This window comes from Trachurus trachurus (genome assembly GCF_905171665.1).
Source record: "Trachurus trachurus genome assembly, chromosome: 20".
Lineage (NCBI taxonomy): Eukaryota > Metazoa > Chordata > Actinopteri > Carangiformes > Carangidae > Trachurus > Trachurus trachurus.
Window position 1 is genome coordinate 19628678 of NC_139911.1, and position 130907 is coordinate 19759584.

The 130907-nt window shown below is 42.3% G+C and overlaps 5 protein-coding genes across 5 annotated transcripts; 2 read left to right on the forward strand and 3 right to left on the reverse strand.

Annotated features, from left to right (window-relative positions):
- Positions 1-8449: 8449 nt before the first annotated feature.
- On the reverse strand, positions 8450-86337 carry gpr158a (G protein-coupled receptor 158a; the record flags this gene model as incomplete). Its single annotated transcript, XM_083995339.1, has 12 exons — positions 8450-10303; positions 10743-10826; positions 10931-11077; positions 11542-11647; positions 20654-20792; positions 22561-22799; positions 27052-27161; positions 41360-41428; positions 43162-43388; positions 51189-51291; positions 71229-71334; positions 85457-86337. 12 exons carry the CDS (start codon positions 86335-86337, stop codon positions 8450-8452), a joined length of 4065 nt encoding a protein of 1354 aa, XP_083851465.1.
- A 5454-nt stretch (positions 86338-91791) lies between these two features.
- On the reverse strand, positions 91792-96264 carry LOC311003527 (patched domain-containing protein 3-like; the record flags this gene model as incomplete). The annotated part of the gene is made up of 4 exons (XM_083995294.1): positions 91792-93371; positions 93555-93700; positions 94505-94626; positions 95551-96264. The coding sequence occupies 4 exons, from the start codon at positions 96262-96264 to the stop codon at positions 91792-91794; spliced, it is 2562 nt and encodes an 853-aa protein (XP_083851420.1).
- An 11974-nt stretch (positions 96265-108238) lies between these two features.
- On the reverse strand, positions 108239-112651 carry thnsl1 (threonine synthase like 1). The gene is made up of 3 exons (XM_083995099.1): positions 112540-112651; positions 110884-112286; positions 108239-110011 (listed from the first exon to the last, which is right to left on the reverse strand). Exons 2-3 carry the CDS (start codon positions 112255-112257, stop codon positions 109202-109204), a joined length of 2184 nt encoding a protein of 727 aa, XP_083851225.1. The 5' UTR covers positions 112258-112286; positions 112540-112651; the 3' UTR covers positions 108239-109201.
- A 704-nt stretch (positions 112652-113355) lies between these two features.
- On the forward strand, positions 113356-115097 carry enkur (enkurin, TRPC channel interacting protein; the record flags this gene model as incomplete). Its single annotated transcript, XM_083995295.1, has 5 exons — positions 113356-113426; positions 113925-114070; positions 114187-114443; positions 114637-114780; positions 114924-115097. 5 exons carry the CDS (start codon positions 113356-113358, stop codon positions 115095-115097), a joined length of 792 nt encoding a protein of 263 aa, XP_083851421.1.
- A 490-nt stretch (positions 115098-115587) lies between these two features.
- On the forward strand, positions 115588-126011 carry prtfdc1a (phosphoribosyl transferase domain containing 1a; the record flags this gene model as incomplete). The annotated part of the gene is made up of 10 exons (XM_083995296.1): positions 115588-115595; positions 115688-115745; positions 116101-116207; positions 116292-116475; positions 118627-118692; positions 121356-121373; positions 122050-122132; positions 122532-122578; positions 123751-123827; positions 125964-126011. The coding sequence occupies 10 exons, from the start codon at positions 115588-115590 to the stop codon at positions 126009-126011; spliced, it is 696 nt and encodes a 231-aa protein (XP_083851422.1).
- Between the last annotated feature and the right edge of the window lie 4896 nt (positions 126012-130907).

Here is a 130907-nt window from a genome sequence, read left to right on the forward strand (position 1 = left end):
GGCGAGCTGCCTACTGGCTGTGGTCTCCAGCAAATCAAGCACACCAGCAAGGTGCTGCAGTAAATCACAGAAAGGAATGAGATTTTAAACCAGCTCGTTGTATAGTAGTGATTACTTAAAGGGCAGAGTCACCCAATATCCAGGGAAAAAATCACACACATCTGGACATACGGTAGTTTGCTCATATATTAACATAACAGGATCACAACAGTGATTCTTGTATTATCATTATTCAAAGTTGGTGCCTTGTGTCTTGTATTTACAGACTGTGGATTATCTTTTCTATATCTACAGTGGCTGTGGTTGGTTTTGGTTTGATTTCTCCAGGTCTGTAGATATTTGCCTCTGAGACACAAACAGTCTGGATGGATTTTTTTTTTCCTCTGGAGCACAAAGCACTGAATCAAAGACGTTTACAAAATTAAACGTCAATATATCTTTGTCCCCAAGTTCTTCCTCTAAACTTTTTTTTATTGGAACAACTTTCGCCTGAAGAAACTGGGCTGAGTCCTTCAGACATTGTCGATTAATAAACTGGATTGTTGAATGTCTGAACCTTTTCTTTTTTTTGAGCAAAGCTGGAGACAACAATCCCAGAGAAGAATTGTTCAAAAACTGGTCAAAACTAACTAATGTTTTCAGATAGCCACCTATGCACAACAAACATATTGTTTGTCTTTACCATCCAAAATTACCCATATGAACACTGACACCTTTTGAGCACGAGGTGATTATTTGAAGTGCCTATGGAAATTGTTCAAGTGTTACTGTTTTATGACTCATGAGTGATTTTGCATGGTCAAGTTTGGGAACAAAATTGTGAGGTTAAATGAGATTTTTTTTTTTTTTGGGGGGGGGGGGGGGGGGGGGGGGCAGCACAACAAGCTGTAAATATAACACTGACACATTATCACCCCTTACATCAGAGGGTAGTCATGTAAGTACAATAGAGTACAGCTGCTTATTTAGAAATCAAACAGGGCTAACACATTATTATTAATATTATTATTAGGCTATTATTATCATTATGGCTCTAGCTACCTGATGAATATAAGTCATGATGATGTTCACTCTTGTTGCTCTGCTTTTGGTCTCCACCAACCCCTTGAGAAAGATATCGTGCTATTTGACAGTGATGGGAATAAGGGCGTTATAAAATAACCGCGTTATTAACGGCAAAGTAATGAGTAATCCAAAAAGTTACTGTTTCCCCCATTATAACGCCGTTAGAGGGGCGTGTGCAAGTAATTTGACATATTTGAACATTTTATAAAAAAAAAATAACACATAGTTACTTTTCCTGGTAGTTAGTTACCTTTTATAATGTAGTGATTCAGTTACTAACTTAGTTACCTTTTGAGGAAAGTAACTAGTAACTATAACTAATTACATTTTAAAGTAACATTGTGCAACACTGCCCTTTATCCACCAAGTCTTAAAATATGTTCACCACAGGAGCTTATTGGGGCACAACTCAGTCTGAACTGACCTTGCTTATAGGACTATTACAGTGTACTGCCTGTATGACTGTGACACTGCTCATTTATACTGGAAAAGGGGTCTGGTTCATCAGCTAGTCAATCAAAATAGCTCCGGTGTGGATGCCAAACAACCCTATGCTACCTTTGCTAATGCTAATGACAAGTAAAGTATAGCTCACTAAGTTTTGCAGGTCCTATCCAGCCAACTTAAAAATAATGTGTGTTTTTTGTGAAGAGTCATAACAGAGAGACAGATCTTTACAAATCTGGTGAAATCCAATAAAACTGAGCATTAGGGATAAATGAGAATTTAAGTGCGCCGGTCCTTTAATATCTTTATAGTATAGGGGGAAAATGAAATAAAAGCTGTGATTTTGCAGATACTGAAGTCTGTCTGTTTGTCTGGCACAATATAAGGAAAATAGATGTCTACACTTGTAATGATGTTGAACAGCTTGCTCCCACATGTGTAGCCTACATCCACCTGTGTGTCTGTCTGTAACTCGTCTCCCACTACTGTAGGTGCACCCCCGCGCACGCAGCCCCTCTTTGTGAGTCATGAGTCCACCACGACACACGAGATGTCCTCAACATCCCACACCCTCCCCCTCCCACCCTGCCTCCCGCCCCCGCATCTGAGAGACAGATGAGTCAGCGACGGAGCACGCTGGCTTCTGCCAAGTGATCAGCTTCCTCTCATCTCCTGTCCAGCAGCCTCTCCTCTCCTCTCCCCCATCCATTGTCCCCCACCTCTGCCCACATGGCCTTGCCACAAAAAAAAGGCTGTGATTCACGTAGTGATCACCGTCTGAGGTTTTAAAAATAAGCCCTGTCACGCTGGAGGATGCGTCCCGCTGTCCCACAAAAGACAACAAAGAGGCGCAGAAAACGTCCAACTGTGATTCTCGCATGCACCACAGGAGATCCAGAGATGCTCAGTTTGCAGCAAAGTGTTGCAGGAGGTGTCTCATGCCGCCTAACTATAAGAGCTCTGGTTCTGTTATTATTGAGGTGTAACCAAGACAAACAAACAGTTTCTGCCTGAAAATATCTATTAAGTTTTATGTAATAGTTTGATGTTTATGTAACAATTATCTATAGCAATTGGTAGTTTGAGTGGGAAAAAAAGGAGAGCCCCTCCAACTGAATGTAATGTGAAGATCCTAATGCTACTTCAGGTTGTTTTAATTAGATGAAATTTCACACTTTTGGTGGAAATGTGCCTTTAATAGAATAAGAAATATGCATACCAATATAGTTACAGTTTGTTCTTCCCATAAAGGATGGAGCTAAATTTGCACATTTAAAAAATATATCACCAATAATTGTTTAATATTTAACTATGTATGATGTAACTGTCTGGTGCTGGTCAAAGTCTGACATGAGTAATAACATTAACATTTAACTTGATGACAAAATCAAACAAGAGTGGCGACTGTGGTTTTACCACCCATATGTCCCAGTAGAAGCTGACTGTTATGTGTGTCTGTGCTGTTCAGTGATGCACAGGTAATGATGTGGTACAGTTAATTTATCAGACATTTGGTGAAAACAAACAGCTGCCTTTGTTGGTTAAAGAAGTGAAACATTAATTCAAAGGTCATAAAACCAAAACAATGAGCTCAAAAATTCTGGTGATAACTAGAACCCTTGTTATATTTCATGATCATCTAACCCATTATTCAAAACTATGATGTCATAATTTTGATTACTGCAGCTTTAAGTTTCAATGATGCAAATCTAAAATGTAAATGTTCTTCAGAAACATGAAGGATGCACCTGTGAGAATTGAAGCTCCTCCTCTCACTGTCCTTATCTGGACCATCATCCTTGAAATGTTATACTTAGCCTCTTTTTTTTGTGCATGACTGTGATGAATATCAGATGGAACATCAATAGTTTCTGTATCTGCCCGTCACAAGTTCCTTCTCATAGTTGGGCTTCTTCTCTGATGTTTGTCTATTTTAGTTCCCTGCAGCAGCCGGTATTGATCTTCTATTTATTAGACAGGCACCAAAAGTGCTCTTGTAAACAGGAATCGATGCTAACATGTTTGCTTTACACAACACCCTTTTGCAATGTTATTTGGCTGCATCACTGCCTGTATATTCAGAGATATAAGCACATAAGGGATGTAGATGGACAATGTTTCATGTGATGCTCATTAGCCAGAATTTATGGGGTTAAAAAGAAAATTGATGGATTAATAGAGCAGGAAATAATTTCCCCCTTTGGCTCAGGGAATAAATATAATATCCCCTTGGCCAGTAATTATTTTTGGAATTGGAAAGTAACGACGCTCAGTTTTTCTGCAGGGGTCTGGAGTCAGCATTTGATACCATCTTCTATCTCCTGCTTCCTGCAGAGCCGCCATTGATCTCTGTTCAAAAGACCACAACAAGCCATAAAAGCATTTCAGGACAGTCGCCAAGACGCACATATCCTAAAGTGGTTATGATGCACAAGGCTTTTAAAGGCCAGGGTTTCTCCAACTGCATGTCTACATGAAGAATAAGCAAACAAACCTGAGACAGGGATGATTACTAAGCAGAAATGCATCATGGTAGTGTCTTGTATCAGCCTCCCACTGGATTTAGAAATGTTGTAGTAGAAATGAAAAGTGCTTTGTCAAGGTAATTTTCAGCTTAAGACGCAAATCATGAGACATTTACAGCAGTGAACACACAGTTTAGTTTCATATAAATATTTATTGCAGAGGAGGTATCTTTTATGTACATGCTATCACAATATAACACAATATAAATCTACCAAATATTCCCATATATTGATGCTATAAGCTTGTCATAGAGCAATAGTTATAACAAGCACATAATACAGTGGGTTAGGGACAGTATCACTCACTATACAACTTGTAACAGTCCATAAAAGATCAATTTTTTTTCTTTTTTGTTCTATCAAGGGCAGTGAAACATCGGTCCTACTAATTTCTTGAATTCATGCAGAAGCCACAAGAGCAAGATTTACGACGTTACAGCATTGAATAGTAGTAGTAGCAATAGTAGTAGTTGTATTTGCCATCGGGTGACTTGGTTTGGTCACAAGAGAAGAGAGAGGTTTAAAAATGAAAGCAGCTAGCCAACAGAACGCACCATGGTCAAGATCCGACTGAGAGAGCTACAGGACACAGTATCGTCTATGTCGAGATGGTACAAGAACAAACGGTCTCGATTTGCACACCCGAGCAGGACGGCTGCGATTCAAACTGTCACTGATTCATCGATGGTTACAACAAAAACACAATGATAATCTCCAGAGAAACAGACAGTGAGACACTGGTTATGTTCACAGACAGCTATGGACTGACTGAACTGAGGAATGCTACAGCAAACACACCATCTGAGGTTATGCTATTAAACAACGGAGTAGATTACTTGTTTTGCAAAATAAAATAAAAAAAGTGGCATAATCCTTCATATAACTGTGGGGTATTGCACTTGAAGTGTTTTCTGTTCTGCGGTAATAGTGTTTCCTTTGTGCTCCGTCTGTAACTGATCTGGAAATCTCATGGGCCAGGTGTGTAAAAGTTTAAAATCAACATCAATGAATAAAAACGCGTCTTGACACCTTTGCTTGAAAATGCTATAAAATATTGCTTGTACTGATGCTTTCTTTAAACAAATACATTGAATTTTTTACCCAAAATCGCAGCTGCTCCGGAGCCTGTGTGAGCTCAGTCTGGGGTCATGAACATGAAGACTTTCAAAATAATCATCATAAAATAAACATGTCTCTTCCTTTTTGAAATATCTTTCCTACAAGGACAAAAAAAGAGGCTCCATTTAAAAATACACAGCCTATTATTCATCACCCAGGGCAGTAAAATCTAATGCGGCAGTGATTGCAAAGACTGAAGTCAAGTTTAAAAACAGAAAAGGGGGCTTTAGAAATTGTGCTGCTGTCATACCAGAGGTCAGGAAATCCCATGTAATAGGATCCCGCATCCGCTACCACAATGCATATGATGGATGACGCCTAACATCTGGTTCATAAATATCATATAGATCCACCAAAGCATTACAATCAATCCATGCACGGTGACAGTTCTTCGCAGACACTGTTCCTAAAGGAGCTCATAAAGCAGAGGTGATGACAAATCTCACGCTGAAAGGCAAACACTCCACATTTGAAATATCTCAGATGAGACCCCCCCTCCACCAGCCCCCCAACCCGCACACACACATGCAGCTCAGCGGTAGAGGTAATTCTTCAGTCGGTGGAGGCAGATATAAGACGTCGCGTCTAAATCACGTTTATGGAGTCTAGCTGTAGAGCGCGTTAAACAAAATCGGATAAGAACAGCTACAAATATTTGTCACTGGACCCTTTTCATTGAGGCTGTGCTACAGAAATTTAGCAGTTTAAAAAAAACTGTGTGTTTAATCAAATGAGGACTTAGGTAAAATTCTCACTGACGAGCACTGATTTTTTTTCTTATCACAGTTAGTAAGGACTCCGACAGAGCTTGTATATTTTGTCAAGAGGAATTTGACATCAAATACAGATAATTACAATCGGTGACGACATTCAGTGATACCATGTAATTCTCACAAGATACCATAAAGTACGGTAGATGCTATATTGATACATAGTTCTCCTCACATTGCTGCAAATATTGTCAGCTGTTCAACAGGTATTATTTTGAATATAAGTGGGAAATGTCTTCTTTTTTTTCCACTGTAATCCCAGGATGGATAGTGCAGGATGAATATTTAGACATTTTGATACAAAACACTGAACAAATCAAAACCTTCCAAAGGTTTAGTCAAATTTGTAATTGATAAGCACGTTGCTAAATCTACTTCTAAAGTTATTAGCATAATCAATCAGTTTCGTTTTAGCCTACTTTGCATTAAACAGGGAAGAACATGCATTATGCTACTCGAAAATGTTTCGATACAAAAGAAAGAAAATGGTGTCAGAATAATACTACTGTAGTTCTTAAATATTTGTTATTTTCACGCATGATGACATTGTACTCACCAAAGTTACTGTTCAAACGCACAAAGGTGTTGCTTCAACAAAGATTTAAAGGAAATGTGATTGGCCAAAAGCTAAAGTAAAAAGGCAATATTTCTTATAAACCAGTAGTTCCCAATCTGTGGGGAACTAGTGGTTTGCAAAACATTGTAGTTTTGGAGAAAAAAAGTTCTTGAATTATAAAAAAATTAAATGTAAATTATATTTCCTTCGATATTTTAAAGTTGGTAAAGTAAGGTTGAGAAATTTTATTGGTTTTATTCAAAGGATAAAAAATGAAAATGAGTCCAATGAAATTTTTTTCTTTGCATTTGTTGAGCAAAAGGTTCTGGTGTCATGAATGAAGAGAGTGGTGTATTTTGGTTTCTCTTCTGGTGCCAGAGCCAGAAGAAAATAGCTACTGTGAACAATGACATTGAGCAACAAAACGTCCTCTAAAATCACATCTTAACACTTCATTTGATGAGTACAAGTTTTCAGTTAATAATGAAAAACAAAAAACAAACCAAAAATTTGACCAAAGTCCATAGTAAACCTGAATTATTCTTGAACTGTGAACTGAAATACACGGCATGTTCACTCTTTACTTTGGTGAGACAGAGGGAATGTATAGACAAAAAGCGCTGCCAGGACTTGACGTATCAGGCTCCAGAGGTTCAACTCTGAGGAGACTGGATTAACTTTTTTGATTTATAGTTGAAATCCATTGTGTTGTTTCCACAGACACACATAAACACGCACACACTTGGTGCAAGCCAACACAAAGACTCATGCTGGATTCATAAACGAAGCTGGTGCAAATAATTTCCCCCGTATCCCGTCAGAGTTTCTATGTCCCTACTTTTTACAGCGTACACATGGGTCATGTTGAGACACATTCACATTAATGCTGCTCTCATATGATCTTCACCACCCTGAATGAGCTTTTTGAAAACATGAAGGCAGAGAGAGTGAGTGACTCTGGTATTCAGAAAAAGTTAAACTAAAACATTATATACTTGTCAACATGTTAACTGCCTTTGTTGACAACCCTGTAGGGTCCAACTACTCTCGATACCTGGCTGTGCATGCTGTTTATATAATTCACCGTCACAAAATGCTGAAGATGAAGCCACTTGCTTTTACTTCAGACTAATACAAGACAATGCTAGTTAGTTAGGCACATACAGTACATCTCAGCAGACTTGGAAGCATTTTAATCTGCCGAGAACTACAATTAAATAGATCTAAACATAAATGAAAAACATGTCAAATTTTGTTTGGTGTGGTGTGACATCCGGTGTGATCATCATGCCATGAAGTTGAAAATAAGAAGACGAAATGTACAAGAAGAACAGAGTCCTGTCCTCCGTTCTTAATCAATGGGGTTGGCTAAAGTGCTATAGATTGATTTCCTCATTGCCTCTGTGCCAAGGTTTGGACACAAACTAATAAATTAACTTTACCGGCCAAAATCCCTCTTTGTAAATGTTTCCTTAATCTTTGGCTTTCACTTCTGTGGTTCAGTTACTTTTTTTTCTTTTTTTACACGAAACAAAATGTTTTCTCTACACCTCTATTGTCACTTTATGCCCTAGTCCAAAGTATGATGATGTTGATGCACGAAAAGAACTTGGTAACTGTTGTCATGAGCACAGAATATGGTAAATGCAGATTTGAACATTGCTTGTTAAGTGAAAAGGCTGAATCAAAAGTTGCATAATTAGTCTACAATTAATCTTCAGGATGTTCCTGTAATAATCTGGAATGCTCATCATGACTTTGTTTTGTTTTTTTTGCACATTTTACTTATTTTCAAAATAGGTAAAACAGGAACAAAACCTTGGAAAGGAAGGCAACTTGTGGAATTTGATCAACTTTTTTCCAAGTCACCGTACTAATAATAGTAAAAGGTAATATTTAACGATTTCCAAGTGAAAAAAAGGTATACATCAAGAACTATAATTTCAATGGTCCATTAAGGTTTAGTGTCATGCCTTCTTGTTTGATGTGCTATCCTCAAAGTCCCAGGGACAAACATCTGCCTTCTTAGGGGCGCTCACTACTCCACCTTTAGGAACTGGATTGCTCTGCTTGAGTACAGAAGCACCTTTGTCTGTACCTTTTGTATCTGACGCTTCCTGAAAGTCCCACGGACATACTTCAGCCGGTTTTGCTTTGGCTGCCCCAACATTTGCACTTTTCCTTTTTTCTACCAACGGCACCTCCTGTTGACTCTCGACATCCCATGGGCACACCTCAGCCATTTTTTGTTGGCTCCTGTGTTTCTCTGTAGATTTGCTCTTGTCCTTAGCTTTTGTTCTACCTCTCTCGTCATCAGAGTCTTTTGATTTCTCTGTCTCAAGTGTTCTTGCGGAAAGGGTGCCCTTCTTTTTTGAAGGGGACTCCTTGGTTTTGGAGCCTTGAGAGGGACTGGGCGTCCTCTCAGAATTTGGAGATACTGCAGTACTGTCGTAGTCCCAGGGACACACATCGGCCTTTGGAGGTGGCAGCTGGAGTGAGCCTCCTACTTTAGATGATTCTGGAAAGGTACTTCTGCCTCTCCCATCCACAGGAGAGGTACCTTTTCTTTGCTTTGTCATATCTGGTGAGCGAGCTAACTCTGTTGTCTTTTGAGGCTCTTCAAAGTCCCATGGACAAACATCTACCCGATGTGTTTTGGAGCTCTCTACTGCAGAATGAGGCTGCTGGCTGGATACTTGCTTGGACCCTTCCACTTGACCAACATTGCTCTCCCCTACATCATCCCATGGACATACATCTGCTCGAACAGCTGTCGTCCTCTGAATCTCCTTTGAATTCCTGACACTTGATGGCGACTGATCGGAAGCTTTTTGCTTCTGCTGTTGAGATTTGCTTCCCTTAGTGCTCCCTCCGTGAACCGTTGTGGTTTCCTTTGGCGCTATTGATACATGCTTTTGGACCTTGTTTTCAGACGGAGTTGGGAGATCTTCCACTTCCCAAGGGCAGACCTCTGAGAGATCGTAAAGGTCCTTCCCCTTGACTGGATCGGAACAGATTGTAGGCTCGCTGCCACTCACCGGCTGTTTCGTGACCCTACCTTTTGGCGCGCTCTGTTTGTACTCAACTGACTGGCTAATGATCATCTTGGGTTGGCATTCATTATCTGATTCAGCATTTGCCTTTGTGTCTTTGCTCTTTGGCTGACTCTTCTTATTGCTGTCCTCTGAACTCTGGGTCTTTCCCGTCAAGCCCAAAGTCTTCTCTTTGGCACTGGCAATGACACTGAGCGACTTCTGCAGCATGGAGGCTCTGGGATGGAGTGGTTTCTTGTCTGCAGTGAGGTTATGGGCGCTGGCTGACTTGCAGACCAGAGGAACTGATTCCGTGGATTCACTTGGGACACTTATGGTCTCACTAGATTTCTTCTTGACCAGCTTCTTGCCCATGAGTGTATCCAGGAGGGAGCCTTCAGCCGTGGTCACCTCCATCTTGTCTGTTGCCGAGCTGTTGGAATCTTCACTCTGGTCACGGACGTGGTCGTAGCTGCTGTGGGACTTCTTCAGGGAGAAAACCTTGTTCTTTAGAGTCTCCTCCTTTGGCGGCTTTCCTGGGTGAGGTGGATCGAAGGGGTTCTTTTTCAACATGCAAATGCTGTTACGATTGCTCCCATGTTCCCCGGCCTCCTTGTCTTCTCGGCTGCACTGCCGGTGCACAGATTCGGGAATTTCAGTGATGCGTCTCATGAGCGAGCGACCCAGCCCTTTCTTGGAGCTCCGCTTCTTCTGGAGATGAGGGTTGTTGGCCAGCATCTTCTTTCTCTTGTAAATCTCCAGCTGGGAGTAGAGTTTCTTCAACTCCTCCTACAAAGGAAAGAGAAGTGGTCAGTCTCTTGTTGAAGCACATCTGTATTTTTACAGGATCCAAAAAATAGGATATCCAAGTAAACCACTATTACGAAAAAGCACACATTCTACTGCACACAGAACATGCCGGACAAATCCATGACACGTGACTACAAACAGCGGTTAAATGATGTACTACGTAATATAACATGCGTGCTGAGAAAAAGCAGACAGGACAGTCCGGGACAGCATCAAATAAGGAAACGGAGTGTGTTGTAATGTTAGGTCTGAAACAGCCTCTAAGCTCAGGTCTTTAAATTATTGTACTTCTGCCACTATTACCATCTGACACAACGAATGCTCTTGTTGTCATCCCTCTGGTAAATAGGGGTGCCCAAATCTTTTTGAAAAGAGAGACTTCTTCAGCTCTAACAGACAAACAGAAATCTCTGCTCACGTTGGTACGTTTTTCCCAAAGACTGTCACAAGACCTTACGCCACAGCCATTAATAGAACTGAGATGGCCCATTTCGTCTGGTGTCTGCAATAAAAAACTGCCATGGCTCAGTATTTTTGGGAGGATTGAAAAAGGCAACACCAGGTTATACAGTGGAGATGGAAAAGTGAAACAAAATTAAGTCTCACCCGGATGTCCTCAGGGTCCAGACTGTGTTCGCTCCATGCAGAGGTTATGCTGCTGTTAAGGTACGACCCAGATCGACCCATGTCCAGCTCATCCTCATAGGCCTCAGATGCGATGTCATCTCTCATGTGGGTGCCAGCAAACAGGAACTGGGGGAAGACATTAAAAAAATGTTTCTGATGTGAATGTGTGCCTCAGTGACCTGTTTTTAATTGTTTCTGGACAACAATGGGGCTCTATGGCACAGAAGAAGCTGTATCAGACTGCCTACATCACAGTATACAACTGGTTGACAAAAAGAAAAGTATATAATGATAATGGCAAGGTAATGGAAAGGTATATTTTGAATAAACAAATAAGTGTGATTCATTTTCAATTAGTCGTGATTAAATATTTTATTCAATCAACGCCCTACTAAAAGATGCATTGATTTCAATGAAATACAACAAAATGAAACATTAACAAATGCATTTGAAAAGTAATAACACCACAATCTAATTGATCTAATTCAGCATTTGTTAAACTGTAGGGTTGTACTTACTGTACAAGCAGAGCAACTTTTACTAATGTTTCAATTTAGGCAAATAAGAGTTATGTGAAACACGACTTTTACCTTAGGAATGAGTAGCAGACCCATTGTGACTGTTACAGTTAAGTGGGTGTGGGTGAAGAACAGTAGCAGCATCCAGTCTGGGTGGAGCTCAGAGGCCAGAGTGAACCTGTCAGGATGCAAAGAGAGAAAAAATGAATAAAGAGGAAGCAAGAAACTGTGTTCATCAACACATCCTCAAAACCCTTATGATGGCTGACTGTCAAATTACACTTGTACATATACACATACACACTAACCAGAGTGCAAAGTCGGACTAAATTATGTAGTGATGTTCTCACACATTTCTCTGTCTGCAGTAAAGCTCTGAGATACAGATGGAGCCGGGAGAGACAGACACCAGCAGATTTAATGTGTTTTCAGCCAAAGTAGATTTATACACTGTCTGTCCACTGCCTCGTATAACACTGCACTTGAGTGATCCTCTTGCCAGCGAGGACCCAATATTTCCCTCATTCTTTCAGTTGGAGTCACACTAAAGGGGAGTGACCTTGATCTGGTCACAAGATTCAGCCTATTTATGCATCAGACAGTAATACGCAGGGCCGACTGTGGCACAGCAGTTGGTGGAAAAATGAGATAATTACCGCCAGAAACAACAGTGGGGTAAGGAGCTCTAGCCTTTTATTTAAAATGAACTAACAGGCTTTCAGCTCAGCAAGACCTAGTGCGCACTAAGGATGTGAAGGCAAGTCCTGTCAGATGCTAATTCAACCACTGGAGAGCCTCTATCTAAGCAAATGTCATCTAGCAGGCTCATTACGTTGTTGAAGTTGGCAAATGGCTAATTAACGAACAGTTACTGTGGTAATAGCTTAGAGGCATGAATGAAGGCAAAGGTCCAGCATTTGAAATGTCCCAAAGCTTTGAAGTCTTCCCTCCTTCATGTTTTGTGAGGAGTTTCTGTGCAGATGAGGATTTAATAACCTTGGCATGCCGTCTCCTCGCAGGCTGCGTCGTCTCGCCATCGCTCATGCAAAGGCTCCCAGCAGTTACATCCCCTGCATTTCCTCTCATCATCCGGTTCACACCTGGACCTGGCTAAAACCTGATAGCTATCGAGGCAAAGGAGGAAGCCTGAGTTTTAACTGGCCACTGTGGGATCAAATAGCGGGTTGTGCGAGTAACACAAATGGACACCGGATGCCTCTAACAAGCCAGAGCGTAGGCCGTGGTCTCTGGTGGCAGCCAGTCAGAATCAACTCACCACACCAGGCAACTGTCCAATTTATTAGGGGGTCTCGTCTGCAGAGAGAGGCCTTCCTTACAACAAGGCTGAGGAGGCCCATTAAAGGAGTTGGCAGAGTAATAGCTAAGAGCCAGATGTTCAAATACCATCAAAACTGTTTGAAACTCTGATTTATTCTAAGAAACTTGGAGGCTGTACATCGACGATACACAATTTATTGACAATGAATGTCAATTTATGCAATATGCAATATAATATGCAAACTGCAATATGGCTTCCAATAACTCTAGTAGCTGTTTATGCTGTCTTAAAAAAAGCATAAATCATTCTGACATGGTTCATTAGTAAATAATGTGATGGAGCTGAGCTCACATTTAAGGGACTCCAGCTAGGAATAGCTGTGGCAGTGTCAGCTGAAACCTCTCATTTATAAACTGCATGGTGCAGCTATTTGACGTGAACACAGGAGGGAGAGGGTGGATCCCACCACACACTCCCAGATCAACAGAGGGGTTGAGAGCATCATGCTTGAGCCCATATGTGATGCAAATGAGACAATCTAGCAGAGGACATAAACGTCAAAGTGACGACAGCGAGAAGAGACGGTGATATTAAATATGAAGCCGGCGAATGTGACAGCATCTTTATATATTTTTCCGCTTTATTTGACAGGGACAATGCTCATTAATAACACTCCTGGGTTGAAGAGGATGGATTTGTTGGCAATTAAGTTTTATCTTCCTGAGAGCAGGTGGATGTGGAGGTTATACAGTGCGAGTCCAGGTCCAAGTTAAGATATCACCAGGAAGTGATATTTAGTTTCTTAGTTTAAAGGGTCAGCTCACACATAAACACATACCCATCCAGCTTCCCTCGTGGCATATGAGTGCACAGATAAAATGGGCTTTTTCTGCTGAGGATTACAAAGGTGTCTCTGATATTTGTTCCTCCACAACAAAATAATTGAGGGAAATGGAGATGAGTTGAAAAATGACAAAATATTGTAAGGTTGGTGAATTATCTGGAGTAACCTGTTTCTGTTTCTGTTCATTAGTATTGATGAGCCAAAACCATTCCAAACCAAACTGCATTCTAAATGTTTTTAGAGTCTGAATGGTTATGGCCATTGTTGCTGTGCTGCTGATTAAAAATTAGAAACTTGCAGTGTATTTTGTCTTTTTAATTTTAATGTATTTTTATTATTGTTTTAAAATTCAGTTATATCTCACACAGGCTTCGCCCTCTACTGGACTCTATGGGTATATCCCTCCTCCAATCGCGTACGCGCGATGGCCCACTGAAATTTGCATGTACGTAGCCGGCCAGTATGGCGTGCCTACCTTTCCCGCCCTTAGCGGGCTATATAAGCAGATGCACCGCCAGCTGCCCTCATTCCTTTTTACTTCAGCGCCGGCGAGTGCCCACTGTCACACTAGCTCCAAGGATGGAGTCGCCGCTTCAGGAACAACGCAACTGCCCGGCCTGCCCTAACGGCATCATCGCCCCGGCAGACCCACATCTTCTCTGCTTCGAGTGTCTCGGGAGGAAGCACGCCACCGCCGGGCTGGAGCAGCGCCCGGCCTGCCCGTGCTGCCGAGACATCCCCCGGGTTCGTCGCCAGCAGCGAGCGGACTACTTCACCGGCGGTGATGCTCTTCTCACCCTGTCTCCTGATGGCAGTGAGGAGGAAGAGCGGGAGTCGGAGGACGACGCCATGGAGGAGGAGGATGCCGCTCCAGCGTACACCACCTCCACGCCGCCTGATGAAGCTTCGCCGCCTAGACCCTCAGCTTCTGCTGCAGACTCGCCGCCGCTACGAGACGAGGAGGATGAAGTCTCCCTCTCCGCCGGCTCGACGGTTTTTGGCGCCGCTTCTATCAAGCTCGACTTCCCGAGAGTCATGACCACTGCAGCGGAGTGTGCCGGGCTTCCCCTGCCCCCCCCGCTGCCCCCGAAGCCGGTGAGCCGTCTCCGCCAGGGGTTCTACGGCCCGGCTCAACCACCCCAACCCGTGTTCGTCTCCCCAGCGCTTCCCGACATCTGGCTATGCGTGAAGGCGTCTTGGCAGGAGCCGCTGAGGACCAAGGCGACAGTCACGGGGATGGCGCCTTTCCTGCGTGTGCAGGGCGAGACGGAGACTGTGTTCCCCGGTGTGCCCCCGCTCGAAGAAGCTCTGGCAGCGCTCATTATCCCACACTCAGCCGGCTGGTCAGGGCACAGAAAGCCACTACCACCGCTGCAGCAGGATAAGGACACGCTGGAATATTTTGACAAGATATTCCAGCTGGGCGCGCAACTAGCAGCAGCAGCAAACAACCTCGGTGTGTTGGGCGTAGCAGCGGCGGCTTCACTCCCGCGCGACGCCCCCCCTTCCCCTGACACTATGGAGTTTTTCGACCGGACCATCGGTCAGATGAACAACCTCATACAGGGAGTTGCTACTGCTGCCGGACGAGTGATGTCACTGTCGGTCGTCGGCTCTCGCCACGTCTGGCTAGGTCTCACCGCCCTCCCCAGAAGGGACCGAGAGGATCTTCTGGCTGCACCGGTCTCTACTGACGGTCTCTTTGGCTCCCTCACTACGGTGACGCAGCGGCTAAAGAGGCTGGAGGAGGAAAAGGCGCAGCTGAGCCGTCATCTACCGCTCGCTGTCGCCGCCAAGCAGAAGGGAGAGGTCCAGCTGCCCCGCCGCAACGCTACGGCGAGGCGGAGAGATCGCCGCCAGCGAAGAGGCTTCTCCGCGGCGAATCCCCCAGCTGACCCACAGCCGGCCCCAGCGGGCCCGCCGCAGCAACGCCCCGCACGGGACCCCAGCGCGTCCCGTCCCGCGGCGGCTCGCAGCACGCCCAGGCCGAAGCTGTCCTGGGGCACACAGCGACCTAAGTGACAGTTAACGGGAGGGACGGCGCCGGCAGGCTGCCTCGCCGCCCTCCCTCATTGTTCATATGGTTCTGTATGTTCTGCTTGTGTTCACTGTTCTGTGGATGTGAAAAATGTTTTTATTAAAACATGTTACTCCACTAACAGAGCAAAAATTCCCCCTTCCACCCCCACCATGCTCCCCGCATGCCACGCAGCCACGGCCGGTGTAGCCACCGCTACACCGTCGGGCAGGCTGCCGGTGGCTTGTGTTACACCGTCACATCCCCGCAGCGGGCCCGACAGACAAGGCCCCCCGGTCACGGTTTCACAAGCACACTCACACAACACACCCTCTACCGTCCCCGTTGTGGGAGACGCGGTAGAGCGGAGCACCGTTGTCAACCGGGTAAAAGCTACCGTTGTCCCTCTATATGAGCGCTACAACCGGCGAGGCTGCACGAGAAAACATCGCTCCCCACTGGTTGTAGCGACCACACAGTTAGCCCCGCGCGCTGCTAGCCGACACCGTGTCAATTCCACGGTGCGTCCGGCTCAGCGTGTTAACCGGCTGACGAGCGATGATTGTCACCGCCGAGCTAACGGCTACAGCGGTGACAAGCATCGTTCACAGCAGCACGGCAGGGCTGTGTTTCCGGACAATGAGACGGCTGCCTCACGCTCGTTTAACCCGCGCCGCTCCAGTGAAGCGGCCGGGCTAACACGAACTGTTCCCCCGGTAAACAGCAGTAGAGCGGCCAACGTGTCTGACCGCTCTGGTTCTGTGACTGTTATTTCCGCGGGCGGATCTAACAGCAACAGCGACGCCATGACGGTCAAGCGCCGGGCGGCGGTGGTGCGTTCAGGTGACACCACGCCGGCTCGGACAACAGAGATGCGTTCACGGACGGCCCCGAGAGCTCGGACAACGGGCCTGGTGCGTTCAGGGACGACTCAGCCCTTTCACAGAGGGCCCCCCATGGGCCAAACTCCCGTTTATGGCGGGTTTGGCGGCGGAGAGGGCCGAAATTGTGTACCACAGCTTTCTAAAAGCTGCTCCACAGCTGTCTGCGCGCCCTCTCACGTGTTTTTACGAAGCATGGCAGAGCAGCTGCGTACTGACAGACTGGCTGGACAGGACCATCAGACTAGGATATTCTCTCCAGTTCTGCGGGCTCCCCCCAGCGTTCAGGGGCATACAAGAGATGAATCTATCCTCTCAACAAGAGATAGAGTTCCTCGAGGGGGAAATTCAGGACCTGCTATCAAAACAGGCCGTGTCAATTGTCCCTCTTCACGACAAGGAACGAGGTTTTTACTCCCCATACTTTTTGGTTCCCAAAAAGACAGGGGGCTACAGACCCATCCTGGACCTCCGTGCCCTGAACACACGAATCGGTCGCAAAACGTTCCGCATGCTAACCACAAGGAGGCTGCTGGAACTCGTCCAACCAGGCGATTGGTTCTCAACCATCGACTTGAAGGACGCTTATTTTCACGTCGAGGTGGCACCAAAACACAGGAAGTTCCTGCGTTTTGCATTCCAGGGAACAGCCTACGAATACAACAGGCTGCCATTTGGCTATTCCCTGGCCCCTCGTACGTTCAGCAAATGTGTGGACGCAGCGCTACAGCCGCTGCGCAGCCAGGGGATGAGGGTCTTCTTTTATCTGGACGACCTCATCGTGATGGCCAGGTCCAAACAATGGGCCATTTTTCACACAGCTCAGTTGATACTTCACCTGACCAAGTTGGGTTTTGCCATCAACTGGAAGAAGAGCAACCCCCAACCAAACCAGCGGGCCGAATACTTGGGGATTGTGCTCGACTCTGTCAGCCTGAGAGCCACTCTGTCGGAGTCCAGACGGACGACCCTACAGCAGGAGGTTCTCAAGCTGCAACAGGGTCTACGTGTCACAGCCTTGACCGTCATGCAAGCACTGGGGCACATGGCAGCAGCTCACCCGGTGGTTCCACTAGGACTGCTGCACATGCGTCGCCTGCAGAGATGGTTCGCCAGCCTACGCTTAGACCTCAAGAGGCAGAAGTTTCGGCTGCTGACGGTCCCCCCAACAGTGCGGGGCAACCTGCAGTACTGGGGGTCCCCACGACATTTGCTGACCGGGACACCACTAGGACGAGTGACCTCGTACACGTCGGTGTTCACGGACGCCTCCCTGATGGGGTGGGGAGGCACCTGCCTGGGGAGGGCGATAGGTGGTGTGTGGCCTCCGGGGGAGGACCGCCACATCAACCTCCTCGAGTTACAGGCAGTGTTCCTGGTTCTCCAACACTTCAGTCACCGGTTAAGGGGGAGACACGTGTTGGTGAGGACCGACAATCGCACCACAGTCGCTTACATCAACAGACAGGGCGGTGTACGTTCCGCTGCCCTGTTAACGATGGCGGAGAACCTGTGGTCATGGGCTTCAGAGCACCTACAATCTCTGAGAGCCCTCCACGTTCCAGGAATCGAGAACAGGGGGGCCGACCTCATGTCAAGGGGCGGCCCCCTGGAAGACGAGTGGAGACTGCAACCAGAAGTGGTACAGCAGATCTGGACACGATTCGGGAGGGCAACGGTGGACCTGTTTGCCAACAGGTCGAACACCCACTGCCCCCATTGGTTCTCCCTGAGCCCGCAAGACCATCCACCCTTGGGGGTGGACGCGTTTGCACACGCTCCATGGCCAAGAGGGCTTCTTTATGCCTTCCCCCCCCTCCGTCTCATCCCCCAGCTACTGGAGAGAGTGAGAGTGGAGCGGCTGAGGGTCATTCTGGTGGCTCCCGACCGGCGGTCGGCTCCGTGGTACGCAGAGCTGACCACAATGATGGCGGCCCCACCATGGCCCATTCCCCAAATCCGGGGGGCACTGTCACAGGAGGCAGACGCGATACAGGCGCTGCCGACCCTGGGCCAGCCGCTTCAAGCCTGGGCCCTGAAAGGGACAGGTTAATGCGGACTGGGCTGACTGCGCAGGTGGTGAAAACCATCCAAGCAGCTAGGGCTGGATCCACCATTGCCTGTTACAGGGCTAAGTGGTTAGGTTTCCAGCATTGGTGCGAAGAGAGGGAAGTGGACCCACTGACATGTTCAGTGGGGGACACTCTTTCCTTTCTACAGCTTTTGGTTGATAGAGGGCTGTCTCACGCGACTGTTAAGGTTTACGCTGCAGCCATCTCATCATGCCATGAAGGGTTGGGCGGAGGTCCAGTCTTCGCCCACCCTCTGGTAAAACGGTTCCTACAGGGGGTCAGAAGGCTACGACCAGTGGCACGCACTTCTGTACCACAGTGGGAATTGCCACTGGTGCTCGAGGCCCTCACAAGGGACCCCTATGAGCCTTTGGAACGCTCCTCCTTAAAGGTGTTGTCGTTCAAGACAGCGTTGCTTCTTGCTCTGACGTCAGCCAAGAGAGTGAGCGAATTGTGTGCCCTGTCAGTCCAACCGAGTTGTTTACTCCTTCGCGGGGACCGCAGTGGTGCCATCCTTAAACCGAACCCCTCCTTTCTTCCTAAGAACATAAGGAGCTCATTTCGGTCCAGAATCATCCAGTTGGAGGCTTTTCACCCTCCCCCTCATGAGGATTCGAGGGAGGCGAAACTGCATCTCCTATGCCCTGTGCGTGCGTTGACATACTATGTCGACCGAACAGCCACTGTCAGGAACACCGACCAGTTGTTTGTGTGTTATGGTGACGGGACGGCTGGCAGAGCCCTGTCCAAGAAACGCTTGGCGAGGTGGCTGTGTGAATGCATCCTCTCAGCCTACAGTCAAGCGGGTCGAGAACCGCCCACGGTGGTCCGGGCGCACTCCACAAGAAGTGTGGCGACGTCTACGGCCCTGTTCAGTGGTGCGAGTGTTGAGGACATATGTACGGCGGCATCGTGGTCTTCACCCTGCCCGTTCATAAGGTTCTATCTCTTGGATGTATCAGGCTCCTTCTCCAGGTCTGTGCTCACTGTAGGGTCACAGGACATGTGAGAGGAAGGATGTGTCAAGTGTTTTAAATACTTGATCCCCACAGGGTGTCATGCACCTGCATTGGACTGTGCTCTGCTAGGACACTGTCAATGAGGTGCGCAGGAGGTTTAGGGTTGAGACCCCTGCGAGGTTAGACCACAACTTCACCCAGCCTAGTCAGGTGCTGCTAACTGGGATGAAGTTGGACCCGTTATCACTCCATACGGTGGTTAAGATTAATAAAGTGGTGACTGGGTCTTGGTACCTGACCGGTAGCTGGTGTGGTCAGTGGGCGGAGCCTCTCCCGCGGCAGGGAGTACATAAATCGGGGCTTCGCCTACTGTACCCATAGAGTCCAGTAGAGGGCGAAGCCTGTGTGAGATATAACGAAGGTTACGATATAGTAACCCTAGTTATATTAACACAGGCGGAGCCCTCTACTTAGGGCCCTGCCGCTCTTTCGCCTTACGCTGAAGTTTGGTGGAATGAGGGCAGCTGGCGGTGCATCTGCTTATATAGCCCGCTAAGGGCGGGAAAGGTAGGCACGCCATACTGGCCGGCTACGTACATGCAAATTTCAGTGGGCCATCGCGCGTACGCGATTGGAGGAGGGATATACCCATAGAGTCCAGTAGAGGGCTCCGCCTGTGTTAATATAACTAGGGTTACTATATCGTAACCTTCGTTTCAGTGTCACCCTGGTGTTCAAAGTTAAAATTTGCTTCTGTTTGAATAATCATAGCCTATATAAATTTGCCTTTCCATGTAATTGAATATGTTCAAATGTATGTATCTGTACGTGATCTATTATTTTCCGGTACTTAAATTTGTACAATTTCACCAAGAACTCATTGGGATCTAAATAGATAAATATAACTTTTAAGTATGTGCATCACAAATTAAAATCCATTCACCTACACTGTCAGACTGACAGCAGAGATCTCAGGCCTCATGACGTCCAAGCCGGGACAAATAAATCAACGCTATGTGCAGAGCCTGACACCTGTTTGTTATTCGGATGAACTGACTCTTTAACTTGTGTGTCATTCATTCACATACACCCACTGAGACAATCCAGATGACAGGGGGGCAGGAGGTGTTACCTGATGACGTAAAATATCGCCGTCAGGATGAGCTCGTTGTGAACAGCGATGGCCATGTAGCGAGGCTCGTGGAACGCCGACGGCACCGTCCTCACAGCGTAGCACAGGTACACCGCCCACAGCAGGAAGAGGAACTCGGCTGTGAAGGAAGAACAGCAGAGAAGCGGTGAGCACACGGGCCAAGAAATGATTTGGATGCGGTGCACACAGGCTGTTCGGGCACGTGCCCCCACCGACACAGCCACTTCACAGTTCAACGCTCTCATGGAGCTGGGGCAAACGCAGGTTTACAGAAAAATGCCCCCCCTCGCTCGCACAAATGCTATCAAACTCATTTGTAACTGCTGTGGGTTTTGGTCTCTGGACAATAGCTGAATCCCAGTGCACCGCCATGGCAACCCCATGTGATGTTTCCCAGGTAGCCGGCTCCACAGTAATAAACATGCCACTTTTTTTTTTTCTCCCCCTATGAAAAATCTGTTGCCATTATTTTGACATTTATGGTGTCGTGTGCTTGAACTGTGGGGCCGCCAGGTCTCAGTGAATCACTCGGGTTCCTCACAGTGGGAACAACAATGAGCATTAGATGCAGTGGCCATTCACAGAAGTGTGTGTTTTTTAGAGCTGTGTGAGGCCATGTGGATACAAGAATATCTGAATGGAAGGAACACTTTTATATTTATATCTAATTTATATTTAATACAACTAATAATAACTTATTTATTGCATTCTTCTTATTCTCATCTGGACCTTTTATCAACAACCTAATATTTAACAGATGACCTTTGCTGATGATTAATGTGAAACCTTTTAACAATCAATAAGAGGAAGCATGAGTCAATACAATTTTTACAACATTGCAACCCAAACACTCTTCTTATTACACATTTAAATAATAAAAAGCATGGGTGAACATTTTATTAAGCAAAATGAAATGATAGGTTTCAACTTATGAACTATTTATTTCACTACTTACTTTGATTAAATAAAAGACTATTACATCCAGAAAGAGAGAAGTTGCACAGTAGACAAACGTGATTAAATCTAATGTTATTATCTAGATTGAATTAACACATGACTGAATTGCTGGAACAGGAACTTGAGTTTTGTTGTGAATTATCAGGTCAACAATGAATCTATGTTGGTTTCAAACTGTGCTATGTTATTTTTGGAAGACAGTAAAATGCATTACAATTGGACCTGAGAGTGTGTGCAGGTGTGGTTTCCTAACGCTGAGAGATTTATTGCATCGTAAAAAGTGTGTGTTAAATTTATGACCTGTGCGCAGGTGACGTCAGAGACGACCCGCGCATCCCCTATTAATAACCTATTTTTACTTCCTAATGAACAGATAGGAAATCTGGCCTCAGCATACAGTATCACAGCATGGCGGCTCGGCCGGGGGTCCATCTGTTTTCCCAGAAGTCTAAAAGGGATACGCTTCTCTCTCTTGTGAAGCCTGAGTCAGCAGGCACAGAACAGCATGAAGATTTCCTCAACGCCGAGATGCGGCTCCCCTACAAGCGTCTTTGATTCCTCATCTGTCTTTATCTGCTGCCGGTTGCCCCCTCCACCACGCTCCACTCAGGAAAACGTCCAAGAGTGCAGCGCCGGCGGAGAGGACTAATGTCTTCTTTTGAGAAACATGAGAACATTGCCAAATGTAGATGGAGGCAAACTGTCTTACTCATCCAACTTCTCCTCATCACTCACTCTCACCCTCTCTTGCTTTGAACTCAGAGGGCGCCACGCCAGACAAATTACCTCTTGATTTTATGCCACAAATACCTCGAATAACCCTTGTCTTCTCACTGTGGTACAGACGCACACTGCAGCAGCGTATATAAATCTAATCGCAGCACCCTATGCAGGCAGAGAGAGGTGGTGGTTCCGGCCGGGTTGCTTACCGACGGCCATCATGTAGTCCCAGCGATCCAGCAGGCACATGCTGAACTGCAGGCCGTCGGGCGTGTAGCCCACGTCGATGAGAGCCGACTTCCTGTCTGGGTTCTGACAAACGGCAGATGTCCAAGCCACCAGGAACCAGCAAACGATGAGCAGGATGATGCCCAGCAGACGCAGCACTCTCCAGCTGGTCATGTAGGGGATCCTCTGGGCTGTCCTGGACAGGAACACCTTCAGCACCCTGTGGGAGGGAGATGACAAAATCTGTTCCTCAATATTGCCAAAATACACCGTCATCATATAGATTCAATTATTTATTGTGTCCACTTTTGCTGAAATAATTGGCTAGATAGGGCAACAATGTCCATGAGGAGGAGGTTGGGGTGCAGGAACTAAAGGAGTGGTTCCTGTGCAGTGATGGGAATAACGGTGTTATAAAATAATGGCGTTTTGAGTAATCAAAAAAATACTGTTTCTCCTGTTTACGCCGTTACCGTTACCGACAATAAAATGCACCGTTACTTGACTCAAGAAGTCCTGTCACAAAAAATAATACAGTACACCAGTTAAAGTGTACATTATCTACACTTTTTTTTTTTTAGTCCATCCACTAGTCAGACAAAAGCTGTTTATCTGGAACGAACCAACTCACTCAGTATTCCTGAGTGAGATGGTTCCAGAGGGGGGCAAGTCCAAGTAATTTAACATATTTGAGCATTTTATAAACAAGTAATCCTATAGTTACTTTTCCTGGTAATTAGTTATTTTTTATAATGTAGTAATTCAGTTACTAACCTAGTTACATTTTGGGGAAGTAACAAGTAACTGTATCTAATTACTTTTTACATTACTTACAAGTAACGTGCCCAACACTGTTCCTGTGTGATACTCAACATTGTTTCCTTTTAAAGCTTTAAGAAGTTCCCAATCTGCAATTGACCATATTCACAGCATCGCCATCTTTCCTTACGTCATCACTTGGGGTGGGTAAACAATTAGGCTATATTTGAGTTAAAATTATTAAAATTAAAGCCCCTGTACGGAGCTTTTAACTGGATACGCAAAAGTCTCTGGTTTCTGCTGATGTGTCTCTGTTACCTACGACAGCAAATGAGCCCATCAGTGTGAAGATACGCTATTTCTAAGTCGTCTAATTCTCTGGAAGGCATGGTCAGGTCGGACCACTGACGAAACGATACGAATAGATACATTACGCTGCAAAAAAAAAAAAAAAAGCAAGTCCCGTCTTCTTTCCGACGTTTCCAAAACAAATTTACACTCGCCGGCCAGACAAACGTCTTCATGACAGTGGGAAATGCAGTCTTCATTCCGGCAAAACACCACCGCTTCCGTCCACAGGGGCCGCCAAAATCAACACTAAATGAAAAGTCTGTACAGGGGCTTTAAGTTAGCCAGTATTAGCTTTAACTGCTAACGGTAATGCGAACATAACATTGATACGACACCCAATTGCTAATGTAACATGAGATAGGAAAGCAGTAAAACTGAGATAGGCTACATTTCACATTATTCAAGCCTGGAAGATGCTAACAAGCTTGTACTTTTAGCTGATATCAGATGTTGTGGTGAACGTTAAATAGCTCAACATGTTGTGTAATGGCGTTGAGTCTAAGTGATGATGTAAGCAAAGATGTGTATGGCTAATTGTTTCAGTTCAGCCATCATATGGTCCCAGCAACAACAGAGAGGGTCCAGTAGGAACAAGTCTTCCAATATAAAAAGCCATATAGGATTTACTGACCCATGTCCACCCACCCAAGCGTCTAGTCAAACACTGCTCTGTTAGCAGCTTCTTGTCACCCAATCTGTTAACAGCAGGTGAGGACGGTACAAGGGCGAAGACAAGTGACTACATGGTCATTTAGCTGGGAGGACTTGTCAGTCAGTCAACCCTGCTGTCACTACAGCAGACGGAAGAACAGTTACAAGAGGAACTGCAGAGAAGGGGAAATTTTATTTTAGAAGTTTTTACTAAAACGCAACAAAAACAGAAACTGCTATTTTTCTGATTTGCGACCATATCATTGTAGGACACTGGAGAAAAATGTTGAATGTGCAGGAGGATTGTTCTGTGACTGTGAGAGTGTGACACTGAAACTACTCTCACCAGAAAAACAGCAGCTTCTTCATATTTTCAGAACATTACCTTTATGTTTTACTGACAGGAGCTCTAGTGCTTGTAAAAGTGCAAATAATAACTTCTCTGTTTGAGCAGCAAAAGAGGAAGTAGTTCAACATTGTTATTGGTGCTGACGAATTTCTCTGAGAGCAGTTTGCAGCAAAAGAGCTCAAGAGTCAAAGCCTGGATTTTTTCTTTCTTTTAGTTTTTCAGTAATACAACAAATGTTTACACCAGCTGCTCTTCTGTGACACAGCTTCAGATTCACAGACAGGAATTAACAAGAGTTAAATTCTGCTTAAAGACCAGTGGTCGCTATTCTTAGGCTCTGCCCTTCACGTACATTGATGAAGTGTCCACTGCGCTCCTCACTAATGAGCCCCCCATCAAAAATTGATCTGTGCAATATGTTAACTTGCACCTCTGAGGGTTTACTCGGCTCTCGCTTACATTAGCCACATCCTCTTAATCAGCATCTTCATTAGGCCTTTTTGACAGATACACCTGACAAAAAGGCCCACAGATGAACAATTTCAAGCACATTACTTTAAATACAGCAGACCCGCTGTCTCATTATCGGCTATTCAGCGCTGGATGAGCCCCCTCTTCTCTGGTCCCCGCTGTATCCTCCGGCTGTCCCTTCCCTTCCTCTGCTCTCACACATTTGCCTCCCGGTTTGTCTCTTGCCAACCATGATTACTACGTTATATATGCAGATCATTTGGGGGCAAAGCAACCCGTGTTGCGCTGGTGTCAGGACAGAGCTTCAGGCGTAGGTCACCTAGGGCGCCACCAGCTGGAGATGCACGACACAGAGGAGGAAATATTTATGGCCCAAGCGCTTCTTAGCCAAAATTAATTACCTTCTAGGGACTTTATGGTGTTCAGAAATTCATGTGTGGCAAAATGGCTCAATAAGAAAATACCAAAGAAGCACTGACTGTAATGTACCTGTACAAAAATTTCAATTCATTTAAGTTATTTCCTTTTGACTCCTCTCTGGGGCAACAGATCAAAGCAGACAATGGCCAGAATATAGCAACATATAGTTGCTGTAGATGTATACGACAGCTCATTTAACACTGAGGAGAAAATATTTAAGATTTTCTTCAAGAGTTTAAACACATTTAACAAAATCTTAACAATACGAGATTGGCATTTGCCTTTTAAATCTGTAGAAAATGTGTATTTACTCTATAAAACCTTACGATGAGAGCTCTTTTCTATCTTCATTGAAAAAAAGGACAAACAAGAACATAATGGTCAAAAAATGTTCAAAACGAGGAGCGCTACGTGGACTCCCTTTTAAAAACTAGAGGTGTTCTTTGGAGAGGGATCCAAGGGATGTGGAAAAACAAAGAAAAACTCCAAGGCACTCTCTTGAGTTAATAAAAATGCCTTTAATTAATCTGGCATTGTCACAATGACATGTTTGAAATGACTACGACGCGTTTCGGCATCAAACCTTCATCAGGGGGTTAGGGTTGACTCCCTGATGAAGGCTTGATGCCGAAATGCGTCGTAGTCATTTTGAACATGCCATGCCAGATTAATTAAAGGCATTTTTATTAACTCAAGAGAGTGCCTTGGAGTTTTTCTTTGTTTTTCCACCCGGTCATACATGTGTTCTGAAACCGGCAATTTATGATTTCCACAAAGAAATCTCGACAAAATGCTCAGTAGGCACATGTAACATGCCATGATGAACAAAAAGCCTCTTGCACCTATTCTGTAAACCCAACAGGAAGTCAGCCATTTTTATATTTTGGTGCTTCTTTTTTTTTTAAATAGTGTGGTGTGGTATTTTAGCTAATTCCTCTGAGAGAGTTGATAAAATCAACATCATATGTGCTCAGTGACATCTCAAGACCTTTGTGATGTTAAATCGTGATACCTGAGTTTTCATTGGACGACCCACCTGTGGCGGTGCTGAGAATTCCAGTGATTCACAATGAAAAATCGACTTGCTCTTGTGCCATTTATTGTTCAAACTGCTCCAGATTTGATATGTTTGATGTGAGTCCCATCCTGAACGCATCTCCACGCCAATATTCAGTTGTAATTATAACACCTCCTTGTAGTGAGAGGAAATGTCATGTTTTACACTTTGAGTTACTCTCAGAGAACTGAGTCAACAGTGGACCATTGATCCCTGAGACACTCGAGCCTTGATTATGGATAATACAGTATGTGTGCAGGTGTGAGTCATGCAGTGAGTGAGTAACACAAGAAAACCTTTAAAGATGAACCATTATTACTGTGAATTTCTCCAGTGGATGCCTCACCCAGGGCACCATGGAGACCACAGATGACGCCTCCCCTATACCCCTGTGTGTGTGTGTGTGTGTATTACCTGTACAACTTAAGAGTCAGTGTCCCGTATACGGTAGCGAAACCCAACAGTCTGACCCATCGCAGCAGGATGCAGCGGAAAACACTGGGCTGGAAATAAAGGATCCCAACCTACAAGAGGACAGAAAGAGCAGTTAAATGACAAATGTGCAAAGAAGAAAAGAAAACATAAGTCAGAGAGAGAGAGAGAGGCACCCAGCTGAGTGTTTGTTGCTGCTGGGTGTGTGCTCAGTGTAAATGTTTCAGTGGAGCAGCATTCATCACACTGGGAATTTGTTTTGTTGAGTCAGTTCAAGCTGTGTAATTTACTGTGCAGTCTGTCCAATCACCAATCACCTTGCTCCGTCATCAATTACCTGATTCATTACTCGTCTGTTTTTATTCTTTCATTCTCCCTCAAAACCTTCAGAAGAACTTGTTTTACACTGACTGTTCAACTTTTTTTTTCTACTTTCTTTCCTGTAGTTTTGACTTTGGATGACAATTTGACTAAAATCCTGACTCACTCAATAAGTTTTACTTCTATCCCTCACTTTTAAGAATTTTCATCAATGTTGTGTGAAAAACCACAACAATCGTTCAAACAGCAGCTCCATCAATGAAGACCATTCAATACAGTCGAGGCTGGTTGGAAATGAAGTAAGGTACTTTACCTAAAAGTGCTATGGAAGAAAACAGATCCACATAAATTCAATCTGAGCTTCCAAGCTCTGGAAAAAGCTTGGAAGCTGTGAAAGCTGACCTTTAGTTGGGTTTGTTTTCCCATTTCTATATATTGTATTTTCAAGTGCAATTATACATTCTACTGTACATTCAATTTTCCAATTCTGCTTTACATTACAATGAAGAGTACTTCTGATGCTGCCATCAATAAGATCAACGGTAACATTTTATAATAAGTAGACACTATTAAGCATTAGTTAAGTATTAATAAATACTGAATTCTAAATAACACATGAATACTCATAAATGCAGTTAGTGCTGAAGCTGATCAATAACAAGTAAAACACTTTTAACTGTATAAACCACATACTAATAATAAGTATTCATGTGTTATAAATGATGAATTCAGTATTTATTAATGCTTAACTAATTGTAATAGTGTGTACTTATTATAAAGTGGTACACCCCTGTTTATTTTCTCAAGAAAATTCATATCTGAAGAAATTCATGAATTCTTAAATTCCAGGATATGACAGAAGTGCAGTGACATTTCATAACCATCCTTGGAATAATCAAACAAGAAAAAAAAAGAAAAAACAACTCTATCTGAGGCTGCCAACATCACAGAGAGCGTGCCCTTGAGACAAGAAGGAGAGCATCCACCCATGTTTGCTACAAAGACCTAGAAACGCAGTGAAATGGTGCCCGTCCAAGCCGACAAATAAAAAAAAAAGCCAAACAACAACAACAACACTGATCGCCTTCCAAAGGCATAAAAAGCGCCAAAACAAACACACAAAAAAAGAGAGAGAGAAAGAAACAAACATCTGAGGCAACATAATTATCTGTCCGTTGCAGATGTGCAGCGATTTCCCCTGTGGGATTGTTAATGTTAATCGGATTAGCCGAGGCATTAATACGTTCCCTCAGGCAGCAGCGAAGACGCAGGCATGTGGATATTTTTGCTCACTAGGTTTGAGTCAGTTAAGGGACACGGAGGACCCCATGGGAGACGGGGTGGCCCACATCCTCGTCTGCTGGAAGACGCCGGCCCGACCCAACACGGAAAAACTTCTGAGTCAAACAAAGCTTGCTCCAGTTGATTCAGCTTTGCAAAGGGAATGTGGTACAGAGCAAATAATGAATAGATGAGAGCTCAGTTGTTAATATTAAATGCACGCAGAGTATTTTTTTTCTCTTTGCAGAATTAAGTAGCCTCTGAAAACACATTTTAGACCATGCATGAACAACAAAACTCACCTCAAGCAGTGAGGTTAAAGAAAATATCTCACTAACAATGTGTAGCTGCTCCTCGGTGTATTCACTTTTTTTTTATATATAAAATAGAGAGAGGAGGCAGAGGAGCTGATAAAGAGATAGCAGACCGGGCAGGCGCTGAGCAACTTGCTGACGCACATTTGGGTCCAGAGGGACAGAAGAGGGCACAGGAAGATGAGTAAAAAGCAGCAGGGGAAAACACAGCTCATGACTCCTTTTTAGATAAACTACTAAATAGCAGCTGGATCTCTATCGCGTGCGTGTTACAGGCTGGTGTTGTTTGCCAGGAGATAGAAACACAGGGAGGTGTTGTCAGCAGCACAGGCTCCCTGGAGGCCCAGCCCCAAATGATGTAAATGAGTCTCATAAAAAATAAAAGTTTTCAACGTGTTTAGCAGTTTGAGGTTGTTGTTTTTATTTATATAATGGTGGGATCTCACCTTTGGGTCAATGTGACTGGGCAAAAAAACTGTGAAAAAGTTTGAGATGGATCATCGTTTTAAGGTTTCTCCTCTCACTTTTTCTTCCAGCTTAGATTTTTATGAAAGAAGCTTCTTATATGACATGTTGTGGACTTATTCCTGATTTCACCTTTCAAATATTCTTTAACTGATAGAGGTCAGTGCTAAAGTTTATTTAATTTCTTCCTTATGATCCAAAATACGAGTCAATCTGACATCATACAGTATAACGTAAAGACAGGCAGGACCATCCTGACTCAGAAGGTCTGGATTCAAAGCAGGTGCATGTTTGTCTACATGCACAAGCAGCAGGATTTAGACCTTAAAGGGGAACTATGCAAGTCTGGTTGCCTTTTCCCTGTTTTACTCACCCTCCTCCCTTCCCACCTGGCCATGTGCCTTTGTTTACAACAAAGCTGACGAAAAGGCAATCCATGGAGCTGTGGATAACAATATAATATATATTATATATTATATCATATACGTGTTACGATGTGTGTATTTGTGTAGTCGTATCTGTCATAAATACGGGTGGTTACGTGTTGTGGTGCCGCCGAGATGACGCCGGGTCGGAGGCACTGATCTTGAAAGGTTTGTTTTCAGCCAAGAGACGCTAGGTGGAAGGGAGAGAGCCTCCATTCTCCTTGTAACAAGTCATTTAACCATCACAATTACTCTAAAGCTGTTTAATAAATTAATAATTCAAGTAGCCTATAATAAGGTAAAAATCTTGCATAGTTCCCCTTTAACTCAACCACTTTCAGCTTCTTGAACATGAGCGACAACTAGCACCATCCCATCTAATGTACCTGTACTCCCTGAAAGTTTGGTGCTGTTTGGTGTTCTTTTGCTGCCAGAATAACCAACCAGCAAAATATAATTCAGTTAAGCATTTTTGTGTCATCTACAACAACAAACACATCAACACACCCTGTCCACAACAAGTGAGACTTCAAAGAAATTACTCAGAAGTTCACAGAATGTCCAGCCACCTGCCTCCCACTGGTTGTTCGTCATCAAATAAAGCTGCACCATGAGCTAAAGAGCTTTTAAGGAAACTTGACACTCAATGCGATGTCAGTACGACGCACAAGCGTTGCTGTGACCCTCAGACCACATAATGCTGAGGTCAAATTCATTAGCCACTGCACTTTCTACCAGGAGGGATTCTGGGAAAAGTTCGGCCCTGACCCTCCGACAGGTTTCTCTTAACGCCAGCGTGCATGAAGAGTAAGATCAGTTTCTATCCCCCCGCCCCAACCCCCCACTCCTCTTTTGAAACCTTCCATTAATAATCGATGCTAAGTGCTGGGAATATAGGGTTCAGCGCTGTGGGAAAGGAAAGGGATCAGGTGTTGCTCTCGTACGCGTGTGTGTTGACGCGCATCCAAGTGTGTGTCAGAGTGCACGTGAAGGGATTGAGAGGGATCAGGGTGCTGCGTACCTATCTAATGGACGTCAATATCAAGGAGACAATTATCAACACACTTACTACTCTTCAGCCGGCCTCCCCCGGTTTGTCTCGTCTCACTTACAGCCCGAGTAAAGGCTTCTGGAAATGCTGAGTGAGTGCTCATCTCATAACGCACCATTCAAATCTGCTGATGATTCAAAGTTAAAAAAATATATGGGATGTACCGATGTATGTCACAATTGGACATCTACAAAAAAGCAAAGATGTTCACTTGAGCTTTAATCCATGAAAGATCTAAAAAATACAAAGTGGACAAATAATAGAAACATACAGATGAATCAACAACTATTCTCTGTGGAAGCTCGATGACTTGCACTATGGTTGATGTATATATGAGTTGACATTTTCTTAACAATGCACATGCACTGTTGTGGAAGAGATATTAACCTGGCAGCCGATGTTCTAACACATATTAGGGGCTTGGCCAAGACTGAATTGTAGGACAGTGACTAAGGATGTGGGTGGAGGTGAAGAGTTGTTGGACACTGACAGGACATGATGGCTGTGGATGGGAACAGCGGCAATTTGAATTTCACATGAATGCGTCACTCAATTTCAGTCAAGTCAGGACGGACACCATTAAAGGGATAGTTCACCCAAAATTGAAATTTCACTCATTATCTACTCACCCTCATGTGGACTTAGGGCTGGGAGAAGTTTCAGAGTCCTCCGTGGCTTCTCTGAGTTACAGGGGGTCTCGGCATAGCAGTGCATGTCCATATAACGGTTGCAAATGGATACCAATTGTCTTAAAAAGACACACCAAAAAACATCCAAATACCTCCATGCTGCTCGTATGTAATGTCCGAGGACGGACCCTGTTTCGCCCAAATTGGACGAACCGGGAAGAGGAGCTTCTGCTACAAACAGGCTTGAAATATAGACTTATTTAATTTTTTTTGGGACAATTTCACATTTCGGGGCTTTAATACAAGACAGACATTACATACGAGCAGCATGGAGGTATTTGGATGTTTTTTGGTGTGTCCAAAATTTCAATTTTGGGTGAACTATCCCTTTAAACAGCTTATGAGTTGTAAATAACAATACTAAAAGCAGTCATCCTGGTTGGTTTACATCATTAATCTCCCACACGGAAAGAACCTATAGGTTTTAATATAGGTTTGATATGTGACATACATAGAATTGGCTGTTTTCATATATACGCATATGCTATATGTATATGGTGCATATATGCACAGATAAACTGCATATAGGTTTCATATACTGTATGCACCATATATAATATAGCATATATGCGTATATAGAAAACGGCCAATTTTATGTATGTCACATATATTCAAACCTTTATTAAAACCAATAGGTTCTTTCCGTGTGGGCTAATCTAATGATTTAGGATCTTTAACAATGATCAAGATTCTAGTGAAATGGGAAGAAGGAGAAGAAGAGTGGACAGAGCATGATTCACACTTATTCAATCAACCCTCAGTCACTTAATTTGCAGTTATCTTATTTCTAATCATCTCTCATTTCAACACACACACACAGCTTCAGTGGGCTAGTTACCCACCAGAGAGCGTCCCTGTTGGTACGACGGTGACGGAAGCCGGCCAGCTGTGGTGTGAGCAGCAGCTTTCCTGGGAGCTGCGCTGACGTTGCCCGTCTCTGTGTTCACTGAGGATGTTTTTTTGTTTATTTATTTGTGATCTGATTATTGTGGTCCTTATTGCTCATGAGACCACGGGGAGGGACGACAGCCTGCTCCACCAGCTGAGCAGAAGATTGAGTGTGAAGTTACTGCTACGTCTTTTCACACTAAACTGACCAGCCTGTTTAATTGTGTACAGCTACTACTACGACTTAAGTCACCCATCATCCAAATAAAACGTTGCCAAGAATGTTTTATTATAGTGGATTATTTAGAAGAAAGAAACAACTACAGTACTACATTTTTATAGAAAAAAAGAGTTAAGTTTTATTTAAAAACACCAAGTATTGTATCTTATAGTGTTAGTTAGGGATAGTTCAACATTTTGGCAAATTGGCCCATTGCCATAATCCCTATAGTTTTATCAGTAGGTTTGTTACCTTTAATTGTTGGTACAAGCTATTTTTAGAACGGCAGAGCAGAGTCGTGAGCTGCTCAGAGCTACGCTACGGAGGCTAATGGGATTTCTTGGTTTCCCTCATCAAACTCATCAAATACACAATCCAACAACTACAAAACACTCTCATGGACAAGTTGTGACCTGCACATTCACCACGCTATGAGATAACGGAACGATACGTTGTTTTCGATGTAAATTCATTCAAAGCTACTGATGTGCGTTCCCATCAGGGGCAGTTTTTCAGCAAGCAGTCTCTGCATTTACCTCTAAAACAACTTTATGTTTTCCACTAATCAAGATGCTACTGTATGGTGGTAACATGTCAACAAATACAGCAATACAACAAAAAAGACAGGGCACAAAAGGAATGCTAGCAAACAGCATGGAAGTCGACAAACATTTTCAAAAGTGTGAATTAATGAAAAACTCAATTAAGATGCAGGGAATGAATTGAGCTGAGGCCTGGAGGATACAGTAAATGCCTTTTACTGAGTGTCAACACTGAATTTAAACATAGTTTTCATTTGTTTACAAAAAAAATTCTTCCCCGGGGCACCTTTAAAGTTTCTCAGAGAAGCAATTCCCTCATGAGGAAAGCAACACAAAAATCTAACACAAGCTCATGTCTTTCAGTCATAATGATAACTGTATAGCTTCATTCTGACTGCACCTGACAGCTTACTGAAAAAAGATTAATAACTGTTTTTCTACAATCATTGTGTGACACCTTCTTGTCATCATGTGAATAATTTTTCATCCACAGTATTATTTTATTTTATATATTTTTTAAATGTCACACTCTTGACTCACTTCAAACTTTTCCTCTCAAGCGCTCATTTTTCATTCTCACTGCCTCCGTGCTTCATGTGTCCAGCACCATGAGGCTTTGAGGAGTGGGTTATAAAAATGTGCATCATCACCCCAATTCATAGATTTCTCCGTGTCTCTCCCTCTCGGTGGCAGCAGGTGTCTCATCCTGCTTTTGATTATGAAACTGTTTCACCATTGGACATAGGCAGATAAAACATTACCCCCCCTATTAGGCCTTAAATTTGTTCTTAACTGGGGTATTTACTAACTGTAAACACAGACAGTGCTTGTGCCTAACTTCAAATTAACCAAAACTTTGGACTTTTAAGTTCCCAAAGGCTTCATGTGAGGAAGATAATACACCCAGTACCCAGTACGACGCCCAGCTAGATGCACCGTAGAGCACAAACAAATCATTTTGTGCTAGACTGCTTTAGATAATTAGCTCTCACTCCAGGGCAAACAGGAGATATTCACACAATAACACTTTAAAAAAAAGAAAGTGGGTGGATTGTTGTAATAAGAATACGCAGTTAGCAGGATCGCACCAAAAAGCCGTCGAGTGTAATTAACTTGTAATGTGTAGATAATAAAAATGTAAATGTGTGGGTTCAATTTGAAGTAGGGTGGGGGGGGTGGGGGGGTCTTTAGGGATTGATCCCCTTTCCCATGAAGGTCAGGGTTATTGATCACAAAAGATGCGAGACCTGTCCCTCAATGCCGTGAGGTGAGTGGAAATGAGAACAGGAAAGTGATGGTAAAAATATCAAACTGTGAGTTGGATGTTTGGTGCCAGCCAGATTGTTTTTTTTTTTTTACATTTTTGTATATTTTAAAGGTGTTCAGAAATGGCCGTTTGTCCTGTTTGTCGCGCCTCCTTCTACGAGTTTCCACGAGTTTACCCGAGTAAGGAAAACTAATTTGATTGGTTGTTATCGAGCGGGCGGGATATTCAATGTTTGGGGCGAGACTGAGCTCCGTGTGTGTGTGTTGTCTCAGACCTTTGAATGACGGATCCAATATCAGTGGCTGATGAATCGTGAGCAACGTGACGTATAATTCGTGTGCCTGCATTATCCAATGCAAAAAAAAAAAACTACCCCACTTCCATCCCGGATTTACTCGAAAATAGAATTTTGCACAAAGTTTGGGCTACATCGTCTGAGAGATGAGTTATTACACAAATTTTATGACCCAGAGTGGAATAAAATTAATTAATTCATTTCTTTTCTGTACACCTTTAAGTAAAACACTAAAACCAAATTAGGCTAACCAATAAGGCTGAGAGAAACCTGATACTAAACATATAACATTTGTCCATGTTTTAAGATGAATTTTATACTGCCTATTAAAAGCAAAGATACTTGTATTGTGCTGATATTTGTGTCTCGACACCAAAACCTATTTTATTGCACCTATATGGGCATGGCTGAGGGCATTGACTGCTTTGTTGTGACATCACAAAGTTACAAAAGTCCTGACGGCTCATTTTAAGGATCAATGTCTAAATGCAGGCTGTGTGCATTTCTCTGTGGACTGAGGCTCTGATGCTTTCACAGTATTAATATAGATCCCAGACCTGATTTATAATCAAAGGTGACATGGAAATCTTACTCTTTACATAATGGAACCTTTTATGTAAAGAGATACTGGTGTCCTCACACGCTTTGTCTGAATCCTGCCTATGGAACACGTCAGTAATATGAAACCACATCTATGGGACCACTGTTGAATGTGATGGCTGAAAGAAATATGTGTAGCCTAAACAAATAAAAAACATAAACATAGATGTGGTCATTTGATCCAGGTTGTTACAGGATAAAGAACATAGCTCATACAGAGAGATGGTTTAAATGTTTCAAGTTAGTGTTTGAATTGATGCCTATAGACCTATGTTGTTCTGCCATCTCATATCTGCACTGTGCTTAACATTTTTAAGAATTTACACCTGAGACTTTCTACTTCAAAGAAAACGCCTCGCTTCTCTGTCACTCTACTTTCACATGCATTTATTTTGAAAAGCTTCATCCTTTTTATGTGCACATTTCTGACCTAATCAGACCTGACATCCCCTCTCAGAAACTCATCTTTCTCATACTCATTGTATCTATAAATAGATGGTGGTCGGAAGTTCATAAAGTTAAGATGGTTGTACTGTGAACCAAATGGCTTTAATGCCTCTGAATTGTGCCTCTAGTAGAAATTCAAAATTATGGTTTGAATGCTGAATTATTGTCAGGGCTGGCAGCGGTGACGGCTCCAAGAGCAACCTCATACTAATAGAGCACTTACTGGAATGAAAATGTCAAAATAAAATATCATATATTAGTCATCTGTCAATGATGCAATATAAACACCACAGTTGTTAGATTTGAAAACAACTAAAGCCAAGTGCTGGAGACGTTGGCCAGTAGGCTACCACTCAGGAGAACAGACGGTGCTGAATTTCAGCCTTTTGTTATCACAGTTTCTTTGGAAACAGCTTCCAGCTAAAAAAGGGGAGAAAAATGACTTTCAGCCATTTAGTGTGTCTGTCTCCATCTGAGTGGAGAATGGGATGGTGCGGCCTCGGGAATCATTCTGTCACAACAAAGCTGCCGTGCTACTTTTAATGTTTTGACATGAAATAGTGACAGCCATACGGTTCACCCATCTTCTGCTTTTCCTGGTCATCATCTCCTGTTTTTCTTCTTCCTCTTCTTTTTTTAAACTATACAAAACACCTTCGGTATGAGAGAGCGGGAGGGAGCGCTGGTGGGAGGTGGGAGCCGAGGATAGGTGGGGTGTTGTAATAGCAATGGATCCATTTTTATATGAAAGCCGACACTCTGTGCCACACGGGAAGGGCAGCTTTCTGGAGGGAGGTAATGGTTTCATCTCCCGCCGCTCCCTGAGGTGGGCCGAGTGTAAATTACATCCAGCTCGGCCCCTCTGCACAGCGAAGACCGGAGCTCGCCTCCCACAATTCCCTGCCCTCCTCAACGCTAGTTAGATCCTGCAGAGATACGCAAAGGGACGTATCAGCGAGGGAACAACCTGCCTTACGTGTGTCGATGATGCTATCTTTTTCCTTTTTTCCGATGTCCTCTCTGCTGGTGTAGACGAGAGAGAACACTCCAGTCGCATCCTCAACTTCAACTCGGTGACCGTATGTTTTGGGAGGCTCTTCAACACTTTGCAGAGGGAGAAGGAGGAAGTGGAGTATGAAGACGGGGAGGCTTGAGGGAAAGGGGAGGGGGGTTGCAAATGCGCACAGAAACCCTCCAGATCCACTTAAGTCAGATTGAAAGTGTCAGAACAGCTTGGATGGAAGGCAGAGCGGAGCACGGGGGGAGAAATGGCTGGCAGACAGTGTTTCATGGCCTGTCAGGTCAGGATACATTATCCCCTGGCCATACTGTTTCTCATTAGCCCCCTGATGTGCTGTGAAGCCCTGCCTGCCTGCCTGCCATGCACAGCAACGCCCCGAGTCAGGCTGAAGTGGCACCTTGGCCCCAGCTTGGCACCAAGAAAGTGCTGAGAGTGGACAGGTGGAGGGACACAGGATGAGGGACGGGGGGACGGGGAGTGGGATAGCACCCATAAGATCCCTGGGTTGAAACTGTTCTCCCCCGAGCAGCTAAAGGTGCTGAAGGATTCACAGAGAAAGACACTGCAGCAGAGACGCTCACAGCAACAAAAAGGTGCCGCCACGGAAATTAAAAATAGAAACTTGCCGATTATACCGCTTCCACATATGTGTTAACTTTTATGAATGCAGAAGCAGCAGCAGTGCGGGAGGCGTGACATGTCTCACAAGGGAGCGCGTGAAGGGAGGGAACGGCAACTTAGCGGCGTCTCTGGGGCCGACTGCACTGGTGCACACACAGATGGGTTGGGAAAGAAAGTGGAGGAAGGATATAAGTCTTGTATATTCAAATAGCCAGATTGTCACAGGCTGGCTGCCACACCTTGATTTTTTTTTTTTTACACGTCAAATAAACAACAAACCTCTGAGGAAGAAATCTGTGACTAAGACCAGAGTCCTGCAGGAGAAGCCTGAATCGTCGGCCACGTCACAAAGTGAGGAAGGATTTCAGTTTGCGACAGACGTGCGACAGGATTAAGGGAATTAAATCAAGTTTGTCTAAAGCTCAGACTAAAATAAATATGTTTCCATAGACTTGTTCTGTTTCCCACCAAATAACCCTTTTCTTGAATATTTTCTCAAAATAAAGAAAGACAGAGCTAGAGAGAGACAAACACGAGTAATTGGACTGTAACTGTGCCATCTATTTTGTGACACACGAGCTGCGACAGTTTGGACAATATGACTCTAAAAATATTATTATGCCAAGTAAAATCATGTTTAATTAATCCCCCCCCCCCCGCCTCTTTTTGTGGAGCACCAATCAAAGCGTCTTTTGGGAAGTTGATACCAGGTGGCGGCATAATGCAACACTCCTGATTCATTACCGCTGTCTGGCTGGAGGAGCCGGTGGCATCTGAAAAACCAGGTAGCAATAACAATCCAAACTCTGTCACTTAGCTCCAATCTCAGCCTCCTCCTCCTCCAGCCGCGCCAACAAGAAGCTGCAAAGAGACAAAACGCAGGGCTGGCGAGCTAATCCAGGGATCACATTGTGAATCACAAATGCGTGTCCGCTCTCCATCTCTCATCTCCACAGCCAGACGGAAATAGCCGGCTTTGGCACTGCCATAATTTTGCCTCTCCCTCTCCTTCTCCCATTTTATTTCAAAGCAAGGAAGCTGAGAGGAGAGAGAGTAGTGGTGGTGGTGGTGTGTGGAGGGGGGAGGAGGGGGTGTGGGTTATTGCATGTGACACACTCGGTGGAGAAAAGAAGGGGAAAAAATTGCATTACTCCACAAAGCAGAATGCCATGGGAGCAGAATGAGATGTGTCTCCCGCTGCTTAATAACAGCAGAATTATTTAAAATAGAAGCAGCGGAGGCGGCGGAATATTTCTGAATCTATATTTAGATTGGGAGTGATGCGTCTCACCCTTCGCAGCCGCGGCTCGTTCGCAGGGGAGACATGGAAATGCATCAGGGTGGAGATCAATCTAGCGTGCTGCACGGAGGCACGCGGGCAGACGCTTCTTTCACATGATCAGGCCCAGATATTTTATCAAAACCAGATCAGTCGGGGCTCACGGCGACTGTTACGGCACAAGGCTGTACAGAATAATCCAACATTCAACAGTGAGAGTGTAATCTCTAAACAAGGCAGGATTTATAGGATAGCATACAAAGTAAAGTTCCCCCACTACAACCTTTTTTTTTTTTTTTTTTTTACAAGCAGTCTATTTTTAGCAGACCAGGGGGATACAGGAATATCATCTACCAGCCATTCATTCACTAACCAATAACCTGACTCCCCAGTTTACTCTCACTCTGCAGATTTCAAACATTATTACTTTCCAGGACCTTGTCGCAGCAAATTGCATTGATTAGCCGGCTCTAAATCAGTTGGCTTTAATTACAGTACCCTGCATTGCTTTGCTAAGCATATAGCTCCACATGATTGCAACTAAATTGCAATTAGCCAATGCCCCCAAGCACCCAAGAGGAAGACGTAATGGTGGTTTCATGTAAATCAATATGCCATTGATTTACATGAAAATGGGTGTTGGACAGTCTGGTCATCTGCAAGAATAATTAGGTGCTGCAGAGGCCGGTCAGGATTTCTTTAACTGGTGCAAGATCACACTGATTGATTCTCACTGAGGATTACATAATTATGAATTAAACGTACTTGGTTATTGTCTCCACATATTTGAGGTTCATTACACTATATCATCATCCATTCTGTGTTACGTTACACAGAGCAAGCTGACTGTAACTGTTGTTGTACTGTTGGAGCTTTATTTCTTATAGCAGAGTCAAGAAGTCAAATGACGCCAAAGGCAACAACCAGGAATCAATGGAAAAAGCGGAGAAGTTTGTTTGTCTGCTAGCTACGGACATTACTTTGACACTTTCTTTTTAATCCACTGTTCTGCCTGCAGGCCGCTATCACAGTGTAAAACTTTAAAAGACCGCTGGGATGAAAACTTGCATGCGTATGAACAGATTTGTGACTTTTGCTCATTGTTGGAAAGAATCCAGGTCCAGTGCAAACCTTCAAAATAGCACATCATCTGTCTGCCTTCAAAACAATTCCATAACATTCTAAATGTCCAAATTCCTCGCAATTAAAAATAGCAGGGCTTCAATTATCTGTTATTTTCATTGTTGATTCAGCCAATGATTATCAATTGTCTTAATTCACTTTTTTAATTTGTGTTTTTGTCAATAAAATGTCACAAAAAAGTGAAATATGCCCTTTTTAAGGGCATATTTTTAGAGCCCATTTGTGAACCTGTAATTATTCATTGCTTAACCTTTTGGCCGTCTTAAGAAGAACATTTTTTAATTTCAAGTTTTAAATCCTTAAGTTGTTATTATTATTTGTTGTCATGATTAATGATGGTTGATATTCAGTCTCATACTACTGTACACATCAGCAATAAAACAGTCCTGTTCTGTTCCTCTCTAAATGAATGAACTTCTTGTTACTTTGGACTTTTTTTTTTCTTTAGCCTATACTATATACTATACTTGAAGAGTTCATTTGCAAAAGCAGAAAAGTGCCATTTTGAAAAAAATGAGCTGAGGCTTTGTAATTATTCTTTGCATAGTGTTGTTTTCAATAAAACTTTATTTATTTATTTATTTTTTAGATATGTCTGTTTTGTTACATACATCACCTTATGTAAATAAAAAATAAAAAATGAAGATTCTAGACTTTTTTAAAAACGGAGTCATCTGCTTTTGCAAATGAACTCTTCACTTCTTTTTTCTGTCAGTAATGAGGAAAAATACAGTGTTTTACAAAAGGAGGGTGGGTGTTAAATAGATGTAGGCTCACATGGTAAAAGTAAATCTATACATTTTCATTATAGTGGCAAACTTCAACAGGTTTGGTCCGAAAACTGAGGACAAAGTTTCTAGACAAATGTTCAAAGGTTAAGTATTTAAATGTGATTTTCTGTGAGTGCAGTCTGCATGAAGCAGCATGAGTGGCTGGTCAACAGATGGCCGTGTTGACAGGCTGCTGGGTTCATTGGCCAGCTCTGTGTACAGTTAGCAGGGGTTCACCAACAAGCCTGTGGATGTTTGTCTCTGCCAGTCCTGTTTTATCACACACACACCTTGACTGTGAAAACCCTGCTTATCACAGCTCCATGCTGCTATCAAAAAAAAAAAAAAAAAAAACACATACATACCCAAACTGTATGATTTATGAACTAAGTTTGTACTAAGGCAAACAATCCTGTGCCGCTTCTGCAGATATGAAACTTTGTTCGGAGCTCAGATTCTGTTTTAGATGAATGAGTGACAGTGTGAACTGAAGGTCAAGCTGAATGCCAACCTTCAGTCAAGGAGAAGATTTTTGGTTTTCAGCTCAAAGGAGCGCGGCATGAACATTATCAGCAAAATGAGCACATGAGAGGCTGTGAGTCTCTGCATACTGTATGTATGAACACACAAAGACACTAGAAAGTGACTTACCGGGAAGTAAAGAAGCAGAGCTCCACACAGGATGGCCTCCAGCAGGACCAGACCTGATGCTCTGATACTCTAAAGTAGAGGAAAAAAAGAAAGAAACAACATATTAAACATTTTCCATCATGTAGGCTCCTTCAATATACTCATTCATTTGTTTGGACAGTTGACAAGCTGCTTATTTACACATCCAGCAGATCCAGAGCAGCACTGGCTCCTTAACAGAAAATAATTCATGGGGCTGGTTTGGGGTTTTATAATTTCTAAAATCAATATACATGTATCTCAAAGTGCCTGTCATATTGAAGATATGATAATATTCCTGGATGTTAAAGGGGGGAGGTGTAGGCTGAAAGAGAACAAAGTACAATGGAAGCTCCTGCCTCAAGGACATTTATAGCAGGGTTCACCACCGTCTCAGGCGCGATCTGTGCACCTCTTGTTGGAGATATTTAACAACATATCGTCCTCTAATTGACAATATGCTTGAGGGGGCTTTCAAAGGGCAGGGGACAGCTGTGGCACCCATTTAAAAATAGGCTCCACGCAAAAGATAACACAAAGCACCAGCAGATGTCTGACACTTGCAGTACCTTTTTTTTAATCTATAAAAAGTACGAGCACATTTGTTTATAGTAGAAATGAATTGTTTTTAATTTATATAAGAAGTTCTGAAGCTAAGGTTTTAAACTTAGTTTGATGAAATTAATTGGGATACAGTATATCAATGTCTTTTCATGACAAAAGCCCAAAACACCATGGGTGCAAGCCTTTGTTCCACTTTGACTGATATCATGGCGGCATCTTTAGATGTGCAGGTAACAGAGCAGCGAGACGCTTCCCTGTCAGGAAATGTGGAGACTCTTCTGGTTAATTCTTACATGTCTAATGCTCAAGGCAGAAACCTTTAATTAAACCACTGAATTGACAGACGCAATGCAATGGGAGGGGCGGAGTCCATTCACTTGGCTGTAAACACATCAGACACAAGCTTTAGCCAAAGAAAAATAGCCACCACTTTACTCATAATGCAGGTTTTATTTAATCAGGATTTCTATCACAAATTGAGACAGGTTTGCTACCTAGTTGAAGTGCTCTGAATATCTAGCACAGAAGCTACATTTGAATCTTCACTTATTCAGTTTCAAATAGTTTCCACTTGACCTGACATAGTGAAAACGTCATCACCTTTCAAGGTCATGCAGACAATAATATTAGTAGTGATTAGAAAAACTGATGACATTTTCAGACAGGTATAAAAATTTGATTAATATTTCATCCTAAAAAAAGTTGTAGCGTATACCCATGCCCTTATTAAGAAATAAAATGGTCAGTGGCCTGCTGTATGAATCAGAGTAAAGTGCTCTGATAGTTGTTGTCAGGGTACTGATGTTGAGTTCATCTGTGGGGTCTGAGCCGTTTGAAATTATTTCAAAGCTTTGTTGTGACCACCCACATATGGATTGGCTGATTTATTCATCCAAAGGCCTTTGATGACCATATGGCCCAGGAATCATCAAACACATGACACAATGTTGAAACTGTGACTCGGGTCTGTGAAGGTCTCTGGTCGGCACTGATGGCTTTTCAAACTTTTGCTCTTTTTTTATGACAAAACAAACTCACAAAAAGCTGAAAATGGATCACACAGATTTTCAGAATGCAGGAATTAAAAGAGAAAAACAGCACTAGTGTCTGAAACAATTAGAGTCCTGCTAATTACACTCAATCAGTTAAGTTAAATTACAATAGGTGGACTTAACATTAGAAATGAGCAATCTTTGTAATGAGCATGTACCGACACCTACCTTATTCCTGCGAAAGTGGTAGATGAGCACCATGCTAATAAAGACAATCAGCATGCAGAGGCACTGGAAGGAGAGCACGGCCATGCGGAGAGCGCCGTCCTCTCGTGCCACGCAGGGGGTGTCGTCCTTACAGTAGGCACAACCCTGCTGGCACGGCAGGCAGTCGCTGGATGAGCCCTCGTCTGCATTGGGACTGTTGTCTACGGCCTTTCCCTTTTTCCCCATTCCTGTCACAGTCAGGGACATGAGGCAAACATTCATGGTGAGAAATCTAAACACCTGACAACTCTGTCACCGCTAAGATAAAAAAAGGACAAATAAAGTAGAATTTTAAATAAACAGAAGGTTGTAACTGGAAACCATGTGTTGTTGCAGAGAAGTTTAAACCATCAACAAAAAGAAATAATTAGTTACCTTGCTAGCTTTTAGTTAGTTACCTTACTAGCTATAGTTAGTTACAGATGTTACTGGTTCAAAATTGCGGGGTTTTTCCTGCACTGCAGGATCGCGTGATCGCGTGACTTTTCACCACAACTGTTTTCCTCTAGGTGGCAGCACCGTACTAAATACTGCTCAGACGTTTTGGGGACAATGCTGACAGCCTGATAGCCGCGATTAGGAGTGGCGCTGTTCATGATACAGAATACAAGAGGATGAAAGGAGAACTAGCTGCAGACAGTAAATAATATAGTAGCCTCGTTTTTCAATGACAAAATGTAACGACGGCAGCTACAGTAGACTATAGCCCACGTCTCACTCTCTTTTTTCGGTCATCTGTCTCGTCATCTCCAAAATGTGTTTTTAAAATGAGCCAACTACAGTAGGCTACTGTGCAGTAGTGCCGCAGATTTCTCACTCCGCACCTTGTTTGAGAGTGCAGCTGGATGATTTCTTGTGAATGAACGGGTCTGTGTCACTTTGGGGCTGGGCGATAAAACATAGGATAAATAACTTTCCCTCGATAGAAGACGCGGCCGATACAAAGTCTATAGGTTTAATTCATCCATTTTTTGACAGACAACACAAACAGCCAGTGATAATGAGAGTGGTGACACCGTCAGCCATGCAGCCGGCCTGGACTTTTTATTTTTAATTATGAAGGATCATCTGCGCAAGGCAAAGATGATAGCATCAACAAAACACGGCGTAACACACGCGGCTGTATGGGACAGGCTTTTATTTAATTCAGAACAAACCGCTTAGCAAAAATGGAAAATATAGTCTAGGGGAGAGCCGGGTCGATTGATACACTTTTCATTTAAACGTCTTTTTCAAAGATGACGTTATGTACACAAACATTTTTATCATGTGATCAACAACTCACATGTGTATTTTCTTAGTTACAAGTGTAATTTAACACATATGTTGGATGATCGCGCTGTTTTATAACTTTGAACGTAAGTTGACATGTGTCTCAAACGCCCCACCTATGCGGGTCGTTTGAGACACAGGAGGGACGGTTGAAACAGCGTTTTAAACAGAAACTACTGACATTACTCTCGTTTTTATGAAGCATATCGGACAACATACTAGTGTACTTGTTATTGCCAAAATGTCACATAATTTCTCACAATATAAATAGGTCAAATAAATATTTTTGTCCCGTGCGCAATTGTCAAGATCCGCATTTCGATTAAACTCGCCTTTCTTCTTTTGTACGAGTTGTTGGACAACTGCATTTTCATTTAATTTACTTATTTCCCTGTCCTAAGTCATGTTTATGGATACACAGTTGAACATATTGTCATTTTTCCCTCGGCATTTTCCCCTCACTTTGCTGAATATCTGTTGATTCACGTCATAAACACGAACATTAAAAATATGTGGTGTTTATTAAAAATACATGTTGTTCATTCAAATCGGTTGTTGTTCATTGCAAAACAGTTAGGCTATTAATTTGGTGATTTATATACAGATATTGATCGCGCAGTGTGACCACAATCACTACGCACGGTGGCGTGAGGGACATTTGAAACAGCTGTATCAATCGTCCCTCCAGCGACTACTGACAATAAAACCTGTTTTGCCTCTAAACTTCAAAACTATGACATTTCATAATTTAGGACCTGTTTATGTACGAATTCATCTGTTGTTAGGTCATATTATTATTGCATTAAACACACAATACAACTTTTGATCACTTTCTCCCCGGCTACGTTGGTGGAGATCTCCCACACAGTAAAAGATTTAGGCAACACATTCTTCCAGCTGGCTGTTTTTCTTCCAGTTACAGAAAGTAGCCTATGTGCAAAGTACCACATTAACATCTCTATTCATATAACGCCCATCGAAACAGCTGATTTACATGTCGGCCGTTAAGGCAAGGCAAGGCAAGGCAATTTTATTTGTATAGCCCGTTTTTACAAACAGTTTGTCTCAAAGGGCTTTACATGGCATCGTAGCAACATCCTCTGTCCTTAGACCCTCACATCGACTGAGGAAAAACTCCATGGAAACCCTTTTAACAGGGAAAAACAGGAGAAACCTCAGGGTGAGCAACAGAGGAGGGATCCCTCACCCAGGACGGGACGTGCAATAGATGTTGTTACAGACAAGAAAACAGTTTACAGTTTGTCACAGAATGTGCGGAATATGGAAATGTTAACACATGGCGATTGGCCATTCACGCGGCTTTGTTCTTGGTTTCGGCCAATCAGCTTATAAGCACATGGCTAATTATCAGCTTTCAACCAATCGCACTGTTTTAATGTGTGTGTGTGAAAGTTATTTTCTTTAGTTCATTTTCGTTTCTTTTGGATTTTTTTTACAACAATGTATCAATATAATATTGTTTTCGTTTCATTTCGTTATAAAAATCAATCCCTTTTCTTTGAAACAATGAGATTGAGCAGCTAAAACTCAATAAACTCAACCATGGCTTGTCTTATTGTTAATCTGAACGCACATGTATAAAGGGCAGAGTCAAGGCAGCAGATAAATCACAAAACATCAACGCGTCCGTGAGCGCAGCGCACCTCCTCTTCTCCTGTGAAGAAGAAGAGAAAAAATAACCCCATGGTCCGACCTGACCCAGTTATTTAATGTTTAGGTTTATTTAGAAGAAGTCTGATTATGACTGCTGTTCTGGATCAGATTATTTGCTCATAATTCGGGTTATTTTCAAACAGTGGCCAAACAACAGATCAATTAATTATTATAGACTATATTTTCCATTTTTGCTAAGCGGTTTGTTCTGAATTAAATAAAAGCCTGTCCCATACAGCCGCGTGTGTTACGCCGTGTTTTGTTGATGCTATCATCTTTGCCTTGCGCAGATGATCCTTCATAATTAAAAATAAAAAGTCCAGGCCGGCTGCATGGCTGACGGTGTCACTTTGTATCGGCCGCGTCTTCTATCGAGGGAAAGTTATTTATCCTATGTTTTATCGCCCAGCCCCAAAGTGACACAGACCCGTTCATTCACAAGAAATCATCCAGCTGCACTCTCAAACAAGGTGCGGAGTGAGAAATCTGCGGCACTACTGCACAGTACTGTAGTTGGCTCATTTTAAAAACACATTTTGGAGATGACGAGACAGATGACCGAAAAAAGAGAGTGAGACGTGGGCTATAGTCTACTGTAGCTGCCGTCGTTACATTTTGTCATTGAAAAACTAGGTTACTATATTATTTACTGTCTGCAGCTAGTTCTCCTTTCATCCTCTTGTATTCTGTATCATGAACAGCGCCACTCCTAATCGCGGCGATATGTGATACATAATCATCAAGTCATAAAGCAAGACAGGCTTTATCATATTACAATAGTTTCTGTGATTTAGGCAGGGTATACAGTAGTTAGTTCTAGTTTAATAGCCTAGAGTTTAAGCTGTGGATTACTGCACAGATCACTGAGTCATCCGCCTGTCGTCCTCCGTTCTCACAGATGCCACCTGGCGGTTGTTTTGGCACATTGAGGCTTTTCATTAAAACCTCTTGTCTCGCCAAAGAAAAAAAATGCATGAGTCTTGTGCCGTCTCGCGTGGACCACGCGTGAAGTCCGCAAATTTGAACCAGTAACATCTGTAGTTAGTTAGTTATGGTAGTTAGCTTTGTAGAATTTTGACTCTTAAAACACCACACACTACAAGAGAATCTTATAAAATAATCTTAAGAGCTTAAGGTAATTGGACGATTTCTGTCCGTGATGGGAAGGGGCAAAATCGGGGCAAAATCAGCCCGATTATCTTTATGTGTGTGGTGGGCTTTAGTTAGCTATAATGAATAACCAATTGAAAGATTTACTAGCAAGCAGAATGTAGCTCGATGTAACGTAAAGGGTAAAAGTACCGCTTCTTCTTCACAAATAGAGAGCCTAATTGGAAGCAGGAACCTTAACTCGGAAAAAATGTCCATGTAAGTGAACGGGAGTCAAAGTTTTATTTCATGATCCCATTGAATTGTGCCATGAGAAAAAAAAAAGACCTCTACCTGTTTAAAACATCACGTTTCATGCCGAAAAATCAGCAGTTTGTTGTAAAACTATTGTAAAATAAAATTCCGAAGAATCTGTAACCAGAAAGACTACAAGTCGCATAGGTGACGTCACACACCAAATGCCGCCCTTTTCCGTGTCAGTTGGTGACGTATTTTTTGTGGGACACAGATCTGTAGTTCGTAGAGCGGTCTTCACACAAAATACATTCTTCCGTTGCCTTTTTACGATAAATGTGAGGTAGAGGTCATATCTTTTTCTCATGGCACAATTCAGTCGGATCACGAAATAAAACTTTGACTCCCGTTCACTTACAGGGAGACTTTTTCCAAGTTGAGGACCCATGGCGACGTTACTTCTTGCTTCCGCTTAGGCTCTCTATACTCAAGTAAAAGTAAAACGTACGGTGCATTGAAACTCTTACAACTGGGCTACAGTTTATCCAAAAAGTTACTCCCTAAATGTAACGGAGTAAATGTAGCACCTCTGTTTAGCACGACATGCTAAAAGAAATAGATATAGGCTATATTGTAAATGTGATGGAGAATAGAGATTAACTAAAAGTAGTAGATAATAGCTAGTGGATAAATGACAGAAACGTTCAGTTTCTACTTTAATTCTATTAGCATATCATAAAATTAAATCAAATGATTTTGAAATGTGATGGCGTGTTATCATTAAAGTGGAATTTGTTGGTTCCAGCTTCAGCAATATTTCTGAAAACGTCTATCCATCCATCCATCCATCTATCTATCTATCCATCCATCTATGTGAATAGAAGCAGGTTGTAAATTTTACTGTAACTGAATTTTCCCCTGGATGTGTTGAGATGAGTATTAAAAGATAAAGGAGAGCTCTTCTATGACAGGCTGAAGCTTCCTGAGTATATACGCTTATCCCTCACTGACCTTACAAGGATTCATCGACATTGTGTCAACACACGGGAGATGGATTTATATGTGTGAACATGAAAAGTCAACACTGCTACACCTCGTTCAGTCACTGGCATATCATACAAGGCTGATGACTGCGGAAAAGGAGCGCAGAGCCGGTAGCTACTTGGTTATTTTATCCTGACAAGGACGGGGACGATGTGGAGTCTGCAGAAAGAGAAGGTTGGCTGAAATCTTATGACTATGTTTTGAAGCTTGGTGCAAGATCTGTATGTGGAAAGTAAAATTAAAGGAGTGAAAAGTGGAGGAGTTTGTTCACACTGGACAGCACCGACATGACAATACGCTAAAAATAAAAAAAAATTTAAAAATCCCTTCCTCAGAAAACTAAGGTAAACTCAAGGGCCAGCAAGAAGCAAGTGGACTTGTTGTTGGTTTGTATAGAAATCCCTGTGATGCCCATATGGTTGGACAGATAACAAATGGTGGACGTATAGAGCTTTTATAGAGGCTTTATTAGAAACAGCCATTGTCTCAGAGATTTGCAGGGATTTTTGCCTTTAAAAAGAAACTGGCCTATTTTTCAAAGCTATGACTCTGCACATCATTGATCCCTTCAAAAGGACTACTTATCTCCGTAGCTGTGAGTCATATCCTTTAGCTCATTCTCATTGGTTTGGTTTGTTGCACCAACATCTGAGTGACAGTCAGAGGAAGCTTAGATGCAGTAACTTCTCTCTCATATTTTATATGCAAGATCCACAGTGGAAGATCACTGGGAGACAAAGGGAAGTGAGTTGCACTGGCTTTCTCTGCAAAGGAGTGTCAAGGATGTCCCCATGTGGATTAACAGGCTTGTTATTGGCCCCATGGTGGGCCAGACTGCAGCAGTACGCCTCACTAACAGGCTTGCCTCTCCTCTCTATTATTGTGTTCTCTAATACACACACACACACACGTGCACATACACACACTCACAGCTTTCATGCAAACTTGCACACACACGAACACGAGGCAAGTTTGTGTGCACTCGCATCTTAGCGAGGACAAAATTGTTGAGGCTTTTTGCATCTCTGCAATGAAGGTGAATATTTTAGGGTAAAAAAATTGGCGCAATGAAAATGATTTAAAAAATTGAGCGGGGGGGAGGGGGAGGGGTGGATTGAGATAGATGCAGGGGAACATGGTGTATGAGGTTGAGAATGGGATGAGACAGGAGGGAAAGTGGATTTAAATGAAAGCACGGTGGCGAGAGCGATGGAGGCCAGGTGAACACCACTGGGGTTCTGTGTCTGCAAAAGCTTTTTTTAATTAACTCACAGCAGACAGAATAAACTGCGAAAAGTAACTACCATTAAAAAGATATTTCCCATCTTGAACCTGATTAGCCCCCCCAGGTACTGGGGCTACTTCAATTTCCAGACAGAGCAGTAACACGTGTCCCTTTCATTAGCGCAGTTATAGATTTAGGATGTTATATAATGTAATAAAGTGGTGAAGATATGGCTCTTCTGCTAACGGCCGAGGTCATGATAGTCACCAAACTGTATTTGCAACGTTAAAGCTGAGTCAGAAACCAATAGCAATTTGTTTGCAACACAGTATTCTATGATATGAGCTTGAATCAGTTCATCTCAAAGTAGTCCAACCTGTCAAACCAACAGTCAACAACTCAAACATGTTGTTATTTTTGCTTAATAAAAATAATTTGAAACTATTACAGGTTTTCTCACTCGGTTTGATGCAATTCCCACATCAGAAACATCATTCTCTCTCTTAATGCAGTTTTCAAAACTGATAATGCATTTTTCATAAAATTAAATTACATGTGGAATAAAACATTTAATACAATCAAACCTGCAAAGTCAGTCAATCACTTCAACATTTTCACCAATTAACATCAGAGGTTCACGACTCAGAGGCCAAATATTTCAATATTTTGATCAACACAAATAGAAAAAGAACTGCCTGCAGAAAAGATAAAACATTCAGTTAAATTATAATATTTTGGAAAAAACAACAATATATTTTTAGCAATGCACATTAACCTCCCTCAATGGAAACACAATGGAAATGTATAACTAGAGTACAGAGAAGAGAAGAGCTTCAGATTTAGAAGGTGAGATCAGAGAAACATGTGAGGAGGATAAGATGGGACAAGGTACAAATACAATGAGAAATGCTAATCTAAGAGTTCTGAGAATGATGTTCCTGATGTGAGAACTGCATCAAAGTGACAGAAAAAACCTGTTATCAATTGTCAAGATTTGTCAAGTGTATTTTCAGGTACTCTGTAAGAGTGATGTCTGGGGAAACAATGGAACAGCCTTGTAGTGTACAGTATGGGGTCAGCAGGGGTCATGGTTTAAGTTATTTGCCAATAAAAACGTTGGAAAGTTAAAAAGTTCGACAAAAAGACCAGAGTCAGTAGGTTTTCAACCACATTTCATGGACTCAGTGAGAAAAACGCTAAATTTGTTTTGTCAAACTTCTATCGTCAGAGTCAAAATGAATTTTCATGTTTCATAATATTGGTTTCCCTAAACCAGATCAGTTCTCAAGATGTCAGCTGTGCCGTCACATTAGTTACCTATACTGTACTGTAGGTCACAGTTGGACAAATCATTATCACAATGCTTTTAGAAAAGAACATATTTTATCTCTTATCACCTAAACATGTGATTCTCTTGTTGCTGACTTACGTGTGAAGCCGTTGACAGCGACTCTGTTGGGGTGGTAGAATCCCTTCTTGCAGTGGCACTTGTATTTGTCTAAGACGAATCCATGACCGTGGATTGGCAAACACTGCAAAGAGAACAAAAAGAACAACATAGACATGAATGATACATGACAAGAAATGCAATTCATACTTGTGTTTCCTTCATAATAAATTCGCCATTTCAATCCAACATTAGCTTTGAGAGAATTTCAACCACCCTGTGTCACAGACTGATAAGAAACCAGTGAGAAAAAGTAATTAAAATATGTCAATACTACACCAAAAGTTCAGGCTGAAGCTGAAATTCAGTGAGCAGAATGTGGGATCAAATGTTTTCTGAGAGGGACAAGGGTTCAATAATTATTTAAGTTGTGAGATTCCTCTCGCCGTCTAACGGCGCCTTCTCGCCATTCAATATTAAATTAGTGAAGTCTCCTCCATTTGATTGAAAGAGTGATAGGAAGCAGACTGAGGGCTGTGCTGAAAAACACGAGGGGTGTCAGGGGGCATCCTTGGCAGACTTTGTGAGCTGTTTGCCAAATTACAAGATATAATTAATGTCTAAATTAAGAACAGACTTCTTTGCATGATTAAAGCGGAACCATTAATTCGATTTCTTATGGGAATGAGATACCATCTTCTCTGTATGAACACATTTGGGTCATTGACACAAACCTTCAATTTATTTTTTCTCACTCTTCCTCTGTCTCTTAAACTACATAACAGTCTTTTTTCCTTTTCTTTTTTTTCACACAGCGTGAGCAAGTTTTTCTAAGCGGAGATGATAATGACTTATGAATCCCAAGGAACGACGAGGGGCCCAGAATAGGAACGGTACTTCGGCTGACACTTGACACGCTATGAAGTGTTTGTGACCTGACTGTGAGATCTGGAGGCGAGGCCAGTGGCTGTGTCTAAATGAAGCACCAGTCACTGTGATGCTCTTCACAGCGGACTGGACTCTGCACATCTTAAGAGGCAGCTATTTCTGACTATCTCTCAAGGTCCTTGCTGAGGTCTGAATGAGAGAGTATACCCCCCCACACACACACACACACTCAGTCAAAGCCTTGGAGAGGCCGGCTGGGGCTCGAAAGCAGCAGGTAATTACCAGGTTACTATTCAACGAGCAAGTTCCTCAAACAAATCCCACGGAGGAGACCGGAGCATTTAAAGTGGCACTACAGTAATCTGTTGAAGACGCCTCCTCGATTCAGCACTGACAGCCTTGAAAAAGGCCCTTTTTGATCTTAAACTTGTAAACCGGTGCACTTCCCCATCTTGACTTAATCCGTGTGTCACCCCACATGAAGTCAAGTGAAGTCAAGTGAAATTCTTGCTGATTCTAAGACAGATTTTTTTTTATTGTATGCATTTAAAATGAACATAAACAGATCAGCCATCATGTTTTCTATCCATTCACTTCTACTGATTTGAAATGGTCACTCAAAGGTCGGAGACAACATTGTTTTTTTTCTTACAGTTTTTCACACCAAGAACCAGTAATAACATGTCTAATATGCAATGCAATATTTTTTTTTTTTTAAATCTGCTCTTGTGTACAATATTAGGTCAACAATGGAGAAAGATACTTTGTGTAATAATAATGTAATAACCTCACTCAGGTCATGGATTAGACTATTTTGGTGTTTTACAGCAGTAAAAACCACACCCCCAAAAACTAAATTATTTAGAAAATAATTAAAATGCTACCTGCCCAACACGAAACATCAAACACAGTTTGGAAGTAGCTGGTGAGCAGTAATTCCCCTTTTTTTAAAAATAGTATCATTTTTGTAAAATAAAAAAAGATATTAAGTACAGCTAGGCTAGGCGATAAAACAATCTCTAATCGGGATTTGGGAATCGGGAATTGAGATTTTCAAGTGGGCCCTGAGTTGGAAAAGTTTGGGAACCACTGGCGTAGAGGAGTGTTTAAAGGGAGAGATAATCTTCTTAAAAGATGGTGAAGCACAGAGCTAAAAGAAGAAACGGGGCTGTAGATGAACATGAATGATGCTGCTGGTTGTTTGATTATGTTAACAAGAAAAGCAACAACAACTCCATGATGCTGCTCTAATCAAAGCATCCTGTTCCTCTGTGGATTAAAGTGGAAATAATGAGCCACCATCCAACTAGTAAACACAATGTAGACAAACATGTGCAGGGATGCATAATTGTATAGGACGTGTACTGACTGATCTTGATCCTTTTTTTTTCTCCCTAATGCTCTCAGGTTCTGTACATCCAATGTATGTTTATTGTCTATTAACATGTGTTTAGGTTTTTTGAATCAAAGAGAGCTGAGGAAGTAAACCAGACTTGGTCTTGAGTGAGGTTCTCACTGACCACAGAGGAGCCAGTGTACGACAGTCAGCTTTAATTCAACACATCCTGTGGGTGTCAAAACCTATAGGCTACATGTTATTTGTGTGAGTAGGATGAATCTGCAGAATAGATGGCCCACTGTGTTGGAGCCTCTCAGTTTGATTTGTGCATTCCTTCAGAAAAAATAACTTCCCGGTGCAGCTTTAGATGAGCGCCGTGGTGCAGTGTGAGCCAGGTAACTGATTTCATGTTTGATTTCCCAACAGCTGTCTGCTCAGGACAGGTGGAGCATGCTACAGCTCCAGCCTGCCACTGTTAATATGCCCACCACACAGAGACACCAGGAGAAACAGCCAAAGACAGGTGTGTGTGTGTGTGTCTGTGTGTGTATGAGCATGCATATTTTTCATGTGTGTGACAGGGCGGGCCAGGAATAGCCCTGGCAGTGCATCCCACTCCTGCCTTCCGCGGTGATGGATGCAGCGACTCGGACGTGGAGTATGTTGAAGCGGGGGAAGCAGCCAAGACGGTGCAGCCCTGCCTCGCAGCTACCTGCCATCAGTCACATGTGATCTCAGCAGCAGCGGTCCGGCCTGGGAACCAGACGCATTTCAACGGGCCATAAAATGAAGCCCAGACCAGACCTGTCTCTGAGGATGTGAGGGGAATGTGTGGCAGTGGAGGTGTATGGATATTTGTGCAATAAATATACATTATTGTTAGCTTCCTCTATTTTTCACAGAAAGATCCAGGGATCAACAACAGGTGGGGTTGATGCAAGGAAAGGCGGAGGTAAGTGTAATATGGAAGAATCAGACTGCATGAACATACTGTATGGATGTAAACAATGCAGATTTTAAAGATACATTCAACTCAATTTAAAAGCCTCACATGGATTATTTACAGTATTAAATTAATTTACTATAGTTATTTTGTCTATAAACTATGTGGTCTGTGAAACATCAGCCCATTTTACCCTCATTAAATGTCTTGTTTTGTCAGGCCAACAGTTCATAATGTTTATTAAAAAAGCAGCAAATTCTCACATTTGAGAAATTGGAACCATCCAATGTTTGGATGGTTTTTGCTGATTGGTTCTCGATCAGCCAATTGATTGATCAACTAATCACTGCCTCTCTTATGCATACAGTCTGTGTTCTGGTCACAAATAAGAACAGAACCCAACAGGTCTCTGACTGACAAGATGATGGTCTCAGATATCTACTCCATTGATTTATGCATTTAAAGTGAAAACAGACTTCACTGAAGACTACTGTGATGACTGACTGTTATTTTTCCAATAAACAATGTCAAGTACTTTCTGGTTTCAGCTTCTTAAATGTACAGAAAAAGAGTTCTCAATTAATTTCTTTGTAAATTGATATATTTTGGAGAAGTTCAAAACTGAGACTCTTTTTAGTCCTATTCTTTATTTCCTTCCTCTTTTTTAATGTCATTATTGTGTGTTTTTAACATGTATGTTTGATTTCAATAATATTAAATGATGATTAGTTTGGTATGACTGAATGATGATGAATGTATGATTCATTCATTCATGAGTACACAAAAATGTCTTTCAATAAAAAGTATGTAAACAAATCCCTTCTAAGCTAAACCTGGGTTAAGATGGACGAATCTGAGATATATAGGCTATAGAATAAATGTGATATAATACATATATCACTGTATTGTGGTCAAATACATAACCACCAACTACATCTGTTCAGATTCTTATGATAACACGCTGCTCTATTAGTCTAAATCAAGGCACTGACCTACTTCTATATGCCTGACATATGCTATTAATTATGTTTGATGATGCTCTGTTGGTAACAACTCAGGCGGCCATAGTGTTCTTCTCCATAATGCGCTGAAGGCGTCAACTGTGCTGCCAGAGAGCAGAAATCACATCAAATTAACTGATAATTAATTAGGCCTATAGGATTGGGAATAATGTGTCTGAGTGCACACTGTCTCTAAATGTTGTTGATGGCATCTGGCATGGAACTGAGAGGTAAATGAACTGCAGCATGCTGGTGTCACCTCCATCACCTGTGCATGTAGAGCTAAGTAAATATAATCTACCTCATTCATTCTTTATGACGGTCCCAGAGTACTGTGTGTCTCCAGCACCCCAGGTTTCCCCGGGTTGCTGTTGATGTTGTTGCTTATGTCCCAGCTGTGGCGGCTGTCAATCACACGCACACCCTGACATGCTAATTGCCATGGTGATGTGTGTGACCGCGAGCGAGAGCCATTTTATCAAAGTGCGTCACTGTCAGACCCGCGCGGCCGGCCTGCAACAGAGCACTTACAGCAGGCCGCAGGACTCAGAAATAGACACAACACACTTTTCTCTCCATTTCTCTCTCCCTGGCTCTTGTATAAGTTTCTTACAGCAGTGCTGTTCAGGACATGAAGTCAGACTTTAATCATTAGTGCTGCCTTCTCAGGAAAATCCAGCCCTCTCTGGACCAAGCAGATTTGAATGCAATGTTGTCAAAAGTTTGTGGACATCTTGGTCCTAGGGTTTACTTATGGTCTACGGTCATCCCATTTGAATCATTTCTATAGGGCTGAATGAAAGAATGTCTTTTTACCTCTTATCTGTCCTCTGAATCATCTCACCTCTGCACAGGGCAGACATCCAACCTCAAATCCGACAGCTAAGACTAATGACTGATGTGTCTGTCTGTTTCACACTGACTTCCTCTTGCAAATTGTGCATTAATTTGAGAGTCCTATGGTTTTCTCACATGCTAATGCACAGGTCACAAGAGTGGTGTTTCTGCTGATGAGTCAGTGGCATACAGTAATTTGTGCAAAAGGAAATGATCACAGGGTGCAAATTGCATCTTGTATGTTGCGGAGTTAGAGAAACCTGAGGCTTTATCACCCAACATCTGTGACTGACCAGAAATTTTAATTCATTTTTTTCCCCTCTTCATTTGGAAAGTGGCAGCAGAGAGAAGACAGGAAGTGAGTGAAGAAAGTAGCTGAAGTCAAACCAGAGATTTCCTCAGACATTGGTATTACTCTGTAAAATCTAAATAGTAAAAGGTATACGCATTTCAATGTGTTTTATAAATCTTTTTATGTTTGTAATTGTGTAATATTTTTTGATATATCTACTCCCTTTCATGGAATGGATTAGTTTGACCCCAGATGACACTACACATTTATAAGCCGTCTTATAGACACTGTAGTTTATTGGTGGTGCTGTGGAGAATGAGTGATGGCTGTGGATCAGATTCCAATTATTGGCTCCTTTTCTTCTTTGTGACTTGGGGCTATTCTGGGCGCCATACAGTTGACCCTGACCCCACAGTGGAAGACTTTCCTGACACAGAGCATGACCTCTGAAACCCACATTGACAGTGAATGTGATTAGCTTTGAGAGACCTAAGAGGTTTCATTTATTCTGGTGCAGCATTGCCATTGCAGCCACTATCCTTGCAGGAAACACCAATTCATTTACATGGAAGTTATTAGAACCTAACATGGTTGATAAAGGTTTAATATCATCAATAAACTCTGCCTTTCTTTTGGTAAAATCCATTTTCTGCATTACTTAATTAAGCCATACTCACACGACAGATCAGATCAAGACCTGAATCTTTAAAAATAGATCTGCTCTATCTGCATATCCTCAGCACATCATTGCATTAATCTACATGAAGCTGCATACAAATGTGCACACACTCTTCATATGCGTTCTCCCAACATCAAACAGAGCAGTTCTCCTCCATCACCTCTCTGTGACATGAAGCAGGGGAATAAAAAAAAACAACAACTCCGAGAGCAGCACTAATTGATGCAGGGGCCAGGCGTCTTCCACCTGACCAGGAAACTAGGAGCTAGCTCAATTCTTCAGGCTAATTAGGGCCTGCCGAGGACTCTCCCTCTCTCTCAAATAAGCCCACGCTCTTCCGGTCCAGCACGGGGCCTAATCAACCACTAATAGGCCTCTGTAGATATTTGTAATGATCCTACAGAGTGCAACATGAACCCTGAGGAAAGCTTATCATCCAGTAATTACAGATTGAACTATAGAATGCACAGAAAGGAGGTTAGAAGGAGAAGACTTGGCTGGAGGGCAATTTACTCTGCACGTACAGTGAGTTTGTGTCTGTGCATCTGTTTGCATGCGTGTGCAATGCACCGTAAATTGCCAGCTCAGGATCCGTAGGAAGACACCTGGGAAATCAGGCGACAAGCTGCTTTTGTTTTAAAGGGAGAATGAGGAACACGACACACTGAGGGTATCGTGTTAAACACTCAAACACCTGTTACAGTTCTTTTCATGACCATTTTTATATTAAGATCAAATTACTCCTCATGGGGTACATTATTCGGCAAGTGAAAAGATGATATAGCCTATATTATATAGATATTAAATAAAGAAAAATGAATATACATTATTACATATTACTATAATATATGGAATTAGTACCAAACACTGAATGACACTGTTAAGTTGCATCTTCAATACTAAAGTACATTAACATTTTTCATCCAAGTTATATGATAACATTCAATATCATATGCAAGTAAAATAAACATTGAACATAATAAATCTGAACTAACACAGCGTGTTGCAGTTAACTTGTATCTTAATAAAACAATTACACTAAATATTAAATAAATATTGAATATATTACAATATAAAATTGGAATTTGAAACTCTGCATGTTACTTTTATGTTATTATGCATTTCTATTTATTTATTTCATATGGCCTCAGAATATATTTGTATGAGTGTATAATCGCTATAAAATAAAATGTGTTTTGTTTTCATTGGTTTTCGTATAGCTTTATAATTATTCCTTTATATAGCAAGGGTCTTGCTTTAAAGAGTGTCGTCATCTTGTTTGTACGGCAGCCCGAAATGGAAAATCCAGCCGGCCAGAGAGCATGTTTTGTGTGCATGAATAAACCCACAAAAAAAGAAGGTGGAAGGAAAGAAGAAGGGGGAGGAAAAAACAGAAATATTGTAACATGGTTTATATCTTCACCTCATCACTCGATGCTCCTGAAATACTCCCAGTCATGGAAGACAAGTTTTTTTGTCCTCAGAGGCCACCGTCACTTTGCCGACGGGAGGGGTGAGCGCGAGTGAGCGCTGCAATCTAGAATCTGAATGCCACTGCAGATCTCACATCTTTCCCCTCATTTTACACACTGGACCTTTAAATGTTAAAATCTCTTTAAGTACAGTAGATATTACAAATCATTTAGTGCCCTAAAAGTTTCAGTCAGGGGACAAATGGGCTATTGCGAGTTCTCATTAATGGAAAATCAAACAAATGGTGTCCCAAACAATCAAGAGTAATCCAAACCATTTTAACCAATCCAATAAGAAGCAACCTGAGAATGGTCAGATTTTATAGCTAGTTCATTATTTTACCCCAAAATCCATAAATCCATGACAAACTCCTGCAGGGCAACCACACCTACTGCATGCCCAGATCAGAATAGTGAACAAAAATAAAAATAGTTACAAAATAAAGTATATTATAAAGTGTATAAATCGTATCTCAAGTTAATTATACAACCTAATGGTGCCTCAGACTAGCTGGCTGTCAGTGAGAGTCTAAAGAGTCCAGTAGGTCCAGTTGGTTCTGGTTAATGCTTCATGATAGATGTGCTCATAAGTTAGAGCAGCAAGACTGTGAAAAGAATATCATGGCCTGTGTGTGTATAAGTGTGAGTCTGTGTGAGTGTGTGTGTGTAAGAGGGAGAGGGAGACAAAGAGAGACTAAATGTGACAGAGAGGGGGAATGGAGGGAGAGTTTTGACGTCAAAATATCCGCTCCAGGCTGGAATTGGACTGATTTCTTTTTTTTTTTTTTTTTTTTTTAAAGATGTCGGGCAGTGACTGAGCTAAATAAATTGGTCCTGGGTCTGGCTTAGACCAGAATTGCAGCCCTGTGCATCAGTGTCACTCAGTCATGCAGACAAAAAACACAGAGGCACAGAGACCAAAGCTCTACACAGAGCCGCAGCGGAGAGCTTGGATGGCTGTGTCTGCGCTCAGAGGGACAGCTCCACAGCCAGCCAGGCCTTTAAACGAGGTCAACCAGCAGGAGTTAGCCGGAGCAGAGCCGCCCGGGCAGTTGGGCCTCGCTTTGGGTGCTGTCCAAAGACCAGAGCCTAAACACCAGTGAGATAAACACTCGGGCCTAGAGGGAGCTTAACACTGCCATCAAGCTGGGACAAGTAAACACATACAGCTCCTCAGTGCACACAACAGACGCCGCTGGGATATTGCTTTCATAATCACTTTCACAGCTTATGTTAGTGTCAAAGTGAACTGGGGCCGGACACATATTTATTCCCTGCTCGCACAGTGAAATGCACAGTAGCGCTGACTCTGGAAACTTGCGGTTAATATACACAATAGACACACACACCATGAACGCGCACACCCCCATGATGAGCGTAATCGCACACCGAGCTTTAGGACATCCTCACAGAAACCTCCAGGGCAGCAAAGTGTCGAGCGTGATGAGGGACAGTCCACTCAGCCTACACTTCCCTCGTATACACTCACTGCAACAGTTGTGCAGCTTTTCCTCACTTGAAATCCCTGTCATCCTAATCTGCAGCTTGAAATTGATTCAAATAATCCACTTTCTGTTTGTTTTTCGGCTCATAGTAGACCAGAGTTACAAAGAGACACTTTGTATTGGAAACACAAGCTCATGTTTGGATACTGGAAAAAAGGAAACATTTTATCCTTAAAGCTGGGGTTAGGTTGTTTTAAAAACAAAATGTTAACTTTTTAAAATATAATTCTGTTTTCCCATTTTATCAGTAAGGAAAGGTCTGTGTGTTTCTCTGTGTCTGTATGCAGCAGCCTGAAAAGCCTACAGCTCCCAGTATCTTTGAACAATCAAATCTATTTTGGTCTGGGGGTTCTTGATTGGTTGAGGGGCTGGCCCTACTCTACTCCCTACCAAAGGTGAACTATCTAAATCAGTTTCACTGTTTTGGTCCATTTTTTCTTGACAGAGCTCCCCCTACAGTTTCAGAGTGCATGTTTTCACTGGCCATGTAATTTGTTTTCAACAAAGCCGGTGGTAAGGCAATCCGTGGAGCGATGTCTACAGAGATGAGTAACATTAACAAGAGGTTGTGGATTACCGGGCGTGTTTGCGCCGTAGTGCCAGAAAGCAGTCGATGTTTCTCGTAAGACAAGACCTGGGATAATGGGCTTGATGCTCTGTGGCTCATTATGATGTTAGGTGTTTCCTTTACGTGAAAGAGCGATGAGAAAAAGCTAGAGGAAAGTTAGCGATGCTGCGCGAAAGCAGCGTATCTGAGGAAAGGGGCTGGGACTTGTATTTTCAAAATGTGGCCTGCTAGAATCGTTTTTCCAGGATATCCAACCCTGCCTTTAAATAAAAAAAAAATCTTTGCATACTGTAGTTCCTCTTTAATAACCAAAAATTCTCAATATACAAGCACCGTATGCGATTCCCCATAATCATTAGGGTTACGGTTAACCCTCACCATTGTTTGACTCTCTCCATGACTTGTCCTTTGCCATGGATGGAAAATTGTAGGACAGAAGAACCGTTTACTGCCACACACTATATGACTTTTGACCAGATACGATCCTGAATCATAGATATCAAACATTTGATGTTGATGATTTCAGATCAATGAGAGCAAGCAGATGGGGAAGCATCAAAAGGATGTTGCATTCTCACCTTCAGCTTCGTAAGTAGGACTAAAGAACAAATTTGTTCTTAAGCACGGTTCGTGAATGAGGCCCATTGATTGTAATATTTGTAATATTTGTTTTTCTTCTGAAGTCATGTCTGATGCAAGCTTCTTTGAGATTTCATGTGTGGGCCACTGCCACCATGAAATCGTTGCTGCCATTATAATGTTGTGTCTGTGGTCTTTCATGTTTTTATAACTGTTCAGTGTGTAGCCGGCCTTACTGCCTTACTTGACACTGAAGTGGCTGAAATCATCATTTCAGTGGGTGCGTGGACAGAGTGCAGAGAAGCTGCGACTATTGGACTGATAACTCTTTCATCTGATCCTGCTGGATACCTCCCTGTGGAGACAGTCCTATACAAGTCCAACTGGGAGGAGACCCTGTGGCAGACCCAGAACACACTAGAGGGATTATATATCCCAACTGGCCTCAGGATCTCCCCTGAGGAGCTAGAGGATGTGACACGGAGGAGGGATGCCTTGGCCATCGTGCTTATAGCAGCTGGTACTGTGACCTGGATCCAAATAATGGATGGAAGCTCCAAAATGTGCTTGTTTTTAATTCCTTGGGACGACATCAGGGTGATGTCAGGTAACGTTTGTGAAGTAAACACAGCATATCTTTTTGTCAGTGTCCCTTGCTCTTGCTTTGCCTATTTCTATCCCTTTTTTAAGCACAGTGCTGTGCTCATTTTACATCCAATCTCTCGGGTCCCTAGACAAATGTTACCTCTACATTCCTCTCTTTTCCCATCCTCCCTGGACCCAGTGTTTGCTTTCTGCCTCGGTTTACGGTGTGCTGCTACGGCTGGGCAGAGCGGATGTAAGACTTTGCCCGGGGGCGAGTGTATTCAAGTCTTCAAAGTGTTTCCATGTAAATTCCACCATTATCCACAGAGCCAATTAGCGGGACAGTGGTTAAGGAAGGGCTTGACTGCCAAGGGCCGGGGGCCAAAGTTAAAACCAGAAGTGTCCTGTGATCTCTCGTCCCTCTGCGATCTGGCCAACAGCCCTCAGCCTTGATGTTTTCATCTCTGACAGGCCTGAGGAGACAGGGCCGCGGGACATAGAGCATCTTCACTCTGTCCCAATGCCAGGATTTTGTGTATTAGTGCTTTCATTTTTTAGGAAGTGAATAGCATTCGGCTTTGGAAAACAGTTTAACACTTACAAATGTATTTATTTTGGGGGGAGGGGCAATGATGAAACTAATTCTGGAGAAATTATTCTCATGTATTCTGACGCAGACGATGTTGGCACGACTTATCAATTGTGTCACTATAAAAACATTTAAAGGTTCCATATAAGTGTTGATCCATAAGAAGATAAATTTGAGGTTTTAGGAATCCAAACCATGTCGATTTATATTTACCCATTCTCTGCAGCTCTAGGAACAAGAGGTTAGTGTACCAATCAGAGGATGTTCTGAGCCTGTACTCTGATTTTTTTCTGAATGATCAAATAAAAGTGTAGCATATTTCTGGTAAAAACTTGGAAAAACCAAATCGGAAAAACCAAATCCTGCAGGGCATGCAGGTGATGATCACAAAGTTACAGAAGTCCTTGCTTTTAAGTCTCAGTCCACAGAGAATGCCTGTATTCAGAAACTGAGGCTTTCATACGTTCACAGTATTAAAACAGAACCTAGAGCTGCTTTATAATCATGGAAGTCTCACTTTATACAATGAAGGACCTTTCAGAAAAGGTTTGTTTTTCTTTCTCCAGAAAAATGCAAACTTTGTCAAGCTGTTTCCATATGTGACATGTCCTTGACGGAAATCCACATTTATTGCCTTTCTTCCATCAACAGGGCTTAGTAACTTCCCCAGAAGGGTTGAATTAAGGTTGTCTGCAGATAGAGAGAGGTGAAATGTCTTCATGTATCTACAAGTCCAGTCTCGACTCAGTCCTTCTTGGACAAGCGTGACCTGGATGACTGAGAGTCTTCACAGACAGCTTACTCACTACAGTACAATGCTGCGTAATTCACCCAGCACAAAAGGATTTGCTAAAATTGAAGGGTGAATTTAAATCTTCTGGTGCACAGCAGTATTCTATTTCCTTCCTATCAAGCACCCTTATCAGCTCTGAAGCATAATCACAGCTTTGGTGCGATCACTGTAGATAATTAGCAATTACCCTATTTATAGGCTCCTGAACATACTCTAATAGGCAACATAGCAAGGAATGTAGTTAATTAGGATGCTTCAAGCTCTTTCTCTCCACCCGAATCGCTGCGACGAGATCAGCAGGTTGCGAGGGTCACGGGGCCTGGTGTGAAACCACTCTTGACGTGGGTTCCTCATGGGAATCCCTGCCGTGTTTTGAACAGCAGGGAGGTGGAGGGGGGGATTCCCAAGATCCTAAAAAGGATAGCTATTTTTATCGGAGAACACAGCAGCCGGAGCCCGCAGATGAAGGGGTAAGCATTTTTTCCTCAAATGAGTGTAGAGGGAACACTTGGATGGGGAAGCTGTCAGAGAAACAAGCAGATAAACGTTACCCACCATTGCTCAGCTAATGTATCACATGCGAAGCGGGGGGCTCGGGGAGTTTTTCCGAGCGTACGGCTTGTCGAGTGAAAAATCAAGTCTTACAGTGAAGAGTGACATGTTTGGATGTGACATGAAGCTGTGTTATGTCAGGAAGTTGTGTTTATGAAAACACAGCAAAACTGTGCATTAAACAAATCAATTCCTGGTATTCATCACTTAATATTAAATACATTTCATTATCTTTTTGAAAAACAGGCAGTAATTAATTTGCTTGAGTTCAAAGCAATTAATCATAGTATGTATCTTTAATTTTAAATAACAGAAAGCTGCTTTTAGATGAGGAACTGATTAACTAAGTAATTAAATTACATAAAGTAAATATGAATATAACATTTAACGGATGTTTCATTGCTTTTAATGTTGTATCCAGACCTGTTTCACTTAGGGAATTCGAAGAGAGAGAATGATTTCTAGCACAAAAGACTCATTATGGGGCTGAATGAGGCCTAAAACCTTTGCATGCAAATGAGGCAACATTTCTGATGCTCAAATCAATCTTTTTCCCGTGACGTGGTGATGAATGAATTCCAGCATGGCAGTCAGTTTTCAAAGTGTTTCAAAATGAATCCCATCAATTCAGCACATCATATGTCTTTCCTTGGGTTAAATGAATGAATAGCGAGAGGTGCTGGCAGTTGTACGTTACGCTCTTTTGTGTCGGTGCCCTCGAAATGTATGTTCCTCTGCAGCCACTGCTGTCTAGATAAAGACTTGTTATCATGGCTGCCAATACAATACATGGCCTTTGTCTGATCTGTCTAAATTGAAAGCAGCTGCAAAGTAAAGATTGTGGGACAAAAGACAATGGGATGTAAATCACAGAAACAATGCGTGATGACATGAAGGGCTCAGGTTGTAGGTCACCAGTGGGGTCAATGTCAATCAGCTGTTTTTCATCCACGTCAAAACTGTGCTTATGTATGCATTTCTTGATTTTTATATGGTAAGAAACCGAATATCTTTGGGTGTTGGGTGGTTTGTCAGACAGAAATGGACACCTGAAGATACCATGTATGTAGTTTTCATTTGGGTTTACTGTTTTCTATAGACAAGCAACAAATAATTAAAGCAGAAGTAAGCGATCCAGTCGTTTTGGCTAATGCTGCGTTCCAGGCATGTTTTTGAAACCGTAAGTTACAGCTTCAAGCCACGACTTAGTAGCGTTCCAGGCAACCCGCAACACGCGTTTCTCCGACCTGATGCCTGTGAAAGTGCACTATAACGGCCACTCGTAACTTTCGACCCGTGAACTCGTACCAGATCGAACTGGTACGACTTCACAGGTCGAAAAAACACGAGTTGCTTTGAACGCACCATAACTTTTTGTCAGCCGATGGAGTTAGCAGCCCCCGCCCTCATCATGGATCTATTGGTCCTCGTCCCTACGTCACCACATTCACGCGCATCCCTTGGCTGCACACACAGCCCTGCATGCCGTTCTCTCTCCTCATTGGATAAAACTTGTAGGATACAAGAAAAGTTTTCTCCTCGGCTCAGAGCAGAGCAGAGTGACTGACAGACCCGTGTTTCGGTCCAAACACTCTATGTAAGTGATTGCTGTCGGAAGATATAACTATTTAAGACTTATATTATCACAAAAATATTGCTTACTTCTGCTTTAATTCAGTTGCAGAGCTCGGCGTTGAGTCAAAAGTGTAAATCTGTTCAGAAAAAAAAATCAGTTCATAAAATCATAGAAAAGTTCATATAACTTGAGGAAAAATGTTGATCCCCACAAGGCATATAGTTTTTTGGGTTAAGATTAACAGACATGTGAATGAAAATGTTCACACAGTCTCATGGGGACAAAAACAATCAAAATCTGATCTTGACCAGATTAATTATTTATTGTAAGGCTGCAGGACTGGAGGAGGTGTTCAGGAAAATAGAAGTGATCACGGTCTGAGCTACAGTAAGTCTCATGGGAATGAATGCAAGTTTTTAAAAAAATGCTGTCCTAACAACAAGGACAACAAGTGATTATAGCGAACACTTGCCTGGTTGTAGGAGAGAGGGAGAGAAAGCAAAAAAAAAAAAAAGGAGAGAGGCAGAGGGTGAGAGGAGACACAGCAGGAGGCGGCAGCAGTTGTTTAACACTGATGACGTTATTAACTCAGTAGCACAAGGTACACGGCGGAGAAATCAGCGTGTGATTGAGATGATAGTGGGCCGGGCCGGGACAACCTTGTGAACCAAGGTCAAGATGTAACAGTGATTCGACAGACAGAGCTGGAATATCCACCTCAGCTTTTCAGCAACGAAAAGGGCATCACAGGCGAGGCAAAAATAAAACCACACATGAGGCTGAGTGTACAAAACACCAACGACATCAAATGTCACGCAGTGGTTTGAGGTGTTTGTGTGGTTAGGGGTGTCAACTGTGTCTTGATCTGTGGGGACGATCAGCTATACCAGCTTCAATGCTAACACGACTGAAAATTAAATTGTAGGTGACTGCTTGGACTCATGAGTTTGATTTTTTTATTCCACAGACTGAATTTGTACTTGTTAGTCATTTAAATAGCTCACGTGCCAATATCCCATAATTGCAATGCTAACATGCTGATTTTAAGTGATTAATGACTATCTTCATCATATTATAGGCTACCCCTAATCCGGCAAAATTAGCAAGTAAGATTTTTTTTTTTTTAATGTGGGTAAACCTGCTTATTACAGATTGACCCCATCTCCCCTGTCAGTCAAGATTGTCAGTAACAGGTGAAGGGATGAGAATTTGCATGTTCTCCCAGGTGTTGTGTTTACATCAATGCCAATCAGCGCCAGAGTCTATAAATACCCACGTCTACTGCAGAGACATTTGATGTGGGTGTGAATGCCAGTTGTACCCCTTCCATTGTTTGCAAAAGCCAGATGTAGCAGGTCTTCTAGCGTCTTAGTACGGTATGCTGATGTTTCCTAATTAGTTCTAATTGCAAAATAGCACCAGCGACAACCTGAAATCTTAACCTAATGATGTCACAAAGTAGAATCAGTCGATTAAGATATTACATTTAATCCTGAAAATATCATGGATGTAACCTAATCCCATAGCAATCCATCCCATAGTTAGATATTTCACTCTAAGCCCCAGTTGTCAACCTCACGATGGTGCAAGACGAAAGGTCAGAGGGTCAAGAACACAAAATGATTCAATCTCTAGGGATCATGAATGTCTGCAGTCTGCACCAAATGTAATGATGCTACTTATAGTATGTTCAAAAAAACAAAATCTATTATGTGAATGTTTAGATTTAATGCAAATTTCCCTTATTCCATGAGTCTGACTTTATAAAGGTTTATATCTGTACAGTGGCCCTCACTCTTCTCACTCAGGAGCCCTCAAGAAGAAACAGCACAAAGTCAGGAGTCCTTGTCGTGCCAGCTGGAGTAATCATTCAGGTTATGTGTCACTGCCTCTCACAGGCTACAGTCCCCCAGGGCCCCACCACTTGTTCTGAGCAATAAGCTAATTGATTGAAACATTCATCATCATCCACGGCCACATTCTCGTATGAAAGGTGCCCCGAGGGCGGCAAAGTCCTACACTTTTGAAGAAAGGGTGAAACACACTAATGGAAGTGCCATTAGTGAGAGGTGAGAGGTGGGAAAAGAGGAGAGAACGTCAAATCTCAAACAGTATGTATATTACAGCTGGAAGTTAAACCAAGATTGTAGCTGGTAATCCTGGGGATCCATGCTTGGTTGTGTATGACTCATCTAGACTGAGCGTAATTGGTTTAAGTTGCTTAAACCAATGCTGCGGCTGGTCTGCACTCATTTGATAATAACAATGATTACTTTATATTGTCCTGCTAGCAATGTGGACTGGTTGGTTTTCTCCATGCAAGTTCCTGTAAAAAAAAATTTTTAAGTATATTTTTTGGCGTTTTTGCCTTTGATAGTACATAGTGAGAGACAGGAAAGGGGGAACGACGTGCAGGAAAGGTCTGCCCGACGCGGGATTCGAACCGGGGACGCCTGCGTTGAGGACTGTAGCCTCTACATGGGACGGCCACCTTAACCACTGCGCCACGCACCGCCAAAGTTCCTGTAATTTGATGGTAATATAAACAGTGCCTATTTGGAAAAACTGATTTACAACAATATGGAAATGGTATGCATCTCCATTCCAACAGCTTTTAGGTTTTACATTAACTCACACACCTGCTGCTACAGATTTGAAACACTGGGTTTGGGTGGAACTTCTCTTGGAAGAAAAATGAAATAAAATAAAAAGTGTATTTCAAATGATGATGAGTGGGGAGAGAGAGCGATGGGGAAGCAACGGTACAGTCCAACAGACGTTGGGTTTTGCCACTCGTCAAGTAGCCATAGGTTTCCGACGCTGCTGGGTTATTGTATTTTTCTTGTCAACAGACTGGGCCTCATTTTGCCTTCCCATGCTTGCCTGGTGAATCAGCCATCCATAGCATCTGCCTCCATCTAAGTTTGGGCTGCCTGCATGCTTGGCTGGGCAAACAGCAGCTTGAAAGGCAGGATGCAAGGGGAGGCCAGGGAGCCTGACTCTGGCTGGCTGGGCTGAACGACTGCATTTTGTCAGATTCAATTGCTGCTTTGGTGGAACTTAAAAAAAAAAAAAAACAACTCTGCAAAGACGAGGAAGAACAGCAGTGGATGCGAGATGAAAGGAACTTGTAGATGCTGGATAATTCTAGACAGAGATGTGTATCCGAAACCCAACGTGGAGTCGCAGCGGAGGTGCAGTGTTGTTGTTGCAAATACCGTCCTAAAAGAGAGAGCATCCGAGGGTGGAATGGAAATGTGAATACATCAATGAAATACTTCAGTAAATAAACTGCTCCAATGCCGACCGAAACAACTGTTTTGCTTCCAATAAAGCGACGAAGGACTCTTAACACGGATCTATAGCAGCTTGAAATGATTGTCTTTTTTATTTAAATGGCCCCAAAGAAACCCATTAAGCAACAAATGTGTGCACATGCAGAGGGAATACCTGACTGGAGAAAATAAAGCAATAAAACTAAATGAATCCCTGTTTGCAAATGCAGGGCATCCCTCTCAATGCTTTTTATCACGTTACCACACACACAGCCAAAGAAGACTTGATTACACTGCTGTTGGGCTTTCTCTTCATAGTGAAACAACAGCCTCCCACATCACCTCTGATTTACCTGGTTGTGCACTTTATGACCAGGAAGGTAGTAGTAACAGATAGGAAGATGACACGCTGTAACTCCTATTTGTGCAAGACTGATATTATGTGTGGGGATCATGTGTTATTTATGAATTATGACACAAACACCGCCGCACACATCACAAGAGATAACGACATGGTTGAAATCAGCGCTGCTCTTATTCAGACTACTGTATCTCCATATTCCTCCCTCTGTGCCTCGCTCTATCTGTGTTGTTTCTCGAACACATATGAAGATAATGAGCACTCCCGCATGATCAGGCTGTCATGCAAGACGAGACGTATGCTGCAACATGCCATGGCCACACCGGCTTTCATCATTCAGCTGTGAGCAAGCATCCTCCTGCACTGTAAGCACACAGAGATCATTATTTTTGCAAACCAAGCTAAAATCTATACCAGTAACAATGTGTTTGTTACACACACACACGCACACACACACACACTATGTCAAATGTCTCTGGCATCGACTGTCCATGGAGAGGTGGAAGTACTCAGACAAAGAGAGTGATTAATTATTCAAAGAGGCTCAGTGCAATCCATTACATCACATGCATTATGAAGCAGTCTGATCTACAGCATCTCTTCAGAATCTATCACTCTTAACGATGGCACTGAAACAGCAGGTGTAAGAAGCCATCGACAAGCTAGCTAGCCACTAGCGTAGCCACACAGCAGAAAGGTTACGACGGTAATAATAATTTGTGATTTAAGGTCCAGTGTGTAATATGTGGTTTATTGGCAAAATCTGAATACTACCCATGAATGTATTTGTAGTGTATAATCACTATGAAATAAGATTTGTTTGGTTTTTGTTGCCTTATAATTATTCTTTTCTACCTACAGGAAGGGTCTTGCTTTAGAGAGTGTCGCCATCTTGCGCCGCCATGTTTGTACGGCGCCCAAACAGAAAATCCAGCCAGCCAGAGAGCACGATTCGCAGCAGAGAGAATGAGTTAGTTAGTCGGTAGAGAATGAGAAGTTTTGAAACCATTAAACCATTTCCGCACAAGTTTTTTGTCCTCAGAGGCCACCGTCACCTTGCCGATGGAAGGGGTAAGCCCGAGCGAGCGCTGCAATCTAGAATCTGAACGCTAGATGTCACGGTTTCCCCTCCATTTTACACACAGAAAAACATTGTTTTCAGTGTGCTGCCAATTTGCATAATAACACAGCATTATGGTTGCTTGGCTGACTGCTGACGGAAGTGGAAAAAGATTTGTTCTCTGCACCCATATCATAAACGTTTTCCAGGGAATAGCCTAAACATAGGTAAAAGCAGATAATTAATCTTTTTATACTAACAATGGGTGAAAAAAAAAACAGGTCAAACACGCAGACGATCGTCACCTGCTGCTAAGTGTTTCAGCATCTTTTAGCTAATGGTTTGGTGTGGTAGCCTACACAACTTTGCTGTTTTGGCTCATCTTCAAAGTTTTCCCATTTGAGAATATGGGATGTGGTTATTGTCTTAAAAATAGCAGAGTGAGAGTTTTATCATCTTCTCCAGGAGCTCAGCCCACATGTTCCAGGACCTTGAGACAGCTATTTTTCATCCATATGAAAATGGGCAGGGCTATTTTCTCCTGCCAGTGCTCAACTCTAAAACATCCCCATCACATTTCAAATGACATCTCTTTCTTGACCTTGTAGACAGACAGATTTGGAACCCTGTCTTTATACCATGTCTGTACTACAATATATTACAAATTAATTGACCAAATTGGACCCATTTGTCCACTTTTCAATAGACACGTCATATTCTATAACAAAAATAACCTTGAGGGTGGTAATACTGTAACTGAGACAAGGTGGTGCATTTGTGGCTGTGCGTATCAGGGAGACATGGAGTAAAAATCATCTTCTTGTTACTATCACTTTAGCCTTTCTAAGAAAATATATGATATAAATCAATCACTAAATGTAGCCTAATTATCTTTGCAGGTAAATATTGGTTTGCTTTGGAAACAAGTCCCCATACTTTAAGAGACATGTTTTAGTGTTGTCTCATGTACATAAATTTAAAAGCCCTAGTTCCATTAAGTGGTCGTAAGAGGTCGTAACATTGTCATTAAAGGAGAATCAGATCACCACCCATTCATCAAAAAACGTACAGATTTAGTGCTTTTCCATTTGCTGCCCCGTGGACATGGGACTGGGTGCGTGTACGTTACAGTTCAGTTTTCCAGAACAAATCAATCCTCTGTCTAATCCGCACGTTCGGCGCACTCACCTCCATGGTGGTCAGGTTGCATCGATGGGTTCCAGCAAACCAGCCGTCAGTGGAGCACTGGTCGATATCTACATCCTGCAGATTAATGTCCACTCGCACCACACCCCTGCAAGACAGGAGGACATCATGAGGACAGCTGCTCAAGTTGTAAGAAAGTCGGTACAAAGTGTATTAAAGGGTATTTCATATTTGCAGGTTGCACTCTCTAAAGGTTAAGATTTTTCTCAAATGTAAAGTTTGAGGATTTAAATTTGATTACATTTGATTTAGACATGATTACAGGTTAACAAAGATGACATTGAAAAAATAGTGACATGTGTTGTTATGTAAAAAGCAAACAAAAAAAACCTTGTGATATGTCAGACAAGTGATATATTTTTCAAATTCCCTGCATAAAAACACCATATAAACAATAAGATTCCCCTTTCTACAACTCGTAGTAGTTGTAATATAAACAAGAAAGAGCATTTAAATGAGGTCACTTACAATGTACGGCTCAGTGTCTAGTTTCATTCAAGTATTGACAAAAATAGAAATCCACGTTTCTATTTATGCCTCAGCGTAATGGATGTAGAGAGTATCCTCTGACCACAGGTTTGTGTCAGGAGTGGGAGAGTTGACGTGGTAGATGTGAGGCAGAGATGCTGCTGAGGTGAAAGGGCAATTCAGTTTGATCTTTAATAGTGTCGCTGCTGTGGCTGAAAAACACAGGGTTAAAGTTATAGCCCACTGTTAACTAACTGACTCCATGGAAACAGGCTCCCACAGTTTCGGCTGAGGCTCAGGAGGTACTAGCGGGTCGTGTACTAATTGGAAAGGTTTGGTGGTTCGATTCCAGGCCAGTTCACATTTCAAATTCACTGGGCTAGATACTGAACATAAGCTATGTAAGTGCAGCATCCCCCAAACCCACAAGAAGGAGGGAGGGGTGTCACTGCACAAAGAAGAAAGTATAGCTACAGTAAATATACAGTATGCGCTATTATGCAATTTATGGATGGATAAGCATCTGTAAAAACTGTTGAACAGATGGGCTTTTTGGGAAAGAGAAAATAAATACTTCCACAACTCAATCTCTTCCCACTCAGCTGACAGTCAGAGACAGAAACCAAACTGCAGATAGATTACTTAACACAACAAAACAATAAGAAAAGGAGGCAGAGGAAGGCTGGAGTCTTTAAACTGAGCCCGGCAGGAACTTCAAACAGGGCTGCGGAGGATTTACACTTACTTAGCTGCCTAAAGGTCTATGAAGAGAAAGGTCAGGATCTGTGATTCTGAAGGTCAGTCGCTCTGATTCAGAGTCTTTTCACTGGTGCGGCACATGTCTTTTCTCCCTGACAACCAGCAGCTGAATACAGTATGTTGCATTAGTCAATGTGTGCACAAGAAATATAAACAAATGCACCAAATTGTTCTCTTGTGTTTAGTTAACGTAAGACAATGCATTTCAGACGTGCGCAGCTCAACAAGAACCCTCGAGTTGTCTCTCAGCGACCTCCTCAGCCCACATTCAGGCTTTCCCTCCTGGAAGACTTAAAAATGGAGCACAGCCTGAGGCAACGTGTTGTTAGAAAATCTATACCGGCTTTTAAACTTAGTGAAAGACACGCTGTACGACTCTCCAGAGTTACAGCTCTGGAGGGTGAGTGTCATGACACCCAGATAATGTGCAGCGATGAAAAGAGACATTCCTCTGATCCAGCCAGATTTGCAAATTTCTCGCAATGATCTCATCATCTCACGCACACACAACATTTCAACGGCTCATGCATGCAAACTTGTGCAAACAAAGAAAACTATGTTCTTGTTTAGTTTTTAACACAGAAAATACCCACAGACAGTTCAGGGGGTCAACACTGTCTCCAAGGCTAAAGGGAATCTAGTACATCACAGGCACACGCAAGAGTTACAGTCCCTATGGTAAATTATTCAGCTCGTTTCACTAAAGCTGTAAAATAAATGTGGTGATGGAGAAAGTACAACATTTCCTTCTAAAAAGTACAAGTCTAAAGCAGCGTAAAATGGAAATTTACTTTGTAATTGTGCTTTAACATAATCACCTTATTACTTTCAACCACCACTAAAACTGTATAATTACTAAGCCAGTGCCCATGTATTTTAATATTGTTCAGTGACCTCTTCTGGGGGGGCTCAAGTCTTGCTCAGGGTGTCAGACTCTCCCTATCTCACCCCTATAGTTCGAGCGCTACACACAAGTGAACATTAATCTGCTGTAATTTGTTTAATTGGGCAAAACCTGCAGCTGGTTCACTGGAAATAAATCAGTGGGTTGACTTTGTAATGACCTTTAACATCTGTGGTGTCAGTTTGTACATCGGAGTTGTATTTTGTTTAAGGATTAACACAGAGCAAAGAGAGAAGCAGAGTATGGTTGTGAATAGATTCCAATTTTTCAGGATTTGTTTTCCAATTAAAGAGCACTGGCAGAGCCTGGTCTATAGCCCTTCAAGCCTGAGGTATTGTAAAGATATACTGTATGTCAGTCTTGTTTCAAGGTTGATTTCCCCTTTAAGCTCCACAAGTTCCTACCAGCAATCATTGGCTCATAAGGCTTCAATTAGGGTGCACTGATTTGTATTATTAATGCATTTTACCCCAGCGCAGCTTTGTTAAAGAGCTCCTAGTGTTCTCACCCAGAAACTAATGGGACGCATTCTCAAACGTACAGCCCCATTCACAACCGCATTGTGATTGTCCTGCAGTTTTGAGGATTTTACACACAGACTGATTACTCTATCCATTACTAATAATACTCATTCTGTATCAGAACGTATCATTTAGTGTAGACAAACATAATTACATCACCAGACATGCCAGGGGAGGTAACTTTTCATTACCAAAAGCAAAGACAAATGCTATCAAAAGAAGAGTCATGTATTAGGGCTACGCAGGAATGAAACTCACTCACTTCTTGCTGCAGCTACTGTAATGGGGATCCTAATAAACCAAACCAAACCTAGTAGATTTATTTTAAGATCACATTATTTATCTACAACCAGCAGCCAAATTGGGAAAACGGTATCTTCCAACAGCCTTTATAAATCTTAATGTTAGATGACAAGAACTTCTTTCAAGACCAAATCCTCCACTTGGTGATAAGAGTTAACGTCCTTGTCAGGATTGGGGGATAATAGGACCCAGATAACCAGGATACAAGGTTCAGTGACACAAAAGGATTTATTCTACTCACTTGTAGCATGTGGAAACACAGGAACACGGGGAGCAAGAAAACAGGTGATAAAAGCAGACGATCCGACAAAGACAAAGGGAGACACTGAGGCTAAATACACAAAGGAAGACACAGGTGGTGCAATCAAGACAGGTGTAACACATTAGGTAATCAAACAGGCGGGAAACTTAACAGGAAGACAATGGACTTCAAAATAAAACAGGAACATAACAGGAAACGGAACACACAGACCACGACACACAGAACTTCAAAATAAAACAGGAACTAAACTTAACAGGGGAACACACAGAGGACGTGACAGTCCTGAAACTATGCAGTTCCACGTGATACATGTTTCCGGTAAAAACCAAGGGGGCAGTTGTCGGTCTGAGAAGTGAAGCTCACTTCCGCGTTCAAAAAACTGCAATCCCCTCGGCTGTCGCTGGGGGCTGACTCCAGAAGGGAGCAACTCTCTATAGACCCCCATGTTAAAATAGCCGACATTACATCCTCAATAAACATGTTAAAAGCCTGGTACCATTACGTTTTTTGGTCTCAACCGATAGTTTCTACCGCACACACTCTGAGGAGGGTGAATTTTTTTAAAACCCTACCGTTTTACTGTTATTAGGTCTACAATTCTGGCCAATTAGGGCGCGGAAACGTTGAGTGACAGGTCCGGAGACCGCTGCTTCGAGGCCAGTGGGCGGGTTCTCGGCCGGCTAACCGCCGCACCTCTCCAAATATGAAAAGTAAAATCCAACATGGCGCAGTTCAAACCCCCGTAGTAGCGGCACAAAACAGACTCCCCCATACCAATGGGTAACGTCAGGGGTGCTACGTCCATTCTTTTTACAGTCTATGGTAAAAACACAAGGCTAGCTGTCTACAGTAGGCAGCCAATCGCGTTGAATATACATTAAGCAGCACCTGTGGCTGTGGGATTGTCTGCTGCTATGGAGGAATTCTCTCCCTCACCTTCACCTTCACACACACACACATCTGCAGACCTCGGTGACTAGACGGGCGGAGATAATAGCCAACAGGGAAGAAAACGATTTTTTTAAAAAGCGTTTTGGACTGACACCTCGAAATTTAAGAAATAATTTTGATTGGATGCAAAATTAGGAACGCCCTCTAATGCAGGATGAGTCATCAAATATCTGAAATCGTTTTACATGAAGAGAAAATACATCGATTTTAATATAGAAAAAAGTGGTTATATGAGCAATATCAAATTTACCCAGAACAATCCATCTACGAGTTGGAGCTATGACACGGAGGCATGTAGCTAAACACCTTGTCCCATCTACTGCTGGATGTTGTGAGCAGAGAGTGTGGTTTCCATAGTTACGCCTTAGTCAACCCATCTCTCGTGGTGACTAAACAACACACAAAGCAGAAAGTGGCAGCGGATGTTGTCAGTGTTGCTTAAAAGGTTTGGAAAAGAAGAAGAGGAAGGAGAGGCAGAGTTCATTCTTATTGTAATTAGAGGAGGAGATGACAGAAAACAAAAACTGGGAATGTGACTGACTCACTGAAATGATAAAAGCCGAGGGTTAGCAGGGATAGTAGAGAACGGACTACTGATCTTTAATAGGCCTTTTAGTGGCAGACAGTTTGACAAAATGTCAATGCACAGGTGTAATTAATAACATTAATCACAGGGCCGTGAGCAGGTACACTATCATTCAGCTTGCTAATTGTCACAGCTCACAGGGACAAAATAGAACGAGAACATGGCAGGTGTTATTAGTTACACCTGTGTGTTCCCTGTGATGACAAGTCAAATGTCTGCTGCAGAAAATGTCTAGTCACAGTCTTATTTATGTATTTATTTATTACTTATATTTTTTAAATAAAGCTTGCCTTTGATTGGCTGTCAGGTGTCTGTCAAAACAAGTTAAGTTAAGAGTTAAAGCTGCTCTAAATTAATGTCAAAGGTGCATTAAAAACAGCAAAAGTGGTGTGTCATATTTATGGGTTTGAATGGAAGAAATAGATGTTTGACAATTTTGACATCCTTGAACATTTGATTTTGTGCTTTAGTGGTGCACATTGTGGGACATTTACCTTGCTTTGCCCAGCTGGTGATTTAACCTAATAATACATATGATAACTTACGTAGTAGGTTATGATACAACCTTTGAGATGCAGATCACATTTGTAATCAAGGGAATACATTTGTTGTTTTGTGTGTGTGTTTTAAGGCTTATAGAAGATTCATTTATGTTGATGTACAGCAAAGCAAATGCAACAACTTTAAAGGGATAGTTCAACATTTTTGGCAAATTGGCCCATTGACGCTTTAGTCATAGCAGTAGGTTCATTACCTTTATTTGTCGGTGCAAGCTATTTTTAGAACGGCGGAGCAGAGCCGCGAGCTGCTCAGAGCTACGCTACAGAGGCTAATGGGATTTCTTGGTTTCCTTCATAAAAAATTTCACAAATTGTGACCTGCACATTCACCACGCTATGAGATAATAACGGATCGTTTTCGAGGTAAATACAGAGACTGCTTGCTGGAAAACTGTCCGTGAACTTCGCAATGCAATTCAGCGGTTTTTCATGTATTTACCTCTAAAACAACTCTAATACCATTCCGTTATTATCTCATAGCGTGGTGAATGTGCAGGTCACAACTTGTCTACGAGAGTGTTTTGGAGTTGTTGGATTGTGTATTTGATGAGTTTCATGAAGGAAACCAAGAAATCCCATTAGCCTCCATAGCGTAACTCTGAGCAGCTCGCTGCTCGGCTCGGCCGTTCTAACAATGGCTTGCACCGACAAATAAAGGTAACAAACCTACTGCTATGACTATAGGGATTATGGCAATGGGCCAATTTGCCAAAATGTTGAACTAACCCATTAACACTAACAAATTATGATTTAAAAACTATTTTGAATTCTTGTAAATATACAAAAAAAATGCAAGATAAAGTCATTTTTGTAAACAGGACATAAAATACCCTCATTGACATTAATTGGTGGCCAATATTTATCCAGCCCTCACTTTCTTAGACATGTGCATAAACACTCACATCTACAAATAGTGTAGGCTACCGTGTTCTCTAGGTGTACAGGAACTGGTTTACTGTACCCGGTTCCCAGCGGACACCAGGCAAGTGCACCGCTCTCTTTGCCTGTGCTTTTGTTATTAATAACTGCTGCTCCAGTCCTGCCTTGGGGCAAACTGACCTCGCTGTTTTCCACTGCACTGCTGGTTGTTTGGCTGAGAAATTACCTCTGTTTCAATTCTGTTATGTAATAAGGGTAGGAAAGACTCCATTGCAACACACGCAACAAATCAATGTAATCATTTCGTTATGAGGGAGATTTCATGAAAATGTATGTTTCAATGGCAGCTCAAGCATTAACATTTGCTTGAGTTTATATAATAAGAAAAAATAGCAATCTTTTCCTCTTTTCGCCACAATTGCCTCCTGTTTTTTTCAGCTTCCAACTCTCCAGGCAATCTTTAGCATCCCAGTCAAAGTGGACATATGGTGTATAAAATAGCTTGTAAAAAAGAGAGAAAAAAATGAGAGGAAGAAAAATGAGCAAGTGTGCTGGGTCTCAAACAGAGGTGACAACTGAATATGCAGCGCATAAGACCAGATCGTAATTTGCGAGTGGCAACAAGGAGCATGGGCAAAGGCCTCATGGTGGCCATCAAGGCCGTTGGGCATAAAGACAAGATTATCACAGGGAGCAGGAGATAGTGGTGCCCCAGGAAACAGAGTGCTCTCTCCTTTCATCCCCTATTCTTTGTGGGTCTAAAGGCCAGGCCAGGAAAAAGAGGAGCATCCCACCAGCAGGGGCTCAGGTCTTTCTGACAGGCCCGTCAGCCTGTGCTAATGTTAGCTGCAGCATTATCAAGTTGAGTAGGTAGCCTATAGATGTGTCTGGCTAATTGCTTTTAGCCTACAAAAAGATATTCATCAAAACATAGTCACGATGAAGGCCTTCGTGTGCCCTCTTTGTTACAAGTCAGTCTTTAATGTATTCAAGAATGAACGCTGAATGTCAGGTCTATACGCTGTGAGCTACATGTCTCTATTCAGGGCCAGAAAATGGACTCTGAGATTGATTAGCGCATTTAGCCTCGGCACAGCACAGGGAGCTGTGCTGAAGTCTGAATTTCAACTAAGTGCAGCACTAAAGAGACATGTAAAAAATTGTGAGGGCATATTTTTGTCATAGTTAATTTAATAGTAGGCTAAATCCATCGTTATGGCACAGTGGTGTGATAAAACACTGGATAGATTAAGACTAATACCAGTTCAAGAAGAGAATACTCAACTATTCAACTAAGAGATATTAAAAGACTACAGTGTAATAACATGACATTGATATGAACAATGTAGCTAATAATTTTGTAGTGCTTTCCATATGCATGTCCATTCATGTTAATGTTTTTCATTACAATACCTTAATTACCTGTGTGATTCAGTTATATTTTGCTTTCTTCTTACCAAGAATTTGGAATTTTCCCCTATGCAAGAATTAACTGGGTTTGGTCAGTCATCAATTTGGGGATAAGACATCTGAGTGAAGTAAGTAGCCTAGCACAAAGCTAACTGTTGAAGGTCTGGGAAATCCCAGGCAACTGCTACCACTTACTGTACATTTTTCTACATGATATTAACAGAGACAGTAGCCTATGGCATTGAAGCTGGTCTGTGGATATTTAGTTAGTCACCTCATTGCATTCTCAAGTAACCTGCCAAACACTGATAGCCTACAGAAATGAGTTAAACTGTGACTTTATAATACAACTTCCTAATCCCATGGTCTCTCTCATCATCATCCTGTGCAATGTATTTATTTATTTATATTTGTCATTAGTATTTTTTAGAGCTATCTGTAGTTAGTTGTGATTGCTTTGTTAAATATGAATCCTATATCATTCAAATAACAAGCAGAAATAAATTAAGACTTTCCAATACAAACCGACACAATGGTCACAGCCTGCTTTGGATAATTGTGAACTGCAGATTTGGGAATGAGATAAACCATTTTTTTGTCCTATCTTTTTTTATAGTAGTCAAACCTAAAGATGCTGTACACTGACAATAAAGATAATATATAGGCCTAAATCATAAAATAAAATGCATAGTTATGCTAAAAATTTCAGTGTGTATGAGTGCATTAGGCTATATGATGTTTTTTATAACATGTTGTATATTACATGGCACATATTTGCCTAAGAATATAGAAGATCCAGCATCAAGTCAAAAGGAATAAGCTCTGACATCTCCAGTTACGCTGAGTGTGTGCACATAAACCAAGAATAATGTAAAGGAGCGGTGAACATGGAAGACTGGCAGGGACTTAAACATTATCCTCCAGCTTATCCTTGTAGCCAGAAGCCCTGCACGCCCAGATGAACTTGCATGCACATATCTCCTGCCCCAGTGTCTCGACAGGAACACATTGCTGTCCTTTTAGAAGGGCACAGTTCGCGAATTATGTCATAGAGCAATCACAATGCAAGAACCGTGCAGCCCTTCCAAGGAAAATGTCCCTTATGTGATGGAAATGCATTAAGCTGACAGGACGAGCAGAAGCTAATGTGAGTCTAGCCGCTGGGCAGGATGCTGCTTGTCTACCAGCGTTTCAGTGCAACCTGGGTCATTTTATTGAGTTCTGTCGCTGGTCATCAAAGAAGACACAACGCCTGTAGCGAGGCAGCTGTCACAGAAAGTGAATAAAGACTTCTTTTTTTTTTCTTTCTTTCTATTAGCGAGTTGGCACTTTCTGTCACAGTTCTGGACTCTTGACACTCTTGTCATTAAAAGCACTATTCATTGATTTGAGCTGCTGACAAAGAAAACCTGACAGTTTTGTGGCGAATGTTAGCTGATTGATTTTTTTTTTTTTTTTTTTTTTTGACTGGAGCTGGTGACAAGTAAGTTGCATAAATAGTTCTTGATCAATTCTGAAAGCAAACTAATACAATGCTTTCATCTTTTCCAGCATAATGTCCTGAACATCAGTTGTAATAATTCATCTAACAATTACAGTAATACAACAGATATTCAGCTGTCAAACGCCTACTTTTAAAGTTTGTTCAGAATTAATTTTTGTCCTTAATTTGAAAATCATCCAACATATGAATATAAAACTGGAATGATCCCTTAAATTTAACCATCATCAAACATCTGTTAGCTTTGCCTGGTTTCTATTGAAAAGAGACGAAAACAACTCACCCACGACTGGTTTCATTTTGATGGGCGCCCTATCAGTTTGAGACCGAGTTTACTGAAGACAAGCTGAAGGAAATGGAGGAGAAAAGTGAAAGAGGGAGAGCTGCCAGGTGCTGGGGGAAATCAAGTGGTCAAGTGTGGTCACTGCCTGCCAATGACCGCTGAAACTGAATGTTTGTGCCGCCAGTCGGACTCAGACGTGTTTTGTTAATGCCTGGACGCGGAAAGTTGCTGCATAACGTAGCTATAACTGGAGGAGAGTGGGTGAGTTGTTTTTGTCTCTTTTCAATAGAAACCAGGCAAAGCTAACAGATGTTTGATGCCTCGAATTATGTGCTGGGACCCTGTTTGTACTGTTGATGACGTCTGGTGCTGTCCTGAGCATTATTTGTGGCTATGAGTGGCTTTTTGATCGCGGTTTGCGCATGGAGAAAATAGACTTGCTAAAGTTGCTACAACTAGAGAAGCTAGTGATCAGCAGACTTCATCTCTCGAGGGGGGTCTAACTCGGTGTCACGGTGCATTGGACCACAGGTTAAATTTACACCGGAATATCCCTTTAGTGGTAATTTTTAATAAAGATATGAATGAACAAAGGACAAAGTGATATCTTTATGGTACAGTATTAAGTTATAACACATTCAGGATATTCAATATCAAGGCTGCACTGTGTGCCAAATACGATACACTATGAAATACAATACAAATTACTTTAGTTGTCCCCAAATGCCCTCTGTCAAATGTTATTGAATAGCCTATCTGTTACAGTTTGAGATGACACAACAGATGATTTTGTCTACATGCAAAACATTTCAACCTGGAAAAAAGCTACAGTGCTGAGCCATCCTCTGCATAAGCACAGCTCTGTTTCTCTAGCACCAGATTACTAAAGGATAAACCTACAGTAATGATTATGCAGATTTATAATCCTTTGAGAGGCGAGTGCATTACATGAGTATAATACCGCCAGAATCACTGAGATTATTCATTGGCTCTATTATTAGGAATATGATATCACTTTAAAACTACCAGGAAGCCTGGGTAGTTTTCTGTAACGTTGACATTTACTGGCTGAGGGCTTCGTATTGACAGGTCACCGTACTGAGCAGTGGAGTCCCAGTGACGTCAGCAGTGAGCGAAGAAGCAGCTCGGGGATCTTTAACCCTTACTTGCAGGTTGCAGTCAGTGAAAACCCATCCACTGCTCCTGCTCTGAAGTCAACACACTGGCTCTTTCAGCTCCCGATCTCCACAAATCTTCCTTTTAAACGCCTTATTTTCTCCTTCTGCTCTGTTTTTCATCTCAGTTTAGCATCATATATTATCGCACTTAGCCCTGGGAATTGTGGGGTTTCCTTCCTATTTATTTCTGGATGGTGTCCATCTAAGCAGATGCTGCTGGCTCCTCCTGGAGCTCCAGGCCTCCCGCTCCATTAGACGGCTGGGCGTCCCACAGCAGTCAGGCTGTCCCGACTCTAGCTGCTTGTACAGCAAAACGGGAAGCAAAGCCAAGCATAAATGAAGAGAAGTCTGCCATCTAATTAGAACCCGTTTGGCCTTTGGAGAAATATACTCAAAAATGCATGTATTCCTTTACAGTTTTAGTGTCCTTTTTTAGATAGTTTCAATTAGTTTGCCTTGTTATTCTGCCACTGCTCGAGTTTCAGCCTCAAAGCAATTAAGGTCTTTGTTGTGAAAGATGTTTGTTCACCTAACACACACACACACACACACACACCTCCTCACATTCTTTCTCCTTTTCTTCGTGTGTTTGCTCAAACTGGCTTTTGCATTTGCGAGTGCGTCTGTGTGTGTAGGCACAGGGTTTGTGTCTGAAGTTAGAGTGATCTGCCAATTAGGACGGTATAGTATCATCCTGAAGAATGTCTCAGCCTCCACAACAATGGCATGCACACACAGTCAGATACACACTGCACACTTGAAAACAGCCAGTCCTCTGTGTGTGGTCTAAGCTGCCTCCCCTGTGCCTCAAGTGCAGCTGAAGAGACAGACAGGAGGAGAAGAGATGAAGTGCGCAAGGTGCGATTTCTTACACCTTCACAGAAACAACAGGTCGATCTATCGCAAACACATGTCCACACACTCCTGCTCTAACAAGTCACATTAGTTGTTTAACGCCTGCGTGTTCAACAAACAATAAAAGGGGAAAAAAGAGAAATAGACTGGTTTTGTGTTCATTTCCATATGCACGATGCAGAAAACCTCAAAACAAGTCACCTTGCCACACACAGCGCCGCCTGTCACACCAAACAGGAAGTGGCCGAAGCGTTAAAAGGATGGAATCAAAATGGCCCATGCAGGGTTGTTGTTCTACATCTTTCATTATTAATTCATCGCCGTATTGATTGTGTATTCATCTGGAAGGGAAACGGAGGAGAGCTGATGTCTGAGGCAGCTATATTAGCCTAATGTTTCCCCTCCTCTCCAGTTTCTTATCTGGCAGGCTGCTGGGACACAGGGAGGACGCAGGATCCGCTGCCTGCTACTTTGTTATGAGCGTCTGAAAAGTGGCCGTTAAGGAAAGAAAAACAGTACAGGGATGGTGCAAAAAGGAGGAGGTCCAACAGATGTTTTATGTGACCTTAAATTCTTCCACATACCTATGTCTTATGTGACCTTAAATGCTTCTGAGATAAGACAATGCTATTGCATAGATCGCCTTAATAACAATTTAGAATTTGTAAAAAAAAAAAAAAAAAAAATAAGAGGTAAAATTTGCAGTGGGTCAATATGCAAAAAGACTGGGTGAAACTTCAATCTTTAAAAGATAGTTTAACATATTGGGACTCTGTTTTGCCATGAGTGTGTCAATTTAAATCAATACCACTCTCATAATTGTGTTTGCTAAATAAGAAGCCACAGCCAGCTTCATGCATAGCCTAGCTGTGTCCACAAAGTCAGTCAATGTCAAAATCTACTTCTCACCATCTTAAAAGCTTGTTTGTTTAATCTGTATGAAAACCAAACCATATCAGGGACATATTGTGGTTTTAAAGGATGTTATGTCTGTTTCTTGGCCCAAAAGGGGTTAAGGTTGGACTAAGCTACTGCCACTACTGGTCAGCTTAGTTTAAGATCTGAAAACAAAGGGAAACAGCTACTCTGGCCCCTTAGAAAGGAACTCAAGCTCACGAACTGACCTTATATTTCTACAAAAACTGAATAACTCCATTTCCATTATTTGTGCTTAGTTATGCCACATATTTGCTGGAAGTAACTTTCTTTTGATCTAACTCTCAGCATGACAGCAAATAGGTGTATTCCTAAAATATTGGACTGTTCTGTTACAATTGATCCTCAATTAGTTATTTGCTCCATATTCCTTTAGCAATCTCCCGGCTCTACAAGCAATCCATAAGGCACTGCATAATTTACAGTAAGGTGATGGTAAAGTGCAATTATGTCAAGTGTCCTTATTTGATTTGGGGAGCGGGAAACTGTCCTCTGGTGTAAGGACAGTGATTCCTGAATTCTGCTCCTTTAAGCACTGTGATGTTTCTTTTAGTGCCACTGAATAGGCCACTCTCCAGGGACGTGAAACAATACAAGACGCCCATGCATGTCACACGTTCGATCTTTTGGAGGAGGGTAAAAAAAAGGAAAAAAAGAAAAAAGGACAGCGAAAACTGCTGCTTTGGTGTGAATGCTTCTCCAGCTTTCCATTAGAAAACTCTGCAGCTGCTCAACTACAAATTTGGCTTCACAAATAAACTCTAAACTGGAGTTGTGGTGTATAACAGATGAGTGCATGGGCTAATTTGCTATCAGATTGCTACACTGGGAGACTGAGAGTGTGTGAAGCGGCTCTGAGAGGCTTTAGTCTGGGATAACACCAGGTAGCTGATAGCCTGTTATAGTATAATCACTGCAGGTTTTGACTCATTTGCAATCCCTGCCTGCCTGTGAGCGACTTGAGTGTATCAATTAAAGATTCATCGGAGGCAGTACACACACACAACTAGCGATCTGGATTAAATATTCATTGGGAAGATGTTGGTCAGGATCCTATGGAGCATTAACTCTTGACTACTCCGGTGCATATCAGGGCTGCTGGCATAAACATGGCACATTACACCAGCAGGCTGCAGCAGGGGTGGCTTTAGGACATGTAAGGTTGTGTAAAACACCCAGACATCACACACACACACATTTCAGCATTTCTTCATCTGCTGATGCTGGCTGCTTCTGCTTTATCCTTAAAATTGGCTTTCTCTCATCTCAGGGAGGTTCTGACTCATCGCAGATTTTGCAGCTTGCCATGGAAGGAAAGAGAGAAAAAAAGGAAAAAGAAAGGACACACGACATTTCATGAGTAGTAAAGCATGCAGCAGAGCGAGTTTTAAAAAATGAATTAGGGCCTGTAGCCAGAGGTTTCCACCACTGCTACATCAAGTAACATCCAGGGTTATTTTTAGCATCCCCGCCGCCTTGTCAGACTGGAGGAGAGAAGAAACCCCCCCTCCCCACCCCTCCTTTAACTGGAGGATGCCAGTGGGAGGCTGCGGTATGTTTGGGGAGTAGAGAGAGGCAGGTATGATCACCTTACCAAGGGTTTATGTGTGAGGGTTGAGAAGTGGTGGTGGGTAAAACCACCTGAACTCAGCTTTGTACTATAACATGCATTTCTCACATAAATCTAAACACAAGTAATAGCATGACAGGTGTGTGTCAGGAATGTGTTATCATGGCAAGAGGGCATAATGATGTTATGTTGCAGCTGTCTTGGACTTTAGTTCATGTTCTCTCATGTTATCCATTCTATATCACTAAAACCACTGCTCAGATCTCAACCATGTGTGTACCTACCTGAATTCAGGGGCCAGGTTTTGCTTCAGGCCATAGAAAGCAGCCGATAAGGTCAAAAGCCACCGGGGAACAAAATTCCCATTTTCACACTCCAGGTACGGCGCGGACCATTTGACATGTGTCTTGTCAGGGATAAAACTCTCTCCTCTTTTTAAAGAATTGTCAACTGATGTGAAGTCTTGGCTCAGCACCCTCTTATGGAAGCCGGGCTTCTTCTTGTCTTTAACTTCGTGGTACCACTCCGTGTCTGCTGTGCGGTTGTGCAGATAGTGGTGGGCCGTGCCGGAGAGGTCTTGGAGGACTATCTCCCCACCGGCCCTGGTGGCTTGGAGAAGCACCGAGGGCCCCGCCACGGACGGATCCGCGTTAAAAGTCACAACCGCCCGGTGGATCTTGGCGTCTCCCTCCAGTATACTCCTGACTAAGGCATGGTACCACTCAATGTCTCGCCGGAGACTCTGCTCCCTGGACCTGTTGGCTTGCAGGATCATGTTGAGGAAGTTTGTGGCGTGCAGCACCGTATCCAGCACGCTGCCCATGGACTGATGCGGGGTGGCGTGTGACCTTCCCCGCAGAGAGGTGAGCTCGTACCTCCGCGAGCAGTTGGCGTGCTTTAAGGTGGTGGAGTCCCCCGTGTGTAGAAAAGCGGTGACCACCCTGGGGAGATGCTCCTCTATTTTCTGCGCCAGCTCCGCCGTCTCCCCGGGAGGATACGGAGGAGGCGCACGGAGATGCGCCAGCTGCCGACGGTGCGTCTGAGCGCCGTAAATCGCCTCCCGTGCTCTGAGATCTTCCCCATGCGCGGACCATTCCGCGTATTTATGGTTTGATCCGATCACAAATCCCACTTGCAGCAGCAACGACAGCCGGAAAACAGCCATCATCTCCCCACCAAAGAAAAGCGTCCACACAGATGTTTGCGGGGGGATTGCTGCTCGGAATTACAGTGTCGTCGGGCGGGCGTGATGTAGAAAAAAAAAAAGAAAAAAGAAAAAAAAAGAAATCTACCAAATTGCTCCGCTAAACCATCGCTTCACCACTTGTAGGATATTCTTGCGAGCTCCACGCCTCTGTTGTGGGAAATCAAACAGCAAAGAAGGGAGGAAAAACGTAAGGAACCCCCCTGTTGTCCTCGTCAAATCCCTTCTTCTTCTTTCCAGATGCCTCACAGCTTGTTGATGTTGAGTATCCGTTTGCAGCTGTTTCTCCCACCTCTCTCGCTCTCCCTCTCCCTCTCTCTGTCTCTCTCACTGTAGATAAGACTGTCTTGGCTTTGCTGTGCGGCGGACGTTCTCCTGCGTGTAGGCTACATAGACTGAATCAAACCGAGGAGGAAGGAAGGGAGGGGTAAGGGAGCAGGTTATTATTATATTTATATATCTTCTTTTTTTTCTGGAGGCAGCTTCTCACTTGGATCACAAACGCACGCCGCCCTCTTCCGACCACAACAAGCATTAAGTAAGCCTAAAAGCCACGACGAGACACATCAGGAGCCGTGCGCCCTTAAAGCCCGTCTTCTCCATCGTTTCATAGGGCTCCAGAAGCGCCATTGATCCCTCGTATGGCCGCTTCTTCTGTCAATCACGCGGAGCCTCGTTCGGGCGGAGCGGTGACGGAGCTGTCCGGTGCTGAAGCTGATGAAGCGGTGAAGGAGCTGAAACTGAAGGAGTCAACCTCGGTTGATTTATCAGAATTAAGCGCTTAATTTAGGTCAATTGATCGAAGTCTCACTTTGGTATTCAACGGTAGTTTTCCTCTATTGATTAGGCTACTGGGAAAACAAACCTTGATCAAACATGAAGGGAAAAAAAGATAGTTTGGATTTCTCTTAAAGCAGAAGTAAGCGGAATATTTGTGTCAATATAAGTCTTAAATAGTTATATCTTCCGACAGCAATCACTTATATAGAGTGTTTGGTCTGAAACACGGGTCTGTCAGTCACTCTGCTCTGCTGTAAGCCAAGGAGAAAACTTTCCTTGTATCCTACAACCTTTATCCAATGAGGAGAGAGAACGGCATAAAGGGGCGGTCCTCTCTGTGTGTGCAGCCAAGGGATGCACGTGAATGTGGTGACGTAGGGACGAGGGCGGGGACTGCTAACTCCATCGGCTGACAAGAAGTTAGCCAAAATGACCGGATCACTTACTTCTGCTTTAAAGTCTGTAGGACCAATAATAATTTTCTTAAGTAAAGCAAATCCTACTCTTATACTTTTCTCAAACACCCTGCTCAACTTGGTCTGGAGCTGTTTTACATGAGGAAATAAATCAAAGAGTGAAAATCAAAGAAATTGGGTGGGGTTGCCTCTTCGCTGCTTATATAACAGAAAGATATAAGGGGTTAAGGCGTAGGTTATACACTACACAGTAAAGGCTTCATCAGCACCCCAAGTCCTTTTGTTTTCTGTTTGCGGTTGTTTTTCATGTGTTAGATCTGTAGACTGAAGATCTGGCTTCAAAGCTTAAGTATCTCTCTGATTCATCAGCAGTGTGTGGGTGTCAGTTTGATTACAATTGATTGACAGTGACCAAACAACATACTAACAATAATCAGGTTCTGAATCAGCTCTTGCTAAATGGTGGTTAGTGCACAAAGATATATGATGTCACAGTTTTCTCCAACTAAGCTCAGTGGAAAAAGAAACAAAACATAATTTATGTGGGGAAGGGAAGGGGAAATAATCTTCCAGTGCCTGTTTAATACAGTAATGTGGTTCAACCTTGGGGGAACATTCTTCCCTCTTTGAATATTGCAGCATCCCTTGGCATAAAGCAGGATCTATCAACGAAATGGATTTCTGAGAGCGATGAGGAACAAACGTCTTGAATTCAACCCCGATCCAACACCTTTTTAGATGAAGTGGGATGTCAGGCCTTATCCACCATCAACTTTGGCCGACCTCACTAACACTCTTGTGGCAGAATGGGGGCAAATTCCTGCAGTGTCCAAAATGTAGTTGAAAGACACCAGAGGAGTGGATTAATGTTTGGGTGTCAGACACTTTGTCTGGACGTTCAGACACTTTTAGCCATTTGGTGTTTGTACAAGGTTAAGTTCATGTTCTGTTTTGCCAAATACTGTGGTAACAAAATCCTACAAATACAAACTACAACATATTTAATTATGAGTGATAATTAAGGATGTGTGATGTGCTCTAGATGAGCAGTTTTACGTAAAACAACCACTTCTGCAAACCAACCTGGCATAATGGAAACCTAATCTATTTTTCTTCTTTGTCGCACACCTCTCTCGTTCTTGTTAGTTCAAACTCTTGGGTTGTTCTCTTTCTTTCTCCATCCCTCCCTCTCTCTCTCTCCTGGGTGTAGGGGCATGTCACGTCACGCTTTGTGGGCTTGAGGCATCTCGTCCTGGAAGGAGGGTGAGGGAAGACAGGCGTGACGAAGGGTGACAGAGCTGGGAGTTGGCCTGCGTGCTGCACAGGCCGCCGGCGGATGCTAAGAAGTTGGAACTTGAAGACCTCCTGGATTTCTTGACCCAACCTACGCACAGTACAAACAGCTGCAACAGATGCTGCTGTCTCGCCTATTATATTAACACCTTGATATCTGCTAGCAAACAACCCTGAGTCAAGAAACCCAACACTTGCTCTACTTTGCACCACTGTGAAGAAAATAATTGGGAAAACTCTGAAATTGACACTTTCCCTTCTGTCTGTGTCTGATGGCATTCAAAAGTGATATTAGTGATATTATATTAGTACTTATGGTGGTTAAAGCAGAAGTGAGTGATATATTTGTGTTAATATAAGTCTTAAATAGTTATATCTTCCGACAGCAATCACTTACATAGAGTGTTTGGACTGAAACACGGGTCTCTCAGTCCCTCTGCTCTGCTCTGAGCCGAAGAGAAAACATTTATCGTATCCTACAGTTTTTATCCAATGAGGAGAGAGAACGGCATGCAGGGCTGTGTGTGCAGCCAAGGAACGCCGTGAATGTGGTGACGTAGCGACGAGGACTGTTATGGTGCGTTCAAGGAAACTCGTATTTTTCCGACCGTGAAGTGGTACCAGTTCGATCTGGTACGAGTTCACCGGTCGGAAGTTACGAGTGGCCGTTATAGTGACTTTCACCGGTAAAACAGGTCGGAAAAACACGAGTGGGTTGCCTGGAACGCTACAAAGTCGTAAGTTGTGACTTGAAGCTGTAATTTACGATTTCAAAAGCCTGCCTGGAACGCAGCATTAGCGAAAACGACCGGATCACTCACTTCTGCTTTAAACCGTGGGCTGCATTTACACGATGTAGCCCACAGTGTTTGTGAAACAAAAAGTGTCTGCTTTTTGGTCTGCATGTACATCACTAGATATCAGAAACATTAAAGTCATATATGTGCATGATTATTTAGAATCTGAGGTTTTGAACAATTTGTGAATTTAAATGGCTCATTCCATTGCTATTTTGCCAATCTACCACATTTATCATGTGGCCTACCTGTTGGCGGTGAGCATGTGTAAAGTTGTAGATGAAAGAATCCTGTTTTGTCCATATTAGTGCAAGAAAACCATAGACTGTAAAAAGAATGGACGTAGCGTACGTGACGTCACCCATTGGTTTTGGGGAGTCGTTTTTGTGACTCAAATATGGCGGCCTGGACAGCGCCATGTTGGATTGGCCGGCCGAGAACCGCCGAGAACCCGCCCACTGGCCTCGAAGCAGCCTGTCTCCGGAGCTGCTCGGACCTGTCACTCAACGTTTCCGCGCCCTAATTGGCCAGAGTTTTAACCTAATAACAGTAAAACGGTAGAGTTAAAAAAAAATTCACCCCCCTCAGAGTGTGTGCGGGGGTAGAAACTATCGATTGAGAAAAAAAAACGTTCTGACACCAGGCTTTTAACATGTTTACTGAGGATGTAAAATTGGCGATTTTAACATGGGGGTCTATGGGGAATGCTCCCTTCTGACACCAGCCCCCAGAGGAATCCGGGGGGATTGCAGTTTTTTGAACGCGGATGTGAGCTTCACTTCTCAGACCCACAACTGCCCCCTTGAAGAAAACTGATGATCATTCCAGCCAGAATGACTCAAGAGAACAAAAATGAAACCCCTGTGAAATCCTAAAAAATCAGTAAGACAGAATGATGATGATGATGATGATGATGATGATGATGATGATGATGATGGCGGTGGCGGTGGTGGTGATGAAGGTAGACCTAACACCTTCTTTTGAGGTGTAAACCATCTGCAGGGACAGTGGGTTCTCATGTTAATAAGCTGCCAGTTGAAGACTGTGAATATGTGATTATGACCAGTTCCTCAAATCGAGAAATTGTGATGCAGATTAGGCTATAACAGTTTGAAAATATCTAAGGAACTATAGTTTATTGTCCCGTGCCACAAGTATATAAAAGTTTTGATCAGGGATTATTGTGGTTCATGTGATCTGTACTGAATTCCAACTGGTTCTCAACCGAGTCCCATGTGAGCTATTGGAGTTTGACTAGTGCAGCCACTCGCTTTGTTAGCTGTTTACCTACGAATCTTGCAGAGAGGCAATAGGTTCAGCCATATACTGTAAGAAATTATGAAAGGTCCTCTGAGCATTGCAGGAGACTAACGGTGAACAAGTGTTGGAGAAACAAGGTAGGCTAGATGATTTGCCTACTTGGGCTGGGGAAGAGGAAGAAAAGAATGAAAGAAAAGGGGGGAAAACAAAAGAATGATTTTCACCTTGGGAGATAGGCTAAAGGAATGAAGATTAATGCTGCAATAGGGGTGAATAAACAGCTGCTAATGTTAATGCTAACAGAATGTGTTTTAGTAGGCTAATTGTGAATTTAAAGGCAAGAGGAACAACTGAATTCCATAATTTAACTGGACTTGGTTAGAGACTGGCTCTATAGGACGGTACTATGGAGCTGTTTTAAACTTCTGATCATGTCAGTTTCATAGGCCTGTAGATTTAACAAGAGCACACAAAGGAGTCACGTAATTCAGTATAAATCAGACAACTATAGTCAACAGTTCCACTGAAGTGTAAGTTTATTGAGATATCCAACAACAAATACACATCAATATTTCAAAAAACAACTATCTACAATCCTAATCTCCATGCATTAGGCCTGTCAATTAAAACAAGACTGTCACAACGAAATTCACATTATGTGATACACCTTCGTATAAAAAAAAAAGCACAAGTATGTTTGACCAAGGGTTTCATTTGATTTGATAAGTTATTCGGTATTATATTCAGATGTTTATGTTCATATCTTCCTATAGCCTACTTGACAATCACTTTCAAACCAAAGGTAATTTTGGGTGAATTTTGGAATCTAACATTTCCTACTTAAATCCCCCACTACTAAAACATTTTTGTTATAGTTTGCTAATTTTCAAACTGTTGTCTTCGCTTTCTTTGTCTTGCTTTTTATCTGAGCACCAGGAAGTTGATGTCAACATTACCGGGATGAAAACTAGACCGTGAATCATCCCAATAAACATGACAAGAAAGAAGAGCTTAAAGAACGTTCTGAAGGTGTGAAAATCGGACCCGGCCAGCACCGACACCCCTAAAATGGTGGACACGGCGCCTTGTAGTATGGGGTAGCCTAGATTGGAGAGAGCATCCACAGCCTTGTCATCAGCACTCTGTTTGTTACTTGAGACGAAGGCGTAGGACATGTGAGCGGAGAAATCTACGGTGAAGCCGATGCAGACGGTAAAAATGATCATGGATATGGAGTCGAGACTGACATCCCACAGCGCCATAAAACCAGTTACCCCTGCAGTCACTGAACCAATCGAACCAGTCACCCACAATGAGCAGATGGGGTTGGGAATCAGCAGGAGAGAGACGACCAGCATCACAGCTGTGATCACACCAACATTTTTGATCGTGCTAGTCACTACTACATCATACTGGTCCATGAAGATGAAATCTCGGTTATAGACTGATAAAGATGCTACGCTGCATCCCTTTGCGGTGGCTCTGAGACCATTAAGCATTTTGATTTCCTTTGCAGCACTTGCAATTTTAACCGTCTGGATGAAGAACCGGGATGCATAGATGGCATCTCCTGTTTTGTTCACATCCTGCTTTAAAAAAGGAAATAAATCAAAAAAGTCAGATAGATTTCTCAGAAAAACATCTTTGTCATCAAGGTTCAAATGTTTTTCCTGTCCATATGATAAATAAGAGTCCAGCCAGGATGTGTACACATCTTCATCTACAAACTCGAGCTGTTTGAAGTCCTGTAGACATCTCTGGAGTTGGTGCCTCTTGGTCTTATCCCAGTATGGGAATTCCTCATTTACAATAACCATCACAGATGGACCAAAATCAGAAAAATGCTGTCTATCCTTCTGATTGAATCTTTCAACGTGAGAGTCATCAGCTGCCAGATCATTAAGCTCAATCCCCTGCTGCACTTGGAAACATCCATAAATACTCAAAGCTAAATATACCAAATAAAGGAAGATTACAGCTCCCTTGACCAAAGGTTTGATCAAAAACGGTCCATAGTGATCCTTGAAGAAATTACTCACTGGTTGTTTTTTTTCTGCTCCAGTCTTCTTATCATAGTCACCTCCCACGCAGCAGATGTTATACATCGCTGTATGCTGATCAGAATTGTCTGATGGTATTTTCAAGCAGGTCAGCCAGTGCCTGTTGCTGGCTTCTCGCCTCCCGTTCAGAGCCAGGAAGGCTCCGAAGAAGGTGATTGTGTAGACGTAACAGAATACAATGGAGGCGCTGGTGTACTGGCAGAACGACTGGACTGATGGGAAGTCGGACTTGATACCTATGCTGAACTTGAGGAAATCGGTCAAGGCTGTGATGGTGATGGACATGACAGCTTCTTTGTAAGTGTGAGCCAACCGCTTCGGCACTGGGTCGTTGACATGGGTGTGCTGCCAGTCGGACACCAAGATGAACATGTTGTTGAGGCCAATTCCTGGAAAGATGTAGTGGCAGAAATAAAAGTTAGTAATTACCTATTTAAAGTTATAATATAGGCCTACAAGATCATTTGGGTATGTTTTACATTTAAAGTATGTGATAGGTGTTGCATCCAATCCACAACCTAAAATGACAGTACTGTATGAAACAAGTCAAGGCCAGGCCTGGTTTTGCTCACCAAGTATTAGGAAAGGAGAGTTTGCAACTGTGATAACAAATGGGGCTCCGATGTAAAGCAACAAGCCGAAGGAGGAGAGAATAGCCAGCCCAGCAGAGAAGACGCCAAAGACAGCCACCCACACCTTGTTCCTCACATTGTCCAATCTGTCAAGGAAGTAAAGACAGGGTGGTTTTTGAACACACTGCTGCAGCATGCACTTAGATACACATAATAAAACTAATAATATACAGTCAGCATTACTCAACCTAATTGCCGGTATGTACTTATAAACCATAAAAAAGTTGGAAGATTAACTATTGCTTTTATAGAAGTCACTGAGGGCGCACAGTAGATGTTAAAACTCACACAGAGCCAAACAATCAACATCTGAAATTTATTGTTAGTCACACCTCAGTCTCTCTGTGTTTGCCAACACTGGCAAATATTATGTCATGTGAAACTGCAGCATCACTCCTGTGTAAACTGCTCAGAGCAAAGGTGCATTTTTCTTTGTCAGATTTTTTTTAAATCTGCCTTTTATTCTTTAAACAGCCCATTATTCAATTTTTAATTTACAATGATAAAAACAAGACTTCTGGGAATAAAACAGTAGAAAAACCTGTAATCTAATTTAACAAAGAAATAAAAACGACCCCGCTTTTGTGAAACTTAATGTTGTTTCTGTACAACCCTATGGTTTATGATACATTCACTAGCTGTTTATGAAATACATCACATAACTATGAAGATATATAGCTTTAATATTGAAATTATACAAAAGTCGATTTTCAATTATAACAAATAATTCCTAAATAGAAATATTTGTGTTGATGATCAAATTGTTAAATCACTATGTGACCTATGTGGCTTTCCTGTGTCAGTCACATTGATAAACAATGGCTTTGTGTGGCCCAGACTTGGCCTGCAGTCAAGAAATCACTCACTGTCTGACACTGATCACTTCTTACCTGAGGCAGGATAACACCGAGAAGGTGATGGCGCAGGCATAAGTGATGAGGAATAAAGGGAAGCCATCTGTGGTGTGACTGTCAATCTCTTCCTGCTTGGATTTGGAGGTGTAGTAAGACACCTGCAATAAGAGAGAGGCCAACGTGAGCACTTGAGTCAGAGGGCAGTGTTTACACATTGATGTCATGATGACCGCAATAAAAGCAGCGTGACAGCACAGCTTGGATTTGAGGACAAAGCCATGTGCCCAGCGACATTATCTCAAAGGGAGGTGTAAAAATCCAGTGGGAGTAGGAAGGCGGTAACTCTTATGTTTAGAAAATGCATTTGTATCATTTTGTTACACTTCTAATTTTACAAACTATTCTACAACTGTCCATTTTGTGGTGTAAATATCATCATTGTCTTACCAATGTATTCCTTACAGCATCTGCTGATTTACTCCAGCTCCCCTCAAGACTTTAAAATACCTGAACATATTGTGTTTGGATAGGGGAGTGTGTGTTGGCTGAACAGAAACCTCTCAGGTGGATAAAACCCACCACTCCCAGAAGATATAAACTAGGTCAATTATATGGTACTGGTTAAATCACGCAGAAATGCAGAAAGCAGACATAGCAAACACAGGTACAGTAGATTAGAATAGAGCATGATGATTCAGTCAAAACTGCTACTGTATCCAATGGACATTTTAGGGAAGTGATATTTTTCAGTGCTGACTGCAAACAATAAAAAACAAAAACCAGGCTAAGCTGCCAAAGTAGCACATTAAAGCATTAAATTATCAGCAGCTCTGTCATGTTTTGACAATAAAGAACCAAAGTCCCATCTATTTTATTTGGTCTAACCCATAACCTAACCTAAAATAAGAAACTTAGATATTTAACTGCATCTAAATAATCATTGTTAGTTCAAATAAGGAGCTGTTCAAATCTACAGTAGTAGATGTACTTTTAGCTTAGACAGAAATCTCTCCGCTTTGAAGAAAACCAGATAAAGAAATCTATGAGGATAAATGGTATATTAGTTGCAGTGTGATACATACATTGATGTATTTGTTCCGTTCCATCTGATCTGACATGAGAGCTTTAAATGCTTTCAGCCATGATTTGGAGTCTTCATTGTCCTGATTCTTCAAGTAGTAGAAGAGTTTTAAAGCCTGAGCACTTATGACTGAGCTGTTAGCACCTGTGACGACACCACCAAGCACAGATGCCAAACAGACCGTACGGGATCTGTGTTTATATACAGGGTAGGTGAGGCTGGCTTGATAGGTTTCATTTAAGCCAGAAATTTCCTGGATGATGTTTGGGACACATTCTCCATTGGTTTTTGCACACAAGTTATTGAATCCCTGTCTCCCGTCATCCACAGTGATATTAAGGATCTTATTGTTGAGGTTGATGATGTCTTCCAAGGCAGGGTAGGATAGTACACTGGACTTGCTGGTTGTGGCAATTACGGATGCAAAGCATCCCTTGTCCGACAGCCTCTCTTCAGAAAACATGGAATCATCATATGGGAAATTTTCCCTGACAAAAGCTCTTGCTGCCTTCGCGGGTCCTTTGCTGGGTGTGAACTGCCGTTCAAGATCATTGTCCTCCCTGTCTTTGAGAAAAAAGAAGCCGCCACTGAGTGCTGCTGAGAGGAGAACAGGAATTACAAAAAAATAAAAAGGGCAGGAGCCAACAAGTGATCCCAGTTTTTCAAATAGGCCTGACAGAGGCCTTGCGATGCAGTCAGTCCGTCTACAACCCATCCTGAGGCATGTGGGATAGACAGTACAGGAGTGGAGGAGTGGATGCATCCTTTTAAAGGCTATGCAGATTACCTCACTCGCCACTTACATTTTTTTCAGAAAGGTAGGAGGGTGCAATTACAAGTCTTCTGGGTAATGAGGGCTCCTTAATTACCCCTATAAGAAAACAATATGCAGAAGCCGCCCTATTTGGTGTTAGAGCCGGTCGCGTGTTTATCAGTGGCTGTAAAATGATAAGACACTTGAGATAAGTCAAATTGTATACGGTAATTCAAACTCCAGATTTCCAGAGAAGAAAAAACGTGTCTTTGCTATAGTTTACGGGAAATCACTGACATGCCACTGTCACATTTTATGACTTTACGATACGAGCATTCACAGGTGTGTCCTAACTAAGTAACTATGTAACTACACAAGTTTGTTGTTTGGTCAAGTTTATTATTTGATGTTTTAAAAACACACCTGCAAAAGCAAGATTACAGTGTTTATCACTTCAAGGTGTAGCTAGATACTGTCCTGGTGACTAATATGTCCAATAACACAAAACTTATTTCAGTTGTAGGCAGCTCTAATATATATAGCATTAGCATAATCTTTGTAGCACCGCATGTTGTATTAAAATAACTTATCTCAACTTAGCCAGCAGCATTAAACACAACCACAATTTAATTTTTAACCAGTCCACAGACCTAACCTTAGCCTATTTAGCTAGCCACAGCTGATGAAATCTGGTAGCAGCAGTTGTGTTTCTGTCCAGTTTCCAGATAATAATGAGTGTTGTGGTACTACCGGTCTTGAGACCACATTTTCAAGGTCTTGGTCTTGTCTCGGAATCGACTACATTTTCACTCGGTCTTGTCTCAGTCTCTTGGAGCCGGACTTGGAATTTTTACTCAAGTCAAGACCACAGGCAGTGACATCTTTTTTTTCCGCAAATATCTCTCTGTCACTCGCTCACTTTGGTTTATGTAATGTAATTCAATATCTTTAAGATAATTACAATTGTTCTACAAAAATGTATGCTTGTGTAACCACCAAGGGGGAAGTTGTGGGTTCTGCAAGTGAATACCACTTCCGCATTAAAAAACTGCAGTTCCCCAGCGGCCTCTGGGGGCTGGGACCGGAAGTGAGCAACTCTCCATTGACCGCCATGTTAAAATAGCCGACTTTACAGCTTCAAAAAACATATTTACAGCCCGGTACATTTTAATTTTTTGGTCTCTACCGATAGTTTCCACCTCTGTGAACACTGTGGGGGGGGGGGGGGGGGGGGGGGGGGTTTGTACCACAACCATTTTAGTGTTGTTTAGGCTTCATAAATGGGGGGGTGGTTACGTTGAGTGACAGGTTCGCAGACAGTTACCGCGGCCGTTAATTGGTTGCTTTCTAGTTCAGTGGGTGGCTTCTTGGCTGGCAAACTGCCACACCTCTCCAAATGGAAAGTAGACTCCCACTAAAATCCAAGATGGCGCATAGTTCAAATGCCCGTAGTACAAGCACAAAACAGACTCCCCCAAACCAATGGGCGTCACGGGTGCTACGTCTATTCTTTTTACAGTCTATGGTAACTAACCACATGAAAAGCCTTGTTGCGGCAATGTCAAAAGCGGGAGACTTTGCAGGTTCTGTGCTGTGTAATTCTGTTCAATTCAAACTTTGTTTCAATTAAATATGGTATTTTTATATTGTGGTGGAAATTTGCTGACATTAGTATTCACCTTGTAATAAGTAGTAACGTAGTCTTTGTAGAGGTTGTAGTCAAACCTTGTAGCAATCCTATTAACTCCATTAGTGGAGTCATTTGTGTACTGACTACAATAAACCTGGGGCCAGAGGAAGAACACCATGACCCACGTACAACCTTGTTTACTGTACGAACTGATCTAGGTTGTAAATTCCTAATAAACAACAACTGAGGTGGACATTGTTGAGTAACACATCTGTTGAATTGTTTTATTGTCTAGGAAAACTAGAAGTGCTTGTAGTAATGAAGTAACCAGAGTCATAAAGTGGGGTATAAAAAGGGACTGCAATCTCTATTCTGGGGGTACTACTCTGACCTGCTACCTGCTGTGTAGCTCTGTGTTCTGTTCCCTTCTCTATAGAGAATAAACCTGGGTGCAAGCTACCTCTCCAGTGTTTTTCTTCGACTCTCCACTAGCAGAACCAAAATTTCCACGACAATATGAAATTATGTAATTTTTTTTAGCTGAGGAATAATGTAAACATAAAGCCATATGATTATTAATTATTATTGAGTACCTACTGATACTGAATATAGCAATGATCTTGAAAATCATCTCACATTGGTTTGGTCTTGGTCTTGGTCTCACCCCCCTTGGTCTTGGTCTCGTCCCTCCTTGGTCTTGGTCTTGACTCAATCTCGGGTGAGGTGGTCTTGACTAAAACACAAATAATGAGTACAGGATAGCTCATTTTTCACTGAAATAAAAGCGTCACATCTACAATCATGGCCACTGTAAAATCTATATGTAGGATGTAGGACAGAAAGCTTGTCAGGTGTGGGGACAGCAAGGGGTCTGAGTGAACAGTCAATTATAAGGACATCTTGGGAAATCAGCGACAGTCAGCCTCAGTGCATCAACCCTGCCCTCAACTTGTAGCACTTTAACCTTGAGTTCCACCATATATTTGGTGCAAGAGAAAGAGGGTGAATTTTTACACCTCCAAGCCAGTCGGCCTTCCACGTCAGTTAACCCCTGTCACTCAGCTGTCAATCTGGGCCCGGGCGAGTCCTCCAAGACAAAGCTCATATCTCATTTCACACAGATCCATCTTGTGGTCATTGATTTCTCATTCTCCTAGAAAGAAATGGATTCTCTTTCCTTCATCACAGAGAGGAGGAGATCCTGGCAGACAGTCGCCAGAAGTCTGATGGAGGCATCAGTTAAATGTAATCTGTTTCAGGACCCTTGGGTTATTTTGTTCTCCTTGAATTGAATCATTGCTTTTTGTCTGTGTGTCTGTCAACAGCAGATAGGTAACAGATATTGTTCTTCTCTGAGTTTGCATCAAAATGTAAATGAGCTCAATCTCTCCTCCAATAACTATCATCTCGAGGTGGCGAGCTCTGGTTGACACCTTCATTAGCTCTCCTTTTGTCTCCGTCTCCTCCTCGCACTTCACAGAGGTACGTTTGGGTGCAAATCAATGTCTTAGGTAATTAGCTTGGAAGCCTCCAGTGAACATGGTGTTGGGATGTGTTGGCTGATTGTTGTGCACTTGCTTCCAGAAAGAAACCATTGATCATGGAGAAAAAACACTTCACTATGCAATAATACTCTTGATAAGACAGCAGTCTAAAAAAAGCTATACACGCAAACCTGCGCATACAGACATATACACACACTCACACAGGCACAGTCTTTTCACTGTGGTGTCAGATTGGATTGAATTACTTGTTTCATTGTGGAGGAGCTAACTTCCGCAGTCACGTGCATTTCATAATGAAAGGTCAGAAACTCATAAACCCTTTGATGAGGATGTTATACAATTTACAGTCAAGTGTGTTTATGTCGTTTTTTGTTTTTTGTTTTTTACTACTACTAGGGTATTTTTAGAATACTTTAATCTGATTTTAGTAAAAATAGTCTATCGAGAACACTGGGAGGAAATTAAGACAGACAATAGACAGACATTTTTTTTTTTTTTTTACAGACATGAATCTCCTTTGATTTCCGGCCAAAAAAACCTGACAAAAGCCCCAGAGTTTAATGTGCTGGTAGTTGTGGCCTTGTTTGTGGAACTCGTACCTTTCCTCTGAGAGTAATCAGTAAAAGAATCAATAAATCACTAAAAATCTCAGTAAAATTTGCCAGGAAGTTTCTCTGAAATCTAATCATCTAATGCTATTCAAATGATTTAAAAGCAAATCCAATATTAGAATGCCTTTAATGATAAAAAAGAAAGAAAGAAACCAAACTCAATTGCTCTTAATGGTTTAATTAGTTTCTGGCTCATGGGCTCTTCTGGCATTCCCACTGTCCTGTTTTCCACTTAACAGATTATATCTCTTTGTCACAGTGATGGGAAAAAATGGCCAGAAGCTTTATGTTCTTTATGTTCAACACTTACTCATTTATAGATGAAACATGAGACATATTTAGTGTTTCATTCATACTTTGCTACTTCCCCAATGTACCACAGTCCCTGCCCTGGCTAACTCCTCTGGGAACTTGTGAGGGTGCATCCATGTGAGCTGAACCACAAAATGATCCCTCACTGGCTTCCCACCTGAACACGGCAATTGTGTTTGTCAGAGGAAGTGGCCAAGACAGAAGCACCACTGCCAAGTACCAACAATTTAACTCAGGTCTTTGCAGTGGTGGGGGAGTGTTTTACTTCTACTTCAGAACCAATATTTAGTGCCAATTCTCCATGCCAACATTTTTAACATTTCTAAATGCCACGGTTTTCTGTGCCAAAATGGACAAGGGTTCTGTGTTCCCCCTGTGGGCTTCATTCTTGGCAGGATGGAAGAGCTTCAGAAATAGCATTTGCTTAAACCATAAAAGAACAGCAACATTACACTGAAACCAATGCAAATGACTTTCTTTAAGGACAAATGAAGCTGGCTGGCGCAATTCACTTAGTCATTGGAACCATATATCACTTATAATTGTCTAATAGAATACAACAATAAATACAATAAATCTTTCAATTCACTTTCATCTTTACACATTGTGATAAAGTAAGGACTTTGGGCATGTAGATAAAGAATAACCTACATTCTGGATGTAATCGAAGCGGGCAGATCTTTTTTCTTTGTAGATTTTATTGTGTCTCAAAATTATAGTACTGTATCTGACCTTTTTGGCCTCTTAGGATACGTGCACACTTCTGTGTTTCACACATCCAGCAATTAAAAATCATCATCATTCATTATAGCATCAGCCATCTGATGTTAACACTATTTACGATCTTCTTTTAGCTCTGTTTTGGGTCACTACCAACTCCTCAGGGAAATACCTGTCCCTCTAGCAGCTAAATACTTAACCAGTTCACTAGCTGTCGACTGTGTTTGTCTGCTGTTCACTGCTCAGCTGTATGAAAATGAACCAAAGCAGAACAGATGTGGGTCAGACAGTGAAAACTTCTTTCATACAGTCACATTGTTTTCACTGAAACAGCCTACAGCCCTATGATCATAGTGAGATGTGTTTTTACCAGTGCAGGAAAAAATGGAGGATATAAATTGGTGCACATGTTGAGAAACCCTGATGATAAGGATGAGAACATGAGTTTGTAGCTAGCAAAGACACAGCTAAAGTCTTGTTGATGATGTGTGGGTTAATGTGTGGGTTAGTTATTTAATGAACCCTGTTAAGGCCCCCACATACTCGGGCGTGCTGTGAGCAGCGGCAGCGCTGACTCCGGGTGCACTCACTCACCGATACAGGACGTGCAAACCCGACTGCCAAGCGATCATTGATCTCTTGGCAAATCGGTTTGCATCATTGTCCGCCATGCAGGAGACCAGGGTTCAAACCCCACCTGGGGCAGTCCATACCGAAACACAACGCAGAGGGCCAGATAACATCGGCTACACGCGCACTGTCCGGACGTTTGAGGTTTCGGGCGTACGGTGTCACACTAAAAATAGGTTGATGGATGGACGGCCCCCACATACTCGGGCATAAATGACTCCGCGTACGCAGTGACACGCAATAGACTGCTCGGTGGGAACCTGTCGACCTGTTTTTAATGTGACACTGTACACTCGACTATGGAACCTCAAACTTCTGCGTACAATGCGTGTGGAGTCCGCGCGGCTCACAGTATGCACACCTTACGCCCGACTCTGTGGGGGCCTTATTTGGCTCGATCGAGGAGACAACAAAAGAACAGAAGAGTCGTCAACACAACATAGTGTGTGATGCCACCTCAATTCTGAGGGCCTCACAGCAAAGTTCAGATTCTTATACTAGTTGGACAACGCCTGCAGGAGAAATGTGTTATCCAGTGACGGTGACTGTTATCATCTAGCTCTACAGCTGTGTCAGAGTGAGATTTAAGACGCCAAAGTGGGACCATGGCCTTGGCATTCCTCAGAGAAAAGGTAGGGCAGATAACTGTCACCAGCAGTAATCTAACAGAAAGTCCTCTAATTCATAGCTCTCCACCATAAACACAGAGGGATTGACCATTAACTACACAAACTGTATCGAGAAGTGAAATTCTTCTCTAACAAACCCAAAGTTAAAAGTTTTCTTTTTTATTCTGTAACCCTGAAAAGGCTACATTTGTATACTAAAGTTATGCTCTTGCCAAATGTGGCAAAGTCTCGACAGACAGAAAACAAAATGGAGAAGAATATAGAGTCAGTGTTCTTGGGAGCAGAACCTCAAATCAATCCAGTTCACCGGATCTTCTTTCCAAGCTCCTCTGATGCGTTAATTTCCTACTCTCTCCTTTCTATTTCCCCCCTCTGTGAAAGAGCAGTTTCCATTATGCCACAGGTTCACATTAAAGAGATGGGAACAGGCTGGTACCTGCAATTATCCTTGCTCACCCAGCCGTGGGCCGCGAGGCGCTGAGCAACAGCTGGCTCTCTCTCTTCTCTTCAACACACACACGCGCACACACACACATACATGCACCTGCACACTACCCCTCCTCCCCCTTCAGACACTTACCCAACCATTCCTCACATTCACCTGCCAAGCAGCTTGATTAATAAGGCCAACGCTCACAGCAAAGCAAGACCGCAGACACAGAGGGGAGGGAAGGAGAGAACAGGTACAGAGTTTGTACAAAGAAGTCAACATATGTGACCGTGCACTATGTATATTCATACACTGCAAAAAAAAAAAAGAGAAAGTGATCAGTTATCCTGTCAGCATGTAAACGCACACAAATAAATTTAAAGTACAGTAGGAGGCATGACTGTGAAATATTACAGCAATTCAAATGAATAAATAAATAAATAAATAAAACTCCAAGTCATAATTTATCTTGATGTCCCGCAAACCCCTTTCCCTTTCTCTCTATCTGTGTGCCACAAACCCAATGACAGCCGAGCTCAGGACTTTGATTTAGTTATAGGAGCAATCACTGGATCACTTCCAACCCCCATGGTGGCTGACCTTTTACACAGACACACAGACAGGTGAGGCAGCCAGACGTGGACTTTGTGCTGCACCCACGTGGCTATGAAAAAGTTCCAACCTTTGACACTTTGATTGTTTAATATAGTGCTTTGGAAAAAACAGATGAAATGTGTGGTCTGTAGATGAGCCTGACTTTTTCTTTTCCTTTAGAATTCAGTTTCTTTTGGTAGTGGTTATGATACGGCGCAGAGGTCTTCAACAGGGGGTCTGTGCGGTACTGAAGGGGGGGACATACATTTTTGGCTGCAGACATTTGTTTTAGATTTTTTAAATTGCCACATTTATGTTACATCAAATAGTACAGTGGTTTTCAAAGTGGGGGCTGGGGCCGCCTAGGGGTGCTATAGGCCGGGGGTCCTCAGCAAATTGGATTGAAGATGAGGAAAAAATGCAAATAACAAAATAAAATAAAATGATTATAATTGGAGAATTATGAAATATAATTTATAGTAATATACCATTTTGAAACCTTATTTGCCATCATGCTCATCTTTCTAATTGCTTGCAAGTCAAAATATCATTCATGGCATCATGAACCAGTGGTTTCCAACCTTTTTTGGCTCGTGACCCCATTTTGACATCACAAATGTCTGGCGACCCAAGCGAGACGTCAATCAAGATGCGCCAGCTCAGATATTTATATGTTGCTTTTTATTTGAACTATAGTTCAAAGAGAAAGTGAAAGTATAGAATACAGTTTTTTAAGATTGTGTGTGGTGTTTTTAATCATAATTTTTAAAAGAATAATAAGTAGTTTAAAAAAAATTTTTTTTTATCAATTACTAGACGTTTCAGGCGAGCCCATTCAAATTCCAGGCGACCCCACGTAGGGTCCCGACCCCAAGGTTGAAAAACACTGTCATAAACTGTGTTGACCTGGCAGTTTGTGCCTGACATCAAGCCTTGTAGAAGGCCAGAAGCTAATGCTATTTGGGGGGCCTAGACATGGAAAAGTTTGGGAACTCCTCGTACACAATCCAACAACGCCAAAACACTCTTGAGGACAAGTTGTGACTTGCCCATTCGCCACAATAAAATAATCACGTATAATTAACATTACGACACATCAAGAAATTACTTGGAACAACTTGTGCTTTTGAAATCACTCCACCCACCAGTTCTGGCTTTGTATTTGGCTCGAAAACAATTCTGTCACGTAATGTTCCATTATTATCTCATAGCGTGGTGAACGTGCAGGTCACAACTTGTCCACGAGAGCGTTTTGGAGTTGTTGGATTGTGTATCTGATATGATGAGTTTGATGAGGGACAGGGGTCCTGTAGCTTACTGTTCATCTCCATTGTGTGTGTGTGCATGAGTGTGTGTACGTGCAGACTGGGCTGTTCCCTGCTTATCCCCCACCAGCTCGTCTGACACACCTGCAGCTCATCATCCCTGATTACCACTCCCACCACCTGCAGCTCTCTCTTCCACCGTCTCCACCACTTTTTAATCAGCTCGTGGTAACTGCTCGGCTCCCTTTCCTTGTGTGCATCCTCTTGGTTGTGCTTGTTCCTGACTTTTCTCACCTGACTTTTTTTTTCTCTCTCTGCTCACAGCCCTGCCATAGTCTCCAGTCCCGTCTTTCCTCACCCAGCCTGCTTCCCCGTTACTGCCCCTGGTTTATCTATCTGCCTTTGGGGTCCGACCTGTTGGCTTCACCTTAACACAGTGGTTCCCAACCTTTTTTTGGCTCGTGACCCCATTTTGACATCCCAAATTTCTGGCGACCATGCGATCATGTGACTGCACATGATTGCTGCCATCAATCAAGATGCGCCAGCTCAGATATTTTTATATGCTGCATTTTATTTGAACTCGATTTATATTTGAGAAAGTGAAAGTTTAGAATACAGTTAAAGCAGAAGTGAGTGATCCGGTCGTTTTCGCTAATGCTGCGTTCCAGGCAGGCTTTTGAAATCATAAATTACAGCTTCAAGTCACAACTTACGACTTTGTAGCGTTCCAGGCAACCCACTCGTGTTTTTCCGACCTGTTTTACCGGTGAAAGTCACTATAACGGTCACTCGTAACTTCCGACCCGTGAAATCGTACCAGTACGTCTTTTTGTACAGTCTATGTACCAGATCGAACTGGTACCACTTCACGGTCGGAAAAATACGAGTTTCCTTGAACGCACCATAACAGTCCTCGTCCCTACGTCGCCACATTCACGGCGTTCCTTGGCTGCACACACAGCCCTGCATGCCGTTCTCTCTCCTCATTGGATAAAAACTGTAGGATACGATAAATGTTTTCTCTTCGGCTCAGAGCAGAGCAGAGGGACTGAGAGACCCGTGTTTCAGTCCAAACACTCTATGTAAGTGATTGCTGTCGGAAGATATAACTATTTAAGACTTATATTAACACAAATATATCACTTACTTCTGCTTTAAGTGATTTTTCCAGTGGGAGCTCGTAAAGAACCAACATTATTACAGCACATTAAACCCGAAGATTCAGCGATAATGAGTTAAACAAAAGACAAACTCTTCCCTCCTCAGCTCTGGTAAAGGTGCAGAGCGACAGTGATCCAGATCAGAGAGCATGCTACCAAAGTGCTTTGTCAAATCTGGCCTGACTTTCCATCTATTTTCACAACTGCAGTCATAAGCAATCCTGCAGATCTATGAAACTTATCTTCCTCCCTGCTCTCCTTGCTGCCGCCGCCGCTGCTGCTGCTGCTGAGGCAGCACATGGATTTAAATGACTCGACTGATGGCCGCAGAGGCAGAATTCATTTCTGGACTCCTCCGTTATAAATGGTGTGACGTCAAAGGGTGAAAAATTACCCTCAGGCCCACTCCACACCTGTTCTGTATCAGTGCATATCATTTTAGTTCTGACAGATGTCTGGCAGAAAAGAGCAATGTGCCCAATGTACAGACATCAGTGTCTTTGTCACCAAAATTCACATAATTACTAATTTCCTTTAAACTATCCATCCCCAAATCTACCATATTTATTATTTAAACATTGTCTGACTAATAAGTATTGTGCATTTTCTCCAGAAACTGTATATGAAAATGAGAGGACAATGTCTCAGAGAAACATTTAGAAAGTAGTTTTTTATCACCAGTCAAAGTTAAACATCTCCAGAGTGAAACTAAAAACACCTGTTCAGGAATTGCCTCACAAAGGTTCAGTTTCTCCTTCAGGCCGAGATTTCATTTCCTTGTTTGTCCCTTGCAGAGGTAACAGCAGGAGCCCGGGTCACTGTTTCTGGGATCACAGTGCTCTTCCTTGTTGGTGAAGTCAGGAAGGAGGAAACATGGGCTGAAATTTCAGCCCCTCCCTCTGCAGTGTACACTAACAGGAATTTCACTTATTTAAAAAAATATATTTTTTTCTTATCTCCAGCTGCAGTAAAACTTGCCATTTTAATCATATCAACTGCCATTCACACATAGCTCCACATTGTGATATCAGCTGATACTGTATATGGCTTTAAGACTTAGATAATGGTATCAGTCCTCTCATCTGACTTATTTCACAATATGTCATCTATTCAATTCACACAATTTTTCTCTAAGGAGATGAATTAACAGTCTTTTTTGGCCAGACTCAACAGTGGAGTCCGGTCCACAGATGTCACTGACTGACTGACTAAACATATTTAAACCGTTCAGCCAAATGTTACACTACTGAGAATTGGAGTTTTCCCATTGGCCGTTGCACTGCTCAGTGATTTAGCACAGACAGTTTCTATCATGTTTACAGCCTGCGGTGTTGCCAACACAGTGTGTCTGAAGCGGACTAAACTCAGGCCACCTCTCACAGAGCGGTCTCAGTTCGGTGCCCTGAGACCACCTCTGGAGGTGTACTTCAAGTCTGTGTTGTTTGTTAAACCTGTGCACTGTGAATACAGAGTGGCTCGCTGCACCTTTTGCCATTGTATTTTAACTTTGGGGCCGCACAGTGGCGCAGAGGTACGTAGGAAGAGTTTTGGGGTTCAATTCCTGGGACAGGGCCTGCATGCTCTCCATATTCCTGCGTAGATTCTCTCCTGTTTCCCAGACTTCTTCCCACAATCCAAAGACATGTACAATGGGTGGATTGGTGACTCTGTATTGCCCAAACCCAGTGTCTTTCAACCTTGGGGTCGGGACCCCATGTGGGGTCGCCTGAAATTCAAATGGGGACGCCTGAAATTGATTTTAAAAAATCACTGATAAATATATATTTTTAACTAATAATTATACTTTTTAAAATTCTGATTAATCACACCACACACAATCTTAAACAACTGCATTCTATCCTCGAGTTAAAAAAAAATGCAGCATATAAAAATATCTGAGCTGGCGCATCTTGATTGATCGCAGGGCCACCAGAAATTTGTGATGTCAAAATGGGGTCACAAGCCAAAAAAGGTTGGGAACCACTGACCCCATGTCCAATGGGTCTGACTCCAGCCCCCAACGAACCTCCATGTAGAATCTCTATAGACGATGGATGGAAGGATGTATTTTGGTCCTGGCATTGACAGATCACATGTTATTGAACTGGACCCATGATGATTAGAAATGACAGTGCAGTTTTGTTACAGACAGTGGGGAAGAATCAAATGGATAAAAGGCTGCAACCAGCTGACACTCCATCATCTTAATTGAGTATTTCAACCTACTTGTTAAAGATGTGAGAGGTGATGCTTCACAAGAAATTAAAACAATCAGTGAACAATGGGACTCCTACTAGAGCTTCATTTGGAAATGGCTGGACTGTGAGCTTCACTGAGATCAACTGTTGCACTGAGACTCCTTGTGGCCCTAAGCTTTTATTTACAGCAGCAGGGAAAGCATTTCATCATAAGGAAAACAAGTGGGACATTTTGATGTATATAAAGATTTAATTTTCCAATTAGTAATACCAAAATCATGACATGATCAAGGACACGGTGAGTATAAAGATACTAAAGATTGAATAAAGAAACTATAGGCTGTTATAATTCACAGTTGAGTGTACAATTAACTTTAAGGACATAATTATCTCCCTGACTGCAGGTATTGATTTTAAAATCACACGTTACTGCTTTATTTGCTCTTCTGACTTGCCTCAGAGCAAAACACATAAACTGTTGTTGTTGTTGCTCAAGTGCTGGCACCAGAGCTCCCACTCAGCACAGCAGTGGCTGAGCAGACATCCCCATCTAGTGGACCAGCACCCCCAGATAATGATGTGAAGAAATGCTGCATAATCAATAGGCTTTAAACTGAGGCAGAAAACACTTTGGAGCTCTATTACAGTGTAATAAAAGTGAATGTGTTCCCCATCCCTGCAGCCTCAGGCTGACTGGGCCATTTAAAATGTCAGTTTTATGACCACATCTGCTTATACCTGGCATTTCTTTGATTTTTTTTCTATTGGAAATGAAAGAAGGCAGATAACATGATACATTCTGGAAAAAATAAATTATATAACGTTTGTAAATATTCTTAAAGGGATAGTTCAACAGTTTGACAAATTGGCCCAAAAAATCCCTATAGTTTTAAGAGTAGGTTTGTTACCTTTAATTGTCGGTGCAAGCTATTTTTTAGAGCGGCGGAGCAGAGTTGTGAGCTGCTCAGAGCGAAACTATGGAGGTTAATGGGATATCTTAGTTTCCCTAACCCTAAATACGCTCCCGTGGACAAGTTGTGACCTGCACATTCACCACACTATCAGATAATAACGGAACGTCACGAGACAGAGTTGTTTTCTAGGTAAATTCATGCAAAACCCTAACCCTTGCCAAAATGTTGAACTATCCCTTTAAGTCTCATTTAATTCATATTTATTTAAGTTGGCAATTTGTAAAAGATGAAATATTTCTACATAACTTTCAGGAAGGAGTCCTGTATCATACTCTCCACCTCCTCCACCAACACACTGTACTCTGCCTGACAAACAGTGTGTCCCCTCCTGCCACTTTCACTTTCCTTCAGGCATTTCATCATGTCTCTGTGCATCTCCGGCCTGGACGCGGTCGAGCCGAGCGTCTTCAGCTGCTCCACGGGATCGTCTGGGATATTTTGGATCTGTAAAGCTTTGAACACAGCAGGAGCAAATTTCCCATAGTGGGCGGTGGAACAAAGCACCACGGGGCAGGAACCGTCCTGCAGCCTGTCAGCCACGACTTTAGCCACGGCGGTGTGTGTGTCCATGACGTAGCCCGTTTGCGCGTGAACCTTCCGGATGGCGCCCAGGCAGTCGTCTTCGGAGCACCAGCCGGCCGCCACTTCCTGCTGTATCCTGCCAAGGAGAGGCTCAGGAACCTGAAAGTGCTGCTGTCCGTCTAAACGTGTGAACAGGTCCTTGACGAGGCGGCCGTCTCCGTCTGAGACGTGGTAGATAAACCTCTCCAGGTTGGAGGATTTCAGGATATCTATAGCCGGGGAGTGGGACAGCATCAGCGGTCTCCCTCGGAGATCGTACTCGCCTGTGGTGATAAAGTCTGTGATGATGCGGTTGTGGTTGGACGCACAGATGATTTTTCTTATCGGGATGCCCATTTGCTTGGCGTACGCGGCCGACATGGCGTTTCCAAAGTTACCAGTGGGGATGCAAACATCAATGGGCTCCCCGAACTTGATAACACCGTCCCTGCACAGATCCAGATAGGCCGAGGAGTGGTACACCACCTGCAAGAGGAATTAAAGTTAACAAAAATAAAAGTGCACTGCTGCCTGACAAAAACTTTATCCTAGGACATTACTTTTAAAGTAGAACTGCACTGGAACAAGCTGCATTTTGTTTTTCAGATAAAGGGAAAATGAATCAAAACAGATGGAAAACATTTAACAATGCCACAAGACCACATATTATATATCATAGTTCCACTGGAGGCAACGTATAGCTCACTATGTTGAGCAGGCGCCCCATACACAGAGGCTTTAGTCCTCACTGCAGCCGACCCCAGTTCGAATCCCCGGTGCTGCGAGTCATTCCCCCTCTCTCTCTCCCTATTTCCTGTGTCTCTATCCTATCAAAGGCAAAAAAGCCCCAAAAATACAAAAATAAAACATAAATAATACAGGATCAACATTTAGTGGCAGGAAACAGAAAACCTGACACAAGAACAAAACACTGAATTCCAAATTAAAGGAGGCTCAATGCAAAACAAAAAATCTTTTAGAATCATTTACTCCATTATTGTGACTAAAAATGTCAGTTCTTATAACACAGGTAACAGCATTCTGCCAGCTGCCACATTTGCATGTGAGATGCAAATTACTTTTTTAAACTTTGTTTCTACCCCAGAACTACACTTTTTACAGCTAAATTAAAACTGGATAACATTTAATTGATCAGTTTTTGTGGGTTGTAAAAATAAATCTTGGAAAACCTATATTTCTAGTCCTGACATATTACATTTTTTTTTTATGATTTGAATTTCTTCAATTTCAGGTTTCATGTTCTTCCTTCTACTGCAGCTATTTCCCTCATTTCCAAATTTCCAAAAATCCAAAGAAACCTGTTCCCTGCATCCTATAGTCATGGATCATGAACCCACCTGTGGCAGCAGCCGTGCCCAGTTGATGGAGTTGGCGGTGCTGAGGACGGTGCCGTACTCCACGGCGAGGTGACCCGTCAGCCCGGACTCTCCAAACATCCTCTTGATGGTTCTCTGACAGAAGTCGAAGTCTGACAGGACGCTGGCGGCCTTGGCGTTGCCCTCTTTGTAGCTGGTCATCTGGAGCTTCTGAATCTCGCTCACCCCTTCCTCTGGGAAAAACACCAGCACGCCGGTCCTGTGTCTATCAGCCTCGCTGAGAGCGCCGAAGCCACTGAGCACCGCGCTGCCCGTGTCTCCGGACGTGGCCACCAGGATGAGGTAGTTGCACATGGGTGGGAGGCAGTGGGCGAAGAGCTGGGGCATCAGCTGCAAAGCCAGGTCTTTGAAGGAGGCGGTGGGGCCGTGAAACAGCTCCTGAACATACTGATTATGTTGGAGATGTTTCACAGGGGCGACCGCCTCACTAGAAAAGTTTGAACCGTACGCCTTGAACACCATTGTTCTGAGATCTAGAGCACAAACATCCAGCGGGTGGATGCACTTCTCAAGTAAAACTAATGCTCGCTCTGGGTACGACATGTCGGCCAGTCTCAGCCACTCACGGGCGTCGATCTTTGGGAAGCCGTTTTTGGGAACATAGAGGCCTCCGTCTGTGGCCAGACCCTCCACAACCACATCACTGAAGGATGTGTTCTGATTGGATGACCCTGCGTCCTCACACCTGGTTGACACAAAGCTCTCTGCAGTATGCCTTTCATACCTCTCCACAGCTTTCAGCACCTTCTCTGCTACTTCGTCCACCGTGTCTCCCGTTCCACACAGCACACGCACGTCAAACCATTTCTCATAAAACTGCTTCCTGTACTGCAGAATGTCCCTCATGGATACCCCTGCCTCCTGGCCCACTATCCTGTTCACCTTCATCCTGGTGAGTCTCTGTATGATGTCCTCGCGGTCCACGTCCAGGTAGACGACCAGCCCGGTGGCTGTGACGTGCTGCATCGCCTCAGCATGGAGAGGGTTGGAGCCTGTCAGGGAAACAACACAGCCAGAGGCGGAGAAGTTACACAAAGCATGGCCTTCCTCCTCAAGGAAACGCTCCCCGCCGACTGATGCCAGTTTGGCGGCAACGGGCATCTTCCATGTTGTCTCCAAGACGTCATCATCAACATCAATGACAGGCAGTCCCAGTCTGTGGGCCACTATCCTCCCCACGGTGGTCTTCCCAGCTCCAGGAGGGCCCATGAGCAGGATGTTCCTGCCACCCAGTGGTCCGGCTCTGGTGGAAACCCATGATGTTGATGTTTGCAAGTGACTCAGGTAACACCTCACAGCTCTTAGTGAAAGCCTACTTGCATTCAGTAAACCCATTTAGGAGTCTTATGGCACAGCCCTGTCTTCTGTAAAGAGAAAAACAAAGTTACAGGGTGATCTACAATAAATCATCCAATAAATCAGTATAATTTAAGTGTTGGCAGTAGGTATGTATCAGGTTTTGCTCCAACAGTATTTCGTTGTAAATGCACAGTACAGCAAAGATCTGTATTGTAAATGTCTCAAGCTGCAACTTTAGTTGCGTTCTGCAGGCAGGACACGTGAATAAATAACCTGTCACCATACGTTTAAATAAGCTTAGGATTATTGAACACTCACGTAAAATCGAGAATTTCCTCACTCAACTCGATTATGAATATGTCAGTAAGTTTGTGTTAACCACATGGCTGCCTTTTACGGTGAAGACCACTACATGTCAGGTCAGTCTGCAGCTCTGCAGGAACACAAACAACTACGGCCAGCCTGGAGGGACAAAATTGATGTCATTCAAGGGACGTACGGTGGGAAGCGAAAGAAAATGCCACATCTCGTTGCATAGAGAAGAATTCAAGTAAATAAAAAGTATGTGGTGTTTTGTTCACTTTGCATCGATCGAATTAAATAAATATTAATTAAAAGCAGTTTCAAACAAACCACATCTCAAAACCTCCCAATCGCTCTGCCTCCCAGTACGGGTGACGAAATGCTGCGTTCAGGTACGCAGTAGAACCTCGTAATTTAGTCCACTGATATAATTAAGCACATCACGAGGCATATTCATAAAAATAAATTGAAGACACGACAAAATATATAATCTGTTTTGATAGCAGCTGGTTTGTAGAGAATGTATGATATGGCAGAATAAAAGAAACTAATATGGTGTCGTCGTGTCGAAGTTAAATCGGTCGTGGGGGGCGACCGAGACAGTATGAAAAAGGGGGGTGACTCAAAAAATGCGGCAACTCAATTTCATTTGAAGAGTTGCCTAGCAACTAGCCAGTAGCATGTTGTCAAAAAAATTTAGTCTGTCCCCAAAGATTTCCAGCTAATGTTAGCTCAGCAGCTAAGTAAGTTTAGTTTAGCGAGTCAATACCTGAATTTAATTCACGGTGTCACCAGTCTTTTATCAATATTTAATTCTCGGTCTGCTCCAACATGTTTGACGGTCTCGAGAGCGTCTACAACCATCTGCCCAAGGAAGTGGTTCATATTGAAAAGCCTCCGAGGTTTGTGTGCAGCTGTGGTTTGGTCAAGTGATGTTAGATGCACCACCACATAGCCTAAGTTACTAGTTAATGAGCACTTAAAATATCGTAAGAGTTGCTAAAAGAGTGGACTGAAAATAAGAAAGAAATTGGACCAGACATAGATCTTTAAACAGTCCTCATTCAGTGAAGTGTCAGCTATTCTAATGATTGTTTTCATTATAAGATTAGGCTATTTGATAATGAAAAAAAGTGTTTACATTACAAATCCTGCATAACGTGAAGTCTAAGACAATTTGAAAGAAGACACCAACTTTTCAATTAGTTTGTACTGTTTATTGTTTACTTGAAGCTCTGCTACTTCTGTCTTACACCTGACATGGTTTATGTGATAGTTATGCAACAGGAGAGGGGCTAAAAAAAATTGTGTGTAAGGAGACATATGATTTTCTGTTTTATTTTTAAGTATCATAAATGGTTTTAAAATAAAGTGACCGTACTACTCTGCTGCCTCTTTAGGTATATGTCCAAGTTTCGACCGGAAGTTGCTCTTAAGAATAAGTCAAACAAGGATGCAATGAGAACAATGGGACCTGCAAAAGTAGAGTTGCCATCCCCAGAAAAATACCTCAAGAAGCATGCAAAAGAGCCCAAACTGCCTGAAAGTGAGTGCTTTTCTACTGACAATATGATTGGTACAGTATGTGGGTGTGCATTCAGTAGTACTTGTCTTACATGCTCAATTCATTTTTTTTTTACCTTCATATTTATGTTTTCGCAGGACCACGGTGCTCAATGGAGGGTCCTCACATCTACACTGTGAAGAACGCTGATCCAGCTGATCTAGCTGATCCAGCTGTTCCAGCTGTTCCTGCAGGGACAGATGACCCACCTATGATCACTCATACTAAAGGAGACTTCATAGAGACAACTACATTGGTTCCAAACAAGCCACAGCCAACCTGTGTGGACAGCAACACGGGACACAGGCAGCCCCTTGAAAATTCAGGACTTGTCCCCAAATACATCAAGAAAAGGGTAAGAAAAGTGTGAAACATACATTTTAAAATCAACTGCCATGAATGCCAAGGCAAGATTATAAGTAGCACATACAGGAAACAACAATAAATTCCTCTCTTCGTTGAGAAAATGATCAATCATTATTACTAGACTTCATGTTTCAATAAGACTATTGGGAACATAATCAAAAGTTGCCATTTTCTGTCCACAGGATTATGGAAAAGTGCCCAAATACATTCAGGAGCGCCGTGAAATAGAGCAGAGGTTTGAGGAGGAGTATAACAAGTATGTGAAAGAAATGCAACAGGATCCCAACACACAGCTGTCTGAAGAAGAGCATAAAGTCCTCCTGGAGGTAACTGAACACATGGCTGCATGGTGGCAGTTCTGTCCCTGCATGCTGTTTAGACTACAAAGGCCTTGAAACCTGATATATGGATTATCAAGATGACTTAATTGAGGCACTGACTGGCTTCCCTCTCTTGGTCCGTTATCCAGGGCCTGAAGCAGAACTGGGGTAAGCTGCACCATGAGTACCAGGGCCTCCCCCTCATCATTGACACCATGAGAGCCAAATCCTACAAACAGTGGCTGGAAGGAGCCATGAAGCAGCTGGAGCAGGACATCAGCCTCTTTGAGAGGTTCAAAACAATCGAGATAGCCGACGACTAGGTTATAAAGAGACTACTGGCAATTTACCTTTAGGAATATTAACATTTAAGCATCATTTTGTCAGAATAAAACTCCCAGCATAGGAAATGAACTAAATATTTGTTGTCAATTTGTTTCATTCTCCCCCAGTGGCTTGTGATGCGGCCACATGCCAACATAGCATCACATGAAACTGATTATCCCTGTAATTTTCTGTGACTAAAACAACGCTGTCCTTTTACGCAAATGACTTAAGCATGACCCCACAGGCCTTGTGGCTGACCAGGACTTATTTGCACAAGTTTCTGTTTTTGCTTCCCCCTCATCTTGTATTTTGAATGGTCGCTCGGAGAGACGGCAACATAACGGTAAGAAATGCTTTGACCTTAACAGATTAGAAATGTTGCACAGCAGGGGATGTTCATCTGCAGACTGAGATTGCAGTGAATGAGTCATGTTTCAACTAGCCTGAACGTCATGTAGTTTTTATTCTGCACCTTCTCAGAGGACGATGGAGATGTAGTTTATGTACATTCATTTGTTCTGTTTATTCCACTGAAGGGCACTGATAGCTGTATCTTATCTCAATCCTTTACCCTTGTAACAACCAGCACTTTCACATCAACACTACTCCAGATGGACAACGCAGTGAAGCAAAGAGGAATTGTGGTACGTTCAACATGAAGACTAGTTTGTAAAAAAATATCTTGTGTAATGTTCAGAAGTTAAGGTCATGTTTTTATATTTTGTGCCACAGTCCATGGTCAAGGTAAACTTAATATTTTGCCATAATTTGTGCAGCTGTTGTAGAAAGAAAGATAACATTTGAAGAAGAAGTGGCTACACTTTGTTGCCCTGATGCTATAGGATGTCTCCTAACATTTCCAATTTTCAAGGATTACATGTAATGGTCATGATTATTTTCATTTTGCACCTCTTGAATAGAATGTAGTGAAAATGAGTGCTGTTTCATGTTAAAAATGACATAACACATCTGTGCCTAACTGTGAGTTGTGTGTCCCAGATAAAAGATGACTGGCCAGGTTACAGTCTGGACCTGTTCACCTACCCAGAACACTACCATGAGGACATAGAGAGTGTTTACATTCCACATGGGGTCATCATGAACAGGTAAAAAGTTAAACACACAGCAGAGTGGGCACTTCATTATTTTCTGGTCATTTGTATTCGTCCTGATGTCTCTGTCTCCTGCAGGACGGAGCGTCTGGCGGGCTACATCATGGACGACTTTGGGGGCAACAACATCATGGTGCTGTGCGTCCTGAAGGGGGGCTACAAGTTCTGTGCAGATCTAGTGGAGTTCATCAAAATTCTTGGCCGCAACACCAACAACTACCTGGAGACACGAGTGGAGTTCATCCGTCTGAAGAGCTACCTGGTAGGTCAACTACATCATACATGGAAACAAGTCGGTAAGTAGTATCTTAGGTTCTTGCACATCAGACATTAAGCAGCTGACCTCCAATGAAACATGACTCATCACATTTATTTCAGCAGCACCTGGTATTGCAAGTATTTAAAGGTCCAGTGTGTAATATTTGTCAAGGTTTATTGGCAAAATCTGAATATACCACCAATACAGTAATTGTATAAGTGTATAATCGCTATAGAATAAAATCTGTTTGGTTTTCATAGCCTTATAATTCTTCTTTTACGGTATATATACATACAGCAAGGGTCTTGCTTAGAGAGTGTCGCCATCTTGCGCCGCCATGTTTGTACGGAATGGAAAATCCAGCCAACCAGAGAGCACGTTTCAAGAGTTTCACGCTCATAAATAAACAATAGAATTATTTATGCTAGATGTCACTGTTTTCCCCTCATTTTACACACTGGACCTTTAAGTCAGTGATCATGATCTCCTTTGTCCCCACACAGCGCAATTCATCCTCCATCTTTATCCAAATATTTTGCAAATATGTCAAAAATATATTTAAAAAAAAGATATGGAACAATTAATCAGTTAATTAAATGAATAATAATAAAAAAAAGATTAATTGTTTCACTATTTCTTGAGCTAAAATACATTTACTGGTTCCAGCTTTTTTAAATGTTAAGATAGTGTAATTGCTTGACATCAATATTTTCATCATTTTTAAGCAAGACAAATGATTAATCAATATAATGAAATGAAACAATCCTTAGTTACTGCCATAAAACAATGCACCAAAGACACTTAAACATCCCTTTTGTAAATCCGGGGTGTGTCTGACTTTTAGCTCGGCCACCAGATGTCTCTCTTGTTTCTGTTTAGTGAGGAGACTCAGGCAGGACACCTCAAGGACGATCGACTGTGGAGAAACCGCAGAGCTCAGATCATGACAACACCAGCTCTGTAATTGGTTTAATGTTTCTTTCCAAGAGAAACAGCATATGACACAGTCTAACACCTGGAATCTATAAACTGAGGAATTAACTTTGGGATTCCTACAACGCTTAGTGTTTACAGTGACATCACTTTGCAATTGTCACCACCGTCACTTGATAGACAGAGTGATGTAGTTTGGCACAGCGCAAATCCATCTGATTTATATTACTCTGCATGTGGTCACAGTCCTGCTGCTCTCACATTTAAAGGCAAGATTCACTTTTCCTTTTTTTTTCAGAATTGGCTCTTAGTGAGGTTGAAGTACCCACAAGAACAGCATACATTCAACTATAGATTGTTTCTAGTCTTCCTGGATCAAACTGATCTCATATAATAATGTCACATTGTTTATTTAAAGGCAAATAGCTTAATTCCCCAAATGTGCAAGGTAAACTTACTGGATGTTGACAGGGCTACACAAGTTGTTCAATACAACTTTATTTATCTGTGTAAGGGCAAATTGATGCAGCAGCTCACCAGCCAGATAAACAGAAACAAACACACAAGTGAAAAAAGATATTGAAAGAAACACATGCGCATAGAGCTTGAAACAAACACAAATCATCAATATTACATCAACAAACAACATAGCAGCATTCAGCAGTTGTCATTACTCCACTGGACGACAGTGTAGCAATGATGACACTGTTAGTCAGTCTCACGGGTCATGATGGAGTCATGTGACCCGCCCCCGGGGCTGGAACCTCATCCATGTCACTGTTCCTCTTGCCCAAGTGATGCATCTGTAGCCAACTGAATCCCACTTCAAAGCCGTCGCTCTTCAAAGCCTGGCCTCCTGCGGGGACAGACTGGGCCTGGCTCTGCTTATGTTAAGGACAATATTTTACATTCAATGATAAGTCTGCCTTTGTGAATTTGTCTTTTGAATTAATGCTGCAAATAGTTCTGTCATGAATATCCTACAGTAAATCCAAATTATGGAGAAACCCCTAGAATCAGATACAACATGTTCTTAAGAAAACATCAAACACCATTTATCAACAAGCTCCTGAATCTGACAGAGCTCTTCTTGTGACCCATGGTTGCTGCAAAGCAACTGTGCATTAAAAAAGTACAAATTTAACAATGTCTCCATATGATTGAATTGAAAATGATTGCGTAATAGGACACATATTTACATTATTGTCTTCTTCTTCCCAGAATGACCACTCAACAGAGGACCTGCACATCATAGGAAGCAGGGATCTGTCTATTCTGCGTGGAAAGGTGTGTTTGGGAAGTTTGTCTTTTATCTTACAGGGTAGTGTTCATTTATAATCAGGTTCAGCGAGGAGAAACTACCTTGTCCTCAAGAGGGAGCTGTCACTCAAACTGGGTGGTGGTGAACACAACAACCAGAGTTTGTATATTTGAATACCCCGAGTTTATTGCAAGTACAAGCACAAACAATTACATGCTTGTGTGCCAATATGCAAATCTGACACAAATATGTTTTTACTGTCCCAAACTCGCCTTCAGACCAGAACACACTCCTTAAACTTCAACTCTTGGAGCTTTTCCCCCCTCACAATCATCGTCTTTGTGCGCATTTCGTGAGTGTCACTTTGTTTAAGTGGTTTGCCCTTCACCAGCACGGCCATGAATCAGACACTTGAGGCAAACGAATGTTCCCAGCAGGCAGATTTACTGACTGTTCATCCCCGTTGAGGACTGGGGGAGTCTGCAGGCGCAAGGCAGGAATCATCCCTCCTCACTACATTATTCTCTGAGATAGGCATGAGACAGAGACTTCACTTACTCAGCTAATATGCCCACACGCGTTTACTTAAAAAAAAAAAAAAAGGCTGATGTTGAATTGTCTCAACTGAGCTGTCAGTTTGCGCTGTTAGCCGAGATGCATTTTCACTGTGGGTAAAAAGGTCAGAGTGAAAAAAAACAAAAAAAACACAGAGGCTGACAGGCACCTTGCACGGAAATAATGCATCACTCCACTTTGCCTGCATCATTCGACACTCTTGTTACAGTCTCTCAATTTGATGGTAATATCAAACCTCCCACAAAGTCCCATATTTTATCAAAAAAAAAAAATCCAGAACTGTTGTTGAGTCACAGCTGGTATAACGGTATTGATACATCCGTTAAAATGTATCAATCTGCACCATAATTACGGCAACATAATGACAGCATAGGCAAGGCAAGGCAAGGCAAGGCAATTTTATTTGTATAGCCCGTTTTTACAAACAGTTTGTCTCAAAGGGCTTTACATAGCATCATAACAACATCCTCTAGAGAAAGTCAGTGTGAGGTTGAAGACTGAGGTGGCATGGACGGGCTCTCTGGTTTCCCCAGGGGTTATAATGGTAACCTGAGGAGTTGAGTTTCAAGTCGGCACAGTCATAAATTTAAAATGGTGAGTGAACTGAAAAGGATTTGGAGCCACTGGAGCCTGGGTGACAGCTCCCTAGAAAAGAAAGCTACAGTACAAGTTCATATTCAAAAAGAAATAACAATTTGTCGTTGTTGTTGCTGGTTTTATTAAATGACAGTTCATTACAGTTGTTTAAAGGGATACTTCACCCAAAATCAATCAATAATTCACAAATTTTCTACTCAAAGTCATGCCAAGGAAGGGTTTGGAGAACATTCGGAGTCATCAAAACACTTTTGGAGTTCCAGGGGGGGTCTGGCTGGCAAGGGGTTTTACATATAATGGCGGCAGATAGTGCTCACTTTTGAATCATCCAAAACACACACTATGAAACATCCAAATACCTCCATACTGCTCGTCCGTACTGACCCAAGTGTCCTGAAGCCGCGTCATGAAAAAGTTGTTCGGAAAAAAAATATTTGATCTTTGTTTTTAGCCTTGTAGTAGTAGTAACTCCGAAAGTTCTCCAAACCCTTCCTTGGCATGACGGTGAGTAGATGATTGGTGAATTATCGATATTGGGTGAAGTATCCCTTTATCAGGATTATCAGGGTATTCACACCCATGTCCTCCTGATAATGAGCTGTAACCAAATTCTTGTTGTAAAACTAGTGACTTTTGCTTCATGCCTGTTAGCATCTTTTAGCATGGTAGCACCCTGAACTGAGGTGGTAAACAATGTTATATGTCAGCATGTTAGCATTGTCTTTGTGAGCATGTTAGTCTACACTTTGAAGCCACCTTTACAGAGCTATAAATCCATTAGCTCATTCGCACCGGAGCAAACAAACTGAAGGTGTGAAAACGCCCTCAGTCTTGACTCTCTCAACACCGTCTTAGCTCCATGACAAAGTAGTAGAAAAGTTTTTTTTGCAGGGTTGATGATAGAGCCACAAAAATCACATGAATCCCATAATTCAAGGATCCTGGGAGAACTATAAAATCCCAAACAATGCTTCAAATAATTTCCAGTGGATGTTTGCTGTCCAGCTGGCTGAAAGGGATGTTTACAGTTTGTAGCATGCAGTAGGACAGGTCAGTTATCTTTCCCTCCGTCTACTCTCCTGGAGTGTTATGTAACAGCGTTACAGGTGTAGACCGGGAGCCTTGGCCGGGCGCCTGCATTCTCTCCGATCGCTCTCTCCAAACCATAGATACTCTGCACCGGCCTCACAAAGAGCCCCACACACGCTGCCAACAGGAACAAGGAGCCACTTGAAACCGTGCAGCAGGGAAAGTGTGCAACACCCGGATACTTAGAAGTGACTTTCGCTCACTGTAGACACAGATGTTCATTACTGTGGAGGACAGAATGAGTTGTGTTGTTGTTGTTGTTAAGGCATTGAAGATAATGCCAACATTGTTGCTATAGATACCATCTCTAAGAAATGTAAATTTCACAGAAACACCCGGCCTTTATTTTCACTCAGTGTTATAATTCAAAGGTGATGTTTTACTAATGTGTTTTTCTGTTCTTCTTTTTTTTTCACATGTTACCAAGTGTGTGCTCATTGTTGAGGTAAGTGTCGAGTGCAAATAATCTTCCTCCCGTCTGCTCTGACTTGCAGTGCAGTTTCTTTTTTTAAACTGAATTAATCGTGTCAAGCATGTACTTCAAATTTCCGCCTTGTTTGATGCCTTTGACGTATTTTGTTTGAACTTCTTTTAGTCTTTTTTAAGTAATTAAAAAGCCATTGTGTTTGTCAGGATCATGTCTCTTTGTCTTCTGCTCTACAAATGGACAAAAAGACCAAAGCATTTTCTCTCGAGGTCATATTTCAGTTGTAAAAGTTGAGCATGTTAGCACACTATTACAAGCTGTGTTTACTCTTAGAACATGCTGTCAAATCCTCAAATAAATGAATCATGCCAGTGTTTACTTTAATAATTAAAGAACTGCTCCAGGAATGAACAAATACGTCTTTAATCCTCGTGTCATGGGGAATGTTCAGTGTTACGTGATATAAAGAGTGGAAATTGACTCTGTTTATAGAAAATCAACACTAGACAGAAAACAAATTTAATCCAGTTAATAGTATGAGAGTTGACTCATAATGTATTTACTCTACAAAGAGAGCGTTTAATCCAAAACGTTGTAAAAGATCTGAATATCTCAGTGTCATTTTCCTCCTCAAACATCCCGCGTCCCTCCCTCTTCATCTCTCCCCTTTCCCTTTGCTCTTCCCTTCCCTTAGGCCATAGTTGACACAGGAAAGACCATGAAGGCTCTTCTGAAGCATGTGGAGACCTTTGAACCCAAGATGGTCAAGGTCGCAGGGTGAGCCAGTGATTCAATCATCTGTGTTTTTCCCCACCAGTGGAAATGCCAAGCATGTGACGAACGCTATAGAAGAAGATATCACTGGTCCACAGTCACTATCTTGTGTCCGTGGGCAGTTTCCATGCACTCCTGAAATCACAGACATGAGATAAACATCTTTCCTCACACACGGCTTGTGTTGAAAGTTATTTCCTCTTTTACTGTGGATGTGACACAGTGTAAGTCTAAGCATATGTCGAGTGCCATCTTTGGATTTTGGTGCGTATGTATTTAGAATTAAGATAAATAGAAACATACTTTTTAAATAAATACTAGAGATAAGAGTTTTACTCCATCATCCTGTGGTGTAACTCTGGGAGAAATGAACCTTTAATTGAACATTTGTTTGTGTTTTAGTCTGCTGGTGAAGAGAGTCCCAAACATGGCTGAGTGTCTGATGGACTGTAAGTACTCCTGACTTTAATCACACAGATTTATTTTAAAGGGATAGTTCAAGATTTTGGCAAATTTGCCTTAAATTATTGGTGCATGTTGTTTTGAGATCTGCGGGGCAGAGACGTGAGCTGCTCAGTGAACACAATGGAGGTGAACAGTACAGGTCCCCTGGCTGTCTGTCATCAAACTCATCAAATACACAATCCAACAACTCCAAAATGCACTTGTGGACAAGTTGTGACATGCACATTCACCACACTATGAAATAATCATGTATAATTATGTAACATACTCGGAACTACAGTACTTGCGCTTTTGAAATCACTCCACCCAGCAGCTGTGTCTGGAATGTAGTTTGCCTCAAAAACAACTGTCTTGTAATGTTACATGATTATTTCATAGTGTGGTGAATGTGCAGGTCACAACTTCTCCACAAGAGCGTTGTGGTGTTGTTGGATTGTGTATTTGACGTGTTTTGAGGGAAAGGAGACCTGTACAGTTTACCTCCATTGTGTTTGCCAAGCAGCTCACGTCTCTGCCCCGCAGATCTCAAAACAACATGCACTGATAATTAAAGGTAATGAACCTACTCCTATCACATAGGGATTATGGCAATAGGCAAATTTGCCAAAATGTTGAACTATCCTTTTAAAGTATAATTGTTTTTCACTGTAATGCAATTGTTGCATCACTACAGTGAATCATCTTTGTTTTTGTGATGTTACTCAAAGCCGATGTGATTTCTTAGCAACACATTTGTTTTTTCATTATCAAAGGAGCTATTTGTGAGTTTAGGCTGTGTAGATAGCATTAGTATTAATAGCTGTTTACTGATAATTCATTATCAAACTTAATTCCTTTACACACCATGGGCTGTCTCCAGTGGTGGAAAACAACATTGTTGTCCTGTGGGTGGATGTGGCAAGGGGAGTTGTTAGAAGAGATTTGGGTGTTTGCTCTGTTTCTATCATGCTCCCATGAGGAAAGTCTACAAACTACACTGAACTAATAATGTGAAATGTATAAATACAAAGTTCCAAGATTATAACTGCTGCATGGGAAGCATTGCTAAAGCAGCCATCTATTCTTGAAGTAAAGTTGTAAAACACTGATCTATTTGAGCTTCAATTTGTATTGAATTCTGCATTTTATGTTACTTGTTCTGTGTTTTCTCTGACAGATGTTGGATTTGAAATCCCCAACCGCTTTGTGGTCGGTTATGCCCTGGACTACAACGAATACTTCCGTGACCTGAATGTAAGTGAGCGAGGCTGCGGACACTGCTGCTGCACACACACCCCACATGACCTTTTGAATAGCTAAGAGAAAAAGGATGAAAGAGACAGGAGGGGGAGAGTAAACACAGACAAATCAAAGAGACGCACTCCTCTGCCCTGAAACCTAAACTCACCCACTAGGTATCCTCCCTGCCTGAGGAGACTTTACATGTAGGAAAAGCAGCTCTAATCTGTGCAGGTGGTTTCTGTGAGTGTGTGAAAGGGGGGGAATGGGTGTAGTAGTGTGTACCCAAAACAATATCATACAGAGCTGTACTCAGTGTTGGGTCGGCTCTGTAAAGAACTTTGTAAGTGCTTGTCACGTTTTCTCATAACATTTACTTAATAATAACCAAGTAGCTGACAATACACAGGGCAATTTATCATTTTACCCCATGCAGTGTGTCATAGTGGAAGACAACTCATCTTGGCACCCAGGATGTTACACGAAGCCTCCAGGCAGAACTAGCACATCAGTATTTTTAGCCCTGCTACAGTATGAGCGTGGCTCTATGGGTGCCACTGCTTTGGTCAAGACTGAAATGTCTCATGACCTCTTGTATGGATGGATGGACATGGGATTTTGTGAAAATGAAACCTTATCACAAGAAATGAGTGTCTCTTAGCATCCAGTCTTCATTTTGTATTATCATTTGGCCAATTATTTTGAATTGCCTAATTCCCTGTTTAAAGGGGAATTCTGCAAGTATGGTCGCTTTTCTGTTGTTTTGCTAAACCTCCTCCTGGCCACATGCATGGATGCGCAAGCCAGCAGGAAAGCAATCAATAGAGCGGTACATTACGTTATATATACGATGTGTAGATTTGTGCAGTCGTATCTGTCATAAACAAGAAATTACGGGTTACGGGGTGCCGCAGAGACGAGAGCTTGGACACTGGGGTGGCGGCCCCCATCTTGGCCAGTTGTTTTTCACACAAGAGACGCTACATGGAAGACAGGGAGCCTCCATTCTCCCTGTTACAAGTTACAAGTCATTTATTAAACCATCACAATTACTCTGAAGCTGTTTAATTAAGGTAAAAATCCTGCATAGTTCCTCTACTACTGACAGCCCCATCAGCTCCAGTTGTAGTTAGCATTATCATTGTCAGAATGTTAGCATTATGTTAGCATTCCACTCAAATCACTCTCACTGCAGCATGAATGCAGATCCTGGTCTTGTTTTGCGTCCTCTTAATCCACAACTCTCATGACGCCACGGTTGTTGGTCGTCGGTCGACATTCTCAGAAGTCACTCTCCGGCCCTTATCGCCTGATCTTTTTTTGCACATTGATTATAGCGGAGAAAAAACTGCAGACCGACCTATAAATGTCACGAGTTCAAGGTGTAGTCAGCATTTCTAACATTTTTTTTCAGTTGAGTCACTTGAATTGTAGGCATCTGCCACACTGAATAAATTATGTCCAGCGTAAACAACACAAAAGCTACTACTATCAACCATAATATTTTGTTTTTTTCTTCTATTTTCATTGTGCAAAAAAAAAAAATCATAGGCTACTCCTTTTTCATCTGGAGAGCATGTCTGACTACTCTTTTGGTTATTTTTCTTCTGACCGCTTCGCTGGTCCTTTAAACAATCCTACTCCTCTACAAGCTTTGGGTCAGGAGTGCAACCTTTCCTCTGCTTTTTCCTCGTCGCACCCCTTTATTTCAAGCCATATTTCTATCAGTCTGAAATTAGTGAGTGCAAACCCATGTGAACTCTGTCATTTTTATATCTGCAGAGACTTGACCTCAGATTTACCTCCAGGCAGAGTTAAAGCTTCCCCTCTTATCGCTGCTCATTCTACACAAGAAATATGAGTTGAACCCCTGGTACACCCAAAGTTAGATTAATGGAAGTGTCATATCTTTGTAGATTACCTTCCGTGCTTTCATATTATTGCAAAGTTCATATTTCCATAGTCTAGCTATATACTGTAGCATTTTAAAGTTCTCAGGACATGCTGAGATTTCCCACAGGACAGGGTGACCTTAAACACATATTTTTGACATTGTCATGCAACATTTTCAGAGGAGATTGATAGATGATGCAGATTTACCGTTGTATAACACAAGCTAATATTTCTTTCTCTTACCTCTTTTTCTTTCAGCATATCTGTGTTATCAGCAAGACTGGAAAGATGAAGTACAAAGTGTGAGAGGAATTAAAACCATAATTTATGCCCAGTTTTACATTAGCAGCAAAGAACTGCCTGTGCTGTGTGTCATCTTCAACATGCCAAGGTTCACTTTGACATGTCTTTAATCTATTTGTGTGTTTTGTGTGCTAAACGTAAGGGAACATTTTGTATCTTCAAGCAGTCAACCCAAATATCTGGAAGGACTTTTTTTTTTTAAATGTCCTTAAATGTAAAAATACTTATTTCATTGTGTGTTCCCTCATTATTATTTTTTTATATTGGTGAAATGCAACACAAACAAAGAAAACTGATAAATGAGAGAAAGAAGCGCTGCTCACCATGAGGGGACGTTGGTGACAGATGGAGAGAGCTTATGGACGCTGGCATCCTCGTGCCTGGATGCCGCCCACTCTGACTCATGGAAAACACACAGTGGGTGCAGCAGGCTGGCCGAGGCAGAGTCTCCACACCACGCTGACTGTATCTGTTTGTTTTCAACTGTAACCAGGCCTCACTGGACAAATACATGAAAATTCGCCTATGAATATGTTAAAACCACCATTTCTTATGTGTGTTATGTGTTGAAATCCAATCACATAGTTTGTACGACATTCAGTCAATAAATGACACATATCTACACGGTTGCCCAGAAAGTTCGAATAACATTTTTTTTTACCTCTTCTAATAAAATGATCGTGACAATGTGAATTATTCTTAATAGATAAAGTGTTTATCTTCTCAAAACTTTATTGATCAATCTCTTCCAAACATCACTGAAAATTAAATCAACCTTTATAGTAGGAATAAAAAGAGGAATGTGTTTGAAAACAAAATTATTCCAATTTTATGGGCCACCGTGTGGTGTATTTTATATTTAATATTAAACAAGTCTATCATGTCTAGACTTAAAGGCCCCCCACGTGGATGTAGTAGACGTCTTTTGAAATGACAAGTCATTAAAGTCCTTTTGTGAAAACCGTATCAGACACATCCTAATTCCAAGATGAGTATGTCTTATGTCTGGAGGGACTCTTGAAATGTCAAATTTATTTTAAAGCCAGTATTTCTTTCATCAGACATTCCTCAAATCTGAGAAAAAAAAAAAGTTAATTCCACTGAATTGCAGATAAACAAACACTCGGGCTGTTGTGTTTTTACAAGGTTTATACTGCTGCAATTAAACCTGGAGCCCTTGATCTCAGGGGGGGAGAGAGAGAGCTCAGTGTAACGGCTAGAAATCAAAATACCTGCACACTCAGTGCTCCCAACTACAAACATACATGTGAGACACACACTCGCTGAGGTATTTTCTATGTTCTGTTGCCATTGTTGGGGTGACTTACAGAGTCAATTGTGCGTGTCGACAGACAGACGGACCAGAACATACTTCACTTCACACGGCGTGCACTTGGGGAGTGTTATCATGCGGCTACGCACTCTTTAGTCTCAATCACCTGAAACTCCAAACAGCCATCACATCACATAACGGGCTTTCATGTATACACAATGAATTGATGAATATGTGATATGTAATTACCAAGGGACGTGACATCTCTAAAATATGGCAGAATAATAAGGGTCTCATGTTTATTCTAGGTAGAAGTGTTTGTCACATTACCCGTCCCCCTTTCACTGCTCCATGTAAAGACCACCAAGGTCCACAGAGATTATAGGCAAGGTTTAAGATCATATATTATCACCTTTGTTGTTGCAGACATTTTTTGTGAGGCAGAAGTCAAGCTATGACTGTGTGTGTGTGTGTGTGTGTGTGGCTTTTTTCTCCTCACTTTTTACAAACACGTTTTTTTTTAGCCAGAAGTAATGGTCCAGCTCCAGCTCTGCAAGTTAAATGACCTGATAAATGAGTTGCTGTGTGGATAATACGACTGACTGCAACACAAAAGAGAGATCTGGAAAGGTTCGGAGCGCTAAGTTTCCATGTTGTGCATTCAAAATGCTCTCAGGTTTCACATCTGTGGCGGTAAACAACACCTTCGCTAATACATCCAGAGGAGCCGTGAGAGTATTTAGGGTTTATCACTTGCCCTTGACCCCTCAGGTGCAGAGGAGTGAGATAAGAAAGACGAAAAGATGGCCAGCAAATTACACAGCTATTTGCTTGTGGGCTATCCGTGCATCTCTAGCCACAAAGACCCCCATTGTACCCTTGGCTGCAGCCCCATGTGTCTTTATCACAAGAAATCAGCACTTGGCAGTAGTTGGTTAACTTATCCCAGCACTAATGCCCCCCACGCTGCCCTGAGAACCTGGACTCCATTGTCTTTCACCTTGATGTTGGGTTTGTTGAAAGCAAGAGGGGACAAAAAGCCTTGTGGGTTTCACATGCTGCGGCTTTTGTGGAGCCCCGTCAGGGGAACAGAGGACGGGGCCGACCACGGAAAAGTAGGCTACAGGTAAACTGTGCTCATACAAAAGGAACAAAACGGGAATTGTACATCTGAATGGCCACATGTCTATGCATTTGACATATGAAACCTGTGGTTAGAGACGGAGCTGTAGGGTTTGATTTCACATGACCAGCTCAACAGATAGAGTGTTACTTATTCCCAAAACATAAATACCTTTGAGGGAGATGTAGACATTTTGGGAAATATTGTGCACGGTCTCAAACACAGTAAATGTGTTGGAGCTGACTGGAAACTATAAAATAATTTGCCCATGCAGGATGAAAGCTAAAATAGTCAGCCTGCAATAGTTTTTAATGTACATGATTTAGGCCCGTTTGATCAGAATTTAGCTACCAGACACTAAAAGATCACAGTCTTCATTCCCACTTTGGTACTTAATGAATACCGCTTCACTGACGCATCGTGGTTCACAAATAGAAAGAACATCCTCTGCAGCGTTCATTGTGTTCCAATTAGGGACTGGCTGGCCAGAGGGCTTGATAGATTGACTGCTGCTGGGTTTCATCCAGTCATCAAACTCAGCGCCAGACCCACTTACACAACCTGGAGTGGGGAGTGATCTTCATCCTCTTAAACTCTCAAACTCAACTACAGCTTAAACAAATCCTTAATGAGTGAAATTATATATGTTGAGTTTGACAGATGTGGCCTCGCCTGATAAGTGTTTGTGCATGTGGAAGTGCTGTAAGACGGGTTTTAACAAAGTTTGCATGCTGCTGCTGCTGCAGAGTCATTTCCACCTGTCCTAATCCTAACACTGCTGGGCTTTGAACTTGGGTTTCATGTGATGCCCTAATCCAGCCAAACATTTTGCTGCCACAAGAGAGCTCGTAATCTCTCTTCTGCTGAATGTTTGAGTCACTCTGATTCTGCAGCTACAGATTTGGTATGAAGGAATTACCATTGAGCGGTGTTCATAAAAGTGCTTTCACAAAACTTTGAACAGAAATGAGTTGCGATTGTTAAGAACAAGTGAGTTTCATGATAGAATTCTGCTAAACAAAGCAACACAACAACTGCACTACAGAAAAACGTACTATAATTACAGTTGACTGACTACAACCCCTGAATGATCTTTGTTCGCCATTCATTGATCTCCTCTGTCCTCACTTTGCCATTCATAAAAACAACATAGTGCACACAGCATGCACGCCTCAAGCTCTGATGGTGCTGTGCACACAGGAGAGTACCGATGTAGTGGGCCAAGTGCTTATTTTGGGAGAGTACCACGAAAACAGGAACCAGTTAAAGTTTATTTTAAATAGTTTTCTTGTGAATTTTTACACACATGTGTAATCCTTAGAGATAGACAGATTCTGGTGTTGTTTGTGTGGGGAGACTTGCTCTCGCTGCTGATTTCTGTCTGTCAAATCAATACAATCCTCTTTGTGCATTAATAGTGTGGTATGGGTGTCATAAAAAAGTTGTATTAAATGAAGAATATGGACTTCTTGTTTACCATCACATAATCCAAGAGTCCCACTTACATCAGTGTAAGTTGTCCATTGTCTGGATGAGGGTGCACCAGATCTTTAGACAATAGCTCTTCTCTGAAACCAGGGAAACCTCACAACAGTATGGGTCAAAAGAGTCCTATTGTCCTATCTTCTATTGTGCCGCTGGAGTAGCCTGCAAACAGAACACTGTCAGCCTTTGTCTTTGTCCGGATCAGCTGTGCAGCGCTTTTTTTCAAGCTCTGTGGAGTCCCATGTGGCCGCCATGCCCTACATGTCACCATAATAAAGTTAAAGACACTGGTGTTACAGTTGATAATGGATGGGCAAATATGTTTCACCAGTTGAACGTTAGGAAATTGGAGAGGTCAGCATATGTGTGGGTCTCAGGGCTTTTTCCTGCTGTTTACAAAGATGTCTCTGTGATTGTATTTGCTCAATTTAAAAGGTCTCAAAGGCTAAATGTCAGAGGGTGGGAATAAAGTGTTTACAAGATAATGGATAGCTGTTTATTTAATTGTTTTGTGTGGATGTATAGAAGACGTTTGGGTGTCAATCATGTTCCATAGTGATGGAATAAGTAATCAGACTGGTTATTTAAGGGTAGGAAAACCACCATATAGCCTAGTATAGTGTCAAGCACTGAGTGTACACATGCATTTACCCCCTTATAGAGAGTTGTTTTGTTTTATAGAAGTGACATGCACCATATTGCACCACACAAATTGACTAAAATAAAAATAATAACTCTACTATGATGAGACAGAAACAAGATGTGGAAAAAATACTCTGCTTTTTTATTTCAGCAAAATAAAGCAACTCCATTTTAGTATAGCCTACCCTTTCAAAATAAAATTCCTCCATTCAGAATTTAACTTCAGTGAAAAATATGGATCTCAGCAGTATTATAGCTATACAAGTATCAATAGTAAAAGTAGACCCTACTCATTCTGCATTGATCCATGTTATTCACCCTCAGGATGTTACATTGTTCAAAATATAATATTATTTGTGCATTTGACAACTTTGTG

Bases quoted from the DNA above. Each gene is read 5' to 3' on its own strand.
- thnsl1 (XM_083995099.1), bottom strand. From the start codon at position 112,257: ATGGGTTTACTGAATGCAAGTAGGCTTTCACTAAGAGCTGTGAGGTGT. The intron at 110,012-110,883 runs GTGGGTTCATGA...TTCCTCTTGCAG, and splicing joins GGGCACGGCTGCTGCCACAG to GTGGTGTACCACTCCTCGGC.